The 123,418-nt window shown below is 58.1% G+C and overlaps 41 protein-coding genes across 41 annotated transcripts; 22 read left to right on the top strand and 19 right to left on the bottom strand.

Annotated features, from left to right (window-relative positions):
* Positions 1-3,800: 3,800 nt before the first annotated feature.
* Positions 3,801-4,586, bottom strand: PSEUBRA_003140 (Bacterial bifunctional deaminase-reductase, C-terminal; the record flags this gene model as incomplete). Its single annotated transcript, XM_016436270.1, has 1 exon — positions 3,801-4,586. One exon carries the CDS (start codon positions 4,584-4,586, stop codon positions 3,801-3,803), a length of 786 nt encoding a protein of 261 aa, XP_016292312.1.
* Positions 4,587-5,697: 1,111 nt separating this feature from the next.
* Positions 5,698-6,972, top strand: PSEUBRA_003139 (Protein kinase domain protein; the record flags this gene model as incomplete). Its single annotated transcript, XM_016436292.1, has 1 exon — positions 5,698-6,972. The coding sequence occupies one exon, from the start codon at positions 5,698-5,700 to the stop codon at positions 6,970-6,972; it is 1,275 nt and encodes a 424-aa protein (XP_016292311.1).
* Positions 6,973-7,846: 874 nt separating this feature from the next.
* On the top strand, positions 7,847-12,339 carry PSEUBRA_003138 (ATP phosphoribosyltransferase, catalytic domain protein; the record flags this gene model as incomplete). The annotated part of the gene is made up of 2 exons (XM_059465010.1): positions 7,847-10,433; positions 11,333-12,339. 2 exons carry the CDS (start codon positions 7,847-7,849, stop codon positions 12,337-12,339), a joined length of 3,594 nt encoding a protein of 1,197 aa, XP_059320662.1.
* A 122-nt stretch (positions 12,340-12,461) lies between these two features.
* On the bottom strand, positions 12,462-17,177 carry PSEUBRA_003137 (uncharacterized protein; the record flags this gene model as incomplete). The annotated part of the gene is made up of 1 exon (XM_016436268.1): positions 12,462-17,177. The coding sequence occupies one exon, from the start codon at positions 17,175-17,177 to the stop codon at positions 12,462-12,464; it is 4,716 nt and encodes a 1,571-aa protein (XP_016292309.1).
* Positions 17,178-18,033: 856 nt separating this feature from the next.
* PSEUBRA_003136 (Zinc finger, RING-type) lies at positions 18,034-21,180 on the top strand (the record flags this gene model as incomplete). Its single annotated transcript, XM_016436295.2, has 1 exon — positions 18,034-21,180. One exon carries the CDS (start codon positions 18,034-18,036, stop codon positions 21,178-21,180), a length of 3,147 nt encoding a protein of 1,048 aa, XP_016292308.2.
* A 242-nt stretch (positions 21,181-21,422) lies between these two features.
* PSEUBRA_003135 (Non-classical export protein 1) lies at positions 21,423-21,925 on the bottom strand (the record flags this gene model as incomplete). The annotated part of the gene is made up of 2 exons (XM_016436277.1): positions 21,423-21,816; positions 21,903-21,925. The coding sequence occupies 2 exons, from the start codon at positions 21,923-21,925 to the stop codon at positions 21,423-21,425; spliced, it is 417 nt and encodes a 138-aa protein (XP_016292307.1).
* A 678-nt stretch (positions 21,926-22,603) lies between these two features.
* PSEUBRA_003134 (Dbl homology (DH) domain protein) lies at positions 22,604-28,933 on the top strand (the record flags this gene model as incomplete). The annotated part of the gene is made up of 3 exons (XM_016436285.1): positions 22,604-26,390; positions 26,471-26,641; positions 26,880-28,933. 3 exons carry the CDS (start codon positions 22,604-22,606, stop codon positions 28,931-28,933), a joined length of 6,012 nt encoding a protein of 2,003 aa, XP_016292306.1.
* A 155-nt stretch (positions 28,934-29,088) lies between these two features.
* Positions 29,089-29,646, bottom strand: PSEUBRA_003133 (uncharacterized protein; the record flags this gene model as incomplete). Its single annotated transcript, XM_059465009.1, has 1 exon — positions 29,089-29,646. One exon carries the CDS (start codon positions 29,644-29,646, stop codon positions 29,089-29,091), a length of 558 nt encoding a protein of 185 aa, XP_059321362.1.
* Positions 29,647-32,768: 3,122 nt separating this feature from the next.
* Positions 32,769-36,932, bottom strand: PSEUBRA_003132 (Forkhead-associated (FHA) domain protein; the record flags this gene model as incomplete). Its single annotated transcript, XM_016436282.2, has 1 exon — positions 32,769-36,932. One exon carries the CDS (start codon positions 36,930-36,932, stop codon positions 32,769-32,771), a length of 4,164 nt encoding a protein of 1,387 aa, XP_016292305.2.
* Positions 36,933-37,650: 718 nt separating this feature from the next.
* Positions 37,651-38,246, top strand: PSEUBRA_003131 (Histidine triad (HIT) protein; the record flags this gene model as incomplete). The annotated part of the gene is made up of 3 exons (XM_016436294.1): positions 37,651-37,753; positions 37,844-38,041; positions 38,122-38,246. 3 exons carry the CDS (start codon positions 37,651-37,653, stop codon positions 38,244-38,246), a joined length of 426 nt encoding a protein of 141 aa, XP_016292304.1.
* A 130-nt stretch (positions 38,247-38,376) lies between these two features.
* PSEUBRA_003130 (Peptidyl-prolyl cis-trans isomerase, PpiC-type) lies at positions 38,377-39,156 on the bottom strand (the record flags this gene model as incomplete). The annotated part of the gene is made up of 4 exons (XM_016436280.1): positions 38,377-38,536; positions 38,631-38,743; positions 38,823-39,068; positions 39,151-39,156. The coding sequence occupies 4 exons, from the start codon at positions 39,154-39,156 to the stop codon at positions 38,377-38,379; spliced, it is 525 nt and encodes a 174-aa protein (XP_016292303.1).
* A 1,553-nt stretch (positions 39,157-40,709) lies between these two features.
* On the top strand, positions 40,710-42,806 carry PSEUBRA_003129 (uncharacterized protein; the record flags this gene model as incomplete). The annotated part of the gene is made up of 1 exon (XM_016436291.2): positions 40,710-42,806. One exon carries the CDS (start codon positions 40,710-40,712, stop codon positions 42,804-42,806), a length of 2,097 nt encoding a protein of 698 aa, XP_016292302.2.
* A 608-nt stretch (positions 42,807-43,414) lies between these two features.
* On the bottom strand, positions 43,415-43,603 carry PSEUBRA_003128 (YABBY protein; the record flags this gene model as incomplete). Its single annotated transcript, XM_016436248.1, has 1 exon — positions 43,415-43,603. One exon carries the CDS (start codon positions 43,601-43,603, stop codon positions 43,415-43,417), a length of 189 nt encoding a protein of 62 aa, XP_016292301.1.
* Positions 43,604-45,316: 1,713 nt separating this feature from the next.
* On the bottom strand, positions 45,317-49,393 carry PSEUBRA_003127 (Protein kinase domain protein; the record flags this gene model as incomplete). Its single annotated transcript, XM_059465008.1, has 1 exon — positions 45,317-49,393. One exon carries the CDS (start codon positions 49,391-49,393, stop codon positions 45,317-45,319), a length of 4,077 nt encoding a protein of 1,358 aa, XP_059320661.1.
* Positions 49,394-50,131: 738 nt separating this feature from the next.
* On the bottom strand, positions 50,132-52,039 carry PSEUBRA_003126 (Amino acid permease/ SLC12A domain protein; the record flags this gene model as incomplete). Its single annotated transcript, XM_016436247.1, has 2 exons — positions 50,132-51,015; positions 51,259-52,039. The coding sequence occupies 2 exons, from the start codon at positions 52,037-52,039 to the stop codon at positions 50,132-50,134; spliced, it is 1,665 nt and encodes a 554-aa protein (XP_016292299.1).
* Positions 52,040-55,445: 3,406 nt separating this feature from the next.
* Positions 55,446-55,889, top strand: PSEUBRA_003125 (Ribosomal protein L25/L23; the record flags this gene model as incomplete). Its single annotated transcript, XM_016436264.1, has 1 exon — positions 55,446-55,889. The coding sequence occupies one exon, from the start codon at positions 55,446-55,448 to the stop codon at positions 55,887-55,889; it is 444 nt and encodes a 147-aa protein (XP_016292298.1).
* An 883-nt stretch (positions 55,890-56,772) lies between these two features.
* PSEUBRA_003124 (WD40 repeat) lies at positions 56,773-58,500 on the bottom strand (the record flags this gene model as incomplete). The annotated part of the gene is made up of 1 exon (XM_016436250.2): positions 56,773-58,500. The coding sequence occupies one exon, from the start codon at positions 58,498-58,500 to the stop codon at positions 56,773-56,775; it is 1,728 nt and encodes a 575-aa protein (XP_016292297.2).
* Positions 58,501-58,984: 484 nt separating this feature from the next.
* PSEUBRA_003123 (Carbamoyl-phosphate synthetase large subunit-like, ATP-binding domain protein) lies at positions 58,985-62,482 on the top strand (the record flags this gene model as incomplete). Its single annotated transcript, XM_016436263.1, has 1 exon — positions 58,985-62,482. The coding sequence occupies one exon, from the start codon at positions 58,985-58,987 to the stop codon at positions 62,480-62,482; it is 3,498 nt and encodes a 1,165-aa protein (XP_016292296.1).
* Positions 62,483-62,708: 226 nt separating this feature from the next.
* PSEUBRA_003122 (Protein of unknown function DUF1183, TMEM66) lies at positions 62,709-63,626 on the top strand (the record flags this gene model as incomplete). The annotated part of the gene is made up of 1 exon (XM_059465007.1): positions 62,709-63,626. One exon carries the CDS (start codon positions 62,709-62,711, stop codon positions 63,624-63,626), a length of 918 nt encoding a protein of 305 aa, XP_059320660.1.
* Positions 63,627-63,672: 46 nt separating this feature from the next.
* PSEUBRA_003121 (Cystinosin/ERS1p repeat) lies at positions 63,673-65,085 on the bottom strand (the record flags this gene model as incomplete). Its single annotated transcript, XM_016436245.1, has 3 exons — positions 63,673-64,518; positions 64,620-64,632; positions 64,880-65,085. The coding sequence occupies 3 exons, from the start codon at positions 65,083-65,085 to the stop codon at positions 63,673-63,675; spliced, it is 1,065 nt and encodes a 354-aa protein (XP_016292294.1).
* A 684-nt stretch (positions 65,086-65,769) lies between these two features.
* On the top strand, positions 65,770-66,345 carry PSEUBRA_003120 (Antibiotic biosynthesis monooxygenase; the record flags this gene model as incomplete). Its single annotated transcript, XM_016436265.1, has 3 exons — positions 65,770-65,807; positions 65,943-66,091; positions 66,215-66,345. The coding sequence occupies 3 exons, from the start codon at positions 65,770-65,772 to the stop codon at positions 66,343-66,345; spliced, it is 318 nt and encodes a 105-aa protein (XP_016292293.1).
* Positions 66,346-66,979: 634 nt separating this feature from the next.
* PSEUBRA_003119 (Dynamin, GTPase domain protein) lies at positions 66,980-69,829 on the top strand (the record flags this gene model as incomplete). Its single annotated transcript, XM_016436252.1, has 1 exon — positions 66,980-69,829. The coding sequence occupies one exon, from the start codon at positions 66,980-66,982 to the stop codon at positions 69,827-69,829; it is 2,850 nt and encodes a 949-aa protein (XP_016292292.1).
* Positions 69,830-70,704: 875 nt separating this feature from the next.
* Positions 70,705-75,081, top strand: PSEUBRA_003118 (ABC transporter, transmembrane domain protein; the record flags this gene model as incomplete). Its single annotated transcript, XM_016436256.1, has 1 exon — positions 70,705-75,081. The coding sequence occupies one exon, from the start codon at positions 70,705-70,707 to the stop codon at positions 75,079-75,081; it is 4,377 nt and encodes a 1,458-aa protein (XP_016292291.1).
* A 222-nt stretch (positions 75,082-75,303) lies between these two features.
* Positions 75,304-75,744, bottom strand: PSEUBRA_003117 (uncharacterized protein; the record flags this gene model as incomplete). Its single annotated transcript, XM_059465006.1, has 1 exon — positions 75,304-75,744. The coding sequence occupies one exon, from the start codon at positions 75,742-75,744 to the stop codon at positions 75,304-75,306; it is 441 nt and encodes a 146-aa protein (XP_059321361.1).
* Positions 75,745-76,691: 947 nt separating this feature from the next.
* On the bottom strand, positions 76,692-79,010 carry PSEUBRA_003116 (Aconitase A/isopropylmalate dehydratase small subunit, swivel; the record flags this gene model as incomplete). Its single annotated transcript, XM_016436244.1, has 1 exon — positions 76,692-79,010. One exon carries the CDS (start codon positions 79,008-79,010, stop codon positions 76,692-76,694), a length of 2,319 nt encoding a protein of 772 aa, XP_016292290.1.
* Positions 79,011-80,093: 1,083 nt separating this feature from the next.
* On the bottom strand, positions 80,094-83,078 carry PSEUBRA_003115 (uncharacterized protein; the record flags this gene model as incomplete). Its single annotated transcript, XM_016436246.2, has 1 exon — positions 80,094-83,078. The coding sequence occupies one exon, from the start codon at positions 83,076-83,078 to the stop codon at positions 80,094-80,096; it is 2,985 nt and encodes a 994-aa protein (XP_016292289.2).
* Positions 83,079-89,187: 6,109 nt separating this feature from the next.
* PSEUBRA_003114 (RNA recognition motif domain protein) lies at positions 89,188-91,477 on the top strand (the record flags this gene model as incomplete). The annotated part of the gene is made up of 3 exons (XM_016436257.1): positions 89,188-91,260; positions 91,341-91,385; positions 91,466-91,477. 3 exons carry the CDS (start codon positions 89,188-89,190, stop codon positions 91,475-91,477), a joined length of 2,130 nt encoding a protein of 709 aa, XP_016292288.1.
* Positions 91,478-91,869: 392 nt separating this feature from the next.
* On the bottom strand, positions 91,870-92,446 carry PSEUBRA_003113 (uncharacterized protein; the record flags this gene model as incomplete). Its single annotated transcript, XM_059465005.1, has 3 exons — positions 91,870-91,929; positions 92,003-92,057; positions 92,151-92,446. 3 exons carry the CDS (start codon positions 92,444-92,446, stop codon positions 91,870-91,872), a joined length of 411 nt encoding a protein of 136 aa, XP_059321360.1.
* A 1,572-nt stretch (positions 92,447-94,018) lies between these two features.
* Positions 94,019-95,365, top strand: PSEUBRA_003112 (Survival protein SurE-like phosphatase/nucleotidase; the record flags this gene model as incomplete). Its single annotated transcript, XM_016436253.1, has 1 exon — positions 94,019-95,365. The coding sequence occupies one exon, from the start codon at positions 94,019-94,021 to the stop codon at positions 95,363-95,365; it is 1,347 nt and encodes a 448-aa protein (XP_016292287.1).
* A 112-nt stretch (positions 95,366-95,477) lies between these two features.
* Positions 95,478-97,346, bottom strand: PSEUBRA_003111 (WD40 repeat; the record flags this gene model as incomplete). Its single annotated transcript, XM_016436241.1, has 1 exon — positions 95,478-97,346. One exon carries the CDS (start codon positions 97,344-97,346, stop codon positions 95,478-95,480), a length of 1,869 nt encoding a protein of 622 aa, XP_016292286.1.
* A 638-nt stretch (positions 97,347-97,984) lies between these two features.
* On the top strand, positions 97,985-99,797 carry PSEUBRA_003110 (Peptidase M16, C-terminal domain protein; the record flags this gene model as incomplete). Its single annotated transcript, XM_016436258.2, has 2 exons — positions 97,985-98,264; positions 98,644-99,797. 2 exons carry the CDS (start codon positions 97,985-97,987, stop codon positions 99,795-99,797), a joined length of 1,434 nt encoding a protein of 477 aa, XP_016292285.2.
* An 849-nt stretch (positions 99,798-100,646) lies between these two features.
* On the top strand, positions 100,647-101,951 carry PSEUBRA_003109 (Epsin domain, N-terminal; the record flags this gene model as incomplete). The annotated part of the gene is made up of 1 exon (XM_059464991.1): positions 100,647-101,951. The coding sequence occupies one exon, from the start codon at positions 100,647-100,649 to the stop codon at positions 101,949-101,951; it is 1,305 nt and encodes a 434-aa protein (XP_059321359.1).
* Positions 101,952-102,173: 222 nt separating this feature from the next.
* Positions 102,174-104,592, top strand: PSEUBRA_003108 (C-5 cytosine methyltransferase; the record flags this gene model as incomplete). Its single annotated transcript, XM_016436259.2, has 2 exons — positions 102,174-104,180; positions 104,251-104,592. 2 exons carry the CDS (start codon positions 102,174-102,176, stop codon positions 104,590-104,592), a joined length of 2,349 nt encoding a protein of 782 aa, XP_016292284.2.
* A 580-nt stretch (positions 104,593-105,172) lies between these two features.
* PSEUBRA_003107 (Poly(A) polymerase, RNA-binding domain protein) lies at positions 105,173-107,116 on the top strand (the record flags this gene model as incomplete). The annotated part of the gene is made up of 1 exon (XM_016436260.1): positions 105,173-107,116. The coding sequence occupies one exon, from the start codon at positions 105,173-105,175 to the stop codon at positions 107,114-107,116; it is 1,944 nt and encodes a 647-aa protein (XP_016292283.1).
* Positions 107,117-107,497: 381 nt separating this feature from the next.
* PSEUBRA_003106 (Ribosomal protein L22/L17) lies at positions 107,498-109,134 on the bottom strand (the record flags this gene model as incomplete). The annotated part of the gene is made up of 3 exons (XM_016436249.1): positions 107,498-107,817; positions 108,207-108,447; positions 109,132-109,134. 3 exons carry the CDS (start codon positions 109,132-109,134, stop codon positions 107,498-107,500), a joined length of 564 nt encoding a protein of 187 aa, XP_016292282.1.
* Positions 109,135-109,817: 683 nt separating this feature from the next.
* On the bottom strand, positions 109,818-111,323 carry PSEUBRA_003105 (Carboxymuconolactone decarboxylase; the record flags this gene model as incomplete). The annotated part of the gene is made up of 1 exon (XM_016436242.1): positions 109,818-111,323. The coding sequence occupies one exon, from the start codon at positions 111,321-111,323 to the stop codon at positions 109,818-109,820; it is 1,506 nt and encodes a 501-aa protein (XP_016292281.1).
* An 879-nt stretch (positions 111,324-112,202) lies between these two features.
* Positions 112,203-113,363, top strand: PSEUBRA_003104 (Intradiol ring-cleavage dioxygenase, C-terminal; the record flags this gene model as incomplete). The annotated part of the gene is made up of 1 exon (XM_016436254.1): positions 112,203-113,363. The coding sequence occupies one exon, from the start codon at positions 112,203-112,205 to the stop codon at positions 113,361-113,363; it is 1,161 nt and encodes a 386-aa protein (XP_016292280.1).
* Positions 113,364-114,556: 1,193 nt separating this feature from the next.
* On the top strand, positions 114,557-116,305 carry PSEUBRA_003103 (uncharacterized protein; the record flags this gene model as incomplete). The annotated part of the gene is made up of 1 exon (XM_016436262.2): positions 114,557-116,305. One exon carries the CDS (start codon positions 114,557-114,559, stop codon positions 116,303-116,305), a length of 1,749 nt encoding a protein of 582 aa, XP_016292279.2.
* A 687-nt stretch (positions 116,306-116,992) lies between these two features.
* PSEUBRA_003102 (Proteasome, subunit alpha/beta) lies at positions 116,993-117,843 on the top strand (the record flags this gene model as incomplete). Its single annotated transcript, XM_016436261.1, has 2 exons — positions 116,993-117,017; positions 117,116-117,843. The coding sequence occupies 2 exons, from the start codon at positions 116,993-116,995 to the stop codon at positions 117,841-117,843; spliced, it is 753 nt and encodes a 250-aa protein (XP_016292278.1).
* A 768-nt stretch (positions 117,844-118,611) lies between these two features.
* On the top strand, positions 118,612-120,741 carry PSEUBRA_003101 (F-box domain protein; the record flags this gene model as incomplete). The annotated part of the gene is made up of 1 exon (XM_016436266.2): positions 118,612-120,741. The coding sequence occupies one exon, from the start codon at positions 118,612-118,614 to the stop codon at positions 120,739-120,741; it is 2,130 nt and encodes a 709-aa protein (XP_016292277.2).
* Positions 120,742-121,455: 714 nt separating this feature from the next.
* On the bottom strand, positions 121,456-121,911 carry PSEUBRA_003100 (uncharacterized protein; the record flags this gene model as incomplete). The annotated part of the gene is made up of 1 exon (XM_016436243.1): positions 121,456-121,911. The coding sequence occupies one exon, from the start codon at positions 121,909-121,911 to the stop codon at positions 121,456-121,458; it is 456 nt and encodes a 151-aa protein (XP_016292276.1).
* Positions 121,912-123,418: the final 1,507 nt, after the last annotated feature.

Raw genomic sequence — 123,418 nt, 5'->3', positions numbered from 1 at the left:
CCGGAGAGAGGAAACGCGTTCGGGTACGACGCCACGGCAAAAATGCCGCATCTGAGACCAGGCCCGATGTCTAGAGGAGCAAGGCACCAACGACATCCATGAGCTGCTCAGCGGACTCTCAAAGTGCACACTGGTCGTGTGACGAGGGCACAGCAAGGTAGTACGGCAGCGTGGGAGATTGCGACATTGTCATGTCATGAACTCTGACAGAACCATGCACCTTGTCTTGTCGGTCGGCGCCTTTCTGTCGGCGCCTTTTGGCGATGTGCCTTGGAAGGGGGAGAGTGGCAGGCCGAGAGACCCGAATGCGTGTCGGAGATCTCTTGGCTTCCATGTTTTCTTGGTGATTAAAGTGTATTTAGTCATCCATTCGCCGACAGCCGAGCGCGGTGCTAAAATTGACCGCGTAGCGACTCTGTATGTGTTTGTGCTACTTACATGTAGATCGATGTTGCAACTAGCCCGCTTCCCGGCTCGGCTGGCAATATCAATTGGGACCTCATTCGGCATCTCGAGTAGGGAAAGGAAAGCAGACGCCGTCTGTGTTGGTACTGAAACATTGTGCTCAACACAGCTCGCTTCGCATGGCCCCTGTTGATCGATGATGGATGCCAAGACGCAGTCCCATGTCGAGCTGGTCGGAAACGCGTGAGACAGCTCAGCTGGGCTCGTTTGGTGGATCTGGCAAGCGGGGGCACTGCTGATGAACAATGGGCTAAAACAATGCTGGACTCGTGGTGCAAATGGGCTCGGAATCTGCAGAGCGATCCATTGTTGAAGCGTGCCCTCTGCCCTCTCTCCTGGTGTATGTCTTCGAGTCGGCAGAATGCGTCCTGTTCATGGGATCCAGGCGTGATCACCTCGACCGTGGACAGTTGTGGCTAACCTGAAAGGTCGGCTCAAACGTTGTTCATGCCATGCGACGCTTATTGCAACATTGGCATGTCGGGATTGGCAACGGAACAAGCCATATGGCCGTTTCGTGTTTATGCAGGCGAGATGTGCGGGTGTGAGAGACCCGAAAGGAAGGCATCCGAAGACTCACCGGATCCCTGTTCGCCTGCTCCTCTCTGCCAAGACAAAGAAAAAGGCAACCAGATTTTGTATCTCTCGTTCCGCGGAAAGTGATGCGATCGGCGGACAGAGCAACCCGGAGTCCGACCACGATCTTCGGCAACGGCGCTTTGCTGGGAGCCGTGAGTCAGCTTGTGTTCCGCTCTTTCTCTTGTCGTTTCGAGCATCGTGCTGACTAGACTATGACCGCTTGAAACTTGTCGACGTAAGTATTGGTGTTTCTCTGTTACAAGTCTTTGCAAAGTTGCTGGCTAGCAGCACTAGCACAGACAGAAACAAACAGTCCGGTCGAATGCCGGTCGATCTTTTCGTCCTCCCGACCTGGGTGCATGGAACGACTGAGACCGCGGCAAAGTAGCTTCCAGACTGCCGGGATTTCGGCTGCGGGTTCCCGTGTGCACGCTCTCTTTTTGAGAGAAACAAAAAATAAAAGGGAATTCTATCGAAGAGGGCGCAGTAGAAAGACACCGGGATGACGGGCAGAGCGCTTGTGATGTTGCTGATTGCCCCTTTGTGGAATTTCTTGGCTCGCGTCGGAGGGGAGCGATGCGCGGCTACGGCGGCTACACAATGAGAGGGATGCAACCAGTGTGCACAAGGTCCATTCTTGTGCATCGTCAGCTGCACTTGCATCAAAGTGGGGTGATTGGGATTGCTTGCAGCTGACCCGAAGACATAGGAGTGTCAGGATGGGATTGCTTTGACCTGGTGAGGCTTGTCGTCCACGCTGAACGTGTCAATCAATCAATCATCATCGTGGTTCCATTGTTGGCAATGTTTGCATTGTTGGTATTGCTGGCATTGCTGGCATTGTTGACCCGACCGATCCTGCCAGAACGAGCCGGGAACCCTGCTCCTCGGTCGAACTTTGAAGCCGACGAACGATGAGGCCAACGTCGAGCATCCCTACAAGAGTGTTGGTGAGTCGAGTGTGAATCCTCTCGTATCGGACCGTCCGAGAACGGTGACATCTGAATCGTCCCTGCGAACGACTTGGATCATGCCTACAGCGCAGGAGATCCGGAGCCTTGATCGACAAGGTACACATTGAAACCGCGATGCAGTGAGATCAGAGGAGAATCTGCATGTAGGCGATTCTCCGCATTCCCCAAGCAAAGGTTTCGGGAATTCGCTTGCATAAATTCAATGTTTTCGGATTGTCCACGCTCGCGTGGAAGCGTGGAAAAAAAAAGAAGCTTGGCGTCGCAGCGGACGGGTTCCGAGAATCTGGTCTGCGCCACGCTTACGGGCAAACTTCGGCAACCTCTTCGAACCATAGCCGGCGATGCTTTCTTGGCTGGAAAGAGTGTGTGTGTGTCGTCAAAGCCGATCGAGATCCACAGCCATCTCTCCCGGTGTGCATCTAGGAGCCACAGGAGGAGACCAGCTCATGCAAAACCATGGGATGGGCCTGCAATCAGTTGGGCTGCATGCCACGACGGCGTCGCGCCTAAAAAATTCGCACCCAGATCTCGGTCCGGGCCTTGGAGGCTTCTCTTTGTTCGTGTTCTTTTTCCTGCCAAGGCGTCGCATTTCCGCAACCGAACTGGCAAATTGGATCTTGTGCAAGCAAGGTGCAGCTCGGATGGCATCCGCGGTCCTCCGTTGCCTCTCCTGCTCTTGCATGTCGGATGTGGATCTCGCAAAACTTGCATTGCATCCGCTTTCACGCGCACGGACAATGGTCGGGCACGCACAGACAATGAGAGAGCAGGAGAACCAAGACCTAGGCCGGGGGTCTAAGCGAGCTGAGTCGGAAAAGGAGTGCATGTATATGCATGGTGAGAGCGACTTGGGCGTTCCCGGGCCCCTGTGATGGTCGAAGCGCCACCAGGGACCATGTCACATGCTTTGCCGGCCCAGTTCATCGGCTGGCTTGTCGGCCGATTCTCTGCCCGAAATAGGGACAAGCCTCACCGCACAACAAGAGCAGCGAAGATCTCTTACATCGGACAAATGAGACGCCGACGTCGTGGTTGGGCGTGACAAGATTGGTCTCTTGAATCATGCGCATGGCAGACAAGCAAGAGCGAGGCGGTAAGGCGGCTCGTTGCAACGAATGCACCTGTCATCAGTCACCGATGGGCGTCGTCCGAGTGGCACCCATGCGACGGTGCTTGTGCAGCGTTGGGAGGGGGTTCGCGCAGCGTGACCATGGGATGTGGTCACCTGGTCCCGAGCTGTGTACCCACGCGCGACCGGGTGTTGCTATTGTTTCTGCCTTCTGGGTCGACGAGTGGCATTGCTATCGAACAGGCATGACAAACTGGACGGAGGAGCGCCGAACAATTGCTGATCGTTCACGACACAGAGTAGGGGCAGCTGTATACAATGGAGGTCTCGAGAGCAGACAAAAGCGAATCAATTTAGGCCAGACAGCTCGATAGGCGACCCCAAGTCGGAACAACCGACGGAGCACGATGGACCGCGCTGAGCCTGCCCATGGGATCCTACAGTACCCTTCTGTCGGACTCAATCCGTAGGTGGTTCCGGGGCAATGCGTGCATTGTGGTGCACTCGGGATCCATGCTGCAAGCGCATGTAACCGCTGATGACACAGAACTGTCACCCAAGCGAGGGTCGTTGCCCATTGTCCATCGGCGTTCCAGGGCAGAGGGCAGAAGGAGAGGCCGACACACAACAATGCGCTTGACAAACAACAATAGACGACCGACTAGCCGAGTGGCACATTGTCTTGATTGGGGGATTGGCAGCCAAGCCACACGTTAATGGCGATGCCACACCACCACCTCGTCCTTGCCAAACTGAGCTCGACTTGGCGCTGGCCATGATGCATCAGAGTCGCCTGGCAGCTTGGCAGTAGGACCGAAGCCGTTGGGCCCTACCGTGATGGGTGCAATCGTCACAAGCAAGGTATCGATCAGCTGTGGTTGCTGCAAGAGGCTGTCGATCACAGCAGCGCCGCCTTCTACCATGAGTCGAGTGATGCCTGCCTTGCGTATGGCTGCGAGCGTCTCGGTCCAGTCGAGCTGACCCATTGATGCGGCGCTCCCCTGCACCTGCATCACCTCGGCTCCCGAGCTTTCAAGATGACTGCGTTTGTCCGGGTCGGCTTGGCTCGACACAATGATGAGAGGTTTGCGCCCTACACCAGCCGCGTAATTGGCCATCAGCTTCGCGTCGAGGGGCATGCGCAACAGCGAATCGAGCACTACGGGTCTCGGCAGTTGCGACACGGCAGGCGGGCTACAGAGCAGACGTGCATTCAACTGAGGATTGTCGTTGAGGACCGTGCCAATGCCTACCATGATACCGTCGTGCAGCGTGCGCAGCGTGTGGGTCATGAGCATGCTCTCGGAACCGCTGAGCGCCAGCTGCGCCTTGCCCGCTCCTGCAATCTTGCCATCCTGCGATTGAGCAAAGGTCAATGTGACGTGCGGGCGTGCTGGGTTGGGGCGGTGGCTGTGGCTGCTGAACTGGAGCGACTCTTGCAAGAACGCAGCCGCTCGCTCCTCGTCCGCTGATGCTGAGGTTGATGCTGAGCTAGACATGGAGCCTTGACTTTCCTCGCCTCGAGACGTGTTTCAATCCGTGAGAGTGTTCACTGAATGTGGACGGCACGGCCCGAAGCCGATTCGAGCTTGGCTGATGCGATGCTTTCCGATCCGATCCGACGGCTGTTCGGACAGCAACCCTTGGTCGCGCGTATTCCCTCGAGCCTGAGTTGAGATGAGAGGCTGTGCCGTGTGCCGTGACGCCAATTTGGTGTGATCGGAAACAAGCCGGCAATGTGATGGTCTTGGAAGGTGGATCGTATGACCGTTGAATGAGAAGAGCCAAAGTCACTCACAGTTGGATGATCCGATGATGGCGCGTGCGAGAGGAGGACCCTGAACCAATTCTTCTTGTTCTTTGTTCGGCAATCATCTGAATTTGGAGCGTATCGCGTGAGGAGCGAGTCGATTCGCATTACTCACCACCTTGCTGGGCCGGGTCATCCGCACGCGTACTCAGTGTGACGGACCGCACCGACTCGATACTGGGCAAGGAGTGCGTCGGTGTCGTGTGATTGCGTGCAATGTGATGTGTCTGCGGCATGACCTCCTTGCTACCGTTGCTTATAGTTGAGAGGCCGGAGCAGCTGATCCGGTGAGCAGAGGCTCGTAGTTTTCTGAGCCTGCGGTCTCTTTCCGACGGCGACTTGGCCAATGCGCGCGCCAGGGTCAATAATTTTGAGGCAGCAGAGCAGCTCTAATTTCCTTGTTGGCTCTTGAAAGATGACCGCATCATCAACGATTACCCCGCCGCCGCTGTGACTTGACTCAGACAACTCATACACACACACGCTCCTCCTTTCCCCTTGATCATCTCTCATATCTCCTACCATTCATTGTGTCGTTGTTGATCGATCTCGTTCCTGGCCTCTTCCTATCAACGCCCCACCTCGAGCCCGCTCGCCTTCATAAGCTTCTCTCGGATCTCGCATATGTCCCCTGGCTCGACACACCTGGACATTCGTTAGCAGCCGAACGGCCCAGCTCGGATCACGACCGCATCCATCTTACTGCCCTCAAAGGATTTGCAAGTCCACACACTTCGGCGCTCTCTCGCTGCTCGTCAACTGCTCGATCACGGACCTGGATCTCGGACTCACAGCGGACTATGCCTTTCCACAACCCGCTCGCAAAACAGCCAGAATCGTACGTCAAGAAGAAGGAGTACACGTTCAACAAGACGCTAGGCGAAGGCACCTTCGGTATTGTCAGGTCGGCGACATGGAAAGCAGCAGATCCGCCCATCAACGTGGCGGTCAAGGTGATCAGCAAGCGTATCCTGCGCGGGCACGACGAGATTGTCAAGGATGAGATGAACGTGCTCAAGGGTCTGGACCAGCCGCACGTGGTCAAGTTTCTGGATTGGTTCGAGAGCAAGGACAAGTACTACCTGGTCTTCGAAGAGGCGACCGGCGGCGAGCTGTTTGAGCGCATCCTGTCTCGCGGGCGGTTCACCGAGCTGGATGCGTGTCGTACCATTCGTTCGGTGCTCTCGGCGATCCAATACCTACATCACCACAAGATTGTGCATCGCGACATCAAGCCCGAGAACATCCTGTATCGAACCAAGGAGGAGGACGCCAACGTGGTGCTGGTCGACTTTGGCATTGCGGCGCACATGAAGGACGACGACGAGGTGCTCACCTCGGTGTGCGGCAGTTTCGGCTACGCAGCGCCCGAGATCCTCGCCAAGAAGGGTCACGGCAAGGCGGTGGACATGTGGAGTCTGGGCGTCATCACGTATACGATGCTGTGCGGCTATACGCCGTTCCGCTCCGACGACGCCGCAGCGCTCGCCGCCGAGACGCAGCGCGGCAAGATTGAGTTCCACGACCGCTATTGGAAAAACGTCAGCCAGGAAGCCAAGGACTTCGTCAAGGCGTGTCTCACCGTGGATCCCAAGAAGCGCATCACGGCGGATGAGGGCATGGCGCATCCCTGGCTCACCGAGCACAGCGCAGAGACGCAGGGCACGCACGACATCTCGGCTGGACTGCGCGAGAATTACCGCAAGCGTTGGAAGTCGGCCATCGCAGCGGTGCGCGCTTCGACCAAGTTCCGCACCTTTGCCCAGCTCGCCTCGGAAAGTCGATCGGCTAGCCAGTCGTCCCTCCAAACGGGCGGGTCGGATTCGACGGACAGCTCGAACGCATTCGCGGGTGAAGCAGGCAAGATCTCACCTCCGACGAAGAGAGAGCTGTATAGCGAGGACGAGGACGAGGAGGACGGGGAAAACAACGAGTTCTTCGACTCGGAGGATGGCACTGCGGTGAAAGGAAATTTGGATGGGTCGTCGGAGAAGCTACCGAAGAAGGAGCCAGGGCTGGTGGAGAAGCTTGAGGGCAAGTTGGAGGATATGCATCTTCGCTCGCCGAGCAAGTAGCGAGGTGTCTTTGTTGCTGTCGTCGCCCCGGTGGGCTCTTGTGTTGTCTCTACGTGCTGTCTTTTGTCCTTCTTGCTCTCGCTCGCATCTGTCTTTCTGTACTGTACTGCTGCTCCATGGAATGCTCTTGTTCATTTGCACCCTCTTCCTCATCGAAGCTGGCCAGCATGGAGAGAGCATACGTTTAGGATTACGCTGCGACCCTCGCCAAAAGTCCAACTTCAAAATGTGAGTCCAAAAATCAAGGAAGAAAAAGAGGTGAGACCGACACGCTTTTTGGCTGCAGAAGAAGAGGCGTCAAGGCGGTGTGCGCGTCATCTGTCCGGCCAACGCGCCAAGAAAGTCGGCAGCAAGAAGGCAAGAACGTGTCTGCCGTCCCTTCTGTGAGTCGATTTCGCGGCGTCTTCTTTGGATAAGCTTGAGTCGGTGCATACACTTCCGAGTTCGCAGCGAGCTCATTCGGCTCTCGTTTCAGTAAGAAGAAAGGGTCGTGCCTGCCAAAGTCAAGTTGTAAGCTTCAGTTGTCTCGCTCGGACCGCCGCCCACTTTTTGGCCAACGCGGCGTGACAGGCTACCTCATCAGTTATTCCAGCAGCAGCAACGGCGCATGCTTGTCCCACATCAAACCCTTTCTTCCCACCTTTGCTGTTCATCACCATTGTCCCCTGTCCACCCCCTCTGCATAGCCATTTCCTGGATCCTTCATTCTCCCTTTCGCATCGCATCGCATCCGTCCAAGCCACCTTCTCCGAGGCACCGTCGTGTCTAACAAACGCAAGGCGAGCCGAACGACGTGCCTTGCCCTACCTCGATTGAACGACCGCCCCCCATCTCGACTTTGTAGCTCAAGGTGATCGCGCACAAGCTCGTACCCATGCCATTGTCGGCCAGCACCACCAACCTCCCTCTCAACCGATCAACTTCACCCCGCAATCATCCCTCAGCAACTGCCGACGCCGGTGTGCTATCCGAATCACGTCTCGCCAACGTCGCCAACGGCGGGCCTGCCCCGAGCTCAAACGGCGCACAACCTACAGTCAAGACAGTCAACAAAGGAAGCGCACCCAAGCTATCGCCCCAGCTTTCGGTCAGGTCGATCAAGCAGGACTACGAGGATCGCGAGAACTCGACCTATCTGCGTCCACCTTCGTCCGCTTCCTCCCGGTCCTCATCTCCCACAGCATCAACTTCGCATCAGAAAGGGGACGCACCGCACAGCTACGACGGTTTTGCTGCTACGAAGAGCAACTCCTACTTGCTTCCCGTGGATCCAGAGGCTACTACGACACCTCCGCGCCCAAGAACCCTCAGCAACGGCTCCAACACTAGCTTCTCCAGGTCACCTTCGATCCGGCTCGCGAGTGGTTCCTATCCTTCCACGCTCAGGCCACCGGCGAAGAAGTCTTCGAACTCTTCGATCCGATCGCTCCCAGAGCCGCCTCCTCCTCCACCGACCCAGCAGGTCGAAAAGCCATCGGTCGCTGCCAGCCGTGGGAACGACTCGATCGAGACAGTAGTTGTCATGGTTCCTTCCGTCGAAGACGCTTCCACGTCGACATCGGCATCGAGCCAGCCACCGTCAGATTACGCACAGCAGCCGGCACACAACCACCAACACGGCGCTGACGCAGACGACGAGGATGCAGCTCTGTACGAAGACATGGACAGTGTCGGCGACCCCAGCGGCCCGACTGCCAATGGCGCTTCGCTCTCCGCCACCTCCAACGTCGACGTTTCCAAGATGTCGCTTGCCGAACGACGCGAGCATTCGCGCAGACACTCTCGCGTGCACAGTCGCAATCTGAGCGTCTTCTTCCCTCGACCGGGGACCGACGCCGAAGCCGAGGCGGATCAGGCCAAGGTGCGCGACCACTTTGACCAAGGTGCCTCGACCTCGTACGCCAGCAGCGAAGAGCAACCGGGCGCACACCGCCGGAACAACAGCGGGAACCGGCCGCAGATCACGGTCAGCACCGACACGGCTACGCTCTCGCCTCGATCAGCCAGCTTTGCCGCTCTTACCGGAAACAACCAGGGGCAGCTCGGTGCCTCGCATCCGCACGATCTCGCTCCAAGTCCGACCAAGAGTCGACGCGGCCACCACCACCGTCACAGTGTGGCGATGCTCGATGCGGGACTCAGCCCGGTGACGATGAAGCACAGTGGGCACGGAATGGAGCGATCGACTTCATCGACGTCGTACACATCGGATCACTCGTATGCGTCGCCGTCTGAGGTGCGGGATCGGCACGATTCGCACGATCACGCACACACCCATTCGCATCGACGATCGCTGCACGCGCGAACGGTCTCTGCGCTCGGCCACATCCCTCAGACCTCGCGTCCGCTGCTTCTGTTTGGCATCTCGCATTTCGGGCTGGGCGCAGCGCTGTGGATGGCGGGTCAAGAAGTCGATTCTTTATCCGCCACGGGTTTGGGGTACCTGGTGGTCTTTGATGCCATGGGTATCTTGGGCAATGCCGTGGCGGACTGGTTGGTGGAATGGGAGCAGCACGCGTCCGATCTCCGTCGACGCACACCCAAGTCCGACGGTACGGCGCTCAAGAGGCCGTATGGAATGCACCGCGTCTCGACGCTGTTGCATTTCGTCCAGACGATCTATCTGCTCTTTGCGAGCGTGTACGTGTTGAAGGAGTCGGTGGAACATGCGTTGTTGGAGGGCGAGGGATCGGGGGCGAGTGGACACGACCATTCGCATGCGCATGCAGAGAAGGTGGGCATCGAGATGCCGAATTTGCTCCTGGCGCTGTCGTTGGCGGCGTGCGTGTTGAGCAACATGGTTATGGGTAACCATGCCAAGTTGGTTGCTGCGTGCGGGATCAGCACTTCCACCACCGGTCCACCTGGGGGTAGACACGGGAGGAGCGGATCGGTGTTGATGCGTCCCAGCCAGCTGGCATCCCCGTTCCTGGCATTGTTGGCCAACCCGTTCAGCTTGACCGTGCTATTCTTCGCATCATCGTTGCTGTTCGCCGGATTGACGATGCACGGCATCCAGATCGCTGCACTGGACAAGGTGCTGGCGGGATTGGAGAGCGTGGCGATGTTCTACGTTGCGTATCCCGCCTCTGTCGCTCTTGGTAAGGTGTTGTTGCAGACGGCACCGAGGGATTCGCCACATGTTCAGGCGCTTCATCGCGCGCTCAAGGGCGTAGAGGCGAACCCGTTGGTGGCGTATGTTCATCCGCCAAACGTGTGGCAGCTCACCCCACCGACGACGGCGCATAGCCAGCAGGATGGCGTGCTGACAAGCAGCGCGAGGAGCCACGGGAGTAAGAACGCCGCGCTGGTGGTGGGCGTCACGGTGGTGCTGAGGGAAGGGGCGAAGGATGAGGATGTGTTGGAGATGACGAGGTGGACGTGGGAGAGGTTGGCGGTGAGTGTGGGGGCGGGGAGGGGGTTGAGTGCGGGAGAGGGGTTGAGAGGGAGTGCGAGGGCGGGTGAGTTGACGGTGAAGGTGGTTAGGGAGGGGCATGAGGAAGATGGGGTCGAGGCGTGTGGGCATCATGGACATGATCACCATGGACACGGGCATGATCACGGGCACAACCACGGCCATGGGCACGGGCATGGACACGATCACAGCCACGGACACGATCACAGCCACGGCCACAGTCACGCCCATCACCATCACTGAACGCCGCATCAGCCTCGCTCCTTCCGACCAAGCCGCTTCGTCCAGCAAACCTCGCAGAGTACGGAACACAGCCGTGGCCTGTCCACCACTCAACGCACATGCATTTCGCTAGCATCGCTGCTTGCGAGTCGCCAGCTCGGTCCTCGTGCAAGGAAACGCAGATTCCTGGACACGTCAGCATTCAATGCATACAATCGTTTCGCATCACTTTCTTTCTGTCAAGCTGCGGCTCCTGGTGATCGTGCGTGTTGAGAGCTACAAAGCAGAGCCATCCATCACCCTTCATTGAACGCGTGCATGTTTCGCATCGCAGCTTCTGAGCGCTTCACTCTGCGTCCGCTGCACGGCTTAGATGGAAAGCCAGCATCAACATGTCGAGAGCCGGTCCGGCTAAGCATTTCTTCTCATGTCGGAGTTGGCCGAGAGCGTTGGGTTGATTTTTTCACCGGCACGTGCACGCAGTGACTCGAAGCGTGGGCGCCGATCTGCGCCCTTTTTGCTCGATGATAAGGGCCAAATTTCTTGCGTGCTTGGCCCGATTTCGCCGACTGGCTGGAAGAAATTGGGCATGCAGATCTTCTTGAGCACTCTCAACCAACACCTTTCGTTGTCTCCCTCTCCAACACCATCGCTCTTCCATCAACCACTCGCAATCTCACATCGACGACCTCGACGCACATCACAGACCAACGTGCTCGACAGCACTCCGCACCTACTCCATCGAACACATCTCGCAGGGCTTCATCATGTCCAACCTGCTCAGCGCAGAAAACCTCAACGGCCGATTGCTGTTTGCCATCCCGAAAAAGGGTCGGTTGTACGAAAAGTGTCTTGAGATCCTCGCCGGTGCCGACATCCAATTCAAGCGTGCGCACCGACTCGATGTAGCCCTCGTGCAAAACCTACCCATTGCACTCGTCTTCCTCCCCGCTGCAGACATCCCGCGCTTTGTCGGGGAGGGCAATGTGGATCTCGGCATTACGGGACAGGATATGGTTGCGGAAGCTGGTGCTCGAGTATCGAGTTTGATCAGCGAGGAGTTGCAATTGGGTTTTGGAAAGTGTTCGTTGTCGGTGCAGATCCCCGATCCGGCGTTGCCAGCGAACAAAGCCAAGGGGTTGACCAACGTCGAGGATCTAGTGGGCAAAAAGGTTGCTACGAGCTTCGACTACTTGGCAGGCAAATACTTTGATGAGCTCGATGCAAAGGTCAATGCCACCCGTGGTGAAGGGGAGGAGAAGGTCAAGACGCAGATCGAATACGTCGGTGGGAGTGTCGAAGCAGCCTGCGCGTTGGGGTTGGCCGATGGCATCGTGGATCTGGTCGAGAGCGGAGAGACGATGCGCGCGTGCGGCCTCACCGCCTTGACCGACCTGCTGGTTAGCCAAGCCGTGTTGATCAAGAGTTCGACCCCACACCCGAGATCGGATACGCAGTTGATCGGTCTGATCACGGCCAGGATTCGAGGTGTCATCGCAGCAAGCAAGTACGTACTCTGCCAGTACAATGTTCAGAAGAAGGACCTGCCACAGGCACTCGAGATCACCCCAGGGAGACGCGCGGCGACCGTCAGCCCCCTCGAGGAAAAAGACTGGAACGCCGTCAGTAGCATGGTCAAGAAGGCCGAAGTGGCCACCATCATGGATCGTCTCGAGGCCATCGGCGCTAGCGATATCCTCATTGTCGGCATCAACAACTGCCGTGTTTAGACGGGCCCCGCACACACACACGGCAATGTTCACAACATTCAAAGCACACATCGTGTGATCAGCAAGTGCGAGTGTGGATTGAGGAGTGCGTGTCCATTCCATTTTTCCCGAAGAGTGCGTCGTCACTCGAGTCGATCGCGACCGAGAATGTTGCCAATCTCGCGTCTGGGTTGCAACCAACCGAGGAAGCTTGGGAACCTCCTCCCCTCGACCAGCATCGAGCTCGACAAACTGCTCGACATGGACTCGCTCCTTCCCCTGTTTCCCTTTGTCTCCTCTTCGACCGCCATCGCCGACCCGCCCAATCCGCTGAACAACGGCACGAACCCATCCGCCTCGCTCTTCTCCAACAGATAGTTGGCGAACGTGATCAGATATCCATACCGCTGGAGGTAGTTCGTAAAAACAGTCGTGAGATGCGTATGCTTCTTCGTACCAGGCTCGGCATTGTCCGCGCGGAGCTTCGAGTCGTAGATCGCCTTGCGCAGGTTTTGGACTGCTTCCATGCGATCGATTGCCCTATCCGTGAGTTTCTTTGCGAGCTTACCGTGAGACAAAACGCCGACGAGTTGCAGGATGGTCCGCCATTCGCCTTGGAGCCAGAGATCCCCTTCGCGATTATCGAGGTTGTCCTTAGGTTGACCGAACGATTCGTCGCCATCGCCAGCGTCCGATGTGGACGAAGGTAGGATGAGTGAGCCGGACATCTCGTAGCTTGCGACCAATTGATCGCCGTAGTGCCATACTGTCGATACGAGGCTTGCAATGACCATACCCGTGGTTGTGCGCCCTCGCCCCATCTGACAGTTGAACACGCACGCGCTGCCCGTCTGCAACGCTGTGATGACCCGTTCTTCCAACTGCGCAAACACCGCCGGTACGGGCGCCTGTTCGTCCGTAATCGCCAAGCGCGCATAGTCCACCTTGAACCCCTCACGCTGTACCAGCTCGTACACTTCGCGCGGCGTCAGCACGTCTCCTTCGCGAACGGTCTCCCAGACGGGGATGATATCGAATTCGCCTTGGCGGATCTCGGTTTCGTCGTGCAGCAGCACGCGGCCTCCGCGCTGGGCGGCTTCCTGAAGCATGTCGTTCTTGAGTGCCAGCTCCATTCCCTCTACGACGTCGGTGGTAACGCCTGTAGCTTCGATGTTGGTGATAGGCTGGTCGGCGAGGCGAAGGACGTGGGGGCGACCGTTGACGTACAGCACGGGTTCCTCCCTCAGCGACGTCCAGACGACCTTTGCTGGTCCACCCGGAGCGGCGCCCATTCTCGTCAAACCACGACGTAGACCATCCACGGTCGGCATTCCCGAACCCCACGTCTCCCGACCGTGCATCATGAGCGGCGTCTTAGGCGTCATCGGCGTCCCCACCTGCTGATTCGCCGTCGGAGGCGTCAACAACAACGGCACCCCCCGCAAGTTCGGCATCCCCTCAATCCTCTCCGGCAAACCCAGCTTCAAAATTCCACTGAAGAAATCCGACTTCAACATGGTATACGCCGACAGGATGCTGCCGGATCGATGACTCACCACCTCCTGCACCTCGTCCGACAGCGCCATCCCATCGCTCGCATCCACCTTCTGCAACGGCATGATGGTCGAGATGTCGATCTTGTCGAACTCCTTGGCGATGGTCTCGAACACCGGTTGGCGCGTCACGAACGATCGGAAGCTAGGTGAGGCCTCCAGCAGATCCGGACGCGTCTGGGTGAGGTACGACTGAAAGACGATGAGGAGGAAGTAGCGGCGCAGGTTGTGGATGGCCGATTGGAGGTGTTTCTTGCGGAGAGAGTCGTCTTCCGTGTCTTCGGCGGCGAGACGGCTGATCTCGATGGATTCGCGAAGGTTGGTGACGGTGGCGCATTGGTCGATGGCCTCATCGACCATTTTCTTGACCTCGAGACCACGCGGGATGACGCGGAGGAGACTGTTAATCACGTGGTAGCTGAGGGGCGGACGCTTGGAAGGAAGATTCTCGTCGCTGGATGCGGTGATAGGGTTGTCGTCGAGCAGATCGGCATGAACAGTGTCGCGAGCAGAGGGAGTGGCAGAACCGCTGTCGTGCGCCGAAACAGACGGTCGCAGTCCGTCCGAGTCGTCGCCGTTGGTGTGGTGTGGGGCATCGCCCGACTCGCCGTGAATCTCTTGCAACTTGCTCTGCCCCTGCTGGAGCCATTTGGCGATCATCAGGATCAGCGCTGCGGTCATCGTGCTTCGCCCCCTGCCCAGCTGGCAGTTGAGCACGATCGGCTGTCGCTCCACGTTCGCCTGCAGCACCGTCGAGAGGAGCTCGCTGATGTCGGAAAAGTCGGGCGGCTTCTCGGCCGTCATAGGGATCCTGCGGAAGCGCAGCTGGACGTCCTGCTTGAGCTCGGTGCCCAAGTTGGTCATGATCTCTTGCAGCGTGTCGACATCCGCTGGCGTGGCCTCTTCCCAGATGGGAATCACGGTTCCGTCCGACGTCTCGGTGTGCAGCAGCAGTCTGCCCTCGCCGGTCGCCAGCTCATTGACAACGTCGTTCTTGAGACGGTCCTCGAGTAGCAACAGTCGATCCCAGTTGATGCCGCTGTACGCTTTGATGTTGCGCAAAGACATGCCCTTCTGGCGCAGACAGTACGGCTTCCCATTGACGTAGACGATGGGCTCCTCGCGCAGGTTGATCCAGGTGACGTTGCGGGTCGGGTAGCTGGATGCGTCCGTCTTGCTGGCATAATGCTCCTGAAGCGCGGCCAGCACGTTGCGGATACCGTCGACGGTAGGTTGACCCGTAGCAAAGATGTTGCTGCCGGGGATGCGGCGGAAGTTGACGGTGCCGCGGATCGGCAGTCCTGCATTGCGCTCGATAAACTTGCGCCAGATATCGCACTTGAGCAGCGTAAAGGGACGCAAGACGATACCGGCGCGATTGCGGATGACATAGTCGGCAAACTCGTCGCCAGGCACCTGCGCACCTTGCCCCGAGACCTCACCGAAGCGGCTCTGCAGCTTGTCCGAGGTGGCTACCAGCTCGCCGGCCTTGCCTCCGCTGAGAATGCGCAGATCGCCGACGGGGTCGAAGAAGTAGAGACGGCGACCCTTGGAACGAATGAGCTGAATGCCACGCCAGATCTCGGCGCGGTTCTTGAGCCAATTGGCGAAGCGGTGTTGGAAGGTGGCTGCTTTGGTGGCGCCGACATAGCTGGCAAAGGCGACGAGGAAGAAGTACTTTTCGAGCGACTTGGCTGCTTTTTCGAGGTGCAAGGTGGCCTGTGCCTCGTCGAGCGCATCAGTCGAGTAGCGGATTCGGGACGAAAGGATGGTCTCTCGCAAGTTGGTGACATGAGCACAGCAGTCGATGGCGACGTCGACAACGGCCTTATTCTCGAGACCTTCATCGAGGAGACCAGCGAGCTGTCGGATGACGCCGTAGTCGCCTGAGTTTGCTTTGCGTAGCGACTCGAGTAGCGCTGGGTTGGAAAGCAGAATCTCGATGGTGGACTGCGAGTCGCGGGTCGAGAGACTGACATTGAGGACACGAATGAGCCTCAGCAGCGAAAGGTTCTGCGCCTGTTGCTCGTTGGCTTGACGAAGGGATCGAGCGACTCCTGAGTGAGGTGTGCCGTTGTTGGGCGTTTGTAGCGGAGACTTTTGCTGTTCCGAGATGTGTGCGAACGGATCCTCATGGCCGAGCAAGAGCATCTGCTTTCTTCGCAGGATGACAGCAGCGACCATGGCGAAAGTGGTTCGCGTGAATCCGATACCGCAGTTGGCGACGAGGCTTGTCTCTCTAGGGTCGAGGTCTTTGATGACCTGTGTGTAGGCGTCTAGATAGTTGTTCTCGATGGCTTGATCCTCGGCGATGGGAATGCGGTGGTAGTCCACCCTCCAACCTTCGGCCTTGACACGCTCCCACACTTCGCGGACGGTGTGAACGGAAGCGTCGTCGACGGCGATCCATGTGGGTGCGATGCTACCGGTGGCGGTCTCTTCGTGAACCATGAGCAGGCCTCCGTGCTTGGATGACTCGCGTAGAATATCCTGCTTGAGGCGAGACTCGATGGCCTCAAGGTTGTCGGCGCGCATGCTGAGCGAGAATGTGCTGACGGGCCGCTCGGCCTCTCGCAGCACAAACGGCCTGCCACCGACGTAGATGACGGGCTCTTCTCTTGTGCAGACCCAGACGCACCTGCGTGGCTTTTCTAGTCGTGCTGAGGGTTTGCGATTGTTTGCGCCAGCAGACGCACCTGACGTTTGAGCTGCGGGAGACGAGATGTCAGGCGACGCGAAGGGTGGGGATGAGCTCGAGGCTGTTGCGGAGCGACTCGGAAGACGCAGCTCGAAGCTTTGCGAGCCGTTGTTCTCCTTGACGGGACGAGCATTGAGCACGGAGAGGATGGTCTTGAGACCGGTGATGGTGGGCTGCGCGACACCATAGACTTCGAGAGAGCAGTCTGCTTTGCGGAAGTTAGGAGCGCCTTGTAGGTGAAGGTTGAGATGGGATTGACGTGCACCGCCAGCGAAGTGGTCCGTCTTGAGGATGAGACCGCGGGTGAGTACGCTACCCTGACGATTGCGTACTACGCTCTCCTCGCGCTGGGCCCAAAGAGCTGCGCCGAGTGAACCGAAGCCATCTGCGCCAAGAAGGTTGGACTTTACAGCACGACTGGAAGATGACGACGAGGATGGCTGTGAGCCGAGTCCGATGGAGGGACGACCTATGCCGAGGCTTGGTTGATCCACCTTATCTTGTGGTTCTGGGAGCGGCGAGGCGAGCGCAGGGACATCTGCGTTGTCGCCGAGGCCAGTGGCGAAAGCATCTTGTACAGCATGCTGCGGTGATTGTGTTGAGGCCATTGTGCTTGTTTGCACACCAGTCGATGATCCACGTCGATACAAACGAGATAGTGTGTGCGTCTGCGCAAAGGTGGTGGTCAGGGTCGAACAAACAAAGGATGGTTTGCGCAGAGTTGACAACGTGCCGAATCCCAATCAATCCTCACGGACCCTTTCTTTCGGCTGTATTTCACGCGTCTCTCTTTTTCAGCACAGTCAGCTCGGAGATGGCCGAAGCAGAGAATTGGCCGACGATCCGGTCAACTATCGGAAGAGCCTCTTGCTCGGTCAGCTGCAAGGCTCACCATGTATATACCCGCACTTTGACTGGTTCCTCGCAGCTTCCAGTCACGTCACATGGCTGTGCCAGTGCAACTGATGCTTGAGCTATCGCTGTCTGTGACGGTCACAAAGTTTAGCCGCCCTGCGCCTCCACTTCTCTACTTTGGATCTAACACCTTCAAAATTTTGGGCTTAGAAATCCGAGCTCCGGCAAAGCAAAGGACTGAGCCAGCAGCGGTGCAGCGAGGCAGCCGCCAGGCGAGCGTGTGAGATTTCATCAGCATGCGTTGCTCGTCATCCATCAGTAAACGCCGAGCTGAGTCGTTCAAGATGGGATGCTGATCCCGCAATCACCTCTCTTGATCCCGCACCATCATCCCCTGAACTCGGCATCGATCCCGAGGTATCGCGCAAAACATCCAAACCGATCTGCATCGCCGCACACCACCACGTTGCGCTCACCATCAAAGTCGACCAGACCCCCAAACTCCACGGCAGGCATCCTCTTCGATGAGCTTCCAACATTAAGCAAAGTCAGCGCTCAGTAACGGCTCACTGACCTGCAGCGGGGCGCATACCTGCCAGACTCGTCATCATGGGACATTCACAGTCCCGTCAGCAGCCGAGTGGGTCAGATGAGGCTGCCGACGAGCATGCTGGCCCGTCTCGAAGCTACGCACATGATGACCACCCCCCCTCACAGACCAACGATGCGGCCAATGGAGCAGGCAGTCGGCGCAAGAGGCGGCGTCGAGATTCTGCGTCCTGGACCCAGTCTTCAGCCGAGCACGCTTCACAGCGACGAAGGACGTCACCTCGTCTTGCCTCTGCCCCTCCGGCCGCCAACGACACTCCTGCTACCAACCCAGAGTCGCATCAACCCTCGACTCAAACCACAGGCGATGCGATGGACATCGATGCAAGCGAAGCACAATCCAGCATCGCAGCACCACCGGTCAGCAGTGATACTCCCGTTCGCCAAGTGCAACCGCCACCCTCGGACCTGCAGCAGAGGTTCGCTGTTGTTCAGTCGCAAGGTGATACCTCACCGCGTGTGGGAGACGGATCAACACCTCCTCCGCACCTAGATCCCCTTCGTGATGAGCGGGAACGCGCCCGAAGACGCATTCTCGAGACGCTTGGCGCCGCTCCTCCAAGTGCCGCGTCGGCTCCGTCATCAAGCGGTAACAGCACGGCTGCGCCCGCCTCAAGCTCAGCAGCCCCACTCGCAACCAATGCATCTGCCTCTCCCAGTCCAGCCTCGGCTTCCGCCACTATCGCCGCTCTGCTAGGAGCTGTGGCAACCAGCACCTCTCCTTCCCAAGCCAACAACCGTGCCGCAGCTCCTGCACCACCAGACGCCGCTCTTCCAACGGCAACTACCACGCCTCAGACCAGCCCTCCACAGCAGCAGCGTCCCCAAACCGCTCGACCTCATGCGTTCCGTGTCCCATTGCAGCCGGAAATGATCAGCGGGACCTCGATGGTGGTGCAAGGCGCTTTGGTGGCCCGCACGGTGGCCAATCGAGCCAACTCGCCTAATCCTGCCATGCCAGCAAGACCAAGTCAGCCCAATACCGCTCAAGGTGTTAGCAGCTCTGCGTCCAGCCCGACGCCTTTGCAGCCAGAGACTGTCGATCGTACTTCGACCGGTGGCCAGAATCATTTTGGCGTACCTGGCGCCACTCTTGAAGGTGACAACCTGCGTGGCGCCGTGACACTCGAAGAACAGGCGGTCATGCTCAGCCGCATCCTCGGCATCGCAGCCGCAGCCACGGCAGCTTCTCTGCTCAACACTGCCGATGCTCAGCAGGTGGATCCTTCTTTGCTTCAAACCAGCCTTCGACGTCCCTTTGAACGCATGAACCAACAAACAGGCGACGGTAACGATCGCTGGCTTGCCGACTGGCAACGCGGTGGCAGCAACCAGCCATCATCTTCTGGCAGCTCATCAGGAGCGCAGCTCGGTACTTCAACCACGTCGGATTCTGGCAACGGTCTGCGAGGTCGGCTCGCTGCGCTGTCTCGTCGCGTGCAGAGCGCATCGAGCAGCTCTGGCCTACCCAGCGCTCGACAAGAGGACGGGTCTGCTTCCAGTGACTCGAGCAGTGCGACCGCTGGGTCATCCGCAACACCGACTGCTGGCTCGGCAAGCACTGCCCGTCCACCCGGCGGCACTTCCGAAGGCAGCCAAGCATCCAGGCAGCAAGAAATCATCGCGCATCTCCTCAGTGCCGCAGAGCGGGAGGCGACATCCCAACGTCTGACGCGTCTGCGATCGGCAGATCAGCCGACGACTTCTACAGCGGCTGTATCCAGTGACACGACTCGCTCTACCAGTTTCAGCGCGTCTCGACCTCTTGCCAACCGTCCACAGCAGGACCCGCCGCGCAGCACTCTTTCTCGACTCGTTCGATCCACCATCGGATCCCTCATGCGTCCCAGCCGTCTGCTTTCCGGTCGAAGTGCACAGACAGACGACACCCAGTCGTCCGGCGCACAGCGAGAAGGGTGGAGCAGAGGATCAGCTGGATCTGGTGGCTCAGGCAGACGGACGATCCCGACGTCGGACTTCTCCCTAGGTCCCAACGACGTCGCCGGTTCTTTGCGGCAAGTGCGCAATGGAATCCTGCCTGACGGCGTTCCAGGTAGCTTTGGCAGCTTCTTGAACCACTTGGTCAACGATCTCATGGCGGCGGTTCAGCTTATGCAGCCCTCGAGCGGGGAGGCGCCCGAGCAACCTGGATCGCAGCCGTCCCAGACGACCAATTACTTTGAGCATGCCACGCAGAGCGAATCGACTTCGGGAGCTGAGGTGCTCGATGGCGAGGCTTCTGCTGCTCCTTCCTCGACTGCACAGCCAGCGCAGGCCGCAGCCACGGCATCGATTCATGACGCTCGCAGCGACGCTCAGTCTGGTACAGGCGAAGGAAGCATCGAGGCCCAGGCAGCCCGCCAACGAGACTTCCAGAATGGCAACCTGTCCTTCTTCCGGCTCTTCCGCTTTGATCCTATCGCGCCCTCGCAGCTGGTGCCATGCATTGTCGTTGGCGTGCGCAGCCTCAACGTGACCGAGCGCTTCGGCGAAGAGATGACTGGCGCTCAGGCACCTGGCCCTGGGCGTGACTTCAACGGGTCGCGCCAACAAACCTCGCGACCCACGACACTTGGACGCTCAGGGCCCACAGCTCCACCGCTACGTCAGCGAGCTTCGTCAGAGGGTGCTCCCGCGTCGGCGCCTCCCGCTGGAGAAACGACGGGAACAAACGAAGAAGAGCTCCCAGCATCGCGCTTCATGCTGTTCGTCTCCGGCGGCCGCTATCCCCCAAATCACCCGTTGCTCACCTCGAACCCGACGACGGCGGGTCGAGATCTGATGATCCTGATGGATCTGCTGAGCACGATGCAGGCCATGCAGCACAAGCCTGCTACCGTGACGCAACAGGAGATCGACGCCAGCGAGCTCAAGAAGATCAAGGGCTCCGAGGTAGCTGCCATGGTGCGCGACGGCAAGATCACAGAGAACATGCTCGAGCGCTGCCTGGTCTGTCTCGAGGAGTGGGGCGACGATGATACGTGCCGTCTGCTTGCTTGCCGACACGCCTTCCACACGGGATGCGTGGATCGATGGATGACCTCGTCGTCCAACACGTGCCCCATGTGCCGACGCCAGGGTGTCAGCAAGGACGGCCGACAGGCAGGTGCTGAGACGGCTGACTCTCAGCGAGCGGCACAGGCCTGAGCCGCGCCCGTCTTCGGCTCTGTTCCCGTCGACTGTCGCCTTCTCTTCATAGCTCCTGTTATCCTAGCTTGACTCGACATCACGCATTCAACCCTTGATCTCGTCCCAATGTACTTTTACCGCATCACGTAGCATGACATGCCATAATCACAATCGTCTCTGCATCGTTTCACGCCCGACATTGACGCGACTAATTTGGTAAGGTCACGTATGATACATTGCGATGGTTACTGCCATGAAGGCTACGGTCGCTTTGACGAGCCGGCTTGATTCCACTCGTCGGCAATTGCGGTTCTTAGCGCACGGAGATCGGACCCGCGCTCGCCCTGATTCTGGCTCGCCTGCTGCTTGGCATCTCTGATGATGTCTGTTGTCGATCTGGAAGCGCCTGATGTCCCTGCTTCTGCTGATGCGGTGGTGTCTTTGCGGGATGCAGATGGGATGTGGAAGATGGATCGTTGGGTAGGATCGGTGCCTGCGTAGATGCTCTCGGGTGGTGTCTGACTGTTCAGTCTGCGTCGTACCAGCTCGGGCAGAGAGCGCTGCGAAGGGCGCTCATGCGAGTTGCGGGGATCGTTCTCCCAGAGAAAGTAGGCCATGACACCCGTGGCGAGGCCGAGGATGGGGTCAAAGACCCTATACGATCAAAAGAGGAGGATGAAGATGCTGCGGTCAGTATCCTGGCCTGGTCTAGGCTCAACACGCCACGTTCCATGACTCACCTTCCAACCAGATAAGTCGGCATGGTGATCGAGATGCCGCCAATCGATGCTGGGTTGTGATGCTTCCTGTGAGGCGAGCAGCAAGCTGGTGACAGTGTCCAGAACTTGAAGGACCCTGACAGCTGCTCAAAGGTGCGGGGAGCAAATCGGGACTCGAGGTCAAACCCGATTCGACTTTGGTGTTCAATTAGAAGATCACAGCCAGAATTGGTATTGCCTTTGCATGCACGGCTACGTCGTGAATACTCTTCGCTGGAAGGAAGACTGATTTTGAATTAGAAGCCGCCCTCGATTCGAGCTGTGCAGCCAAAAGAGCTGAGCTGCGTTTGTTCAGATCGAGCTCTTGCAAGCACAGACCAGCCAGCCGAGCAAGCAGGCTGTGCCCGCGTGTCTTGCCTCGATGATCTGTTCGGCGACCCTGGGATGACCTCGCTTCCATCCCCTTTCTCTCACGATTCTTCTGCTCGATCCATCCTTCACCTCCCCACATCCAATCTACCTCACGGGCCCTCTCGCCGGATAGTGAGCAAAACCTCTTGCATTCCTCATCCAGGGTCATCCATCCGCGTCGCTTCCTCTTTCTCGTCAAGACGGCTTCCCTTTCTCATCAAAGGCGTATCTGGCACACTCCACTACCTCAACAAACCCCCCTGGTGACGTAGCGGTAGGCGACAGACGCTGCGTCAAATCCCTCGCCTGTCATGTACAACAACATGCAGGGCCAAGGCTGGGGCCGCCCAATGCAGCCGCAGATGACGGGCTATCCAGGACAGCAGCAGCAACAGCAACCGCAGATGCAGATGCAGCAAGGTAGCGGCTTCCTCCAGCCCCAGCAGACCGGCTATCCTGGCATGTCGCAGTTCCAGCGCCCAATGCAGACCGGCATGCCCTACCAGCAGCAGCAACAGCAGCCGCAGCAAGGCCTCATGCCTCAGCAGACCGGCATGATGGGCGGCATGGGCATGCAGCAGCAGATCCGTCCTCAAGCTACCTCCAACTATCTCTCTCCGGGTCCTACAGGCATGGGTATGAACATGGGCATGGGATTGAGCGGCGGCGGTCTCCAGCCCCAGCAGACGGGCTTCATGGGCGGTCTTCAGCCTCAACAGACTGGGTTCATGGGAGGCGGTGGCCTGCAGATGCAGCAGACCGGCCTCATGCCACAGATGACCGGCATGCCCATCCGCGATCCACGTATGCAGCTCATGAGCGCGCAGTTCTTGCCCGCATCCCAACCCTTCTCTGGCGCTCCTGTGGCCGGCAACATGAACTTCAACCAGGCCAGCATGCAACCTTCCAACTTCCAGTCGCAGATTCAAAACCTCAGCCAGCAACAGCAAGGCTCCAAGGAGCCTCGCATTCCGTGGGCTCTCACCAAGGAAGAGCGAAAGAGTTACGACTCCATCTTCCGCGCTTGGGACGCCAAAGGTACTGGCTTCATCAATGGCGAGGTGGCTCGCGAGGTCTTTGGCCAGAGTGGTCTCGAGACCGATAAGCTCATGCAGATCTGGCATCTCTCAGACACTGGCAACCGCGGCAAGCTCAACGTCAACGAGTTCCACGTTGCCATGGGTCTCATCTATCGTGCGCTCAACGGCAACGACATTCCAGAGACGCTGCCCTCCGAACTCATTCCTCCCTCGGCTAAGGATCTGAACGACTCGGTCGATTTCTTGAAAGATCTTCTCAAGAAGGACACCACCGTGCGACACAGCACCGGTCTCAACATTCCTGAAGCTGGTTCGAACAGCGGCGCCTCCTACGCAAAGTCTCGATCCTTCCACGAGAACCCCGTCGCGCCCAAGAAGGATGCCACCGCGTACAAGCACGACGACGCCGATGTCACCGGCTACAAGAGCAGCAGTCGACACCTCGATCGCAAGACCGTCCGCTACGAAGGTCAAAGTGCTACCGACGACCTCAGCGAGATGAAGCGTCAGCTCGCCAACACGCAGAAGATGCTCGACAAGCAGGGGGTCGAAGACGATGAAGATCGCGAGCTCGAGCGCGAGATGGACGACCTCCGCTACCGCATCCGACGTGTGCAGGACGACATTGAGTACTACAACCGACGTGGCGGTCGTGAATCTGGCGATCTGCGTCGCAAGGCGGAGCGCGAACTCATGCACCTCATGCACGAGCGTCTGCCTCAGCTCGAGAAGCGCATCGAAGCCAAGGACAGCCGTCAGCGCGATCGCAAGCTCGGCGAGAGCCGCGAGAGGGACCGTCGCAACGATCCCTACAACCGCTACGCTTCCGAGGACCGAGACCGCCCACGTGACGATGATCGCAGCTACAGTCGTTCGAGCTCCACCCTTGGCGATGGCGAGTATCTTCGCGGCACCTTTGACCGCGATGGCGACAGGCGCAGGGACGACGGCGACAGATACCGAAGCAGAGACGAAGACGGCTACCGCCGCGATGACCGTGATCGCGACAATGGCCGATCGACTCCTTCGTCCGCATCGCAGGCACCGCCGCCGCCTCCGCCAGTCGAGCCTGCCAAGCCGGCTGCACCTTCGCCAGCCCCTTCGACTCCAGCTGCTGCCTCAGGCCCTCCGAAGAACATGTCTGCTGAGGAGCGCGCTGCCTGGATCCGTTCCGAGGCCCAGCGACGTGTGCAGGAGCGCATGCGTATGCTTGGTGCCGTCGCTCCTTCGGGTCCCACGCCCGTCGACAACAGCGTCGAGGAACGACTCAAAGCCGAGCAGGCCGAGGCTGCTGCCAAGAGTGCCCAGGCTGACCAGGAAGCTGCTGCTCGTGAAGACGCCAGGAAGGCTCGCTTGGAAGAGCACCGCCTCCAGAACGAAAAGGCCGGTCTCGCCACTGTCAAGCAAGAGATCAAGCAAGCCGAGAAAAGCGACAACCCTCCTCCTGCTCCCATCGTGCAAGCCGCCAAGGAGGAGATCAACGACCAAGAGGACATGCTCCGACGTCGTGAAGAGGTTCTTGCGAAGGAGAAGGCGGAACGCGAGGCCCGTCTCAAGAGGCTTGAAGAGCAGGAGGAAGAGGCTCGCAAGCAGGAGGAGGCTTTCAAGGAGCGTCAGTCGATGTTCAACAGCGGCACCAAGTCGGCTCCGTCGGCTCTGCCTGCTCCCTCTCGCAAGTCGGGCAAGTCGGCTGCTCCGCCACCGCCTCCTCCGTCGCGATCGCGTGCCGCTCCTGCGCCCGCACCACCTGCTACTCTCGCTCCACCAGAGGCGCCACCAGCACCTGCGATGCCTAGCCCGACCCCCAGCACCGGCTCCAGCACCAACCCTTTCCATCGCATGCAGCAAGGTGCCGGCGGTGCTGCCGTCGCAAGCCCCTCGTCAGCCGCTCCTGCACCTCCAGCCCCTTCGACGCCAGGTGGAGGCACCAACCCCTTCTTCCGTCAGCAGGCCCAAGCAGACACAGGTCTTCCAGCAGCAACTCGTGCTACTCCTCCCGTCTCTGCTCAGCCTACTGGCGCAACTCCCTCGTCGGCTTCACGCGCCATCTACACGGCGCCCAAGCACGATGACGACGACTGGGAGGAGTCGGACAAGGAAGAGGACGACGATGAGGCCGACGGACCCGGCTCCAGCACTCGTGCCACTCGTCAAAACCTTGCGCAGGCGCTTTTCAGCAACTTGATTCCGAGCAGCGGTCGATCAACACCTCCTGCTTCGGCACCCAGTGCGCCCGCTGCTCCCCCTGCGCCGCCTGCCGCTCCTGCAGCTCCAGCTGCGCCTCCTGCTCCCGCAGCTCCTGCGGCACCTGCCGCGCCTGCCGCTCCGACCGCTCCCGTGGTTGCGCCCGCTGCTGGACCAATGGACCGCGGTGCGCTGCTCGGCCAGATCCAGGGCGGCCTCAGATTGAAGAAGGCGCAGACCAACGATCGCTCCAAGGCGCTCGTCACTGGCAGCGTGATTGGAGACCCGTCGCCGCCGGTGCAGACGTATGTGCCGCCTCCCAGCCCGCCTGTCGCCCCTGTTCAGTCGTCCGCCGTTGCCGAGCGATCGGTCAATGGCGATGCTGATGGGTTCGCACCTCCACCTCCCGCGCCGCCTGCTCCTCCCATGCCTGGCGCGTTCGACGCCGGTGCCAGCGACTTTGCCGCCAACGCGAATCGCCAGAGCGTCGACTGGACCAACAGCCTCGCCAACGACCAGGCCAACACCAAGCCTGCGTTTGTCCCGGACGAGCCGTCGGTGCGCGAAGAAGCCGAGGACAGCCCAGACGAGGATGAGGGACCCGAAGACCTCGATGCCGCCCCCAAGGCCGCCGGTGGTCTCTTCGGTGCCACCAGCGATGAGGTGGAAGGATTCGACCTGACGCAGACCCTGCGCGTCCGGGCGCTGTACTCGTACGCCGGCCAGCGCGATGAGGATCTGAGCTTTGACGAGAATGATATCCTCGAAGCCCACCCGGCCAAGGATGTGGACAGCGCGTGGTGGTATGGCGCACGCACAAGCGGTGGTGGCAAGGGCTTCTTCCCCCGATCCTACGTCGACCCTATCGACAAACGTAAGTACTCACGCATCGATGGACCAGGACTGCACAGCAACAACCCACTGACAATCATCCTTTTCTCAACTCTTCAATAGCTGCGACCGCCAAAGCGCTGTACGACTACACGGGCACCTCGCCCGAAGAAGCCACCTTCGCGGAAGGTGACATCCTCCGCGTCGTCGACCAGGAAGACGCCAACTGGTGGCGCGTCGACACGGGCGCCAACCGCATCCTCGTCGCGCCCGCAACCTACCTCGAGCTTACTGGTTAGTGTCCCTTAGCCGGGCCCAGGGTCACAAAAGACGAAATAGAATTCCTTCGCTCCTGTCCTGTTTTTCCCAAGGGCGGCGCGGGGAGAGGGGAGGGGCAAGGATTCGGTGTGATCCTGGGTCCCCTACCCCACCCCGCCTCGCCACGTGTCTAGCGTGTGTGTTGGTGAGGAAGTTTTGAGAATGGTATTGTGAGGACGACGTGCTGAGACGAGTTTTGACTTTTTGTGTACAGCTGCGGGACAGGATGATGCAGGAAAGAGCGCTGACTGGGTGATGGTCGATGAAGCCCCGCGCAGCCTTGCTCCGCCGCCGATCTCGAATGCTACCGAGCCCACCTCTGGCACCGTCGGTCCGAACTCAATCACCGACACGGACGCAGACGAAGAAGCAGCGCTAGCAGCCGCGCTCGCCGCGTCCAGCGCTGATCAGCGGGAGCGAGAGGTCGACCGTATCCGCGAGGACCGCAACATGGCCAAAGCCATTGAAGCGTCCAAGCTCTCCGCAGTCGAGTACGCTCTCGGCACCATCGAACCGGACGACTCGGACGAAACCGATTCGACCACCGGCTGGACGTCCTCCGACGAAGATGAGGACGAGACAGATGCCACTGCAGCCGAAGACGACGCTATGCCGCACACGGACGAAGAGGTTCGACAGCACACCATCGAGCGATTGCGCGTGCTCGAGGCAGCAGGCGTGCTGGTGACCTCGCAGGACGAGGTGAAGCAGGAAGCGACGAAGAGAAGACCGCCGCCCCCACCGGGTCAGAAGCACAAGAACATCGATGAGCTGGTCAAGCTTTCGCGCTCGCGCTCGACCAAGAAGCCGGAGCAGCCGAGGAGACGACCGCCGAACCGACCGAGGAGGAAGCCAAGCCGGGATCTGCCACCCCTGCCGCCGCCGGCGGAGGAGGGGGAGGACAAGATGGAGGATGCCTACGATCGATACCTCGCATTGACGAAGGAGGTATCGTTGCAGCCGATTCCCGTTGCTACTGCGGTGGGGAGGGGTGTAGCAGTTCCACCTGCCTCGCCGACACTCCTCCCGCCTGGATCGCCCGCGAGAAGCACTTCGGCGGCAGGAGAGGCCACGCGAACATCCGGTTTCTTGTCCACCATCAAAAACATGTCCCAACGCAGCGCATGGACTGGCGCGCCGACGGGCGAAAAGCGCATCGTCAGCGGTCCCATCTCCGTCTCCTCGCCCTCCTTCCCTTCCACTCCGGACGCCAGCGAAGCGTCCCGGGAAACCACCTCGTGGACGTCGCTCATCGACCCACCCCTGCTCGCCACGTTGACCGACACAGAGCGCAAACGGCAGGAATCCATTTTTGAGCTGATCACCACCGAATCCGCCCACGTGCGGGACCTGCAGATTGTCGTCGAGGTGTTTTTCAACTCCATGCAGTCGATTCTGCAGCCCAAAGCGGCCACGGTCATCTTTGCCAACATCGAAGACGTGCTCCTCACCTCGGTTGGGTTCTTGAGCGATCTCGAGGCTCGGCAGAAGGAAGATCGACTGTTCGTTACGCGGGTGGGGGATGTGTTGGACCGGCACATTGTCGGGATGGGCATCTACATGCCTTACTGCGTCAACCAGCGTAGTGCCGCCGAGATCCTCGAAGGTGAACGCAAGCGGGATACGAGAGTGGAGATCCACCTGCTGAACCTACGCAAGCATCCTGCAGCGAGAGGGTTGGATTTGAGCCACTTCCTGTTGGTCCCCATGCAACGGTTGACCCGATACCCCCTGCTGCTGGGCCAGATCCTCCGCTACACCCCACACGACCATGTGGACTACGCACAGCTCAAAACGGCAAAGGAAACCGCAGAGGGGATACTCGCCAAAACGAACGAGGCAATTCGTGACAATCAGGATTCCACAGCTCTGCAAAAGCTAAGCGAAAACCTCTGGCTCGGCGAAGAGGCGAGGTTGGACCTCACCAAACCGTACACCGACCCCAACGGCGCGAAGCACCACAGACGCATCGTGCGCGACGAGTTGGTCACCAAGGCCAAGTCGGGCAGGAAATTGAGATTGGTGTTGACGAGCGATTTGTTGTTGGTGCTGCACGCACAGGATGCGAGTTTGTATAGGATGCCCATACCGGTTAACGAAGTGAGGGCGGAAGAAGGGAAGGGCAAGAGGCACGCGGATGAGTTCAAGCTGATACACGAGATGAAGGGGGGTGAGGGGGATGTTATTAAGGTCAAAGCGGCAGGACAGAGGAACGCGACGGCTTGGGTGCGGGTCATTAATGCGAGTCGGGGGGAGACGATGGGTTGATGGAGGGAAGGGGAGAGGATGCGATGCTGGAATGAAATGTTGATACATTTTGACGAAGCGGTCGATGAGCGAGATTGCGGTCTTGAGGCGTGACCTCGAGGATTGGTGTTGAGGATTGGTGTTGAGGAACGGTCTTGTGCAACGGCTTTGAAACATCATTCGCTTCCTGGCAGCCTTGCCAGCAGCTTCGTTTTGCTGCCCATCAACTTTCGCCCATATTCTTCGTGAGTCAGGATCTTGACACGTCTGTCGGGCTCTTCGAAGTCTCTGTACGTCGTCTGGTAAAAGTTGTATGCCGGATGCTTCGTAACCCAAGCCAAGAGCTCGTCGCGCTCGTGCTCGAGAATCTTGAAGCCCACGACCATTTCGCAAGGTCTCTGATACGTGACGATTACTTCGTCATAACGGTAGTATTCGTCCCCGATTTTGACCATCTTGCTGTCCGGGTGGTTTGCCTTGTGCTCCTCGAGGTCGGATCGGTCTATCACAGGGTTCTGTCTGCCCTGATCGCCGGACCACACGACATCATACTTTTCGTGCCAGCTGTAGGCCGGATGGCGTGTCACGTACGCTAAGAGCTCGTATTCCTCGTCGTCTATGACCCCGAAGTTGACGCACAGGTTGGTGGGTTCTTCGTCCGTGACAATGATTTCGTCAGTCGGTTCGGCGATGGGCGAGACTGGCTTCCTCTGCAAGGAAACGTTGTTGCCCATTTTGGCGGTCCTGCGTGCGGGGTTGTGGGGCGAGGAGATAAAGTTGTCGCTGTGAAATGCGAGATGAAGTCAAGGCGACGTCGGGAAAGCACTGAATCACGTCAGTCAATGCCGCTACGCCAAGCCACGTCGTCTGACCCGAAAGCGAGTACAAACTGCAGTGAGGAAGTCACGAAAGGATCTGTCGTGACGGTCGAAGCGACGGAGGTGGGGGTCGTGCTGGAAGGCGGTTGAAGGGTCGGACAAAGGTAAAGGGAAGATGACGGGCGGAAGGGAGAAGGAGGGGAGAGACCAAGCCAGACTTTATACGCAGAGCATGCCTATCGAGGCTGCGCATTGTCGACTCAGCCCCGCAATGTCGCGCATGCGGAAGCGGAATGAAGTGCCGATTAAGGTTGGCGGGACAATGTGACTGTACAGAGAGATTGCGTCGCAAGACGCGCTTGTGATGCTGAGTTGAGGCGTGACGACGTTGAGTTTTTGTTGACGCGTCGCCTTCTTTTGTCGGTGCAGAAGCTGCGGAAGCATCAGTCCTCGACAGATGAGAGTATGGAGACGCTCTCTTTGTCACGTTGGATGATTAGGACGAGGCTTGAGCGGCATTGTCCTTGAGACCTTCAGCTTGGCTTTTATTGGGATCACGGGTGAACGTCCAGACCGGCTCTTTCTCGTTGCGGCTCTGCTCGACAGCATAGGGCAGACCTCCTACGACGAATCCTGGATGACGGGCTGCCTTTGTGAGGATGTCAGCTTGCTCGCTCTGAGTGACGGAGTAATGGAGCGTCACATGGGCGAAGTCCTCGTCGACGTCAAACAGTTCAAAACGCATCAGCCTAGGATGGCAAAGCTCCGACCAGAAGACATTGACTCCAAAGGGGTCTGCGACATGGTAGCTTATGGCCAAGGGTAGACGCATTTCGGTGCGAGAATACAGAGGACCCCGCGGGCCGGGGCGCATGATTGTCTATGGGTTGTTTCGAGCGTACCAGCCTGACTGTCTCGTACGTCGAGGGCTGTGATAAAGCTGTAAGGGCCGGTGAGGACTGTACAAGTCCACAAAACCGGCAGACGGAGGTCAAAGAGGCAAAGGACAAGTCAAGAGGCCGTCAGCAAGACTGCCGTGCTACTGATTTGGCCCTACCGTGAGTCAAGACAAGTACGAAGATGTCTGGTGGTGCTCTGACGAAGTCTTCCTGAAAGACGATAGCGGCGTATGACGGAAGGCTGGTCTTGCGGAGGAGGAGGCTGAAGACGAGTTGGGTGGATGCTGGCTGTTGAGAAGGAGGGGGAGGGCGAAGGAGGGCAAGTATTTATGCTTTCGAGGCCTCCTCCGGACTACGCAACTCAGCCAAGCACGGAGGGTCAGCGTGCTGAGCAAACAGCCAAGTGCGGAAGGGCCTTCGATTGTGCGGAACAAACAAGTGCGGGAGGACCGTTGTTTGTGCGGGACAGGCAAGTGCGGAACGCTAGACAGGTTCTTCGATGCGTGTTCGAAGGTGTGACTTTAGAGAACCAAGCGATGATCACGGCGACGATCGTTTGGAGCGATCAATGCGATTGAGCTTGAGCTAGACTCAGTCGACTTCATGTGACTCTATGACCTGCGCATGTGATTCTCGACAAAGCAGACAGTCACACATCTCGCCAAGCCGTCGTCACACATCCAGCTTTCGAACCTTAAGTTTCCTTGCAAAGCATCATCACGGTGTTGCGAGAGCGGGAGAGCTTAAGTGGCGTCACATACGCAGCGAAGATGTGGAAGCATCATAAACGGAGCGATGAGATGATGCTGATTTGCGAATGTCACGTAGACGATCTGGGGAATCGGCTTATACGGAAGGATCCAAGCTCAGGCTCAGCGATGCATCCGTGATGTGCAGCGCAACAGCGACTGCGCTGTCGACCTTGCCCAGCCTCGTCGAAAGCTTCTTTGAGCTCAAAGTGTCCATCGTAGAGGATCTCCGAGGTCCTGTCGGTCCAGCTAGCGGCGGTGGGCTTCATTGCTGCCCAGAATCCGCGGAAAGCGGTGCTATCGCTGCAGAGATGTCGCTCCTCGCACACAGCGAGCAACCAAAGACCAGAGGGGCATCAGCATTCGACTGCTTCAACATTGCTGGCAGACGACCAATTTCGAGGATGCTCTCCTCGATGTCTACAGCCTTTATCTGCAGAAAGCAGACTATCCTGCGCCCTGATTTGAGCTTATCGTGCAGCATCGAGCTTCGAGAGGGTGATTGAGGCCCGGCAGGAACCTGCACCACTGTTAAACAGCCTGCTTTCGGAGAGGATCTTGCTTGAAGCAACACTGGTGCTTCTGCCAGACGCCCTGACTCTCACTGGTCAGTAGTGGATCCAGCAACGACAAGCTGGATCGAACGAACCATCGCAATCCTCAGCGATCATCTATCATCCAAAACATGCTAGCATCACACTCGAACAAGTCGAAAGCGCCATCACCATTGCCGAGGCGCTGGGCATCGACACGATGGGCTCCTCTCGGAGATCCTCGTGCAGGTCGAGGCTCGAGTGGAGATCTCCCCACGTAGCTCACGACTTGACACACTGCACAACTTTCAAGCTGGGCGTCTCAACTTGATCCTCAGCCGTTGTCTCGACGGGACAGTCGGACTGACCGTCACTGACCAGGTCCGGACGGAAACTTCGATCTCGGACGACTCCCTCGAGGGCTGAGCGTCACCAAAGCTTGATCTTCGCGGCTTCTTCGTCCGCATCTGTCGTCGAACAGACCCGGTGCTCTTCAAAGAAGTTCCCGGATTGGTTGCAGCGATGATAACCTGTCAGCCGCGGGTGAACGCTAAATTTCTCTCGAACCTTCACACCATCTCACGATCAGCCAAGGTGGCAGGTGTGATCCAGTCCAGTGCATGTGATAGAGCTGCTGTACTTGATGCAGCTCGAGATGAAGCGACGCCTCGGACGCGTGTGATGGCGGTCGCATTCCATTGCCATGCGCCCTTCCAGACCTCAGGCTTGAGCTTCAGTCTCTCCTTCGCCCAGTCACACGGTCTCACCATCCAAACTGACGATCAGGAATGTGACAAATGTGATATTAGCCGAAGGAAACAAAGTGGATGTGATAGAAAGCGAAAGGTGACAGAACTCTATTTGGCGGTGCGTCTGGTGGTGCGGCCGGAGCGGGTGGTGGTGCCGGTCGTTGCGGACGAAGTCGTGTCCTCGGACTCTGCTGCGCTCGCCTTGCTCTTACTCTTGGTCGTACTGGCCTTTGTGCGGGTAGTGCGGGCTGGGGCTTTCGCTTTGACCGCTTCAGGCTCGTCCGCCGAGTGCTCCTCAGCTTCGCTCGCCTCCACTGCAGCAGCAGCCTTTGCGGTCTTAGTGGTCTTAGCTCGAGACGCAGTTGCTCGCTTCGTCTTGACCGGTGCGGCAGGGACATCCTCCTCGCTCGCCTCGTCGTCGCCGTACCCTGCGCTGGAGGAGGGAAGGGCGGGTTCGGTAGCCTTGACCGCACGCGCGCGTGTGGTACGAGCGGGCTTTGCAGCAGGCTTCGCGCGAGTGGCACGTGCTCGAGTAGCCCGCTTCGGCGCTTCTTCCGCCACCTCGATGGCCTCTTCGTGCTCGCTCCGCTCCTCCTCATCGTGCGTCTGCTCAGCCTCGGCCTTCTTGGCAGCCCTGCCTCGCTTTGTCGGCGCAGGCTTTTCAGGAGACGAAGGCGCCGGCGTCGATGTCACAAGTGCCTCGGTCGCTGCTTGCTTGGCCTTTCGGCCACCGGTTTTGCGCGCGGGCTTAGCTGGAGAGGACACTTCGAGCTCGGCTGCCGCTTCGGGCTCAGCTGCAGCTTCTTCGGGCTGAGCCTCTAGAACAGGTGCTTCAGGTTCCTGCACAGCCTCTTGCACCGTCTCTTCCGCAAAGACTTCGGAAGCAGCGCCGCGCTTGACTGGCGACGACCGGAGGGCGCGCTTGGTCGGAGATGCTGATCGAGCTGTGCGCTTGACGGGCGAGGCAGAGGCGGCACGACGAGAGGCTCGCGTCTTGGAAGGCGATGGTTCGACAGTCGCTGGCTGCTCGACGGGCGAGACTTCTTCCGCCCGCTCTTCGACGGCGACAGGTGCCCGGGCAGCTGGAACGGCAGGCTCGGCTACGGCCTCCTCGATCGGGTCATCGACGGGTGATGCGTCGACCTGGGCGGTCTCTTCGTCGGCAAGCTCTTCCTCTCCAGCGGGCTCCTCGAGAATGACGTCTTCGATGATCGAAGTCGCGGCAAAGTCCTCCAGGACCTCTTCAGCATCAACAGCATGTTCCTCGGTTGCGGCAAACGCTTGTGCGATGGCCTCGTTCTGTGCATCCATAGCCGACGCATCGAGCATGGTCACGTGCAGCTCGGCTTCGAACGCAGGCTGCTCTGTCGCTGTCTCCGAAGTTTGGTCTGGCACCGCTGCAGGAGCATCAGCTCGGACGGCCGGCACTGCGACCTCGGCCGCTTGACTTCGACGAACGCCACGTCGAGCCTTTTCCGGGCTCGAGCCAAGGATCGCCTTCTTCCTGGGTGACGACTTGGATGGAGAGAGCAGCTCGCTGCCCTCCGGGCTGGATCGCATCCTGTCGCCCAGGGAGCCGTACCTGGGAGTCTTACTCGGGCTGGCGTCGAGCATCGAGCCAAGGCCGTGCATATCTGGTGTGGCAGGAGCGGCGACTGCGGCGGCGGAGAAGAGGTGGCGCACCGAGTTGAGTGCGGCCGGCGTCTGAGGAGCCTGCGAAGGCGCAGCGACGGAGGTCGTCTTTCGTGCAGGACTTTCTTGGATCTTGGAGCTGATCTGGACGATCTCTTCCTGCTCTTCGTACTCTTCCTCGTCCTCGTCATCGGTCAGCTCCTCTTGCTCGGCCGTGAACAGGTCATTGAGCGCCCCTGCGATGTTGTTCGAATCGTGCTCGGCAGCACCGTCTTGGACGAGATCGAAGCCCATCGACAGCTCGGTAGCTGGAAGACCGACGTCTGAAACCCGCACTACCTTCCTCGCCTTGGAAGGAGACGTTCGGTCTGCCCGGGCGACCTCAGCAGAGGCCGCTTCCTCCATGCGAGGCGCCTGGTGAACGATTCGCTCGCCTGCGCCACTGATCTGAAGACGGATCAGAGTTGAGCGGATCGAAGGCTTGACGTCCGCGGCACCTGCAGGAGGCATCGAGATGCGGCGAGAGTGGGTCCTGGAAGCAGGCTGGGGAGTTGCGAACTTGGGCAGGGTCGAAGCCTTGACAGGGCTGAAGAGGTGAGCAGGTAGCGGAGAAGGCGAGATGGCTGACAGGCTCTGGTCAACTTCGTCCTCGTCATCTTCAGAGTCCTTCCATGCTTCCTCTTCCGCCTCCTTGCCCATGGCTGGGTCGCGCTCGGCGTCAAAGTCGTTGGCGTCGAGCTGCTCAGAGGCAGGTTCCAGCTCATCGGAAGAGAAATCCGAGAGATCGGACGGCATCGACATTGATTTCGATAGTGATGAGGGGCCATTTGGCGTCGAGGGCGGAGGGGGCAGGAACAGTCGATCGGCATAAGCTTCGCTCGATCGGAGCAAAGTCTGTGTGCGAAGCGAAACCTTGCGGCGAGAAGCGAGGCTGAGACGTGGGCGGCGAGCAAGCGGTGTGAGACCCGCAAAATGCTGGTGCTTGACCGGAGAAGGCGTCTTGCTCATGCCGATAGCCCTGGACACGACGCGGCGAGCGACAGGACTGGAAGCTGCTTGAGGCGCGGGCGTCTCGTCTTCCATTTGCGCTTGCTCGACATCTGAAGCGTCCGAGAACTCTTCATTGGGCTCTTCGACCTGCTCGACTTCCTTGGCGGGCTCTTTGCTTTCAGTGCGCTCTTCAGCGTAGAAGCCGAGGTTGATGCCTGCAAAGGGACCGGCACGACCGAAGAAGCTGCTGCGTCGTTTCGCGCGCTTTGGACTGCCGCTCTTGCTTGGCGAGGCATCGGATGCCGAGGAGCTGCTTGGTGTTGCAGGTTGAACGTTCTTCGTGTTGACGACCTCGTTCGCCGCGGATTCCACCTCCTCTGCTGGTTGAGGCTCGCTCTGCACAATTTCGGCCTCCAAGGGCTCTTGCTCTTGTTCGAGCTCTTCAACGATGACGAGATCTTCGGAGGATTCGTCCTGCTGGGAGTCTGAGCTGTCAGCTTGCTCTTCCATTGCGTCATCTTTCCTGAAAGATTCGTTGTTCTCGCTGTGGAAGCTGCCGTCCTGCTCCTCGTTCATGGTGTCAAGAGGCGGCATCATCCTCATCTGCTTGACAGGACTGAGTCGGCCAGTGAATGAATTAGCGTAAAGGCTGAAGCTGACCTGCTTGGGTGGTGCCGTGTTGGGGATGACGAGGGAGGTGCGGGTCTTGGCAGGAGTGCCGAACATGTCGGTGGCGGAGGTAGATGAGGTGAGGCTCTGGCGAGACTTATTCTTGCGCGACTTGCCCGGACTGACATTGGCGGACTGCATAAAGCGTTGCAGCCCATTGGCCCTTCGAGTGTCCCGCTCAGAAGTGGCGGTCTTTGATGGAGAGTCCGACTTCTTCGAGGGCCGCGCAGGAGTGTTGATCTGAGCCGCATTGACCAGACTCATCCTTACTCTTCTCCTGTTCGAGGGTGTCTGCGGTACAGCAGGCTGTACGCTGCCTTTGACCGGCGAAGAGAAGATGGTGGAAGTCGAGGATTGTGAGTCGTGCGAAGGCAGCTCGAAGATGAAGCAGCGCTTGGCGATTTTGATAGAGTCGCCGCTTTGCAGCTGGTATCGACCCACTCCGCGTGGTGCGGGAAGTACCTGGGTGTCATTGAGAAGCACTCCGTTGGCGCCCAAGACCTGCAAGAATGCGTCCGTGCCGTCGGAGAGCCGATCTTGCTTGATCTCGATCTCAATTGTGCAGTGGTGTCGGCTGACATCGTTGACGAGGAAGCGAACGTCATTGTCGAGGGACCGACCCATGGTCGTCCTTGCATTCTGAATTGGGAAGCGTTCCTTCTGCCTTCCTTTCTTGTCGAGTAGCACAAGGTAAGCGAGAATGACATCTGTATCGACTTGCACGCTCGCCGCCGAAGAGGATGCTTTAGCAGGAGATGCGACGGCATTGAGGCTACTTTGATCGAAGCTCTCCTTGACAGGCGATGATGGGCGAGAAGAGGAGAAAAAGTTGGTGAAGCTGTTGGATCGACGGAGTGGTACGAAGGTGTTTGGCTTGTTGGATGGAGAGAGTACACCGTCGCTGTTTGTGTGACTGATGTAGTCCTGAAGGTCGGATGAGCTTGGGCTCATGCCAAAAGATCGGCGGAGAGATTTGAGCATCTTGTGTATATGTGGCACTCTGCCGGGGTGGTGAGTGCGGTAGTATGGCTCGAGCTACACAGATGATGAGTTGATCCGCTTGATGACTATGATCGCATAGGAGGTTGGCGAGCTACAGCAGATGTCGACCGGCTTTGACTTGAGGAGATGTCACGGCCTTGACGTCGTCTCGAACTCGATCAGATGTTGAGGTGTAGGGTGTCGCTGAGGTGATGGTAGGTAGGGTTCGGTTGTTGCGCCGAACTCAGCTTTCGACTGTGTCAGCCAATGACCCTGATTGGGATGGTCTCGAGGTCCATCCGACTTTCGCTTAGCATGTCCATTCATTGAAACGTCACCCTCTGCGCTTGATTGTCGCCAAAATGGACTCCTTCGTGGAAAACAACTCGAGGCTGTCCACCTCTGCCAAAATTCAGAGCGTTTCGCGCGTGATTCGCCCAAGCGCGCCAGGGTGTCACGTGATGTAGCGGGAGAAAGCGGTCTAACAATATTGAGAAAATCGATGTCGTGTGTCCTCCACCACAAACGCTCTGGCCGCATGGACCATGCTTGCTGAGCTGGAAGCCGGGGAAAGGTTAAAGCCGCCCTTATGCGTGATGGCCCTTGCTTCGCAAACATACACCATCACCAACACCAGCACACCGCTCACACGGTTGCTGCTTTCATCCAGTCATCGCCCACCATTTTCGCCTTCGCCCCCACCCGAGCTCTGTTCAAGATGGCCGCCAAGACCGACGCCAACTGCATCTTTTGCAAGATCATCGCGGGCCAGATCCCGTCGCTCAAGCTGTACGACTCGGAGAAGACATACGCTTTCCTTGGTAAGCATCGGCTTGTTCAACGCTTCTGCTCCCTGAATTGAGTGTCAGGCTGATCATGTCTTGCCTTTGCGCTTTGCTGCTCGCCTGCAGATATTGGACCCATCTCGGAAGGCCACGCCCTCGTCATTCCCAAGCACCACGGCGCCAAGCTGCACGACATCCCAGATGAGCACCTCACCGAGCTGCTTCCCGTCGCCAAGAAGATTGCCATCGCTACCGGCGCAGAGCAGTACAACATCCTGCAGAACAACGGCCGCATGGCTCACCAGATGGTCGACCACGTTCACTGTAAGTCTCATCAGTGCTTTCTTGTGCCTAAGAACGGCCACACTGACGCTTCGATGCTCCCACGTCTTCTTCCTTCGCAGTCCACGTCATTCCCAAGCCAGACGAGAAGCAGGGTCTTGGCGTCGGCTGGCCCGGCACACAGCCCGCCAAGGAGGAGTTGGCCAAGATTCACGAGCGCATCAAGGGCCGTCTCGAAAAGCTTTGAGATGTCCACTCGCATCTCTCAATAGAATCACCAAATTGAAGTCCCACGCAGCATTCAACGGCAGAGGCGGCGCGGAAGTCGACGCCAGTCTGGAAGAAGTCAAAGCAGTGAGATTGCGGGATCAACACAATCAGGCGGTTCGGTAGATGAGATGAACACCGCTGTCAGTGTCGACGATGCTGCTGAGCTCGCCCACCTTGAGACCGAAGGCGGCGTCTTCGAATGGCTTCTGCATCTGGCCACGCTGGAAGAAGCCGAGATCGCCGCCTGCCCTTGCCGAGGAGCAGTCGCTGTACGATGCAGAAGGAGGAGACAGAGATTCGTTGTCGGATCAGTACAAGATCGTTTCAAACAAAGCGTTGAAAGGGAGTCTGAGGGACTAACGAGTTGACACTGGCGAGCTGAGCAAACTTGTCCTTGCTCGAGTCGGCCTGCAGCTCCTGTTCGAACTTCTTGAGCTGTTCGATGGCGTCCTCTTTGGATCGCGTAATGTTGGCCTGTCCGCGGTCAAGATAAGATGAAATGAATCAGCCTGAGCGTTCATGGTGACACCACTGGTAGCGATCGCTTACTCACCTCCTTCCAAGAGCTGGGCCTTCGACTGCCAGCATGCTTGATGAGAAGATGGCTAGCTCGAACCTTGTCTGGCTTGTCGGCAGCTCCACCGGGAGCGTTGGAAGGGTCGAGGTACTTTGCACCGGGCAGCGATCGGATCGACTCCTCGGTGTGACCTTCCGGGATCTCCCATGTCGACTGCTGAGTGACAGAGTCGTAGAAGTACGGCAGACGGCGCGAGTTGCTGAAACGGATCTCCCACTGAGACTGCGAGACGAACGAATACGGGTCAGATCAGCGCGCTTGTTCATGCGGCCTCGCTTTTCTATGAACTTCTGTTGGTACTCACAGACATGATAGCGAACGATATGGGTGAAAGCAGTCTCGCAAGCCTGTTCGATGGTGTTGGTGTTGGTCTTGAGCTGTGGTTCAATACAGGGTCTAAGAAGTCTTCGTTGCTCACCAAACTGGACCGAGCGCGGTGATCATTTTTTTTTTCGACGTCGACGTGATCACTTTTAAAGTCTGACATCTTTTGCCCCAAAAATCCGGTCAATTTTGATGCCACATTTTGTGATCCTCTTTTTGCATTCGAAAAGCAGGAACGCCGGCTACAGATGTCGGTCCGCTACCTAAGCGAGCTGTCTGGAGGCTTTGCCACGCTTGCCGACAGCGACAGCGACAGCTGCTGATGGTCGAGCCGTGAATGATAAGCTCATCAGCGGCGATTCCGTCCCCATCGACTGGATCTCAATGATAAGAAGTGGGACTCTGGATCTGATTCTGCGAAGACAAAGCCATGCAACGGTTGTCAGCAAGCGGGTGGCTTGGCTGAGCGATCCAGGCTTTCGGGGTGCACCCGACAAAGGTGCTCACTGAGTCAGAGCACGGATGAGCCGACGCTGCAACGGGCAAGTCGCTCAGAAGGAACAGAGCAGAGGCAGGAGCGGCTTGTCTCTGCATGAGTTGCAGCAGGATCGACGGGATCTTCCCACGCCGTGGCCGCAAATCCCGAAGAGCAACACACCAACACTCGAGAAAAAGGGGGCACAGCGACAGAGGTAAAAGGCATCGGAGCTGCAATTCAACACCGAGCCAAATTTTGCACACACGCACGTCGCTTCTGTCTCAGCTTCAAGACCCTTTAAGCTTTCTGAGCGTGCATACATCGCCGTGATACATAGTTCGGCTTGGCCGAGAGAGAGAGCGGACTGCTGGGCTCTGCCTCATGGGAACTGGCTGAGTTGCCTCCGTGACGAGAGAGGGACTTTCATCTCCGACAAGCTCTCCTCTTGACCAGCATCACCACTGCAGACCCCTGGCTGAGTCGCCGGATCGACAGCAGCCAGGATCGACCAAATAGCGCTTCCCGACTGTCGATCGCAAAGCCTTGTCGTTCCGCGAGCACCGCATACATTCATCCCCCTTGGTGCGGGACCTTGGCCCTTCTCTTCATCTCGACTAGATCCACACGCGCTTGCTTCTTAACCAACGCTATCCACATCTTCTTCATCGAGCCGGCCACGACGGCCTCTCCGCCTCGTCACACCGCAACCACAGCTTAGCATCAGCAACACCGCGCTTCCGCCCATCTCAGCTCGGTTCCAAGATCGCTCGTTGAAAGCAGCAACAACTCGCCACTGACCCATTCCAGGCTCTCACGGACTTTCACCTGCGCATAGACCTGTTGCTGCACGAGCAAAGACACCGGCGTTCCGCTGACTGCGCAGCACGGTTCGCTCGGTACGCTAGGATCAATTCAGGGCGTCAAGGAGCGGGCACATCTATGCATCTATACCGACTTGGTGGAGAACTCAGAAGAGCGGTCTGTACCTCGCTCTGGCACGAGAAGATCCTTGCTCGCTCTGCAGGTTGCTATCCGGCTCGGTTCTCTCACCTTGCGGCAACATGTCTGTCCTCGATCGGCGCCATCCATCATACCGAGCACATCCCTCAGCAGAGACGGATCCGAACCCCGTTGTTCATTCAGCGAGCCGTTTCACCGACATTCGCCCACGCGCATATCTCGCTAACGAAGGCAATTCTACCTCGGCCGTCCGCAAACCATTGTCACCTGTCAACACCTTTGCGCTCAACGATTCGCTTCAGAAGCTGTCTCTGTCACAGCATCCGCATCCTTCAAAAAGCTCGGTCGATCGTCTCAAACCGCTGCCTTCCGTTCCCACAGACGTCAATGCGGACGACAGCTTCGACGACGCCGGTGTAGAGCTTGTCTATCCTCTTCATTCTGGCCATCACTGCGACAACGACAATCACATCGAGTCCGACATCTCCAGCGCCTCCGCCAGCAGCACCGCGTCTTCGTCGTCGATGGAGCCCGATTGGCATGAGACCTCCCTTCGTCGACAGGTCGCCAAACTTCAAGTCCAATACTCCGATCTTGATCTCGCCCAAACCGAGGCGCCGAGCGTATTCGGCCTCCGTCGCAGAATCATTGCGGCGGCACTCGATCATGCTGCTCAGCGACAACAGGGCGATGATGCGTCCAGCAGCTCGGCCCAATTCGAAGACAAGGGCTTGGCAGAGTGGCTTGCCATTCAACATACCAGCAGCCAATGGAAGGGCAAGAGCATCCGCAAGAAGCTCTCCTTTGGCAAGAAGCAGGCCCGAGCCGCAATGGCCAGCCAGTCTACAGTCCATGATCCGATGCCGAACGATGCGGCATCGACCAGCACCTCGAGCAGTCGCACCAGGTGTATCTCAACGACCGCATCGACCTCTTCGCACGACAAGACCCTCCGGCGCGACAAGGAGCTCGCTGAGTGCGAGGCCAACTTTGACCTTGTCGTGCTCAGCCGTTTCGAATCCGCCAGTCTCAAGATGACCATCTACACCGAGCAGCGACAAGGCAGCTGGGTGATCAAAGGACCTGCACCGCCGAGATCGCATGTTCTCGACGAACCACCGCTCGTCTACAGCCCGTGGGACTGTCAGATCGACAGCGCGGCCATTGTGGAGCGCAAAAAGCTTCGCTCCTACGTCGAGCTCTCGGATACCACCTGCTTCGTCCGCTGCTCGACATGCAACAGTCCGCAGCACCAACAACTGGGCAAGCGACCGGACGGATTTCGCATCACGCCAGGCGCCACCGTCGGATGCAAGCAGTGCCAAGGCAGTGGTGCTGTGCAGACCAACTATGTCGTCTGCGTCACACTGCGCCAGTCGAACTTCCTACCCCTTGCCATGCCGGTGCGACACCTGGCGGGGAAGGCGCAGAATGCTTTTCGAGCCTATTTGCCACAGACGACGAAAGCGATGTCGCACGTAGACCTGTTGCGGATGCGATCGATCGAAGCTGTCCGGTCGTGCGCGCTTCGCGTCGGTCGAGCGCATCATAAGGAGCACGACGCCCGACTGCTGCTGGCTCAGGCGGTGCTCGAACGGCGCACGTGCAACAGCGTGGCGGTGATCAATCGCTTCAATGGGCTCTTTCGGGTGTTTGACATCACGGATGGCGGATGTATTCGCGGTGGAGCGGGGTTGATTGAGGAGGAGAGTCGGATCGTTGAATCACCCGAACTGGGTGACGCGCTGGCTAGGTTGCCCATCACCATCGCCATACCCCCGCACGGGTCGTTCCGATTCATAGATTTGGAACTGGTGGATATGGCAACGTCGAAGGAGCTGACCATGATGGCACCGAGTCGCTCGCCAAGCGTCTACACGGACAGTTCGGATGGGTCCTACTCCCCTTCGGCGTTTAGCTTTTTCCAGCGATCAAAGGATCCGGGGCGATACGGCGGGGATGCGTCGCGCGATGAGAATCTCACGCGCGGTCTTACACCACCGCCGGAACGAGCGTCTACACACAGCAGCCTGGCTTTGCCCAACAGACCCTGGGCGACGGGGAGGAACACTCCGTCGACCAGGTCCACCGTCTCGGGAAGGACAATGCAAACGTGGGAGACGGCGCCAGAGCGAAACAGCGGCAGTGCCAGATCGGGTTCCACCCGAAGCTCCGGCACTATCCCCGCCAACATATGATCACACACAGTTTCAGCAAATGCAATGGGTTTTCTTCAACGACATGATACGCATACACACACGATGAGCAAAGGGAGAAGGGAGGTATAGTATTACACTGGAGCATTTTGAGAAAGCACAAGGGACGGGCGCGGGGGATCGTCAGTTCTGGCTGTCCATTTCCGCAAATTTAGCCGACGCGAGCAACAGGGGGAGAAATTGGGGAATATTTGAGAGTTGCCCCGTTCGCGGTGTGCTCCAACGCGAGAATCTGAGACGCATTGGCATCATCCCTTTCGAGGGATGGTGAGAGACGCGAGGATGCGAGCCTGCGGACAAGACAGGTCGAGGAGGAGGAGGATGCAACGCGAGCAATAAGCTCATGCAACGCGTTGGAAGGAGGAGGAATGGTATGGGAGGGGCGGTAGGACACTTACAAGTTCGACGAGATCGAAGATGGTCAAAGGCGAGAGCGAACACGATGCGATGGTGACCAGACAGTCCGACGCCTCCAATCAGAAGCCCAGAGAGTGGGAAAGTCATCGCCGGACACGTCGCGCGACAGCAATCCGCGACTCGACGAGCGTACGAGCGGATGGATGGACCCAAGACCGAGACGGCGCGCGTCTCTAGGCCTTGTTCTTGGGGTTCTCCTTGGACGAGGCCCAGTTGGTGGCCGCCAGCTTGAAGCGCTCCTTGTGGGCCAGCTGGGGCTTCTCGGTCTTGAGCTTGGCGAGCTCCTTCTTCATGTACGCGTTGTAGGCCGACGTCTTGCCCTTCTTGGCTCCACCAGCAGCAGCGGTCTTCTTGGGAGGCATCTTGATTGAGAGTTGTGAGGGGGGGTTTGGAGGATGGATGGGAAAAATGGAAAAGGACGATGGTGGATGAAGAGAGGGAAAGGGGGTTGAGTCGAAGAGGAAGGTGTATTTGAGGGGATTAGGGAGATGAGCCTTCTGACACGTCCAAGGAGGGGGGCGCAGGGACACAAACGGACAGACAGACACGCTCTCTCTCTTGCACACACAAAGAGAGGAAATGCAAAAGGGCGAAATGGGTAAAGGGCGCTCTACAGTGGTCGACTCAGCGCAGTCCAAGAACGCGGGAAGAGAGGGGAAGATGGACTCTGACAGACCCCACACGGCGACCTACCCAAAGGAAAGACACTGATCAAGAGCCACGACCGGAAACCGAAGCACGACTATGCAGGTCTTTCTTCAGCCACACATTAAGGCCAAGCACCTGCATGAAGGGTCGAACGCGGCGAGGCACGAACAACCCTGATCCTGATCCGCTCGATTGCAGCCTAGGCTACGAGCAACAGCCGCATCGAAGCGCGTCGTAGGCGGATCCACGAACGGGATGGATGGATGGATGGATGGATGTTGGAATTGAATCGGCGAACGCGCTTAAACGGGGAAGCATGGTCTTAGGGGTGTCGAGAATAGCTCCAATGCTCGTGCGCAGCCTCGCAAGCGCAGGCTTCTGACGAAGCGACAGAGCCTTTTGACGCACTTGCCGAATCCAAGAAACGCGCTTGGAACTGGCAACATGTCAAGGGTAATTTGCGCAAACCCCCTCACTTACAAGGCGGCCCATGCTCGACCTCTTCTGTATTGACCGCCTCCTCTTGAATTGCAAGGAAGCCAACCCGTCGTTCATCGAGTCGATTCATAATCGAGGTTCAGCAGGAGATTGTCGACGGTGAGCGTGTGAAATAGAGCCAGTCGATTGGACAAATCAGGCCGTAAGAACCCACTCACAGGCGACGATTGGACGAGCCTCAATGTGCTTCCCCAAGACAAAGCGCGTGGTCTAGCTGATCTCCTTATCTGTGGGTGTGTCACCGTGTGAAGCTTCAGGATGGACGAAGTCGTTTGCGGGTGGGTGGGACGATGTTGCATTTCATCGTGACGCTGCATGGAAACTGGGTTGTGAAGATGCCTTTGCCTTTTCTCTCAAACCCGCGTCCGTCTTGTTGACCTTCTGCGACAAGCTGTCCTTATCACTCTCTGGAATTGCTGACCAGCATACAGCCAGTGAGCATTCGAATGAACCGTCGGCGCAGCCGTCATCAGCCTCAGCCGATCCCTCGAAAGACTGCAAGCCAGGTGAGAGGGGGCAGAGAGAGAAGAAGAAGAGCTTGACGAGCAGGAGAAGCGCACCGACACTGGCCAAGTGCCTCTGGCAATTGGCGTGCATCTCTCGAGGCTCAAATAGCGCATTCCTCGAGTGTCAAAATCGGAAGCGCGGCGCGTCCGAAAAACGAGACACACGCACACACACACGCCCTCGGCTCGCCCCGCTTGGTGGGGACGCGGCTGGACTTCCGCTGCGATTTTGAGTTTGTTTGTTCAAGACCCTGTCCTTTGTCCTTTGTGCACGTTCAAGATGTATGATTGGCGGACGAGCAAGGTGGATATTGATTGACGCTTGTGTCATCAATGTGCAAAGGAGCTCGTACACTAGATGAAACATGCTCAAGGTCGGTATGAAACAAGGGGAGACAAGAGCGGAAGGTGTACTTTTTCCCTTCATCGACGATCGCGCGATCGCCCACGTCCCACCTGCTCCCTCTCCGCTTCGGCGTCCAAAAGCGACGGTGTGCTTCTACTGCTGATCGCGTCCCTTGCTCTCGATCGACTCCTTGAGCGATCCCTCCCCAGAATCTGCGCTAGTGCATCCGGTGCACGGGATCGGCTTCTTGCCGTTGCGGTCCGCTGGGCTTGCGTCTGGTCCGCCAAAATAGGCGCCACATGAGGTTGAGGCTCGGTGCTGCGGCCGTACAGTATGCCTGCTGGCCCCGCCGTGTCGTGCGAGATCGAGTGGGTCGATCTGCTTCGCGAGACGGAGCGCTGGCGGATGCGCTCGGGCGAACTCGAATCGCCGCTGTGTCGACTTGTACTGCGTGACTGGCTGCGACCGCGGATGGCAATAGGTCCGGTGCGGTGGAAAGACTCGAATCCGACCCGACTGGTCTCCTCGCCGTTCCAGGTGGTGTTTTCGTCCAAGTCGGCCATTCGAGAGCGCGGCATGCGACCTCGTCGCTCAGAGTCGGCTGGACTGTCGCAGCGCTCCTTGCCAGCAGAATGGATCCATGGATGGGTGTGCGTGCTGAGCGAGCTGGCGAGGTGATGTGACGCCCAAGCCGGGTCGCGTTCTCGGTTCGGCGTGGAGCTGCCACTAACGTCGGTGCTGCGATTTCGGCTCGAGTCGCGGTAACGGAGCGAGATGCGCGAAGTCGAGCGTGATCGTCGCTTGGCGCTGTCCTCTTCGTCCATCGAGATGGCAGGTGATTGTGCGGAGGATGCCGGGCTTGCTGGACTGTCGTGAGCCAGATGCGTGGGACGCGTCCGAGCGAGACTGGAAGACCGCCTACCACTGGAGCTGGGCGGATGCTGCTCCTCGTCGATGTCTGGGGTCCGAGACGCCTCTGATGCCGATGTGAAAGAGGCAGCTGCCCGCAGGTCTGTAGTGGGTAGTGGAGAGAAGCCTGTCGTGCCGATCACGCCAATCGCTGATGACGCCGAGAGTGCCTGGTGGTTGCTTGCCGGGGAGGTCGGTGGAATCGACGCAGCAGCCATCTGAGGGGTCAGTCCATCCTGTCGGATCCATGCGCAAGAACATAGCTTGTCAATCGTCCATCTTCGTCTTGGGTCCGGCTCCAAAAGACCACGCAGCACCTGTCGCGCAGCCGCACGATCCCAGCTGAGACCATCCCAGGCCGGGTCCACACCTTCGTCCTCGTCCGACTCGGGGTCCTCTTCTACGTCGGCCCTTGCTTTTGCAGCCTGATTGATCTCGAAACTCTCCAGATGATCGGCGCGCCCAGGAGCTGAGCCGATCACGTGATCGGCATGCACTGCGATGGTGCCCGCTGTTGGTGCAGCGATCGGAGGCTCGGTGAGTTGCCTCTCTCTAGGCGCCAAAGCCGGCAAAGAGGCACTCATGTCCATGATGCCAAAGCTGCTAGGGCCGCTGGGCAAGCCAGAGCTGGGTCGACGTTGGCTGAAGGCGAAGCGGTCAGATGCATCAATGGGCCCGACGGAGCCAGCACGGTCTGTCGAGCTGTTGCGAACCGACTGACTCACTTGCGACGTGAGTGTGCTGGTTGATTGATTGGCGAGCCGCTCAGCGCGGCGACGCAGTCGGGAGGGCAGCTCCCACTGGGCTTTGGCGATTTTCATCTGCAGTCGAGGCTCGAAGCTATCCGTGAAAGGAAGCTTGCCGCTGAGCATCGCGTAGAGAATGCAGCCCAACGCCCACATGTCGGCGGCAAAGGGCGACTCTGGCGGCAACTCCACCTCTTCGCCCACAGTTGCGGCAGCAGTCGGGCTCGACCATCCTGGCGTTCCTCGAGCTTGCAGATATTCGGGGGCGGTGTAGGCCATTGAGCCTCCGCGACTGGACTTCTGGCTCTTCTTGTGGCCAGGAGTCTTCGCCGTTCCAAGGATGCTTGCCGCCTCTTTGAGTGCTCGAATGAGAGCTGGCGCGCTCGGCGTGCTAGCTTCAGGTTGAGCGGGGTCCAAGATTTGTGCCAGTCCAAAATCTGCGATGCGCCAACATGGCATGACTGCGTCGCTCGTATCGAGCGTCTGCCTGGATGACACGGACACGGATGCCAATGAGTCGATGGAGTCCGTCAATGCGCCGCTGTTCTGTCGCGATCGCCTTTCGCCGTCCGAGTTCGAGGTCGACATGCGCTGACGCTTCTTCCAAGACGCTTGATCCTGCCCAAGTACGTTCTCGAGCTTGAGATCTCCGTGCAGAACATGGCACTTGCTGTGCAGCGTGGATAAAGCTGACGAGAGTTGTCGCATCGTCTCGCGCGCTGCATCGAGTGGGATGCCTTGGCTGCGAACGGTGCGGCTGTCTGTCCTGCGCATCGGCCTGGACCCACTTGACACGCTGCCGGCTGCAGAGACAGGCGACGAGGAAGTCGAGCCTACTTCTTGTCCGGCAGGGATGGTCCGAAGCTGAGAAGCAGTAGACACGGAGGCTACACGGCTATGTGCCTGTGTGCCAGCATTGCGAGCGAACAAGAAGCCAGATCCTGTGCGTGGCCCTGAGTGCCGCCAGGAGGGATCATTCCTCGAGGTTCTGAGCGACGAAGTACGAGAGATGGGCGTCGACGCGTCGGATGAGGTTGAAACGGCCCAAGAGCCTGATGCAGTTCTTCTCTGGTCAGCGGACGAGAAGAGCTGGGAGACCGTAGGAGGAAAGACAGCGTCGCGAGCGCCACCTTCAGCGCGGACAAAGTCGAGCAAACTGCCCTGGTCGCAGTATGGCATGATCAAAAGCAATGCACTCGTACCGCTGCCTTGGCTGTGTTCAGCGTGCGAACCATCCAGCGACACATTCTCGTGGTGCAGCAGCGGAAGCAGATGAGGATGCGATGGTAAACCCTTCCATATTCGGAGCTCTTGGGAGTGATCGGTCTGATATTGTCGCTTGTCGGCTTCGTTCGCGTTCTGCTGAGTTTGCTTTTGATCGTGGTAGACAATCTTGACGGCAATTCGACGGCCTTTGCGTTGACCCTCGATGACCGGAGCGGTCGGGTCGGCTGGCCCCTGTGCTTCCAGATCCCAACCTTCGCGCACTGTGGAAAAGCCGCCGACACCGATGGTCTTGCCTAGGAGGTAGCGACCCGAGGGACCGACGCGAGCGCCTTCGTCATCGCTGCGAGGTGGTGGGTTGGGCGCTGTGGTGGGTTTGGCGTCGTAGAGCTGGGCGGCGGCGCTAGAAAGACCGCGCCATGAAGCAAAGCCAGGCGCTGCTGCGGCGCCGTTGCGAGTGTCATCACGCATGAAGGACGCGCCAAGACTGCGGTTGCCAGAGCGAGGTGGACTGTAGGAGAGCGATCGGTTGTCGTAGGATGTCGAAGGCTGAGGCTGGACGACGCTGTTGAGACTGGAAAAGGCACTGAGAAAGTCGGCAGCTGGCGAACGGTATGAGGAAGGAGAGGAGTCCTGCGCCATGGAAGATGGGGATGCGATGGTTGGGCCAGGTGCGGCCGAGGAGGATGCAAATGGTTTCAAGTCGGTATCGAGTGACAGCTGGGTCGTCGGTGGAGGGTCGCGCTCGACGATCGAAGAGTCTGTTGTGTCGACTTCAGGTGTAACGGCCGCACTTCGCTCCCACCACATGCGAACTTTGGATCCGACCGACGTGTCTTTCTGCGGTAGTGCGGCAGCATACACAGCGGGCGAGCCTTGCTGACTATCATCCTGTGCGGCGGAGCTTCGTCGACGTCTCCCGCGCTCTACTGCATCGAGTCCGGAGGCTAGCCCTCGATTGTCGAAGAGTGCGTCATTGGAGGATGTGCTCGAGGTGGTCTGCGGTAGCTGCAAGTGGGATCCGTTTTCTGCGGAAGCATCGTTGCGAGAGTCGGAACGTGTGGGGTTGCTTGTCGACTCGGCTGCAGAGAGGAAACCGGAGCCGTTCTGAGAAGTGCTAGAGCCGATGCCGAGACGAGCTGCGGCTACGCTGTTGAGGTCGAAGGAGTTGTGCCAGTCGTCGGCGGAAAGAGAAGCGCTAAGACCACTGGGGTCGAAGAGGGGCACATCATCCTCGTGAGGAATCTGGAGCGGAGCGGCCTTTGGCGGCTCCATCCGACCGCCTTGACGGCACGCTGTGCTATAGACGATGAGCGCTGAGGGGCGGCTGACGTGATCAAGTCTGGCTGTCGTCGCTACGCTTTGGTTCGGGATGATGTCGCAAGAGGAGGGTCCTGGATGTCGGTGCCGGGCTAGGCGAGGTGAATGGCGAAATCAGGGTCTAGTCGATCGGACTGGCATCGAGAATCTCTTGTAGTGCCTTTCGCGCAGATGCAGCGAGTTCGTTCGCTGTTGTGCTGCCGACTGCGACACTTGGAAGGCGATGAAGGTTGTACTCTATGATGACGTTGATAAAGTGAAAGGATGACCGTTGACTGAGCAGCGCAAGGTGGGCAGAAGCTCGGATTACGGTTCCGCGTCGGTTGGCGGTGCGGAGAGGCTCGGCCAATTAATTTTGCGGGTGAAATCGAGATGAGGAGAAAAGAAAGCTCAGTCCGCCTTTGCAGGCGCGTGACCACACAGCGACACAGGAAAGACCCTTTTGCGAAAAGCTAAAATTCACAGGCAGCAGCTCAAGACAAAAGAGCTAGACGACCTGCAAAAATCGGACCGCACGAGGGCGCGTTGTTTGACGTTGTGCTCACGTCGCACCGCCGAATTGAGTCAAGTCCACGAACACAAGCAGCCATCTTGGGATCAAAGCCTCGATGAGGCAGACATTGACATTTTGATCATGAGAAGCCCGTGAAAAGTACAGATCGTGAACAGAAGCATGGTATATAGCGCGGTGGCTTAAGAGATGAAGGCCCAGACCTTGCCGCCGATGGTGGTGGGCTTCTCCTCGGGCACCTCGGCCTCAATGATTTCGCGGAGACCGGTGGTGAGGTCGACCTCCTGGGCGGGGATGTGGGCGCCGTTGTTGCGGTTGTAAACCCAGTTACCCACGTACATGATGATGAAGAAGGGGATGGGGATGTAGTTGGTGATGAAATCGGAGGTGGACCAGTTGCCATTGAGGAAGATGCTCCAGCCGGAGAAGAGCATGACGATGAAAGTGGTGCAGACGGTCCAGTAGCCGCAGAAGGGCTGCAGCCATGCACGGTAAGGCAGGACATCCCGCGACATGCCCTGCACCTTCATCGCCGTGTGGAAGCGGATGTACATGATGCCAATGCAGAACCAGGTTACCATACCAGCGATCGAGGTCATGTTGGCAAAGTAACCGAACACCGTCGAGGCTCCATCGCGAACAGACATGTACGAGAGGAACGAGAAGGCAATCGAGACCGCAACGGCGATGTAAGGGAGGCCGTGCTTAGTGGTTCGGGCGAAGATTCGGGGCGCAGAACCGGCGATTGCGAGCGAGTAGAGCGCTCGCGACGACGTGAAGAGGTCCGACGAAGCCGCCGACACAGCTGATGTGACCAGGGCTGCGTTGATAATGGAAGGCAAGGCCCGAATACCTGCTGCGTTGATAGCTACGACGAAGGGAGAGCGAGCAGCAGTCTTGTGACCCATGGTCAGCTCGGGAGCGTTGCTGCTGCAGACGAGTCCGATCATGAAAGTTCCAAGGAAGTAGAACAGGCAGATACGGATCCACACCTTGCGGATGGCGCTGGGAACGGACTTGCGAGGGTTTTTGGCCTCAGCAGAAGCGATGGCGACGATCTCCGTACCTGTTGCGATGTGAAGCGAAGTGGCCGATATGAGACGAGGGTGAAATGAAATGACCGAGATGAAGGATCAATGGCGAAATGAAATGCAGAAACGAATAATGGAGTCAGTCAATTTGTCCCTTGATCAGAACACCGAAGACCATCTCTCGTCTCTGTAGATGCTTCTACAGGTCCGAATGATCGCGTACAAGGTCTCTCGACCTCGTAGCATGGTCAAGAAGCCATAGAGGGAGAGATACGAACCGATGAAGGAAAAAGCTGCGTTGATGAGCACAGAAAAGAAACCGAGGAACTGTCCAAGCGATCCCTGGATGCCGTGGTACTGCTTGAAGGGGCCGGGGTTCTTCCAGTAGCGGAAGCCGAGGCGGCCCTGCTTGCCGACACCGAGGTCGATGCAGATCGAGAGAATAATGAGGCCGACAATGGTGATGATCTTGATCGAGGCGAACCAGAATTCGGCTTCACCGTAAGCGCGCGTGCCGAGCAAGTTGATGGCGACGACGATGACGAGGAAGACCGAGATCCAGATGGCGGGGTTGGCGTCGGACCAGTAGGACATGAGGACGGCGGCGGCGGACAGCTCGGCGGGGAGAACGATGACCCAGTTGTACCAGTAGTTCCAGCCCATGGCGAACGACAGGGGCTTACCAACGAAACGTTCGGAGAGCTTGATGTGACCACCGGGGACGGGAAGGTACGAGATCATCTCACCGAGACACATCATCATGGCGTAACAAACGGAGCCCATGACGAGGTAGCCGAGCCAGAGACCAAGAGGACCAGCGTTGTGCAGCGAACCAGCGGTACCGAGGAAAAGACCTGTACCGATAACACCACCGATACTGATCATGGCCATGTGACGGGGCAGAAGAGCGTGCTTGAGCTCCTCGCCCTTGCGCTGGTCGAAGGCGTTGGTGGCGTTGGCACCGACACCATCTTCGAGGGTGGCGACGACATCGGCACCCTTGAAGGAGCCGGAGCCGGCTTTCTCCTTCTCTTGGTAGTCGTATTGTTGAGCGGACATGGTGAGGTAGGGAAAGGGACGAGACGGGGGAGGGACGTTGGATAGAAGGATTGCGACGACGAAAGGCTCGAGATACGACGTACTTATAGACTTTCATCACGCGAGCGGATTAGGTCGTGCGGAGGGGTCTCGCCCACCCAACGAGCATCGCTCAGGGGGCGTGACTACGGGACAGACACTTCATGGCGAGGCACGAGAGCAGAGCAGTCTGCGAACGGGGAATGGGGGACCGATGAGAAGCGTGTGCATTCGCGAGAACGAGATAGCCATGCGACATTGTGGTGCATCAGCTGAGAAGTGTGGGGATGACAAGACGCACGCCGCGCCCACAGCTTATCGAAAAGGTTGAGCCGAGTTGCCTATCTTCGACCTGGAATTGCACTGGACCGGACGGGACCGCGAAGCAGAGCAGGGTGGGTCTGGACAAACTCGAGACAACAGGAACGGCTCGAACGAGCTGCAGCTTTCTGCATGTCGACTGACAAGGGGGCGCGGAAGGCCGAAATGGGAACTCTCAAGACACGATTGGAGGGAAAAGGGGACGGTCGAGAAGCGAAGACGGTGGGTTGTTGCAGTTGCAGACAGAGTGGCGGGCTAGGTCAGATGGCCTCGAGGACAGAGACCAAGCGGCGGCATGCACGAGCAAAGCCGCGTAGAGATACCGCTGTTTCGAGGTTGCTTTGCTGCTTCGGTTGGACGGGCGGCTCAACTTTTGCAGCTCGCGTTTGCTGACAGCCGCAGGTTCGAGGCGAGCCCGCTTGCACCAACACTGACGAGGCGCTTCAAATGGTTCCCAGAAAATCCCAACAGCTTCAGAGCAGTGCGCAGAGATACGGAAAATAAAAATTTATATTAAAATTCTGTACGAGGAAGAATATCCTTGCGTCGAATCGGAGCCTGGAACCACCGCGAGCGTCGAGCCAGCTCACGGCGAATCCTCCGCCAATCACAGCCCTGCTCGCCTGCGGGGCCATTGTGTTCGTGCGTGGGTTTCCGGTCTACTACCCAGCCTCATCGTTCGCTTTGTTTGAATTGCCCATTGTTCGCCAGTGAGCATCGTCGACGACTGCGATTGGTTGGCTGCAGGGACAGTCGAGGACCAAACCCCACAGAAGAAGGCCAGGCTCTTCATCCGACCAATAGGAAAGAGATGAGCTCGTCGTTACTGCAGCAATGTATCTGATCGATCAGGTCACGCGCATGGAGCGAGACAGCGACCTCGGGAAGAGAGCCAATCATGTCGAGTCCAAGACAATGTCACTTGCATCGCCACGCGACGTTGGACCAATCACGAGTCGGATCTTCCGACGCGATCGCTCTATAGATGACAAGCTGATATGTCACACTACAATCTTCTTGAAGATTGATTCGCCAATGTTCCTTGACGCACTGACTCTGCAATGGAACGCAAGTGACTGATGATAGTCGCAGCGGAGTCGGTCATGCAGAGCCGGGTCCCTCAGTGCGTCTCAGCCGAACTCAGCGCCAATCCCAGCTCGCGCTTATCGTGAGGCAGGGCCGTCGAGAGCTGAGAGCCCATCTCATCCAAGTGCCAGACTGTCCTCGAGCAAACAGCATACAGTAGGTGGCCTTTCCCCTAAGTTCGATCTTCAAACGAAAAGGGTTAGGCGACGGCTGGTCTTGTCTGTAGGGTGGCTTGCGAAAAGTGACAGCGGCCATCCTGGCTGAACCTGCGGAATGGGAATCCAGTGCTGAGAGGCCAGAAGCCTTTTTGCCGTTCCGGCGGTGTTCCAATAAAATTCGAATTCTTCGCGCGGGCCACGAGACCTCGCGCTTCTCTGTCTCTCCTCTCTCGCGTTGACACCTGACAGCCCCGTCCCTTAAGCGAGAGTTGAGCCACGGGAAGAATTTCAAGCAGCGATAACATTGTCGGGCTTTCGTCTTGATGCCAATCACCCCCAAATGCTTGTTTGCTGATCGCGGACCAACCGCATCGTTTCATTGGAGAGACTCTTGTCTGAGCGGAAAGTCTCCTCCAACCGAGACCAAGGGAGGGGTGATCTCGGCTCCATTAGAGAGCAAGACAATGCTAGCTTCGACCGAAGTTCACCCCTGTGTGCATCTTATCGCCATTGTTTGCCATTCTGGCCGTGGTTCATCTTTGTTATCTGCTGCTATCTTGCACTCCTCTCAAGAGCACCTTGCTGGTGTCGTGATTGCATGTCGCCGCCGTATCTTTGGAAGATAAGCAAGACCCACATAAGGTTGTGGGCGAATGTTGAGGCCCGTGCTGTGTCGCTGCGGCTGTGCGTGGGCGGGCCGGCGAGGAGGTGGGTTGATCTACGTGGCAAAGAGCATCGCGGGCTTGCGGCCCCGTCGACCGTGGCAAGCAGCCGGACGTGACAGACGGAAACATCCGCTGCTGAAACGGCGACGTTCTTCGTCTAACCCAGGCGGTCCATCGCTGTGTGCAACGCTGTTAAAATTGTGACTTGCTTCGACGCCGTCCTTCCCCGCATTTCTTCGCTTCCGGAATCCTCGCAATGATTGGTCGGTCGACCGCTAAACCCATCACATCCAGCTCATGCTTCATGTTTCCGCCTTGACCCATCCCGGATCCCTCGGAAGGTCAGATGATCTTGATCGTAATTATCTTCGACAACATTGTGGCTGAACCTCATTCGTTCACCCCACGCCCAGGTCTTGCATACGCCACGCACGTACGCACGTGCTGCAGCTCAAACACGATAAGTTGCGATGGCGTGTCAGGATTGGCTGGTGAGGATGCGGACCGCGATATGGACGGTCGCCGGTAGCAGAGAGACTCGGAGATCGAGGCAAGCAGGGCTTCATTGTTCACCCACGAAGCGACCCGGCCATTGGTGTTGAGCGACCTCAACACGACAGGCATCCTTGCGATGTGAAAGCCCCCGCAGCTGCTTTCTTCCGATCGATCTTCGCTGCCCCTCAGCGCCAACAGTGTTTGCTCGAGATTCATCATCTGTTCAGAACAAGTCATCTTGGTCACACTGTTTCTACATATGATTGTGAAGTCTCGCCCTTAGGCACAGATGAGCTGAGGAAGGCCAAGAACAGCGCAGGCGACTAAATCTGAACAAGGAAGATGCTCAAAGGGACACCGTCAGGCTGGCTTGAATGCTGGGCATCACTTCCAAGCCACGCTTACACACGGCGTAACATCTATTCGAAATTACCTAAGTTTAACAATCGGGCAAATAAATATGTTGTCGCATCACCTGACTGTGTCCAAAAGCTCGGCCGAACTTTGAATATTGTCAAAATGTTAGTTTCGTCCGCTCCTCTTCTTCGCCCACCAATTTCTATCAGGCAGTCAGAGCGAGAAGCTTCAACCAGATCGTATCGCTGCCAACCTTCTTCCTCTTCCCCTACGACATCATCATCACCCCATCTCAACCACATCAAGATGCCCGCCGCCGCCAAGCCCGCTGCCATCAAGGCCACTGCCGCCAAGAAGGCTGCCCTCAAGGGCACCTCGGGCACCAAGACCCGCAAGGTCCGTACCGACACGACCTTCCGTCGTCCCAAGACGCTCGACCTGGCCAAGAAGCCCGTCTACCCTCGCAAGGCCGTCCCCCACGCCCCTCGCATGGACGCTTTCCGCACCATCCTCTACCCTCTCAACACCGAGAGCGCCATGAAGAAGATCGAGGAGAACAACACGCTCATCTTCATCGTCGACCGTGCCGCCAACAAGCGCCAGATCGAGGGCGCCCTCAAGAAGCTCTACGACATCAGCGCTGCCAAGATCAACACGCTCATCCGCCCCGATGGCAAGAAGAAGGCTTTCGTCCGTCTTACGCCTGACCAGGACGCTCTTGACGTGTCCAACCGCATCGGCTTCATCTAATGGTTGGAGCTCCCATCTCAAAAGGTTGATGGACTACGTTGGACTTTCAGTTCGGCGTTCCGACTAGCGACCCCGACTCCCTGCCTTCGATCGAGTCTCGCAAGAGACATTCAACGGCGCGCGATCGATACGAAGAAGCCGCCCCCTTCGCTCGTCATCAAAATCGTCCATCATCCACCACCTCCCCTGTTCCATTTGCCCCCATCAACCGGTGTAATGTTACCTCCTTTCCAGCGCCCATATATCCCACCCTCGCACACCATTTGGTGTGCGCGGGGTACTTGACCCAAACGTCCACCAGAGCGTACTGCATGCCTCGAATCAGGCTTTGGGTCACCCCCCTCTCCCCCCCCTTCCTTCTCCTGCTGTTTTGTCGGTCTTTCTCTTGTCTTGCTCTGTTCCGCCCCCTCGTCCGGTCGCCACGGTCGATTGATCGGTCTGTCGAGGCTGTTGCCGTGACGAGTCAAAGGCGAAGGAACAGGATTGGGCAAGAGCGTTGGACGGTCGACAGCAACAGCATGCGAAGGATGCGCCGAGAGGGGTCGTGATCTGTGCCTTGCGTGCTTGCCCAGAGTGTGCCTTGAGTCGGTGTTGAGTAGATGCAAGGGAAAGCTCGAGGAAGATCGCCCTGCTGAGTTGAGTGAGAGATCATCGTTTCATTTTGCCTTTTATTCACCTTATCAGAGCAATGACAATGTCTTCACTTCTATCCCTGGTGTCTGTTCTCGGTGAACTGATTTGTGAGCGAAGAATGATTGCGACGAGCGACGATGAGATACATGATGAGGGAATGCTGGTATGCGATATGAGTACAGATGTTGTTGATCTTACAGACCCATTGTCGGGAGGCAGAAGACCTATGCTGGAAACGTAGAAAGGGGAATCATGGGAATCGAAACTGATACAGCCACTCGCCAACGCCCACATACAGGTCCATCCAGCGCTGTTCGGATGGACCGTAGCATTCGCTCTGCGCCTCGCGCATCGCCTGCACCTCGTACAGGTCGCAGCCTTCGTACCGATAACGCGGGTGCCAGTGCAGGACACTGACGTCTTCGGGAAAGACGATGCTGCTCAGCGTCGAGCCACGGGTGATAGCTGGCCGGCCGTCGGTGGCTGCGTGGCGACGGGTGAAGGTCTCGTCGAGCGACTCGTCATACAAGGTATCAGGGCTTTGGCCGGGCCGATGGATCTCGGGTGGATGGTAAATGGGGGCCAAACCGTTGGCGGAGGTGCCGAGTGGTAGGGGCGAGTCGAGGGACCAGATGCGCACGCGGCGGTCCAGCCCTGCTAGAGCAAGGAGGCGAAGATCTTTGTCGACGGCAAAGCCCAGTGAATACGAGTAGGAGTTGATGTGGCCCTCGTAGCGTCGCTTGACTTGGCCGGTCGTGAGATCGATCAGTTGAACGCCTCCGTGGATGCGAACGACGAGCATCTCGGTCGAAGATACGATGGACAAATTGGTGATGGAGCCTTCGCCGTCGATCGGCCAGCCGACAAAGCATTTTTCGTTTCGTAGAAAGTGTGTCGTAAAGTGGCGCCAAAAGAGGACGTGACCCGAGCGAGTACCGCAGTAGAGCACCTCCCCGCTAGGATCGAACGCACACGCCATAACGTCGCTGTCGAAGGGGATCGTGATTGTGCATGAGTCGTCGTAGTCTTCACCCGGCCAGTCAGATACAAGTCTGCGGATGACGATTCCTTTGGGTTGCGCTATGGCGATAAAGACCGAGCTGCGGCGTCTTTCTTGGTTCGCGCCATCATCAACATCATCATCGATCCGTATGTCGCCTTCAAGAGAGTCCTCGATCTCGAAGAAAGTCCATGAGTGTGAGCCGTGGGAGCTGATTGGGTTCTCATAAAGCGACACTTGAACGATGCTGTCTCTTGGCTGCGAGTCGTCGGAGTTCTGATCTTCTTCCTCGCGTACCCGGGCCTCGGGCATGGGTAGGCAGGCAATACCTCTCTGCACGTCGTCGTTCCGTGGTCCGTCTGTCTCTGAATCTTCCGTCTCTGAATCTTGCACCAGAGACAGGCCGAACCAGAGCATCCGCGAGCTCCTCCACATCGATGACGGTGTGAGGCCGTGGTAACAGTGGAACACCACGGGCGTGTATTCGCTCGTTGGAAGGATCCTGACTATCCATTTGAGATCAAGCACGAACAAAGCGTGTCCCCCTACGTCCGTCTGTAATCCCACAATCTCGGGCCGATCGGAGCAATTGCGCAAGGGCCGTTTCGCAGTACAAAGAGCGAGATGCGAGTAAGCACCCTCGATTCGAGACCTAGCGCCAGCCTGACTGGCCGTCAGAGACGTCCTGCCTTGCTGCCTGAGCGAGACTGGGTCCGAGACAGCTTTGCATGGATCATTGGCTGATTTTAGCGCTATGTTGGCCGGTTGGATCGCGGGCAGGAGCGGCGTCGATGCAAAGTGCCGCACTCTCTTTGCTGTCTCCTCGTCTTCCTTCTTCTTGCTTTTCGAGGCTCTGGCTTTGTCGCTGGCGCTGCTCGACCCTGGAGCTGCATCGCTCTGACCGGAAAGGATCTTGAAGAAGCGCTTCTTATCGCTGTCCCAGTAGTGCCCGGGGAGGTCGAAAGGAGCGTCGGCCATGTTGACTGTCGTTGTCTCGTATGGCCACGAGCAAGCTAAGTCCGATATCGGATGAAGGTAAGAAGAGAAGAGGCGCAGCTGCGAGTCGCGAACGCGCTTTGCATTCTCTCATCTGACCCGATGGCTGAGTTTTCGACACATTGTGATTGTAGAGAGGGAGTCCTGTGACTTGTCGAGGGCTGAACCTTAACGTGTGATGTTCGTCGGAAGAATGCAGCCCATACTTTTTTTTGGCATGGTGGAGGCGCAGCGAAATCTTGGCCGTGATCCGCACTCCGCTATCCGAATTCGCTTCGTGTTGGTTCCGGCTAACCGGCTACCACACGCTATCCGGGGTGCCCAGACCCCACATTCTTCGCGTCATTGTTCTCGACCCACTCGTCCCTCATAGACACCCCACCCCCTAGGCCATATAACGCTGTGCCCAATTTCTCAGCCGGCATCGGACTCTCGCATTGACATCCCAACCAGAGGAAGCGTCACGATGCAACCGCGCCGCATCCTCATCGCCAACCGCGGCGAGATCGCCTGTCGTCTCGTCCGCACCTATCAGCTCTTCCCGCTCTCCCCTTCGACACCTTCCATCGAGACCGTTGCCATCTACACACCCTCGGAAGCCAACGCAGTGCACGTCTCGTTGGCGACCCTTTCGCATCAACTCGCTAGCGAGGGGCCTCGTGCCTACCTCGACAAGCAGGCTATTGTCGACGCGGCTCTTCAGTCGGGCTGCTGGGGTGTTGCACCGGGGTACGGCTTTCTATCGGAAGATGCCGAGTTTGCGGGTCTATGCGAGAGTAAGGGGCTAGTATTCCTGGGACCGACCGAGCAGCAGCTCGCGAGGCTGGGCGATAAGGTCGTTGCGCGCGAGCTGGCGAATAGCGTCGACGTACCTGTGCTCGAGGGCACCAAGGGCAGCACGTCTTCCGCCACAGCGCTAAATGACATCTTGACGTTCGCGAAGGGCGTTTCCGCTGGATCGAGGATCATCCTCAAAGCGGCCAACGGCGGCGGTGGTCGTGGCATCCGGGTGGTCACCATCCCAACCAACCCAACAGAAACGCACAAAGTGGTCCAGGAAGCATACGAATCGTGCTCCCGCGAAGCCGCGGCTTCTTTCGGGGATGGAACTGTCTACGCAGAGCGCTTCTTGGTCAATGCCAAGCACGTCGAGGTGCAAGTGCTGGGAGACGGTCGCGGAGGGGTCTGTCACTTTTGGGACCGCGAATGCTCGCTCCAACGACGTAATCAGAAGCTCATCGAGATCGCACCTGCTCCTCACCTCCCCGGCGCTCTTCGAAAGCGCATGCTCGATGCAGCACTTCGTCTGGCCAAAGCGGTCAACCTGCGAAGTCTCGCAACGATCGAGTTCCTCGTCGAGCCGGAGGCAGAGAGGTTCTACTTCATGGAGGCAAATCCGAGGATCCAAGTCGAGCACACCATCACGGAGAATGTCACGGGTCACGACCTCGTCGCCCTTCAACTGCTCGTGGGTCTCGGACACACCCTGCCGCAACTGGGTATGCAAGGCGATGCAGCAGCACCCTTCTCAACAAAGACGGCGATCCAGTTGCGCGTCAACGCCGAGTCGTTTAGAGGCGAGACGGACGAAACGCATCCAGAGGCGGGGGCCATCTCGTCGTTGATCTGGCCCGTAGGCGGATATGTGCGCATCGAGACGGCCGCACATGCACCGCATCCAACTTTGGGGCAGTACAAGGTCAATCCGCTCTTCGACAGCTTGCTGGCCAAGGTCATCGTCACTGCACCGACGTACGGCTCGGCGGTCGACGCAGCAAGGAGAGCCTTGCACGACACGACGATCGGTGGAGTTCGAACGAATCTGCCCTTCCTGTTGGCCTTGCTGAGCGATGAAGGCGTCCAGCGGGGCAGGCAGCACATCCACACAGTGCAGTCTGGTTTCAAACGCTTCTTGCAAGACTCGAGTCGATTCCAGGCCGAGATCGATGCAAGGCAGAAAGGCGGCACGGGAGCAGCGTCGAGCGATGCAACAGGTCAGAAGGAAGATTGGAAGGAGGAGCAGGGCAAGCACGCCATCCGCTCGCACCTCAGCGGCCTCGTCGTCAAGCTGTCGGTCCAGGAGGGTGACAAGATCGCACTGGGTCAAGAGCTGGCGGTGCTGGAGGCGATGAAGATGGAGCACGTCGTGCGAGCAGATGCTGCATGCGCCGGCGGCGTCGTACACAAGATCCTTGTCCAGCAAGGAGGCGTAGTCAACTCGTCGGATGTTCTGATCGTTTTCGATACCTCCGACGCCCAGGACAGCTCGGCCGACAGCGCGAGCTCATCAGTAGCAGCAGCAGTTGAACCAGCGGAAGATCCCGAAGTCGCCCGTCCCGAGCTTAAGGAGCTTCAACAGCGTCGTCTGGCCATCTCCGATGCAGGTCGTATAGCCGCCGTCACCAAGCGTCACGCTCGTGGCTTCCGCACCGTCCGCGAGAATCTCAGCATGCTGCTCGATCCTGACTCGTTCCTCGAATACGGCGGTCTGGTTACCGCAGCGCAGAGGAAGCGGTACTCACCCGAAGATCTCATCGCCCGTACCAGCGGCGACGGCATCGTCACTGGTTTCGGTCGCATCGACGCGCACACGGTCGGACTCATCATGGGCGACTACCTGGTCTTGGCTGGTACGCAAGGGTACTTCCACCATTTGAAGCTGGATCGGATCCTGACAGCCGTATTGTCGCATCCGGCGCCACTGGTGCTGTATGCTGAAGGCGGAGGTGGTCGACCGGGCGATACGGACTTCCCAACAGCATCCGGGCTGATGACCCCGAGCTTCGCGTTGATGGGCCAGGTCCGGGCGCAAGGCATCCCCGTGGTCGGCGTGGCGAACGGATACGTGTTCGCAGGCAATGCGGCACTGTTGGGTACATGTGATGTGGTCATCGCTACGCGTGGTGGCAATGCTTCTCTGGCAGGTGGAGCGAACAAGGCAGGCAAGACGTCCATCGGTATGGGTGGCAAGGCGATGATCGAAGCAGGCGGACTGGGTATCTTCGAATCGGACGAGATCGGACCCACATCGATCCACGCCGACACCGGAGGCGTCGACATCGTTGTGGCAGATGAAGACGCCGCTGCAGCGATCGCCCGAAAGGTTGTCGGCCACTTCACGCAACCTCGACTGGCCGAACGTCAGTGGGTCTACTCACAGGACGTCAAACTTCTCCGAACGTGTCTACCCTCGGTGGAAGAGCGACGAAGAGCATTCGACATGCGACGGGTCATCTCGCTTCTCGTGGACGACTCGTCCTTTGTCGAGCTGGCACCCGACTGGGGCAAGGGCATGATCACCGGCTTCGCGCGCATCAAAGGTCAATCCGTTGCCATCCTCGCCAACGATCCAACCTCGCCGCTCGGTGGAGCCATCGACATCAACGCAGCCCTCAAAGCCGTCCGTCTGCTCAAGCTGCTGGCCCGCACTCGGGCGACGCACCTGATCAGCCTCTGCGACACGCCTGGCTTCATGGTCGGTCCCGAGTTCGAACGCACCTCTACTGCAGGTGGATCATTCCGTACGTTTGGCGACTGGTTCACCGCCGCTGCCGAGTTCACGCAGTCCGGCGGCCGCGTCGTCGGCCTCGTCCTCCGCCGAGCCTTCGGTTTGGGCGCTCAAGCCATGCTCGGCGGCAGCACGCTCAGCAACTCGATCTGCGCCTCGTGGCCGGCCGGAAGTCTCGGACCCATGTCGCTCGAGGGCGCTGTACAGCTGAGCATGAAGAAGCAGCTGGCGCAGATCGAGGATGAGGCGCAGCGCAAGAAGGTCGCAGACAAAGCGGTAGAAGGGCTGTACAGGAATGGACGCGCGATCAACGTGGCCAGTATGGCAGAGATCGATACCGTTCTCGACCCCGCAGAGACGAGAGACTGGCTGGCGAAGGTCGTCATAGATGTGCTCGGAGATAGGACGGCGACGTACAAGCTGAGGAAGGTTATGGTCAGCAATCCTCACCTGTAGTCGATGAGGATATTGAATTATGTTCACAGTAGACCAAATGCTTTTAAACCGCCGTGTGTGTTTCAGAGAGTTGTGGAGGCGCAGCAGCCTGAAAAATTAAGACTTCCACGTCACCTTGACCCTGCATAACCAGCGTTCAAGCTTAGCCTCTCTCTCTCTCTTGTCCCTTCTGACACACCATCAGGGATGCCATCGTAGCTGACAAGCTCACATAGCGATGGCAGCGATGAAGAAGAAAGCTCCATTCCTCGGCGTGCTGGCCAGCGCCTTGCTCGCCGCGCTCCTCTTGCTTAGCCCCACCTCGGCCTACCAGCCCAATGCGCCCTACTACGGTGCCGGCCGCCGCATTCGCATGGACTCTCTCAAGACTCTCACGTTCTACTCGGACAAGCGCACCGCCTATCGGCGCACATCTCCACTCCCGCAACTCACATGCGTGGGGTCTCCCTGCCAGCGCTACCAGCCGGACGTGGTGCAGTGCCAGTCGATGGGCAACGAGCAGTGGAAGTGCCACGCCGACCTGCCACGCACCATGCGCATGGGTCGCGTCGAGGTCTCCTGCGAAGGGTACGACTACAGCGACGACCCGTGGGTGCTCAAGGACAGCTGTGCGTTGGAGTACACCCTCCTGCCGAGTGGTGTGGGCGCAGACGACCCATGGCGCAGCTACACACCCAACGGGAGATCGAGGTGGGGAGAGGCGCTAGTTGAAGGGCTGTTCTGGATCGTGTTCCTGGGCATACTCGCCTTCATCGTCATCGGACTTGTCAGAGCCATCAGGGGAGATAGCGGGGCAAACACCGGTGGAGGAAGAGGAGGTGGCGGCGGAGGCGGAGGCTGGTGGCCAGGAACAGGCCCATACAACCCACCACCACCATACACACCCAAACCCGACCCCGACTCGAGCTCGTCAGGATGGAGACCAGGCTTCTGGACAGGCCTCGGCGTGGGCGGTCTCGCCGGCCACGCTGCCGCCAACTCGCGCCACAGACACTACGAGCCACCACAAGCGAGCTTCAATCTTGGATATGGCGGCGGCGCAAGAAGAAGAGGCTGGGACGACGATGACAGGGGAGTTGGCTCAAGCTCATCTTTCGGCGGTATGAGGGAAACCACGGGCTTTGGAGGCACTCGAAATCGATGAAATGTATCTATATAGTTTTGCTATACCACCCCTCGGCTTCGTGAAACTATGCCTGTGGTGTAACACGCGGCCTTTCCTGGTGTGCGATGCTGGACCGCCTCAAGCGGTGAATCTCCTTCCTCGCCTTGCGGTAGTGGATGAACTGACCGAGCACAATGAAGTCCAAGAAGACGGTGCCGAGACTGCCGACGAGCCAGGAGAAGGATTCGACGAGGTAGTCGTGCTTTGTGCTCTTGAGGAGGATGCTCGCGACGTAGGTGAGGTTGCCGGCCACCGCGAAGACGAAGAGTGCGAGCGAGAGACCTTCGCATTTGGTGGTGCGATTCTTGATGATCTGTGGTACGCGAGAGGAGAGGTAGAGAAGGGCCGAGAGCCAGCCTGCCACCTGCGCATCCCACCTCCAGCCGACGGGCTCTGGTGTCGGTGCAGGGTGGGAGATGTCGTCGTCGCTGCCGTAGTGGTGCTCGGCGACCCACCATGCTGCCACGCCCGTCGCTACGACCAGAAGAGCGGCGAGGGTGTGCATGATGATCTGGCTGCGGATGGACGACTCGTCCTCGTCATCGTCCTTGGAGGAGAGATCGTCGTCGATGACCGCGCCATCGGCGATGAGAGGCGTGCGCTCGTTGGCTTCGAGGGAAGCGGAGATGGTCGAGATCTTGACACCGCGGTGGTAGTACTTGCGGTAATACCAGTATTGGAAGATGAGGACGCAATCGCATGCGCAGTAGTAGAGCGCAAGGATGATCATCGTCCAGAGAAGACCCTGGAACCACGCTCCGGCAGCGTTGAGGGCGTCACCGGCCAGCCAGATGACGACAAAAGTGATCGAGAGACCTTCTGCGGACTTGGAGATGTAGTTTTGATGCATTTGACTGAAAGAGGGCAAGACCTGGAGACGATGTAAGGAAGATGTTCGGCAAACGAAAGAAGAGAGGACGAGGTTTAGAAAGAGGGGTTTGGAGAAGACACGTACGGCGAATAGACAATTACCCAGCAAGCGATCCTGTGATGGTTCAAGGATACGATGGTAGAGAGAAGAGGATGAAATAAAGGTGATTGTGACTTAGCTGGTTGTTGGCGAAGGCAGAAGACGAGATCCGACGTAGCTGTATCGTGAGAGTGTTACTTACGATACCCTATTCAGCAGCAGGATGAGAACAGGGCGGCAAGCACGTTGGACAGAAGGAGAAGGGCATTGTCAGTCATGACACAGTAAGACAAGGATCTTGAGACGGCTTGGAAGGACTCACCAGCCCATGATGCTGCTCCATTCCTCGAGACGGTGCTTTTCGGCGTCCTCATGCTTGTGATGCTTATGGTGTTTCTTGCTTGATAGCGAAGCACTCGAGTCGGGTATCAATGAAGAGTCTTGTGCCGTAGCGAGTGTGGCGAGAAGGAGGAACGAGGCTGCGACCATAAGCAGGCCGAGCGCTTTCGATGTGCGATACGAAGGCATTGTGTGTCGATGATGGTGACCAAGTGACAAGATATCGAGCGTGAACAGGGATCCTTTGTCGATCTTTCCAACAGCGAATGCGAGTCAGAGCGTGGAATTGCAGCGGATAAAGACTCTTCTCGCCCAATCACAGCGCCAAAATTTCACTCTAAAAATCACTTTTTTCGGGTCAAGTTCGAATTCACTTTGGCAGCTCTGACTCGGCGACTTTCGTTCTCCATACTCGTATCACCTACGGAAGACATTTGCGCCCAAATAGTCGGCGGGAACAGGTGGACTGCATACGTCCGCTCCGCGTGATAGAGATGATCTGAGAGTCTGGAGTGTGGGACCGACGGCAACGCCGGATCGATGCCGTTTCAGCCCCACCGGTGGTTGGATGGTGGGCGGACGACATGCAGCGCGTCGTCGTCCTGCATATCTTCGATTTATTGAAAACAATGTTAGATCTCACTTAGTTCCTCCACGGCCACTTTTGCTGGCTGGTTCGGCTACTCAACGGCTCAGAGCTTCCGGCTATCAAAAGCGAGCCTGCTAACCGTCGGACTGACAGCCGGCCCAACCAAACGAGGCATCTGTGCGTGGTGACAAGTGCGTGACCCTTCGCAACTTCTTTTTGATCCTTCCCACCCCTCTTGCGTTCGTACCACCAACCACCCAACCAACACGATAACAATCTCAAACATGTCTGCTCCTACCGGAAAGTTCATGCTGTGGGTCACGTAAGTATCTTGCCTCCTCTCGAGCCAACAAAAGCCGCAATCGACATTGTCACTGACCAACCCGATATCTTTCTGCCCTTGGCCGCGACATCGACACATTCTGCGAAACTTCCTCGAACCATCTATTCCCTTCAGCATCGAGGCCAAGGGTGCTTCCGAGGCTGACAAGATCGTCGAGCTGCTCAAGAAGGTGGCTGCTCGCGCCAACTCGGACGAGGAGCCCGACTGCCACGGCTACGTTCCTGGCCGCAGCCGCGATGACCCCAACACCATCATTGTCTTTGGTAAGTGTGACGACTGCACCCAGCTGCTTCGCCAAAGAGGCATCTCCTCCTGCTCGCCAGACGTGCTTGCTGACCTCCCCTGCTTCATCTCTACGCATCATTTTTGCTTTCCTGCACCAACAGAGCAATACGATAACAAGGGGAGCGACGTCGCTACTAGCAAGCACCGTGCCGGTGAGGACTTCCAGGCTCTCATGGGTCAGGCCAAGGACCTCACCAACAAGGTCGACATGAAGTTCTTCGACTACGTGTAAACGGCGGCATACTCAATGCAAGCAACCTCTTTCTGTCTTGGCACGCAACGCATGATGCAACACGAGCCGTTTTGAACCGTCACGATGCCTGTGCTCCTGCCTTGTATGAAGGCCTCCTTGCCATCACACCCGGCTGTGTCGATGAAGGTGAGGAACGAGGCTGCTGAATTTTTCGTATTTTGTTAGACCCCTTGTATCCTCAAGTTTGCAAAAATGCGTAGCGGCAACATCAGCGGTCAAGTGACCCTCTTGAGCTGGGCTGCTGCCAAGTTTGTAGATGTTTTGGAACACCAACACCTTGACGGCCGAGTCAATTTGCTGAGCAACAGCTCGGCAGGATTCGTGATTGCCTCAGTTTGGATTTGGGTGAGGTTTGCCTCCAAGATCGCGCTCAGCTGGCTCACTTCGTCATTTCAACTCATCTTTGCCTTTCACACCACCTCTTAACCTCCTCCTTCATAATCAACATACCTTCCTTTACCGGTCCCTCTTACATGGCTCTGTCATGTGCACCATCCACATCTGATTCATAGCATCCACTCGGCATCAGCCAGGAACCAGGCAGCACCTCCTCAAAAGCTGACACTCCACACAACCTACCGTCTTCGGCCGGAAATTCGCACTCTAGTTCACCATGACGGACAACAACACATCACAGCAGTACGCCACCCCTGTCAAAAAGGTCCTGCGATCACAGACCTGGAACGACTCGGCCTCGCATAACCTCACCGTCGCGTCGCCTTCCACACCCGCCTCCAATTCGACCGCAACCGACGGCGGTCAACTCTTCCAGTCCAAACCGCGCCACATCGACCAAGCTCGTGCTCAGCAGGATGCACAGCAGGCCTTCGCCCAACACACATCCGAGTTTGAAGAATCTCGTGACAAGCTACTGGGCACCATTGACACCACCAGCACGCTCCTTGCCGACCTGCGCGACTTCAACAAGAACAAGCGCTTGATCCACTACGCTGCTGCCGATGACGCCCACAAAGCCAGCTCATCAAGTCAGTCCCACAAGCGCTCGCACTCCAACTCCCAGCACAGCCTCGAAGAAGCCGACGCCAACCTGCACACTTCTTCGGTCGACAGCGCTCACCGTCCCATGCCACCCGCTTTCATGCGCTTGAACACCACGGGTGGTCACGCTAGCTTGCCCAGCACACCAGCTCGTAACGCCCTCACCAATCAACAGAGTCAGAACGATGATGAATCCGACGAGTCGACAGACATGTCGGTACTCAAACTTGACCTTCGTGTTGGATCCGTCGCGGTCAACCCTCAGGCTCTTATGCGTTCGCTAGAGCGATCCTCCGTAGCGCAGCTGCTTGACGGCAGGATGGAGAAGTCCGAGCGCCATCTTGAGAACCTAAAGCAGCGTCTGTCCGACACGCAGTCCAAGGTGCTCGTCACGGGTGATCTCAATGCAGGCAAGTCCACCTTTGTCAATGCATTGCTCCGCCGACCCCTCATGCCCACCGACCAGCAACCCTGCACCACCGTCTTTTGCGAGGTGCTCGACGCTTCCGAACTCAACGGCAACGTCGAAGAAGTTCACATGCTCAAGCAGGGCGTCAAGTACTCTTCGCAGGACGACTCGACATTCACACGTCACACACTCGAGGAAGTCGAGCAGATCGTTGCTGAGGCCGAAGAGGTCTCGCCAGAGGATGCACCCATCCTCAAGTGCTACGCTCACGACACTCGCGCCACCCAAGACTCTCTGCTCAAGAACGGCATCGTCGACATTGCCCTCATCGACGCTCCCGGTCTCAACCGCGACAGCCTCAAGACCACCGCTCTATTCGCTCGTCAGGAGGAGATCGACGTTGTCGTCTTTGTTGTCAGCGCCGAGAACCATTTTACCCTTTCCGCCAAGGAGTTCCTGTGGAACGCCTCACACGACAAGGCATTTGTCTTCATTGTTGTCAACAAGTTTGAGTCGATCAAGAACAAGGACAAGTGCCGCAAGCTTGTCCTCGACCAGATTCGCCAGCTCAGCCCACGCACTTACGAGGATGCCGCCAGCTTGGTGCACTTTGTCGACTCGCAGGCCGTGTTCGGCGCCGAAAGCGACTCTTCTGCGGCACCCGACACGCCATCAGAGGAGCTGGGCCGCAAGGTGGAAGGTGGTTCGACGATCGAGAGTCGCAGCTCGGAAAGCCTGCAGTCCTTTGCTCGTCTTGAAGCGGCGCTGCGGGACTTTGTGCTGCTCAAGCGAGCCAAGTCGAAGCTGTTGCCATCGAAGACATACATGCTACGATTGCTCTCGGATATCATCTTCCTCGCCAAGATCAACACGCAGGTAGCACAGATCGAGCTCGCCGAAGCCACCAAGGCTCTCGAGGTGGCACGACCGGAGCTCGCCAAGTGTCAGGCATCACAGCAGAAGCTCGAGACGGTCGTTGAGGGCGAAGAGGACGAGGCGGTGACTGCAGTGATGCAGGAAGCCCAGCGGAAGCTGTCGTCGGCCATTGACCTTATTGGCAACGGCAAGCCCGCTATCGAAGCAGTGCAGCTGCCAGTGTACCCTGGTCTCTTCAACGTGGGGCAGTATGCACAGGAGGTGCGACACGCGCTCACGTCTTCGCTAGAGCTTGCGCTGCGCTCGGTGGAAGACACTGCTCGCGGCACAGCTTCGCAAGCGGTGGATCGAGTGCAGAAGCTCGGGCTGGTGCATCTTCCGGATAACGACGCCGAGAAGCGACAGAGGATCTTCAACCCGGATGTTATGTTTGCCAAACGACGTGCGATGCCTGGTCTCGTGGGTCTTGGACTCGGATCTCAGGTAGTTCAGGTGCAGCCGTCCGACTTCTTTGACGCCTACCACCACTTCACCATCGTCACTGGCGGCAGTCTGTCACAGGATCAGAGCGACAAGAAGGACAAGAGCAGCCATGACGAATTGAGCTTGGTGTCGTCATTGTCGCTCGGTCTCGGTGCACTGACATTGGTGGGCGGCAAGACGCTGGGAGTCAAGTCGGCTGTGGATACGCTTGTGCGCATCTCGGATCTGGTCGGCAATCCTACGGCTCGCCGATGGGCCGGACCAGTGTTCGCCGTGGTGTCGACGGGGTTGGTGGTCTACTTCATTTACGACCTGCCCAACAGCGTACCTCGCAACATTGGGCGCAGCATCAAGTCCGGTCTGCAATCAGGCACATTGCTTCGATCCAACGACAGCGCTGCCCTCACTACGTTGGCGCCTTCTGCTTCTTCGTCATCAGCTCAAGGCGAAGAGGCATCGTTCACCGCGGTTCACTCGGCCCGGGTGGGACGCGAGACACGAAAGGTGCTCCGTCTTGCCTCGTGGGATCTGCAAGAACGCTTCCGCGTGGCCATTGCGCAACGCCGTGCTGAGGTGGAGAAGCAGGAAGCCAAGCAGGCGTCGGCTAACCTTGCGATTGATTGGTTTGACAAGACAACGTCGCGCGTGATTCAGATCCGAGGCCAGGTGGACGAGGTCAAGGGTCTCGAAGCTTGAGCATTGACTCGCTATCACCACTCTCAGGATTTGGTTTCAGTCTCTACAGTTGCATTGTTGTGTTTCTCGTGTGCAAGTAGTCGGTCGCTGTATTCATTCTCCCGCTGTTCAGTATAATGTCAGTTGTTTGCATATGATCATCTCAGTGGCGGTGGCGTCAAGTGAAATGAGAAACGGGAAACGGAACGCGGCACCCACTTCATCCCGCGGAACTGCCAGATGCCGACGCTTTTCGAGACTTGATTAGCCTGCCGTTGACGCAACCGGATCTTCTTTGCGAGCGGCAGCATGCCATTCATTGACAGCAAAGCCGCTTCGAAGACTCGTCAACTTGATTTGGCGTTGATGAGTTGACACGGTGGCGAACAGAGTTGTGTGTGTTTGTGCGGGTGGGGCCAGGGTTCAGGGTGCAGACAGCGTGGACTGCATATGAATAAACCGTGAATGGCAATACAGCGGCAAACAAACCCACTCCTGACGTCGCTGTTCGATGCTGTTCTCACTCGGGTCTAGCAGGCTGCGCTCCAGCTTGACCTCGATCAATGAGGGTCTCGTACTGACCCTGCAAGATCGTGACTACAAACAGGGGACGAGTGTGATAGCTTGAGGGAGCCTTATTTCTGGAGCGAATGCGCGCGTGTTTGGCGCCAAGAACTCAGTGTCTAGAGCCAAAGCAGGGTCCGCTCAGGAATACGGACAAGCCACTGCCGAGTTAGCAAGGCTCAGTCGACACTCATCCCTCGTCCACCACCATCCTCCCCTTTGGTCATCCGCATGACTGGCTCCCTCACCGCCAGGTGCTGACATACCGAGGCACCCTGTCGCCCCTAGATCCAGCCATCCATGGGAGATCGCCGGTCACCACCATCATCACCATGAGCCGCGCATCTGCTGCCACCGCCAATGCGGTTCCTCAAGGTGTTCCTGGCGCAGTCGATCAAGTCACCGCGCCGCCTGCTTCTTCACGGCTCCTGCCGCAGGACCATCATTATTCCAATCTGCAACCGCATCTAGACTCAGGCGCCAAGGATGTTCAGCACGCCATCCTCAGCGACCCGCAGCCTGTTCATGCCCTAGATGATGACGATGACGAGGACGACCGAGACGAGGTTCATGATCACGACACACACGACTCTGCAGCAGCAGTACCAGCACACTCATCAGTACCGCAGCAGTCGCCATCCGACCACGTACAGATCACCGTGAACCAAGCCAAGCGTCCCCCAACCTCAGCTGCTACCTCTGATAAACACGACACTGGCAGCACTTCCTCCACCCAATCCAGTGAACAAGGCAGAGAGAGCGATGAAAAGACGGACGACTCCGCTGCCAAAACAAAACGCAGCAAGAAGAAGAAGTCCAAGAAGGTCGCGGACGATGGAACTGTCGACCGGGTCGGTTTCAAGGACCTCTACCGCTACGCCACCATCTGGGATCACATCTTCAACTTCATCGGTCTCGTTGCCGCCGCTGCTGCCGGTGCCGTACAGCCACTCATGACCATCGTGTTCGGTAGTCTCACCACCGCCTTCCTCGAATATACCAACGCTCTTCTCTTTGATGGCGACATCCCTGCCGCACGCGATCACCTGGACAGGGAGATCGTCCATGGCGTGCTCTTCCTCGTCTACATCGGCGTGGCCATGCTCGTCGCAACCTACATCTACATGGCTGCATGGGTCTACACCGGCCAGGTCATCACTCGTCGCATTCGAGAGAAGTACCTTCAGGCCATTCTGCGCCAGGACATTGCCTACTTTGATGTCGTCGGTGCTGGAGAGATCACCACCCGCATTCAAAGCGACATTCAGCTCATCCAAGAAGGCATCAGCGACAAGATCCCCATGTCGGTCATGTTCATCAGTGCTTTCGTCACCGGTTTCATCGTCGCTTACGTCAAGTCGTGGGAGCTCGCACTGGCCTTGAGCTCCATGATCCCATGCATCATCATCGCCGGTGCCCTCATGAACGCCGTCACCGCTAAGCTGCAGCAGGCCGAACTTGACCGGGTCTCCAGGGCAGCTTCCATCGCCGAGGAGTCGCTCGCCACCCTCCGCACCGCCAAGGCCTTCGGTATCGAGGACAACCTCGTCGAGCTTTACGATGAGAGCAACCGCGAAGCAACGCGCTTTGGCATCAAGCGATCGCTCTTCCAGGGCATTGGCATGGGTGTCTTCTTCTTTGTCATCTACAGTGGATACGCGCTGGCCTTCTACTTTGGCGCCAAGCTGCTGGCCAGTGGTCGTATCGCCTCGGGCACCGTGATGAACGTCATTCTCTCCATTCTTATCGGCGCCTTCTCTATGGCCATGATGGCACCTAACATGCAGGCGCTTTCCTACGCCTTTGCTGCCGGTTCCAAGGTGTTCGAGACCATCGATCGCGTTCCACCCATCGACAGCTCGGATCCCAGCGGTCTGCGTCCCGACCACTGCGAGGGCAAGCTCGAGTTCAAGGACATCGACTTCAGCTATCCTGCTCGACCGGACGTGCCTGTGCTCGACGCCTTCTCGCTCGAAGTGCCCGCAGGCAAAGTCACAGCTCTGGTCGGTGCATCAGGCTCTGGCAAGAGCACCATTGTGTCACTGGTGGAGCGATTCTACGACCCCGACGGAGGAGCAGCTTACCTCGACGGCGTCGAACTGCGCGATCTCAACCTCAAATGGCTCCGCACTCAGATCGGCCTCGTCAGCCAAGAACCCACCCTGTTCTCCACCAGCATCCGCGCCAACATTGCTCACGGTCTCATCAACACGCCCTACCAGCAGCTTTCGGACGAGGAGAAGGAGACGCTCATCACCGATGCGGCCAAGATGGCGAATGCACACGGCTTCATCTCGCAGCTGCCCAACGGCTACGATACGATGGTCGGCGAGAGAGGTTTCTTGCTCTCGGGTGGTCAGAAGCAACGCATTGCCATCGCTCGAGCCATTGTCAAGAACCCGAGGATTCTGCTGTTGGACGAAGCTACCTCGGCGCTCGACACGCAGTCCGAAGCCGTGGTACAGGACGCACTGGAACAGGCGAGTCAGAATCGAACCACCATCACCATCGCACATCGTCTATCGACCATCAAGAACGCCGACAAGATCGTCGTCATGGGCAAGGGAGTCATCATCGAGTCTGGCAAGCATGACGAGTTGCTCGAGCTCAACGGCGCCTATGCTCAACTGGTCGATGCGCAAAAGATCCGTGCCAAGGTGTCCACCAATCTCAACGAGGAGACCACCGATGACGAGCCTCTCACCAGGTTCATTCCTTCCAACGCCAAGGTGCCGCTTGCCACCAGCGACACCGAAAAGGCAGCCCTCCGCGAAGAGGCCAAAGCCGAGATGCCTGCGGGCCTCGAAAAGTCGGCCACACGCGGCAGCGTCGCCTCTGCCATCCTCGCCCAACGCCAACGCGATCAAGACGCCAAGGACAAGGAGAACGAAAAGATCCCCTCGATCTTCTACCTCCTCTACCGTCTGGCCAAGATCAACCGCGACCACGTCCTCTCGCTCTACCTTCCTGGAGTCATCGCGTCCATCTGCAGCGGTGCGGCCTACCCCTGTTTCTCGATCCTATTCGGTCATGCGCTGCAGAATTTCTCGCTGTGCAGTTCGATCAACGGCGGACCATGTCCCGAACCAGCCAGGAGCATCATGCTGCGCGATGCGAACCACTGGGCGCTGTACTTTTTCGTCATCGCCATCCTCTGCACGCTCGCCATCAGCATCCAGACGTACACGCTGATGAAGGCGTCGAGCGTGTTGATGGAGCGCATCCGGCGCATGTCGCTCTTCGCCTATCTGCGCGCCGATGTGAGCTACCACGACGAAGACGCGCATTCATCAGGCTCGCTCAGCAACTCGCTCGCCGATAATTCGCAGAAGATCAACGGCCTGGTGGGTGTCACGCTCGGAACCATTATTCAGAGCATATCGACCCTGGTGACGGGTGCGATCATCGCACTTGCCAACGGGTGGAAGCTCTCGCTGGTCGTAATTGCGTGCATCCCCCTGACGCTGAGTGCCGGATTCGTACGGTTGCAGCTGGTCGTGTTGAAGGATGCGAGGATCAAGAAGGCCTACGAGGGAAGCGCCGCGAGGGCGTGCGAGGCCGCGGGCTCCATGCGTGTCGTTGCGTCGCTCACTCGCGAGGAAGACTGTTTGGAGATCTACAGGCGCGAGCTCGATGCGCCCTCCCAGATCTCCCGCAACACGGCGTTCTACGGCAACTTCCTGTATGCGATCAGCCAAGCGCTGCAGTTCTGGATCATCGGACTTGGGTTTTGGTACGGATCGCATCTGTTGATCGCAGGCGAGTACACGTCGGGGCAGTACTTTACGATTCTCACCGCCGTCGTGTTTGGTTCGATCCAGGCGTCGAATGCGTTCAGCTTCGTGCCCGATATCTCGAACGCTAAGACCGCCGCTTGGGACAGCATCAAACTGCTCGATATGGTTCCGGAGATCGATGTGACGTCGGACGAGGGCACGGTGCTGGAGCACGTCGAGGGCCATCTGCGGTTGGAAAATGTGCATTTCCGATACCCCACCCGACCGACGGTCCGCGTGCTTCGCGGGCTGGATGTCGATGTCAAACCGGGTACGTACGTCGCGCTGGTAGGTGCGAGTGGATGCGGAAAGAGCACCACGATCCAGCTCATCCAGCGGTTCTACGACACGCTCTCTGGTCGAGTCACCATCGACGGCCACGACATATCCACGCTCAATCTGCGCGAGGTGCGCAAACACATGGCGCTGGTCAGCCAGGAACCGACGCTGTACGACGGGAGTATCGAGTTCAACATCCGTCTTGGGGCGTATGAGGATGCGGACAGTGTGAGCATGGACGATCTTCGCGCCGCCGCTGCGAGTGCTAACATCTTGGCCTTCATCGAGGGGCTTCCCGACAAGTGGGATACCCAAGTGGGCGGCAAGGGAACGCAACTGAGTGGAGGGCAGAAGCAGAGGATTGCCATTGCGCGAGCGCTCATTCGCAACCCGCGCATCCTGCTGCTCGACGAGGCCACCAGCGCGCTGGATAGTGATAGCGAAAAGATCGTCCAAGAGGCCCTCGACAAGGCCGCCGCGGGCAGAACGACCATTGCCATCGCACACCGACTCAGCACCATCAGTCGCGCCGACATGATCTACTGCCTCAAAGACGGCAAGGTGGTGGAAAAGGGCGAGCACGCGGAATTGCTCAGGCTCAACGGAATCTATGCCGACCTGGTACGCATGCAGGAGCTGCAGAAGGACGAATGATCTGGAAATGGATGCAATTGCTTGTTCTTTACGAAGACACTTCTCGACTGACTTTTGTGATGAACGGAGCGGTCATGTGAGGGTCTTGGTGAGGTTTTCTGTCTTGACTTTTGAGGAGTGATGAGGGCGAAGTTCGACAGGACCGTCTTGCTGGTGTGAGGCTTACTTGGCGCTCTCCAGCAGCTCAAGGGGGGCCTGGGTCGGGTCGGGAGCCTCTACGCCCTAGAAGTGGTCTTCGTCATCGTCGCGTTTGGGCACACGGCCCTGTCCCTGGTCGCGGACGTGTCCCTTGTCGTGAACGTGTACCTGAGCGAGGTCGTCAGCGAGGTCGTCAGCGTGCACGTGTCCCTGGGCCTTGTCCTGGGTGTGGACGGGGTGGATGGCCTGCTGGACTGCCTCGTGCTTGCTCTCTTGAGCGTGCTGGGTAGCCTGGTCCTGACCGAAGCGTTCGACTCGGCGCTCCTCTTGCTTGGGGTCGACGGCGGGGTGCTCGACGTGACCGACGTAGCACTGCAGGCGGCTCATAATGGCGACAAGCTCGTCCCCTTTCTCTTTGGTGACCTCGAATACGATCGTCAATTCTCTCGTGGGCTTGTCCGTCACGATTGGAGTGTCGCCCGTAAGGGGCAGAAGTTCGTCGGGTGTGGGGTACTTGTCCGTCATCTTGAGGGCAGGTCAGGTGAGACCGGTCGAGTATGGGATGGTGTTGGCAGGAAAGGGGAAACGGGGGGCAGGAAGTGGCCAGTATTTATGCCTTCGTCTCGAGGCTGAGTTCTGTCAAACGTCTCAAAGGCAAGTGCGGAAAGACGGTCAAGTGCGGGTCAAGTGCGGGTCAAGTGCGGAAAGCTGAGAAGCCCGCCGAAGCCAAATCTCAATGCTATGATATAGCCTTCACGCTATGATCACGCCGAAAAGAAGGTTTAGCGGTCTTCGTCTGCGGTCTTCGTGTGCCGGCTCCGTCGGCCGACGGAGCCTTGTAGCGGACAGGTCTGTGATCGCGACGAGGCCAAAAGCTAAAAGTGTGATTCACTCTATGATCACGGGCAGAAACAAAGTTTGGAAGGTTCTGTCGATCGACATAGCAATGCTGAGCAGATCTAGAACACTTGACGGCGGTCTCGCCGATCAAGAAGTGAATGTGATACAGTTGGTGCAGACACGACGTGTAGCGAGACTGGCTCTCTTCGGCTCGTCACACGTCAAGAGTAGACTCGGAACTGTGATTGAGCTTAGTCTCGTCACGAATGCATTCCTTCTCAGAACAGAGCTTCATGTGCGGATCGCGAGCACCATCCAGACATGGTGAGGTCTCTTCCGCACCGTCACCTATTGTGATAGCTAAGAATTTGACGGGGTGCGATGCCGTCTGTACCATCACACCTCAAGGTTAGGCTCGGATCACATTTGGAGGCTTGTGTCTCGCTCTCAGACCATCAGAAGTGTTCACGATCAGCTTTGTGACAGATGTGATATGATCAGCTTCGTGGCAGATGTGACACAGTATGAAGTGGTTGCAGACGGAGACGAAGAACAAGGACGATGCATTCTTTTGATTTGTCAAACTGAAGAAGCTGAAATTTTTGAAAATGTGAGATTGTATCAAGCAGAGCCTACCACTCGGTACCAGCGACCTTGTTAACCAGCCCCTTGGCCTTGCTAACGACACCCTCGATCTTGCCGCCAACCTTGTCGTATCCGAACCCGTCGAGCCACGGCGTCTGCTGGCTTCTGAGCTGCTCGAACTGCGCGATCTGCGCATCCTTCTGCAGCGTCAGCGCGATATCGTCGAGCCCATTGAGCAGGCAGTGGCGCGTAAACTCGGGCGTCTCGAAGGCGAACTTCTCGCTTCCATCGGCGGTAACCACCACCTGGTTCTCCAGATCCACCGTGATCTCCTTACCCGCCTTGGCGTCCTGTGTGAGTCGTTCGATCTGCGCGTGAGGGAGCATGACCGGCAGCTGCCCGTTCTTCGTCAGGTTGTTGCGGAAGATGTCGCCAAAGCTCTCGGCGATCACGGCGCGAATGCCGAAGTCCAGCAGCGACCAGGCGGCATGTTCACGCGAAGAACCACAACCGAAGTTGGGTCCGGTCACCACCAGGATCTTGCTCTGATCGTAAGGGGATTGGTTGAGAACGAACGACGGATCGGGCTCACCCGTCTTGGCATCGTAGCGGATGGGCCAGAAGAGGGCCGAGCCCAGACCGGTGCGCTTGATCGTCTTGAGGAACTGTTTGGGGATGATGAGGTCCGTGTCGACGTTGGAACGCTCCAGAGGGGCAGCGACGCCGGTGAGGACGGTGAACTTCTCCATGCCGGCGCCGGCGGTGGTGATGTTCGAGGCAGGGATGTCGCGGATGGCGTCTTCGTCGGTTTGCGCCGGTGCGGGAGTCTGACTGGTAGGTGCAGGGGCGGGGGTTGCGTCGATGAGGTAGGATTTGGCGTCCGAAACCTGGATCTCAAACTCGGGCTTACCAGCCTCGCTGCCCACCTTGGCGGTAGACTGACCCACGACCTTGCGCACATCCGTCAAATAACCAGTGACGGCACATGCGGCAGCCATGGCAGGCGACATCAGGTGCGTTCGTCCACCGGCACCCTGACGACCCTCAAAGTTGCGGTTCGAGGTGGAAGCGCATCGCTCACCGGGTGCCAGCTGGTCCGGGTTCATACCGAGACACATGGAGCAGCCGGCCTCACGCCAGTCGAATCCGGCAGCTTGGAAGATCTTGTCAAGACCTTCTGCCTCGGCCTGCTTCTTGACCAGACCGGAACCGGGGACGAGCATGCAGTAGAGACCGTCGGCGACCTTGCGTCCGTGCAGCACGCGGGCGGCCGCACGCAGATCCTCGATACGCGCGTTGGTGCAGGATCCGATGAAGACCTTGTCGATCTTGATCTTCTCCATGGGCGTGTTGGCCTCGAGGCCCATGTACTCGAGAGCGCGCGACCAGGCCTTGGCCTCGGCGTCGTTCTTGGCGTTCTTGGGATCGGGGACGGAACCGGTGATGGCGACGACGTCTTGTGGGGAAGTACCCCAGGTGATGGTGGGCGGGATGTCTTTAGCGTCAATCTTGATGACCGAGTCGTACTTGGCGTCGGCGTCCGAAGGGAGAGACTTCCAGTAGGCGAGAGCCTGGTCCCATTCGGCGCCCTGTTTGGGGGCGAGGGGACGACCCTGGATGTACTCGTAGGTGATCTCATCGGGCGCAATGAGACCGGCTCGGGCACCGGCTTCAATGGACATGTTGCAGATGGACATGCGGGCCTCCATGGAGAGGGCACGGATGGCGGAGCCAGCGTACTCGATGACGTGGCCAGTGCCGCCGGCGGTGCCGATGAGACCGATGATGTGGAGGATGATGTCTTTGGAGGTGACTCCCTCGGAGAGCTCTCCGTCGACCTGGATGAGCATGTTCTTGGCACGCTTCTGGAGAAGCGTCTGGGTGGCGAGCACGTGCTCTACCTCTGAAGTGCCGATACCGAAGGCGAGAGCGCCAAAGGCACCGTGGGTAGACGTGTGCGAGTCACCGCACACGATGGTGGTACCGGGAAGAGTGAAGCCCTGCTCGGGGCCGATGATGTGCACGATACCCTGACGGTTGTCCGAGAGACCGAAGAAGGTAAGGCCGAACGCCTTGACATTTTCCTCGAGGGTGAGGCACTGGGTTCTCGAGTCGGCCTGCTCGACGAACGACTTTGTGTCCTTGTAGGCCTTGCGCGAGGCAGTGGGAATGTTGTGGTCGACAGTAGCGAGGGTGCAGTCAGTCCTGCGCACTTTGCGGTTGGCATTGCGGAGACCCTCGAAGGCTTGTGGCGAAGTGACCTCGTGGACGAGATGACGGTCGATGTAGATGAGGCAGGTGCCGTCGGCCTCCTCGTGAACGAGGTGCGAGTCGAAAATCTTTTCATAAAGAGTTTTGGGCGCCATCTTTGCGGATGTTCGAAGCGTAGGATGACGATGATGAATGGAGGTCGAAAGGATGTGGAAGGTGAATGGTTCTTGAATGTCTCTCGACGCACGGTCTGCGCCACTGCGTGTGCAAAGGAAAAGGGCGGTGACTCTGACAGGCTGTGAGGCTGCCTGCGCCTCTTGGTCCAATTTCTTCTGGAATTAGGACTCAACCGGAAATGCGGGCTCAACGAAAATACGCACTCGCTCGCAGCCCAGCCCAGCCCAGCGCAGCAGACACACACCCTCTTGGGTCAATGCGACGCTCGAGACCACACAGCCAGCACATCGAAGCACACTGCATGACAACCAAGCGGTGTAAGCTGCAAGCACGAGCCGCATATGTATGTGTGTCTTTCCAAAGGGCGGGTGGGGTGCTCGGCATCATCGAGCCCCAAGCACCGCCGGACTGGGGAAGGAAGCAGAGGTCTAACATTTCGATAGAAAATGCGGCCGTGTGCAGCCTCTGCCTTCGAGTCACGGCCAAAAATGAAGCTCGGCTGAGAAATCCATTTCACGCGACCTCACCACAGCAGCTGCGCGGCCAGCCAATCAAAAGAGCGCCAGATGTCATCTCGGAGCCTCGCCTGCCTCGCCTGACTCGCTGTCAGCTCGGATCTCTTCGGTCGAACTCGTCTTGCTCTACTCACCGACCGCAATGCACTACATGACCTGCTCGGTGCAGGGTTGACCGTCCGCTCATTTAGCAAGGGCGTACCGTTGGCTCGGAGCTGTCAAACTCTGCCAAGGTTGCACACTTCCGTCCAGATTCTGTATGCACGCGTGTCTTCTTGATCGCTCCTTGAATGATGGTCATGTTGCGCCAGAAATGACGGTGCCTCTCACGATGAGCCTCTCTTGTTATGCTCGTCAAAGCAGTGGCGAGTCCTTGATTGTGCATACGCCAGAGATCTTATTAACCAGATTACTATACTTGTTTGCTGCCTGACCAAAGCTCGACTCGGCGATGGTCCTTTCCGCTTTTTGTTCATGAAGCCATGATGGGTCGCACCCTCTACTTGCACTGCCATAGACATGCTAGATGCCCTTCTGTCCGCTTCCCTACTGACCCCCGTACGGGCCCTGCTGATCGTACGGGTTCTGTTGGTACGACTGCCCATACTGCGAATGACCGCCCGAGCTAGATCGATACTGCTGCAGTGTCGATGTTGAGCTCGGCGAGGGCAGACCGTACACTTGCTGTCCTTCCGCCGGATGCCCCGCGCCGTGCGAGCCCATGCTGCTTGGATATCCAAACGACGGAGCCTGCATCGACTGCGAGTGGTATATCCCCGTCCCTGGCTCCATCCGAGAACCACCTTCCACCATCGTCTGTCCATAGCCGCGTCCGTCGTACGACGTCGACATGCGTAGCTGTGCATCTTCCATCGATGGCGTCTGCTGTCCTCCCACACCTGACGCCGTCTGCCTGTCCATCCCTTGCACATTCATCCGGTGCTGCTGTGCACCTCCTCCAGCGTACATGGCGTTGTACCCGTAGCTCCCAGCAAGCACGCTGGGAGGGGACATCATGGCCCCCGCACCCGGGCTGCGCGCTGGAAGATGAGCGCTCGTCTGCTCCGCCGCAGGATACCCAGGCGACACAGCAGGGTTGAGCACCGAGGGCGCCGCATCGCTGGCGTCCGAATACCGTGATGACGCATATCGTCTTCGATCCGTGCTACCGAAGTAATCTCCTCCTTCCTCTCCAGCCGGCCGCGGGATGCCAGACGGCGACACCGCTCCATACTCGGACGAGCCGGGCGAGATCATCAGCGATCCAGGATGCACCAGGCTTGGACTGAATCCGCTCTGCCGTGCGAACTGCTGGATACTCGTTGCGCGCGATGCCGTGCTGCCGCTCGTCAAGAAGGGACCTGTCGCGCTGGAGCCGCCGCGATGGTCGTACGAGCTCGAGCCAAGCAGAGGAGTCGATTCTGTGGAGAGAGAAAACGTCCCCGTCCGCTCCTCCATCTGTATCCGGTCGATGAGCATCTTGATCACCTCATTGGACCCGGCCTGACGGAGGAGCCGCTCCTCATCCTCGCTCAACGACAGCTTGGCCACCTCCCCCATCAGCCTCTGTTCTGCCGAAGTAAGCGCGGTCCAGTTCGCCCGATTGCGCGCAAACACGCGTACAATGGCATGTGCCATATGTCTATCCGCATCCCCCACCTTGTCCTGCATCCCCTTGCCGTAGAGACTCGTCACAGCATGGCTCGCAAAGAGGCGCAGTTCGTGCACCTGTTCGATCTCGCGTTTGCGCAGCCTCGCCTTGGATTCTTGCTTCTGCTTGTTGCGCATGGTGACGGACCAGCTCTGCTCCGAAGTGCCGCTGCCGCGCGCTCTTGTCGTGGATGTGTCCTCGGAGTGGGCGCTACTGCGTCGTGTCGGTGGTAGAGGGACGGAGCCGACGTGGGCAGTCATATCGGCGAGAACGCTGGCGAGCGCCTCGCGCTGTTGCATCACGCGTTTGTGGTACGCCTTCATCTTTTCGCGGTTCTGCTCGGCGCGCGAGCGCTTGCGCGAGTCCGAATCGGACGTAGACGTCAACGGACCCAGTGTGGTGGAAGAGCGATGTGGACGACGGTCCAGGTACGGATGCGCCGCATCTTGCGTCGACAGCGCCGATATCCCCTCCGTCGGCGTCGAGGGCAGAGAGCTAAAGTACGACGTTGGGTTGCCCTCCGAGCGTGAGGGGTAGGCGGACGCCGAATCGGGCGTGATCATATACTCTTCGGATGCAGAGCGCCCCACTGTTTCGCCAGACCAGGATGTGTGCGATTGCAGAGGCGGACGAAGGACGAGGCTGGTCGATTCGATGCCATCCTGCGAGAGCTCGCTCGCCTCGCGCCGCTTGCGTTTCGACGAACCGGCGTCGGAGGACGGGTGAGATGCGATAGAGGAGAAGCTGCTGCCCGTTGTGCGAGTGCTTAGGATCGGCACTGATGCTTTCATCGATGCGGGAGTGGAGGTGGACGAGGCCGAGGTAGAGGCGGACATCCTCACCCGAGAGTCGATGATGGTTGCCACCCGTTCGACGGGAACATCGCAGCGGATGGAGGGGTCGATGGTAGCTGCATAGAGGTCGCTGCGGTGCTCTAGCTCTGGCGGGATGATCACGACCGAGAGCGGTCGGCTGGGATCCGGCTCGTACTGCTGTGCCACGTCCGTTAATCCACTCGACGTGGACGCCAACTGTCGGGTATCGAGCGAACGTGAGGTCGCGTCGTTCTGGCCGGAAGGATATGCACTCGCCGATGTCGATGCCGTTGGCCATTGCTGCTGCGGCTGAGCTGCAGCGCAGCGCGTGATGTGCTCCCCAAAGTTGGGAAACAGATTTTGGAAGATCTGCATCTGATAGTGCATCGCCTGGAGCAGATCAGGGTACGACATTGACGACGCTTGACCGAACAGCAGCGGCGTGACGCACTGATGGGGCGCCAGTCGGTCGCATATCCTCCTTTCGTTGATGAAGTGTCGAACCGAGTCCTGCAAGAAGTCGGTGAAGGTGTGGTACCAGTGCTGTTGAGCTGCTGCCACCTCTGCCGCTGGCTGGTTGCGGACGAAGCGATGAACGACAAAGTCGGCGTGGACCACGGCAGCGGTGGTCACCATCGAGACAAGATAGTCGTCCAGTGGTCGGTCGGCGTTGGCCGACTTGCCCTGCTCCATCAGCAGCACCTGGCCAAAGATCTTTCGATCATAGTACTCTGCCACATGGACGAAGTCTTGCGGCGAGTTGGGCAGGCCTCGGTGACCGATGAGACGTGGCCAATGCGTCGTGTCGAGTCGCGGTTTGCCCAAAACCACCCATTCGTCATGCAGACGCCGGAAGCTCAGGCCATACATGCGCGCGTCGATGTACGTCTTGAGGTCGACGTTACCCATGCAAGGGTAGTAGAGGCTGCGGGCCATTGTCGTATCGACAGCGTCGTCCGTGGGAGGTATTGACGCGGTGCTTGAGATGCTTGCGTCTCCATGCGTGTCGGTGTGTCTTGAGCTCCCCGCGAAAGAAGCGAGATGGTCGCGACCATCGTGAGACATGATGACGACGCTAGATCGGGTCGTGCTAGCCAAAGGGCAAGGATGGGGCGCGAGGAGGGAAGCAGATACGGGCCGCTCCCTCCCGGTGTGCCTGTCGAAGCGGTGAGGGACAGCTGCTTGCTCGTCACTTGCCTGGTCGGACGGCGAGTGAACAGTCGTAAAGATTCGTGAACTCGTCTGTGAATGGCATTTGCCTTTGGTATGACGACGTGGGATCAAGCGGACCTCTGAGAGGCCATACGATTGACCTACACCAGCAGAGGCGCTACTTGTGAGCGAGCTTATGTCCCGTCCAGATCCGAAGAGTTCCCGCGATCTACTTAGAACTTGCACAAGGTCGCACTGAGTCGTCAGAGACCTAAGCAAGGACGCTTGGCGTTCGACAGTGATGCTAGTTGTCAAAGCTGCCAGGGACGATGCTGTGGTCGCACCTTTGGAAGACCCTGCCGGAATCGGGCCTGCGGCGATCGTGCTGATGGTGGTCTGATCGTCCGGCAGCGATTCCGCTGGCGGTGTGTGTTAATAGCTTCAGCGAGGAGATACGAAGGTGGAGAAGCAAGGACGGACAGAGGGAGAGGCCGATTGCAATGTCGAAGACTAGGAGCAGCTGGAGAACGAATGCTGGGGCCTTTAAAGGGCGAAAGGAAGGTGATGCTAGAAGGCATACAAAAGGGCGAAGACAAGACTTCGATGTAGACGGACAAAGTCGACGGAGGTCAGCAAACAAACGCCTTAAGAGGGACGATGCGAGAGCGCCGGGCGCAACGGGAAGGACGCAAACAAAACAGAGAAAGTCCGAAGCAAAGGGATAGAAACGATGGGCGGTGCGGTGCAGTGCAGTAGGGAGGGAGGAAAGGAGCAAGAGCGCAAAAGATCCGAGTATTGGGGAGGGAAGAAGCGATGTTCCATGGTAAGGGGAATGAGCATGCAGCGTTCTACATGCGAAGTGCGGACTACAGATGCGTGACAAGACAGGGCTGGCTGAGACAGCTGACAGCTCAAATCGAAGCAGGCCGGAAAAATGCAACGCATGACTTTAGCTTGTTGCGACAGGACAATGCCAAGCGCAGATGGAGGCGGAGATGACGGCGAAGGACAATGTCGGAACCGAAGGCACGACGTCGAGCAACCGGATTATCACAGACGGAGAGGAAAGGGGGCAAAGGTATGCCACCTCGGCGCGCGGTGATGGAGGTCTGCGTTCCTGAATTGGAAGAGCGACGTCGCATCGATGACGGCAAAGTCGCCGAAATGGAACAAGGGGATTGGGGAATGGGTAGTCGCTTAGGATAAAACTGCAACGGAACGCTTGACGGTGGCGGAGGTCCAAATGGGTAACGACGTGGCCGGATGGGCCTGATCGCTGAAAAGAAGCGGAGATGATGATGCCCGTCGATCTGGACGCTGGCTGAAAGGCAAGCAAAGATGACCGTGTGTACATTCGAATTGTCGTCGGTCTTGATCATCAGACAGCTCGGCATCTTGGCGTGTAGAAGCACGTCAGCTCAGCTAGCCAAGCAAAACACGGAAGCAGCTGCGTGATCAGAGGCTGAAAGAGGGCCATCAAAGGTCCTTACAGTGGCATCGAAGTTGCTGCGTGACAGCGACCTGGAAAGTGACACACGCGGAAGTAGACAGAGTGAGTTTGCGCTGCATGGACGGACTGAGTCCTTTGTGGGCTAACTTGATCAGGGACAATAGAGCAAAGTTGGGCAAATCGCATCATCGTTCCGACGCATGAACGAGGTCTCTGTCGGAGCAGAAGAGCTGCAAAGGTCTTCAGAATGCGTGTCGAGCAGGTCAGGATAAAGTCGCTTTCAGGAACATTGCTTATTTGCTGCTGGTCCGGTGCTGCAGGCGGCGCATGCACAAGCACGAGCCAAAGTGAGCAGCTGAGGGATGCCTGACTGGCGACTGAGCCAATGACGAGCGGAGCTGGAAAGGCGCGAGTGGAATGCGGTGGCCACATTCGAGACTGGATAGAACCACCCAAACAAGCGGCACACATTGTTCTGTGATTGCAGTGCCGTGCACCTGTGAGTCCCTGGACCGTGTTCGCTTCCATTTGTCTACTGGGGTAGTGAAAGAATGTCCTCTTATCGCGACAGACGGGAAGCGCCAGGCTGTCTCGTTGCGCGGACTGGCTCTCTTGTTCTTCTACTACTCCGCAATGGGACCTGCGATCCGACGGAATTCGTGTCAGAAGATGTCGAGCTCCTTTCACACTGCCGTCGTGGGAACCTGACCCAATGAGAGATCGAGACAGTGGTGGAAAGCGCAGGGGAGGACGATGGAAGACGTTGTCTTAGCGAGAGGAAGCTCGATTCTTTATCCGAGGAATCGGCTCGGGGCTGCAAACACGCGCAGGATTGGCGATGCGTGTTGAAGCTCATCGTTTGACAGCAAGCGAGATGCTGGTCAGAGAGGATGACACACAGCCTGAGTGAGACCAGCGCAACACCAGTCTGCAAAGCATGGGGGCATGAACGCACTAGCAGCTGAATGATGATGTCTTGAAGCTCAGCAGCGGAGTGCCAATCGATGTACTGCAGATGGCAGAAATAGAAGCATATTTCCCCTTTGGTCTCGTGCTGCTCCCTCGTTTCCAAAATCCTCACGCATGTCAAACGCTCTTTCTGCCATTGTTGCTTCAGTCATTCCCTGGCGTTTGTCTTAAGGCTCAGAGATGGAAACGGCGGTCGTCGAGTGAGGCCGCTTCCACTCAGCCAAGAACAAGAGACACAGTAGCGCTCGAGAGGAGTCGGTGTTCTAAACCCTTTGTGGGCAGCGTCTATGAGGGGATATTGAATGGCTTCATGCATCGTGAATTGAGCCCCATGACGTCCACTGCCGAGAGAGCGCGCTGTTGCGAGATGCTCGGAGGAGCACGCCACCTGGAGTTGATCCTGATAGTGGAAGCGAGCGCCACTGCGAGAGACGGCGGGTCCACCAGCCGTGCGCGCGATGAGCAGCGGAGAGTGACGTCTGAGATCGCATAAAGCCGCTCAGAGACCACGAGGCCAAGCGAGGTCCGCTCAGAGCGGCTATCAGACTGGCACAAGCAAAATCGCCCAAGCTGGTCCGCTCTGGCGGATAAAGCCTGCAACTTATCGAAAAAAATGTTTTCTTTTTCTTTTTGTTTTCACTTCTTTTTCATGACCTTCAACCTAGCGGACAGCAGACAAGTACTCTCTCGTGCTGTGAGCCGTCCGGCGGATGGCGACGATTCTGGCCCCTTTTGAGCGATGCTTGCGGTCACCTGCCAATGCTTCTGTACACCTGCCTGCTCCATCAATCATTATGCAACGGCGACTCTTAAGCGAATCGCACTGGTGGCTTGTTAGACCTGACCCGAACAGAGTGCTCCAGAGCAGCCATCAACAGCCCAGAAGGGCGGATCGATTCGGCTTTGGTGCATGAGCTCAGAGACAGTCGCAACCTGCATTCACCAAAATGAATGATTGGAAGCATGATTCGATTGGCTGGTCCGCTTGTTGCGATGCTTCCAAGCTCCGCTCGAGCAAAGCACGGTAGGCGTGCGCGTTCAGAGTCCAAAGCGCACCAAGGCAACATGCTGTCTGTGAGATTGAATCTCAGACCGAGGCGCCGTTCCGGGATGTGCTTGGCACGAGGATGGACCGCGGCTCATTTATCCGATGGCATCTGTGCTGAGACAGCCGGTCGACCAGGTCCAAGCTTTTGCTGCAAGTCTGCGCGTGTTGGAGCACATCGACAAGATCCGACATCTGTCTCTCTCTCCTTTCGCTTACGGGATCAAGATCGCCTTTTGAGCGCCAAACCCCGCCGGAATCGCCACCTCGCTGTACGATGGTCTTGCTTCGACGTTGAAGCTGTCCCGCAAATGAAGCACAGTCCGCCTCGTCTTCGGACCGTCTCGCATGTCCCTTCGACTGAATTACGGATGACCAGCTTGCCAGTCGATGCCGCCCACCTTCGGCCCTTTGATTACCGAGCTGCCCGACACACCGCAAGAGCAAGACACGTAGCCTGAGCCAAATCTAGCGCCGGCGATCCTGTGACGCTGGTGCCACCTTCATCGAACGGAGCCCTGACGACATCATGTCGTGATCAAGTGACTCTTTAGTACGGTGAGAGCATCCTGGCGTAGCACCTCATCTCGCTTATTTGTGCGCGCGATCCACGAGCTCGGTTAGAGACACATGGAATTCGGGTCGCACTGTAGCTGCTACTGTACTTTTTACTTGACCCCATTTTTTCGAGGCAATATTGACGGTTGTATGACAGCATGTTCCATCGTCATTTGGTTTCACGAGCGTACCTGCAAAGTGGTCAGCGTAGAAGATTCTGTCTTGGCAGCTCAGCGCTGTCGAATGCGAGCAGAACGCGTTCTGGAAGCAGTCCTTCCTCCGACCTCAGACCCGAGGGTCGCGGTCGATCTCAAGCGCCACTGTAGCTTGCATTCTCGTCGACGTCGACGTCAGCGCTATTCTGTGTGTCCCTAGTCCAACAATGTTTCTACTGTGGACCTTCTTTCGGCCCGAACTTGCATGCACTTGCCACTCACAAGTACGACCGTCGTCGCCTTTGCGCCCTACTTTGCTAGCAGCTTTTGATCACATCGATAAGGAAGGGATGCGATTAGCTTCCTTGTCAGTCCTGCTCGCTGTCATCCAGAGCATATGTGACACGACAATGACGACGGAAGCAGAAGCATCGCAGCCAGTGTCATGCTCATTGGATTTATCCTATTTCGCAACTCCCCCTTGTGTGAGCCTGGCGGCCGTTCGGAGTTGATCTCTGGTTCAATGTAGGGTATCGCGGTCGCCGCTCGTACTGATCAATGCTTTGAATGCCAGACGGCGGTCAACCAGTACTTTACACCATCTGGTAGGTTGCGACAGTCAGCGGTTCATGCGTGCGCATTCCATGGTATCGCATGACCGCTTCAGGAACAGGCTTTGCCTAATCGCTCTCTCCATCCCCTTCGGCAGTCGCCCTGCTCGCGCTGGATCCCCTGCAAGCTTTGCCGTCTGGCTCAATTGGCAAAAGCCGCATACAAGCGCTCCTTCTCGGCACGGCGACGGCTCGCAATCGGAGTCCGTCCAATCGCCGTCAGCAGCGTTGATCGCGTCGACGCTCGTTCGCACTGCCTCTCGGCGTTCTCGATCCTGGTCTGCAATGGTGCGGCACTGACGTTGCGTCGTGGAGAGACCTTGTCAGGCATGCCTCGGGCTGAAAGCGGAGGAGGAATCAGACATCTGCTTTTGAAGGTGAGCAACTGGAAGGGTCATCGTGGATAAAAGCGAGCCCAGATCGGTACTGCGGATATTCAGCGGCCGTCGCGTCTCAGATCGCCTCGACGAGTTTTTCCGTGACGGCTTTTTTCCGGAGCGAGGCTTTCGAAAAAACGCTTCGTTTCATGTCTTGATTCGATCTCACATCCCTGAAGACTGCAACTCTATCATGTGTCAAGATCTTTCGACCTCACAAAGCAAAAAAAGCCCATCGGTCTCGCGCTTGCACCGAGCTGGACACGAGCTCGGTGCACGCGCGCGTCAGCCGTCGCCGCACTGACAGCATGTGCTTCTTCTGACGTATCGTATCTAATGGCTTGGGCCCCTCGGTCATGCTTCAGTGAGCTCTGATAGGTGTTCCCGACGAGCATGACATCACTTTCAATCCTGGTCCCCGGTCAAGTGCTGCAAAGCTCACAAGACTTCTTCGCCCTGCACTGAAGACTGCGGAAGAAAGTGTGCACTGCATCGAAAGTAACACTCTGAAGCGCGACTCAGCCGACGTGACAGCTCAGCAACGCTTTTCCCTTTGTCTCAAATTCAACTTGAACCGCACACGCCCTCTGTGCAGCTGTGCACATGCCCCGAGCTCAGCTCTGGTCAACCCACGACTACCTTCATCCCACCTATCCACCAACCCCTGCATTGCATCAACTTCTCACTCGCATCCTCACCTCGCATCTGCATCGTCTCACCCACTTCGCCACGCCACCCAATTCTAGCTCGACAGGCTCGACTGCCAGACACACTACTCGGAACGGTGCAAGCTGGTCTTGTCCTCCTCTCATTCTACACTCTTCATCTCTGCATCCTCTTGCCTATCTTAGTCGATCATGGCATCTCAGGCTCCTGCATCCACCATCGTGGTGACCGGCATCGCCAAGTTGACTGCCAAGAAGCAGATCGACGACTTCTTCAGCTTCTGCGGCTCCATCACAAAGCTCGATCTGACCGACGATGGCGCTAACCACCAGCAGGCCGTCATCGAGTTCGCCAAGCCCAGTGCTGCTAGCACTGCCGTCATGCTCCACGGTAGCACGCTTGATGGCGCCAACCTCTCGGTCTCGCTGCCTGGGAGCGCCTCTGCTGCTGCCAGCAGCGGTGTCACCACCTTCATCAGCTCCCAGGACAATGACTCTCAGCCCGTGGGACAGGAGGACAAGCCAAAGACGGCCATCGTCGCCGAATACCTCGCTCACGGATACACCATCTCGGACGAGATCACGAAGCGAGCCATCGACCTGGACAACAAGCACGGCCTCTCGTCCAAGTTCAAGGGCTACCTCTCCCAGCTCGACCGATCTCTGGGTCAGCAGCTCGAAAAGGCTGCTCCTTCGTCTACCACCAGCAGGACCGAGCACACGCCCAGCGGTCCTGCCGCTCTCGCATCAGCCACCGAAAAGGAGGCTGCTGCTATGCCTGTTCCCGGCGAGGATGCTTCCGTCGACGGACCCAAGACCACCACCACGGTGCCCGGGCCCACTTCGGCCGCCGACCCCTCCTTCACTCGCAACATTCAACAACGCGCCCAAGCTGTGCTCGACAAGCCCGAGGTCAAGTCCAAGACGGACCTCGTCTGGACCAAGCTGAGCGACTACTACAACGCGTTTGCCAACCACCCCAAGATCCAGGACTACTACAGCAAGACGTCCAAGACGGTCACGGACGTGCACGAGGAAGCCAAGCGCATCGCCGAGACCAAGAAGCAGGGTGGCGCCACCGGCGCTGCTGGCACCTCGGCTCCTGTACCTTCCACTGCCGCTAAGCAGATGAGCGTCTCCTGGCTCGTGCTCGGTCTTGTGCTCTTCTCGTCCCTTTCGCTAACCGGCGTCGCTGCCCACCAGCACGACGCTGTCTCCAACGAGCCTGCTGAGGTGGCCGGCTTCCAAACGACCGACATCGAACACGAGAGCTACATCCAGCGTCACATGCGCACGGAGCACCACATCAACGCCTTCAACCTCGGCAGCGCCTTCGCGCTCCACGATCTAGACCGCAACGGCGTGCTCGACCCTTCCGAGATCGAGGCCATCTACGGCGTTCACCATTCGGAATCCAAGAAGCACTCGACGACCGCCGAGGTGCACGACGAAAAAGCTGACAAGATCGTTTCTGCCGTGCTGCGCGCCATGGACAAGAATGGCGACGGCGTCATCACCAAGAAGGAGTTCATCGATGCCGGGCCCAACGGCCTGCCCGTCTTCTCCGAGTACAAGACTGGCAGTCTGGGCCACCACTACGACGAGGAGTCCGAGTTCTTCGTCCATCACGAGGAGCTCTACCACAACACGCCCGAGACTCAGACCGACGACGCGTACAGCCACAAGGAGGACCTCGAGCACTTTGCGCACCACGAAAAGATCGAGAAGGAGGAGGAGAAGCGCGAGCGCAAGGCCGAGGGCCTGCCTTCCATGGAGGAGGAGGCGAAGCTGAGGAAGGAAGCTGCAGCTCGCGGTGAAAAGTACGTCTCGCCGTACGACGAGCAGCTGTCGGAGAAGGAGCAGAAGAAGGCGCAGCTGGAGCACGATACTGCGCAGCTCGGCAACGCCGTCAACGAAGCAGAAGCTTCGCAGCACGTCTTCCGCACCCCGACGGGCAACCACGTCGTCAAGGAGGAGCAGATGATCTACCAGGATGTTGAGGTGGACAACGCCGGTAAGCCCGCGCATCCACCTGCTGCTGCGGATGGAAAGAGCGACTCCAAGGCGGCCCAGCCTTCGCCATCGGAGCGTCTGCCGCACGGCGTCGCCGACCGTGTTCCCGGCGAGACCGATGAGGGCCGACGACAGCGTCTCGCAGCTGCTAAGATCGAGGCTTCGCGAAGACCTTCCTACGGTCAAGGCGCGAAAGGCTTTGCTTACCCCAAGGACGACAGCGACCGCATGCGCAAGGGTGCCCCTTACAAGGTGAGTATTAGATCACGCGATTGACCTCGAGAGTCCGGCCATCCCAATGACCATCCGAACCCTTCTGACCATCGGCACAGTACCCTCCTCTGCAACAGTTCCGCGTCAAGAAGCAGTCGTACTTTGTAGGTTTCTTCTCTCGATCTTGCGGGATTTTGATGTGGATAGCTATGCTGACCAACTTGTCTATTTTGATGGGTCACAGGGCGAGTTCTGATGCTTCATCTCAATCAATTGACCACTTTCCTTTGTCCTATTCTCCCGCGCCTGGAAGCGCTCGCAATGCATTTGCTCTGTTCTGTTCGCAAACCGCTTGCACACCGAGCATGGTCGTGGTCATGCCAAGCCGTGGACCATGTCTACACCCGAAGCGGTGGCCGCTCAAATTGAAACACACGGGCAGAGGAAGAGAAGCACTGCATTGAGGGTACGAACGACACCGATGCGCCCATCAACGGGAGCAAGGGAAACGAGGGGCGCTGCACTACTGCGACATAACAGGTGGAAACGCTCGATCACGATACACAGAACGACGAGCTCGTCACAAGCCGTAGACTGGATGGTGCAATGAGATGATGGCCATCGCGCTCGACAAGTGAGTGGCAAAGCTCAGGCTCGAACAAAGCGCCAAGCGAACGGTCCGTGGTGATCGGTCGGCGTCAAGACAACCTGCAAAGGGCAACGCACAAGTCAGCACGGGCTTCCCAGCGACATCCCGACAGACGCAAAAGAGTGTACTCACGTCCTTTCCGCCTGACATCGCCACGGTCAGCTCGTCGGTTTCGGCCGGAGCAATGCTGTGCAGAATGGTCCAGGCGGACAATGAGCGAGCCATGGAGGTTTGTCAATCGCTTGCACGAGGATCGAGAGAGCAGGTTGGTTGGACATACTGGAGCATGTCCGGACCGCCGGCGTTGGACAGGCGGAAGGCGCTAAGACGGTCGAGCAGTCGAACTGCCTGGAATGGGGCTGGTCCAGGGAACGTAGACGCACCAAAATCCGGCTTGTCCTTGAGAACGATATGGTAGAGATCGTGTTCGATCATTCGGATATCCCAGATCTGGTTCTTGTCCGTACTCGGCGGCTGTACGTGCAAGGCTTGGCCGACGTCTTGCGCAGTGATGCATCCCGGATCGCCATGGACAGGATGGATGCGGTAGTGACCGCTATGCTCGAGTGCGGACATGGCGATGAAGAGGAGCTGTTGAGTGAGATAGATGTGGCGTAAGAGAGGTGCTCGGCGAAGCAAGACGAGTACTGAGGTCGGGTGATTGGGGTAGGCCTCGAGATCAGTGCGGAACGAGGAAACATCTGATGCTGAAGGCTGCTTGAGAGACGGGCCTTATATGTCTTCCTCCAGAGCTCTGCTGCGCAGGATCACCGGGCTTGTTGCCTCGGTGCCTCATGTCTGCTCTTGGCTGCTGCGATGCCTCGGCGCTTCGGGTCATCAGACTGTTCATCTCAGACTCATTGACGATGAAGCGACAGTCTGGCCAATGCGTTGGCCAGCGATAGGCCGTCGGAACAAGCCTCAGTCACGCAGTGCAGCCGGCTACTCAGGAGTAGGACCAGCTCGCGCTTAGCCATTGAGCATTGACTGGTCTACCGTCCATCGCTGACTGATAGCCACGCTTGAAGGCCAGTCATCCAGCACTGGGCAGGATGACTTGCATCTACGTGGCCGTCTGCAATATTGAACCGGCGAGACGCGCCCGCAAAGGCGGCACACATCATGTCGATACGACCATCAGCATCGGCGGCTGTTGGACCATCTCGACGAGAGAAGACATCTACGGTGAACTCTCCATTTGGCCTCGATAACCAGCCCAATCTCATCTGACAAGCTTAGTCGTTGTGCCGAGTGCTTGCCAGCTTTTTGAGTCTGAGGAACGATAGCGAGGGCCGACACAGTAGCTTAACCGAGGTTGCCGGGCCTGGACCTTGCGTGCCACTCGAGCTGTCCACAGACCGGAATGATTTCTTCCCGGGCGAGTCTTTCGTAGCGGTGCTGACCCCTCGGCTTCGAGGGGTAGCCTCTCAGGCCAACCCGGACCAGAGGCGTCGGTCGTCCAGCACCATGGTGAAGCCAGCCACGTATGACGGCTGCGGTGATGCGGCTGATCCTTGACAGGCGACCCCCTCGTTGCAATGCCGCACGCAAACGTGTGCGCTTCACGTATGCGCTTCAGAGCTCGGAATGCGGCTGTCCATGGTCGTTAAGGCCTCCTCTCAGTGCAATCCACTGTCACGAGAAGGGCACGTTCTGAGGCCACACTTCATGCAGATCCAAACGGATGCCACGGTTCGCTTCACACACAGGTGTGCAAACCGGAGGTCGCGTAAGGCAGAGGCGGGCCGTAGGAGCATGGCCGCAGCCAGACAGGCAAAGTCGCCTAACGAGGCCCAAGCGAAATCTCTCAACGTCATTTTGCGTTTCGTTGCAAATTCAGCGCACGCCTGAGTCGCCGGCCGCTGCGGTGTTTGGCAGCTTGGCACCGAGCTCTAACTCTTCCACGCGGTAGGGTCGAAGCGAGTTCGAGATCGAGAACGTGCCAAGAAATGGTTTCACATCTTCCGAGATGCTGGTCTGAGTGGACGCTGATGCTCGCACGGGTCTGATTCCTCCGTGGGTGGCGGAGAGGTATGGCCCAAGAGCATGTAGGAGCATTGGTGGTGTTGAGAAGTATATATTGATGAGCGTGGAGCACTCCCGTGCTTGACTTCTCTACCATCCAAACACTCCACAAGATCTCTCAAGATGAAGTTCTTCCCCCTCCTGACCGCAGCGCTTGTCTCATCGGCCGCCATCTCGGCGACGCCTCTCCAGGCTCGCCAGGCGAGCTCGTCCAGCAGCGCCGCTGCCACATCGACGCAGGACTCTTTCTCCTCGTCGTCGTCCAGCTCTGGCTCTGGCAGCTCGGCCACCTCTTCCGCCTCTGCCTCCGCCTCCTCTGCCACCTCCACCAGCAGCAGTGGCTCCTCGACTAACAGCAGCATCATCAACAGCTACAACTCGACCCTCTCATACAACTCAACCGCCACGGCCAACTCCTCCGACGTCTACGGCGTCTCCGCTGCTGGATTCGCCAATGTCAAATCGGCCTCGAACCCGCTCAACATCGTGCTCACGAACGATGACAGCTGGGGCAGCGCCAACATCCGAGCGCTGTACTACGCCTTGCGTCGTGCAGGTCACCGAGTGCTGATGGTCGCCCCGTCGCACAACCAGTCCGGCAAGGGCGGTACTGTTGTGCTCCCTGCCTCGCTCAACATCACCTCCGCTGGTCGTGGCGGCTTTGCACCCGTCGGCGCGCCCTTTGCCGGTCTCAACGTGACCGACCCAGGTCTGCGCTACTTCAACGGGACCCCCGCTGCCTGCGCAGGATGGGCACTCGACCACGATGCGCAGTACTTCTTCAACGCCACTTCGCGCAACGACTCCACCGCTGGCGTCGATCTGGTGGTTAGCGGGCCGAACGAGGGCACCAACCTCGGTCCTTTCCTTTACACCCTCTCTGGCACCATTGGCGCATCCTACTTTGCGGTGGAGCGAAACGTCCCCGCGATCGCATTCTCCGCCAGCACAGACGTTCGACAGTACACCAGCCTCAATTTGAGCGATGTCGACGATGAGAGCGTCAAGATCGCCACCTACTCTGCCAACTTTGTCAGCACCGTTGCGGACAACGCCAAGGCATCGAACTCGTCCGCTCGCGTCTTGCCGCTGGGCATTGGTCTGACGGTCAACTACCCCGAAATCGCCCCCACGGGCAACTGCACGGATCTCGAGTGGGTCCACACCCGTCTGACTGGCAAGGCCATCATCGACCGCTTCGTCGTCAACTCCACCACCGGCCTGCCAACCTATGCCAACTACGTCAGCGAGGGTGTCAACGCCTGCCTCGCCGGCAACTGCAGCTTGCCCGGTGAGACGGATGTCGTCGAGAACGGAAACTGCCAGGCTAGCGCCAGCATCTATTCGGTCGACTATGACGCTCCTACCAACGCTACTCAGGACCTCGTTGCGGCCCTGACCAGCGGCATTCAGTCGCTCAACTCGAACGGTACTGCTAGCAACTCGAGCGCCAACAGCACTTCTGCCTAAATAGAATTCGCTCAGATGTAGACTCATGGAATAGACTGCCCGTAGAAAGAACCCCATTCCTCTCTTTGGAATAGCGATCGTGATGAAAGTGCAATGAGAACCCCTAGGGAGGTCACTGCGACGCCTGCTCCTGTGCCGCCCGTATCGCCTCCCTGTTCCTCTCCCTCCCTCTCTCGCGCTTTCCCCCCTGCATCGTCTTAACGAGCTTACTTCGCTGTTCCACATCCCCCTCGGGATTCGAGCTGGCGTTGGACGGCTTGCTCTGCTCGACCTGGGCGACGCCGATCATGGACGTGTCGAGCGGATGGTTGAACCGCCCCTTGCGCGAGGAGCGCGTGGCGATGATCTCGGCCGACGAGGGCACTTCGATCTTGGGCCACGTGGTGAGCGCGGGGTAGAGGCTGAGGTGTTCCACGATCGAAGGGTCGAGCAGGGCGCGGGGTGGTTCGGAGTTGCTACTTGGTGAACTGGCCGGGAGGAGCGCGCTAATCAGGGCTGAGTTGGATTGGCGTTCGAATCGACCCGAGGAGGTGAGGGTGAAGACGCCTGCTTCGGCGGTGTCGTCCGTGGTCGGCGAAGATGGTCGGAACTCGGACCGCGTATCGAAAGTTGTGATGACGGAGGCGACATCGGTCTCGGATCGCTGAACCAGTGTGAGGTGCAAGATCGGGACAGGCGCAGTAGTGACACGGATCTGCTCCGAGATGTCGCGCACCTTCTCGTCTGCCAAAAGCGGTACCAGCAAGGCGCTGACAGGCACATAGAAGAAGGCAGTTGCTCCTTCGACCACTACCAACAGCCATTGCTTTCCTTCTGCATCGCTGAACGGGAGCAGATCCGAAATGACCACCACGGGCTTGCTGTCCTGCGCATACTGGGCTGCTGACGGCTCCGCCTCTTCCTTCTCGTCTGCCTGTCCGTCTCCGGCCTGCTTTCGCTTGGCAGCCTTGTTACGCTTGCTTGAAGCCTGCAGCGCTTTGGACTCCCTCTGCCTCTCCTCGCGGTCGCGGGCCAGAACGTAGGGCGCAAGGGCCGAGCTCAGCTCGTTGATCGAAATGCATGCATCGTCGGAAGAGGTGTCCGCCGGTGAAGGCTCACCTGGCTGTGGCAGGGTCCAGACTCGCAGAGCGCGCCCACCTTCCGAACTGACCAGTCTGAGCTTGCCATCGGCGTCAGAAACAACCGCAAGAGCTCCAACAAACGCCTCTGAGCCTTGTAAGTATCGATCGACGACGTATGCGAGACGTTTCGGCCCCCAACGGGAGATGCGAATGTGCTCGTCGCGGTCGCCTGTGATGATGAATCTGGGCGGCGAAGACTTGTTTGCTGCAGGAATGAAGGCGAGGCTGGTGATCATGCTGACGTGGCCGAGGAGGATCTGCATCGAAGGATCGTCGGGCGAGTCCATCTGGTCCTGCTCGTCGATCTCGGCGCCGTTCTTCTTGCTCTCGGCTGATGGCAGTGTCCGTACGTCATGCTCGTTGATGATGAAGCTGCGAATGTCTCCGAAACGGTCGATGCAGATGAGCTCCTCCGACCCTCTTGGAGTCGCATCGCTCGGCGGCATCCAGTGTAGAGCAGCCGCTCGCTTAGGCAAGAGCTTGATGACGATCCCCTTGCCGAACTCGAAGCCCTCGATGCGCTGATCCGCTGTGCGCTCGAGCTTCCACACGCGCAGCACCTTGTCGTCTCCAGTGAGGGCGAGGAATCGATCGGAATGCGAGAAGCTGGCGAGGCGAGCAAAGCTGATGTGCGGGTTGTCAGCGTAGCGTGCTGCATCTGACTGATCGGGGAGGGTGGGCTGCGGGACGAAGACCGTTGTTGACATGGCGTACGTTTCGAAGCTGCCGTCGGGTCGAGCATCGACGAGCTGGATCGAGTTTGCTGAGAGGAAGACCGAGGTGTCTGAGCGGTGAGCCACTGCGACGTGGTGGAGTGGCGCGCTGACCATCTTTGCGCTCGATGGGCCTGCTTCCGCCATGATGTCTGCAGGTCACAGTGCTGGATGGTATGGTGTCAAGATGGGTCCCAGGCGAGGTTGAAGGTATGCTTCTTGACCTCCACCATCTTGTGTGGTTCTTCCTAGCAAAAAATGTCCAAGAAGAAACCCTGAGAGGGGTTGGGCGAAACAGCAACTCGCACGAAAACCATATAATGTTAGACCCTCATTGCCGCAATGCCTGCTCGGAAGAAATCGATCACGATTGCAGCTTAGCTTGAACGGGGCTCGCCGGAATGAGCTCGTCTGGCCCGGCAACTGAGCAGCACAACACGAGGAAAGGCGAGAAAATTCCAACTCTTTGAAATCGAGTGAGCAGAGCGTGCAATTCAAAGTTGCGTTGGGCTCAATACAATTCGAGAGCGCTCTGGCTCACCAATCAACTCGCTGAAAATGGTCACCCAACCCTCACCAAAGCAAGCCTGAGCCAGAAGGAAGGATTCTCACTGCGAGTGGCCGTCGCCAATTATTCGCGACTTCTCTCTGAGAGCACTGAGGACCGCCAAAGCTTCGCATTTTCGAATTGGCCTGTTCATCGTCGTCGAGATCACCATCATCTTCGCTTCCCTTACCTCACCTCACCTCGCCTCATCCACCCGTCGCACAGCCTGTCGATCATCATGGCTGCTCGTCTCTTCGCACAGTCCTCCTTGAGGCTCGCCCGAGCTTCCAAGGTGCCGGCTACCGCTGCCACCTTCAACTTCCGCAACCTGGCCACCGCCGTCTCGCGCCAGCCCATCACCCAGACCACCACCCTCTCCAACGGCCTTACCGTCGCTACCGAGTCCAACCCTTCTGCCCAGACCGCTACCGTCGGTGTCTGGATCGATGCCGGCTCTCGTGCCGAGACAGATCGCACCAACGGTACCGCCCACTTCCTTGAGCACATGGCTTTCAAGGGTACGTATCCCGCATCGACACAGCAGCAGTTCTGCAACGCATCAGCCCGCCCGTGATAGCCTTGCACCACCGAGTACCTGCAAAAGGACGGCCTCGCATGGCTCCGAGTCCATTTGTCGCACGTCCTTCAGTCCGTTGCCTTCTGGCAAGCAAGGCGCATCTTCACCAGCGTTATGACGCGCCAGGCATCCCATCAGACTTGATTGAGGCTTTTCAAGGTCTGAATGGTGCTTCGATCGTGTCAGACGGCAATACGACAATCTACGACCTCGAAATGTCACGGGCGGTCTGGCGCAGAAAGACCAAAGATGAACGAGCGACTGACCTTTCTTACCATCCCATCCGCACGCCTCGTTCTTTTCCTTTCTCTACCGCACAGGAACCGGCAAGCGATCGCAGCACGCTCTTGAGCTCGAGGTGGAGAACCTCGGCGCTCACCTCAACGCCTACACCTCGCGAGAACAGACCGTCTACTACGCCAAGGCCTTCCGCAAGGACGTTGATAAGGCTGTTGACATCATTTCGGACATCCTGCAGAACTCCAAGCTCGAGAGCTCCGCCATTGAGCGCGAGCGTGATGTGATCCTCCGCGAGCAGGAGGAGGTGGACAAGCTCAAGGAGGAGGTTGTCTTCGACCACCTTCACTCGGTCGCCTTCCAGGGTCAGCCCCTTGGCCGCACCATCCTTGGCCCCAAGAAGAACATCCTTTCGATCAAGCGCGAGGACCTCGCCGAGTACATCAAGACCAACTACTCTGCTGACCGCATGGTTCTCGTTGGCGCCGGTGGCATTGAGCACGACTCGCTCGTCAAGCTCGCCGAGCAGCACTTTGGCAGCCTTCCCGTGAGCTCGAGCCCCATCAAGCTCGGCCAGTCTTCGTCGCCCAAGACCACCTTCGTTGGCTCCGAGGTCCGCATCCGTGACGACACTTCGCCCACCTGCAACTTTGCCCTCGCCGTCGAGGGTGTTTCGTGGAAGTCGCCCGACTACTTCCCCATGCTCGTGCTGCAGAGCATCATGGGTAACTGGGACCGATCGCTCGGCTCGAGCCCTTTGCTCTCGTCGCGTCTGTCGCACATTGTCTCGTCCAACAATCTCGCCAACTCGTTCATGCACTTCTCCACCTCGTACTCGGACACGGGTCTCTGGGGTGTCTACATGGTCTCGGAGAACTTCCTGCAGCTCGACGACTTGATCCACTTCACTCTGCGTGAGTGGCAGCGAATGAGCACGGCTCCCACCGAGGGTGAGGTGGAGCGTGCCAAGGCGCAGCTCAAGGCCAGCTTGTTGCTCGGTCTCGACGGTACCACTGCCATCGCTGAGGACATTGGACGACAGCTCGTCACTGCCGGCAAGCGATACACGCCACAAGAGATTCAGGCGGCGATCGACTCGATCGGCGTCACCGACATCCAGCGTGTGGCACGCACCTACCTGTGGGACGCTGACTTTGCGCTCGCCGCACATGGCCAGGTCGAGGGTATCCTCGACTACAACCGTATCCGATCCGACCTGAGCAGCATGATCTGGTAAATTGGACGGCGAGACGGAATCACCCAGTACATACTTCTCACATCACCAATCCATATTATAGCTTGGCCACGCATCGGCCGGGCTGATTTGACACTAGACGTCATCGTATCTTGCGCGCGGAGGAAACCGCTTTCTCTGTTGAATTTCACAACACTTTCTCAGCTCGCCACGGCCGCTTCCAGTGGCATCGCTCTGCGACTGTTGACTGCTGTGAGTTGAAACGAGGCTTGCAGCTTCGCTGAGCTAGAACGCTGCTGAAATCTCGGCCTCGCCATCCACCGATTGAGCACTTCGACTTCTGTGTGGCTGCGTGGCAATTGAACGACCTGGGCTGCTAGCGGACATTTTTGCAAAGCAAAGACTCGACTATCTCTAGCTACGGAGTTGGATGCGCTAACGGAATGAGGATCGTCGGCAGTAGCAATGCTGGACGACTCGCCCTTCTGAGCCAAGAAGAAATTGAGGCAGCAAAACACGGTCCGAGCGAGAATTGGGCCAAAGCGGGCGGCTCTCTGGCACGGGCATGAAATTCCAAATTTGAGCAAGGCAGCAGACCGGCTCTCAAACCATCTTGGCGGGTCCAGAGCCAGCAAAACAGTCAGCGAACGAGCCAGGCTCGTGAAGACGGGAAGCGCCTTCGTCCAAAGTAACACAGCGCGGGAAAGCGTTGCACCTCGTCGTCGCTGCGCCTTGCACTCCAACCCACGTCTACCAATCAAGTAGTCTTCTCTCGTCGCTCCACTATCATCCTACGCACCCTGCTCGCAGACCGAGTCAGTCGGTCTCGCCTCCATCCGAACAACTTTAATCGTCGCGGTCGTCTAAGAACCCGCGTCACCTTCAGCAAAGATGGACTTCGACGATATTGGCAGCAAGCTGGCCAACTTGACCATGTACGACGTCAAGTCGCTCTACCGCTCGGCCAAGAACTACGCGCTCAACGTCAGTGACATTGAAGCCAAGGTTGACGAGGCTACCAACGACGATCCTTGGGGAGCCAGCTCCACCCTCATGACCGAGATCGCCCAGGCTACCCACAACTACCAGGACTTCAACGAGATCATGCCCACCATTTACCGCCGCTTCATGGAGAAGGAGGCGCGCGAGTGGCGTCAGATCTATAAGGCGCTCCAGCTGCTCGAGTACCTCATCAAGCACGGCTCCGAACGTGTCGTCGACGACGCCCGCTCCCATCTGGCCACCATCAAGATCCTCCGCAACTTCCACTACATTGACGAGAAGGGCAAGGACCAGGGCATCAACGTGCGAAACCGCGCCAAAGAGCTCGCAGACATGCTCGGCGATGTAGACCGCATTCGACAGGAGAGGAGGAAGGCGCGAAGCAACAAGTCCAAGTACACGGGCGGAGGCAATGGCGAGTTTGTGCCCGGCAGCGGCACCGGTCGATACGGCGGATTCGGCAGCGACAGCTACTACGCTGGAGGCGGAGCTGCTGCAGGAGCTGGCAGCTCGAGCGGTGGTGGTGGCGGCGGTGGCGCCGCTGCGCGGGAGAGCTTCGAGGAGTACGACGCGGGCGACTTCGAGGAGACGCCTGCATCAAAGGCAAGCTCGAGCACCACCCGCGCTGGTGCATCCCGATCCTCACAGGCTCCTGCACCGGCTAAGAAGGAGGCGCCCAAGGTTGCTGACCTCTTCAGCTTTGACGACGATGACGAGCCAGCTGCCCCTGCACCGGCTCCGGCTGCCAAGCCCGCGGCTGCGAGCTCCTCGACCAACGATGCGTTTGGTGACGATTTCGATGACTTCCAGGCTGCTCCTGCCGCTTCCGCCCCGGCTGCACCTGTCAAGGCGAGCGCACAGCCTCAAGCTGCTTCCTTCGACTTTTTCGACTCGGCACCCGCCGCCTCCGCAAAGCCAGCTGCCGCGAGCAGCTTGATGTCGCCAACCCAATCTTCGAAACCCAGCACACCCGCTGCTGCCCCTGCCTCGCGCCCTGCAGCTGCCACCAACACATCGTTCAACTTTGACGACCTCTGGGCGTCCTCGTCCGGCAAGTCGAGCGCGGGCGGCAAGCAAAAGACGTCGATGGCTGAGATGGCCAAGAACCAGAGCTCGAATGCTTTGTTTGCTTCGCAGACTCCTGCGGCACAGCAGCAAGGGGGTAAGAAGAAGGATATTTTCGACTTGTTGTAGACATGTCATGTACGTCAAGGATGTTCAATCGCATTCAAACCTATCTCCGGTCCGCACAAAGCATTGAGGCTTGTGACTGTGCGCCTGTGTGTTCTGTGTACGGTCTGAGACTCGATGCCACGCGCAGACGGTGTACGAGTGTCGACGTTGCTTTGTTCAGCGTGGCTCATCTCTTTCGCCACCATCTCATCGCTCGACATTGCCCACCAGAGTTTCTACATCATGGCAGGACCAAAGACAGCCCAGCGAGAGCTCATCAAGACCACGCACACCGTCGCCAAGGTGCTCTCCTCCGACTTTGGTTTACGCAGCGGCTACGAGGTTGTCGATGCCAACACTCGGACTCGACCTACAGCCGCGTCCTTGTCATCATGCGAGCTCATAGGCGACAACGGGGCTGCAACAGCGCTGAAAGCTTTCCTCGCTCAGCAAGACAACAAGCCTGTCTCACCTACAATGAGACGCGTCGCAATCTCGCCCGAATCGCTCGCTACCATCAAAAGCGGAGACGTCGTCGTGATCGAGCTGGATCCGTCGAACCAGCTGATGCTGGTCCACGCCGTCAAGGGACAGACTGTCTCCGGAACGCGACTGTCCCTCAGCATCGATAATATGCTGCACGATGTCCTGGCCGCCAATGAGGTGTTTGCGACCAACGAGACCGTCACCACCGAGCTGCCTTCCATCATCGCCAAGATCGATCCGAACAGCGTCGCACTTCGCTACGCATGGGACGACAAGAGACCCGCCTTCATCGGGCTGAAGGAATGGACCACGCAAGAAGCGGTCGCCGCGCATGAAATTGTTTACCACGAGGGCGACTTTGTCTTGCTGGAGCCTCGCGACAACGGTCCTCTCCTGGACGTCGCGCAGGTCCACAGGATTCGCAATCAACAGGTGCTCGTTCGATACCTGCATCGTCAGGCATTGCCCAAATTCAAGGATGAGCGCCTCTTGGTACCCTCGAAGGAGCTGGCGCGGATCGACACGGCCACCTTCAAGCCTGTCGCCACCTGCCGCGTTTCGCTTCCTCCTTCCAGCACCTCTTGGACCACGGAAGGGTTCTACGTCAGCAAAGAGAACGCTCACCTGCTTCGAGCCGAGTGCGAAACCTGCACACCTGCTCAGATGCAACGTCGAAAGATCCGACGCAACTTGGAAGTCCTTCGCAGTATGGAGTTGATGTGCGGCGCCGGCGGTCTCAGTGTCGGCCTCGGCCTGTCGGGCGCCTGCGAGACCACATTCGCCATCGATGCCGACACCGACTCGGTCAAAACCTTCAAGGGTCATCATCCGGGCGCAACGACGTACTGCTGCGACGCTGGTGACGCTCTCCACCGTGCTGTTTCCGGTCGACGTGCTAAGGATGGTCTCGAACTGCCCCGTCGTGGCGACGTCGATTTGATTGCGGCTGGCCCACCTTGCCAAGGCTTCAGCCGCAAGAACAAGATGGCTACCCGAAAAGCCGCCGAAGATGACCCGAGAAACCTGCTTGTCTGCACGGTACTCGGTTGGGTCGAGTTCCTAAAACCTAAGTACCTGATCCTCGAGAACGTCGAAGGATTCACCGCGTCGAAGCTTGGCGGTCGCGAGCAAGGGATGGTCAAGCTCGTGATAAAGTGTCTGCTGGACCTCGGGTATGCTGCCACGTGCGGCTTTGTCCAGTCTGGAGCCTTTGGATGTCCGCAATCTCGAGGCAGATTTGTGCTACTCGCCGCGAGAGCTGATGTGACCTTGCCATCGCTGCCGAAACCCACGTATCACTTCCTCGGCAAGGCCGCAACATCTTTCACCTGGACGGATGGTCACGGCACGTCTCATGCAGCAGAACGACCTGACACAGCTGCGTTGCTTCCGACAGTGACCGTCCTAGATGCGATCGACGACCTGCCAGCCTTTGACTGGAAGGACCCGCACCTCATCTACGCCGGACCGGATCAGATCGAGCAGGCACGTCAACAGCAGGACATTCCGCAGCTCGAAGTCAGCTCCGGATCAGCAACCGGCTTTGTCGCTGCGCAGTACCGCAAGCGACCGTCGAACTCGTTTCAAGAGCGCATGCGTGTCTTTGCAGGGCAGATGACTAGAGCAGTGTCGCAACATCAGACATCCGGTCCAAGCGCCACGGATGTGGAACAGGTGGTCAACGTCGCCTTGCGTCCTGGAGCCGACTACGACTCATGGAGCCAGCCGGAGGTCAACAAGCCCGCGCTGCTCGGCCCTCTCCAGGTGAGCATTGTCGCAATCAAGGTCACGCGATAGACTACTTACTGACTGCCTGCCTTTTGCCATTCCACAGCTCAATCGTTGGCAGGACTCTTACTTCAAGTACGAACGCATCGATGGCGACCGCTACTTCAAGGTGCTCCTCACCGACGCGTCGGCCAAAGGCAGCATGATCCACCCGACCCAGCGCCGACTGTTCACGGTAAGAGAGTGTGCTCGAGCGCAAGGCTTCCCGGACTGGATCGAGTTTGCCACCGACGCGAACCTCAAGTCTGCCTATCGACAGATCGGCAATGCAGTGCCGGTGCCGCTCGCCGTGGCGCTCGGCGAGTCGATCACGGCTGCGAGGCTCAAAGACGCCGAGCGAGCCAGTCGGCAGCCTTCTCAGTCGCCGATCACAATTGACGATGAATGACAGGCATCGTGGAAACACGCATAGTTGCCGCAATGAACGAGCGTCAAGAAGAGATCGAGCTGCATACAGGGTCTGCTGTGGCATAAAAGTGTGATCTTGAAGAAAGAGAGCGCCAAGCGCGTGTGTGGGCGAGCGGGCGGGCCTTCCGCCAAATTCTCCACTTTTGACGGAGTTGTCCGTCTTTGTTGCTTCCCACGCTTCATCACGGCTTGCTTCCGAACCACATCTCGTCGCTCGTTCCGTTCTCTCTCAGTATCGTCACCAACTTGCTGATCACGGCTGCAGCCCTCTCATCGTCAAGGACTCGACTCACACCCGCTAGGCCAGAAGCTGCGAGAATCATCGGAAGCCCAGAAACTCGCGCTCGGACCGTTTCTTCTCAAGGATCCGCCTCAGCCAGCATTCATCGCATCCTTCTCCCAGACCATCACATACCGCCCGCTCCCGCTCCTTGGCCTCCTGCAGCGCTCAAGCTGCCCTCCATATCCCGCCTCTGTCGTCAGCGACCGCTGTCTCCTGATCACATCCAAACACTCCCACACAGGTGGATCTAGCATCCCGCAGCACTTCAAACGTCAGAATGCCGACCTCAGCATCAGCAGTAGAGCCAGCGCTCGGCGGCGGACCAACGAGGTCGCTCGGTGTCACTCCTCCTATTGCCACCAACGGCCCCACACCAAGAGAGATTGAGGTGACCAAGACGCTCGTCGCCGAGCTCGAGAAGCAGGGCGTCTTTGAGACCGACGAGGAGAGCAAGGTCCGCGAGGTCATCTTGGGAAAACTCGACGCCATGGTCAAGGACTTTGTCTACCGCGTCGCAATAGCCAACGGCATGTCGGAGTCGCTGGCCCGCGCAGCAGGCGGAAAGATCTTCACCTTTGGCTCCTACCGTCTCGGCGTGCATGGACCAGGTTCGGATATCGATACGCTCTGCGTCGTGCCCAAGCATGTGCAGCGAGAAGACTTCTTCACCGTGTTTGAAGGCATGCTCAAGGATCGCGAGGAGGTAACGGAAGTGGCAGGCGTTCCTACGGCGCATGTCCCGCTCATTGCAGCCAAATTCATGAACGTGGATATCGACTTTACCTTTGCTCGACTGGCGCTACCGAGGGTAGAGGACAATCTTTCGCTCGAAGACGACAATCTACTGCGCAATCTTGACGAGCGCGACGTTCGAAGTTTGGGTGGTTCTCGTGTCACGGACGGCATCCTGCGCCTGGTGCCCAACATCCACGTCTTCCGCATGGCGCTGCGCTGCATCAAGCTGTGGGCACAGCGTCGGGCGATCTATTCGAACGTCATGGGCTTCCTCGGTGGTGTTGCGTGGGCCATGTTGACTGCGCGCATCTGCCAGCTCTACCCGAATGAGGCAGCGGGCGCCATCGTCTCGCGCTTCTTCATCATCCTCTACCAGTGGAAGTGGCCGCAACCGGTGCTGCTCACGCAGATCGAAGACGGTCCCCTCTCGGTGCGCGTCTGGAACCCCAAGCTGTATCCGAGCGACCGACTCCACCGCATGCCCATCATCACGCCTGCCTACCCCGGCATGTGCTCGACACACAACGTCAGCCAGTCAACGCAGATGGTCATGACATCCGAATTCAAGCGCGCTGCCGAAGTCGTCGATCGCGTCATCATCGGTAAGACCGACTGGTCCGAGCTCTTTGCCAAACACGACTTCTTCTTCAAGTACAAGTACTATCTCCAGGTGATCGCGAGTTCAGGATCGGCGGATTTGCAGTTGAAATGGCACGGTACGGTGGAGAGTAAGATCCGACAGTTGGTGATGAAGCTCGAGCTGGTGCCGACGATCATGTGCGCGCATCCGTTCATCAAGGGGTTCGATCAGGTGAGCGAGTGTCATAACGATCACGAGGTTCGGCTGGTTGCCACGGGCGATATTCCGGATGAAGTAGCGCAGCGAACACAGAAGGTGGCAGCATTGCCGGAGACGGAGGAGGCGAAGGCTGCCGCCGCCGAGGAAGCCGCCAAGGTCACCGACGGCAAGGAGGGGCATAGGATGATCTACACAACGACGTTCTACATCGGGCTGAGCATCGAGCCCAAGCTCCCCGGCGAGGGCGCACGCAAACTCGACATCAGCTACCCCACCGCCGAGTTCACAGGCAAGGTCAAGCAGTGGGAGCAGTACGATGAGGCCTCGATGGGCATCGTGGTTCGACACATCAAGTGGTTGCAGCTGCCCGGATACGTGTTTGATGGAGGCGAACGACCGGCTGCTGCGAGCAAGGTCAATGGGAAACGTGCCAAGTCTGGCAAGAAGAAGAACGGTGATGCGGAGACGAATGGCGTGGCGAATGGGAACGTTACAGCGGTGGACAATGGGGATGCGGAGATGGCAAGTCCGACCAAGAAGCAGCGCACAGTGCCAGGCGCGGCGGCGGCGGCGACACCGACACTGCCTCTGCAACCGGGGACGGCGAGCAAGGAGATCGAGAACTTTGCACTCGCTACGGGCAACCAGCCCATCGCCGCTTCCACCAACACCGCTGCCAACCACTGAGCGCGTCATTCCCTTTCTCTTGTCCTCCGTCACCCTCGCTTCCACTCACTTTCAAGCATGACCCCGTTGTACTCTAGAAAAACTCGCAAACCCAGCAATGACAAACGCTTCACCACGTCTGCAGCTCCCATCTGGTGGGCAGAGACACGCACACACGACGACAAAATATCGGAAGAGAAGTTTTTTCTATCTCGCTCTCAACATGGTGAGGGGGGCGAGAAGAGATGGTACTAGCTTACATGTGACATTGCGTCGAGAGTGAGGCAGATGTCGGTAGGATGTGTGTGTGGTTGCGTGAGTGCAGAGATTTTGACGAAGCCAACGGCCCCGGGATGACGAAGATAGGATGCGGGGTGAGATGCAATGGAATCGGGGGCACGTTTAGGCCTTGATGGCGCGGGCGGCGCCGACGCGCTTAGCAGCGAGCTGGCGCTTGTTGAGGCGAACGACCTCGGTCGACTCGGCCTTGGGCACCTGCGCAGCGGGCTCCGAGAGCAGGATCTCGGCGTGGATGGGGTGACCCTCGTAAGGGTTGATACGACCGTGAGCACGGAACGTGCGACGACGCGTCTTGGGCGCCTGCTGGATCGAGATGTTGCGGATCACGAGCTCCTCAGTGTCAAGACCCTTGGCCTCAGCGTTCGACTCGGCGTTCTTAAGGAGAGCAAGGAGAAACTTGACCGACTTGACGGGCCATCGACCTGGTGGATTGGGAAAGAGGGAAGGGCAAAAGGGTCAGCGAGAGTCCGTGTGGGAAATGGTGATGTGAGAGTTGCTGGGCATGTCTTTGTCGGATGCAAGCCTGGCATTCGCTTGTGGTGATTGATGCTGGCCCGATGGAATTGCAACGGGCACTGCAGTAGACGCTGAGTAGATGCGCCGGTCCATCATGGCTGTCGATCGTGCGGACCTGCTTAAGCGCCGTGCTGAACCCTGCTTTTCTTCGACGTTGATCCAGCGTGACCCTGATCTCGCGTACGAAGTCCGGGCCCGTTCGTCGTATCACTCTTCTGCCGGATGTCCCCGAATGCATGCTTTCCATCTGTTCCTTCTGACATGCCCTGACACCTTTGCGCAAATCGAAACTTACCCTGAGTGGTCTTGAACTCCTTAGCCTGCTGGGTGCGGCCAACACCGCCGTTGAAGCGGCGGAAGGGGATGCACTGCTTCTTCTCCACGACGTTGCCGAGGTACTTGTAGGCGGTCTGGAGCTTCAGGCCGTTGACGGCGGCGGCGGTCTCGCGCGTGTTCTTGAAGTGAACACGCAGGTACTCGCCGCGCGACTTGGCGGTCTTCTCCGCCAGCTTGGAGTCGTCGAATGCGTATCGGACCTGTGTAGATGGGGAATGGTCGGATGGTAAGAACGGGATCTGATGGGCGGTGTTGTGGAAAAGCAGCAGCAACGACCAGCGAGCAAGATGGCAGATGGAAACTGAGCGAGGGATGAAGGTGAATTGTTGTCGTTGATGCTGTGCCTGATTATCCTCCCTTGCGTCCTTCCTGCCCGACGGGCGTACCCTGCGAGGTCGAAGAAGACCGTTGATGATTGCTTGGCAGCACCACGCACCTTCTGCCTCCCAAGTGGAAACGTCACCGCACGTCTTCGTTGTCAAGGTGTTCAATCCGTTCTGACCGCTTTGCGGGCGATGATCTGCCACTGACCCCCAAAGAAGCTGTGACAACAGATGGAAGGTGCGTCCGCCCCAACGAAGCTATCGCGACTGTATGATTCCGTGTTTTGTGGCCATTCCCATTTGATCCTCGGTGCCTCCCTACACATCGAAGCACTGGCATCGACGATCACTCCTAACTCCCCCGTCCTAGCTTCTGATACGTCTAGATCTCGCCGATACATCTGGACGTCGTCCTGGCCATAAGCTGCTGTGCTTCCATGTATGTCGTGGGTTGCTGTCGATTGTTGGTGCTGATGCTGCTACTGCTGTCGCTCTGGTCGGATGTTTGCTGTCTGTTGCTGCTGGTCGTCGTCTGTCGATGTATGTAGGCGAAATACGTACCATCTTGAACTATCTGTATGGGTGGTGAGCCTTGAGGATGATGGGAGAAAGGCGAAGCAGTGTCAAAGTGCGAATCTTGGTGGTGTCGGCAGCGCACTCGATCGTTCCTCCGTCGAAGCTGCGAGTCTGGCACTGCGAAAAATCCACGGCAGCAAAGCCAGTCTCTCTCTCAGAGCCTCACCACCTCACAGTCTCGAAGTCTTCCAACTGGCAGAGCCACGGCTGGCCTTTCTGCTGCTCCTCTGGGAAAGTGCCCGATCATTACAATCCTCGAGCAGCTTCAATTTCGGATTCGTACTTTTGCCAGCCCTGAATTCGAATCGTGCGTCCTTTGAGAATTGACCAGCTGGCCACATCACGTGAGCTACCGATCAAAACTGTACGTTCTTCAAACGGCTCATTTTTGCAGGAAAACAAATTTTCCTTCTTACGATCTGACACATTGCGAAAATGGCTGTCTGTGGACGGCTTGCTCCAGCTGTCACCCTGGATTCGCTGCTACCAGGACGTCACTGCGCCCTGCTTTGACGGGATTTCGTCACATAGTCAACACGGCATGGGGGCTATATGGGATTGCAAGACAGGAGCAGGCGGACGCAGCAGCAGCAGCAGCAGCAGCAGCAGCAGTACCGCCGCCTCACTCAAGCTTCACCGTATCAAGGTGCTACAATCGACAAGCTGTTGCATCATGCAAGAAAAGTGAGAACTGGCTTGAGCCAGGCGTCTGGGTTGTCGCACATGGGCAAATGTCCGGCGTTAGGGATGCTGACGAACTCGGCCTTGGCACCTGCTTCGGCGAGCTTCGTTGTGAACGCCTGTAGCGTCTCGGGCAGCTTGCCGTCTGCCTCGCCAGCAACGAGCAAATGGCGACTCGACGACGCTTTGCTGAAGGCTTCGACGATGCCGTCCTTCACGAGATCGTAGTTCTGCAGAGCCCGTGCACCCGCTGCGAAGCCTTCCACCTGCGTAGTCTTGACCATCTCTTCGGTTCTCGTTCTGCATTCTGCGCTGGCTTGCGAGCCAGGACCGTACCATCGAGGGACCGTGGCAGCGGCGAGCTCGCCCATGCCCTTGCTTCTCGCCAGTGCGATGCGCTCGTCCCATGCACCGACGTTGGCGGCTGGTGTGCTGGGTTGTGTGTCGCACGCTACTAGCCTCTCGTATCGGTCTGGGTGTCGCAGCGCGAAGGAAAGAGCAGTGGCACCGCCTTGGGAAACACCAATGACGGCATACGCCTTCTTGACTGCCAGACTGTCGAGCAGGAACGCCACGTCGACCGAAAGCTGTGCGATGGTGCATGGGTCGGCAGGGACGGCGGAGCTGCCGTGACCTCGCTGGTCATACGAGAGGATGTTGAAGCGTGCGGAGAGAGCCGGGATGACGGCGTCCCACATGGTCAAGTTGGTCATGAGCGAGTTGATGAGCACGATCCACGGGGCGGTCATGCTGTGAAAGTGTACGCGCGTGCTGAGCCGTTGCCCATCCGGCAGTTGCACAAGACCTCGTCCTGCCGATGAGCTGGGTCCGTTGACGGGCAGCGTGACTTCAGATGGGTCTTGGACGTGCTCACTGCCCTCGGGCTTGGGGACAGGCACGTTGGCGCGGTCATCGACGTCGATGGCGACGAGGAAGCGGGAGACCATGTTGTAGACGGCGACGGTGAGCGTAGCCTCTGCCACCTTCCTGTTGACAAGATCCTCGCCCTCAAAACCGTCCGCCGTGCCCTTGTCGCCGAGCTCCTTGACGTTGTCAGCGAAAGCAGATTTGAGCGACGCAAAGGTCGAGTCTTGCACCCGCACCTTGGTGGTCATGTCGTCGGCGAGAGCAAGTGCCGCCTTCGCCAACGGGCTCAGGACGGATGCCGCTGACAGCGGTGCGCGGACGTCGCGTACCGCCGCGAGCTGTGCGGTAGTGCAGCCAGCCTGTTCCGCGACCGGTGCGTGTTGGATCCATTCGAAGTTGGCCGAGTTGTGAGCTGCGACGCGCAGGATCATCATCTCTCGAACATCGTCCGGGATCGAGTTCTTGGTCCTGGTGGCTCCGAGCAGCGTGTTCCAGCCATTGGCGATGGCGGGTGCGTTGAGCAAGGATCCGTCGAGCGGGGTGAGTCCTCGAGCTCCCCGTCTTTCTCGGATGGCATCGGCGATAGGATCCACGCCGGCCGCAGGGTATCTGTACGGGATTCGTGGCATCTTGAGATATCGATGCGACCGAATCACTTGGCGGACGTCGTGGATGGCTGATCGAAGGTCGATGGCACAGCTTGAGGTGTTCAAAGGTGGTCAGACATGAAGGGAGCTCGACCCCGCAAGAACTTCTTCCTCATCAGCCCGAAGTGGAGGATTGACAGCGCCAGAGCACGGACCGTGCCGGCCCAGCTGCAGGCACGGCTAATTGTTCAGGTCGAGCTCAAAGGGTCTTCGGAAATAGCGCACCGATGCACCGTGAGGAAGAACATTCATCCGCCCGGTTATAGCCAGGGCAAGCGCACGGAAACTCGATCCGCACCGGCGGCTCTGCTGCCAATCCGACGACCGGCTTGACGTCGACACTCTCTTTCAGCCATTCAGGCGTGGTGCGAAGAGAGCTCTTCACTTGCCCAGGGCGGTCCCCAGAGAATCGGGCTGGCAATGAACCGTGAGACGCACGCTGATTACGTTTGCTCGACTTGAGCTCGAGTGCGAGGCTGCTGTCGATAATGTTCCGTGTCGAGTCAAGTCAAAGAGGTTCGCTTCGACGACCCTCGAGTCGCTTGAAAGGAGAAGAGTGTGGGGACCTTCAGATTGACTGCCTCGAAACCATGAAGCGGATGAACGAAGAGCCAAAACGCGAGAAGCCGTGATATCCCTGGGCAGCCACTGGCGAGCAGCTGATTCCAAATAGCCGGAAGAATTATTTTGGCTCCACTGCTCGGCAAGCGCTCCTTGTTCTGCTGCTCGTCCCCGCCCTTGTCCGGTCAGCCCTGGCTGAGGTCGAGCCTCTCTCTCTCTATATATCACTGAAACTCATCTGCTCTTGCTCCGCTCACCTCCTCTCCGTACGCTGCTCGTCCATTCTCGTTCGCACACACAATGAGGTTCAGCGCCCCCCTCACCGCTCTGGCTGCGGCCGCTTCGTTGACACTGCTTCCATCCGTAGCAGCACACGGTCCCGAAAGCAAGGACGAAGTTGTCAAGTTCCTCGATCAGCAGCATGCAGCCTACCACTGCGCACCTGCCATCGCTGCTATGACTGCCGCGCGCAAGAAGTCGTGGGCGCAAAAGGTGCTTGGCGGCGACTCAGTACAGAACAAGAACCTCTTCATTGACGGCTACTTCGAGGAGCTCGGCATCGATGGCGAGATTGCTGCCAAGGGCATCAAGGCACTCGAGGAGAAGGGAAAGCGCATCATGGCATGTGACCCCGTCGTCGAGAGCAAGATCCGCAACTCGACGTGTGTCCTGTCACCCGAGACCACTCCCGGGCCTTACTACCACACCGAAGATCACCCCATTCGTGCCAACATGGCCGATTGGCAGCTCGGCGTACACTTCCAGATGGACGTTGGCGTGATTGACGTCGACACATGTGAGCCCATCCCCAACATCCTCGTAGACCTCTGGCACGCCAACGCTACCGGTCACTATTCGGGCCACCCTGACCCGGCGCCGCACCTCAAGGACGAACAGCCGGCTTCGACCGGTGTGCGAAAGGGTCTCCTCTCTGCCTACCCCCGCACCAACACGCACGAGTCATGGCTTCGAGGTGCCCTGCCCACCGACAAGAACGGCGTTGCTCAGTTCACCAGTGTCTTCCCCGGCTACTACACGGGACGAGCTACGCATGTCCACGTCAAGCTCCACAACGACTGGCAGGTGCTCCCCAACGGCACCTTCCGATCTGGCAGGCTGATCCACACTGGACAGTTCTTCTTTGACGACGAGCTCAACATGATGATGGACAAGGTGTGGCCGTACAACACCAACCCGATCGCCGACTTGCCAGGGCGAGGACGAACGCGCAACTGGGAGGACTCGCTGCAGATCTACCAGGTCTCGCACGACGGCGGCTACTTCCCTACGTTTGACGTTGAGAAGCTCGGTGGTGTCATGACGGATGGACTGATCGGCTACATCACTGTGGGTGTCAACCGCTCGGTGGTGGTCGACGAGAGCTGGGTTCCGACCACCGGTGGTGGAAAGACCAAGCCATGGGTGCCCAGCAGTGAGGGTCCTGCCCACGAGGAGCTCTAGGTTGGAGGAAATAGCTGTGCACCCACCTCGTCGCCAGTGACACATCCGTCTGCAATACTGATCTGCTCATGAGAAAGCATTTCGACCTTCTTGTCACTCGTCTGGACAGCATCTGCTCTTGTTTGCTACTCAATCCAGAGAACATCCGTCATTGCATCGCCCTCGCTTTGCGCCTGCCTGATTCCGCGACGGTCATGACATTGCAACGGGACCCTTGGACGCCGGACTGCTGAGCGACGCCCTCACGGCGGTAAGCGGCGACCTGAGATTTGCAGTGCAGTCCTGAGGGGAAGCAGACTTCGCTCATAGCATGCACCTGTTGCTGTAGAGTAGACGCCGCGCTTTGATCCAATTAGGACCGAAGTCTGTTTGCAATGAGGCACAGAGCGTCAAGCCGGGTGTGGATGCAGCCAGGCCGAAGGTTGCCGTGTGGCTTGGTGGGTCGAAAGTGTGACTTTTGAGGTGAGAGAAAAGAGGAATTGCCGCGCTCCCGCCTCGGACTTCACCACACGGTTTGGCGGCACACAGGGCGAGAAGAGAGGCACGCGTCGATTTATGCACGACTAACAGAAAACTCGAGCTCCGATCCAGCAGCATGCTAACGGCCAGTCACAGTCACACACACAGCCTGCCGAGGACTCAGTTAGTCAGGCAGTCAGTCACACACGCGACCTGCAATTTTCTGCCAACTCAGCGGCTAGACAACGGAGCAGCAGCAGCAGCTGGGTCAGTGCCCACGCGCCCGCTCCTCTTCCCCTGAGAGGCCCTGTCTCAGAGACACACACACACACACACATCACGCTGTGCTTTCCACACGCTCGGCAACCACGCATGCTGCCGCCGCTCTTTCGAACAATAGCCAAATTTCCAAGCAAAGTCGATCCACCAACGCTTTCTGTCTCTCTTTCACCTCGTCCTCGTCCCCATCTGCCAGCCTCTTCTCATTGATCGAGCATCATCTTGTCCTTTGCACCTGCAGTCTTCTCACTCTCGTTCACCCTATCGCGTCCGTGACGAGATCAGCTAGCCTGGTTCGACGTTCTCATTCCGTATACCTTGCCCTTCGATCAGCACAGCGCCTGGAGCGTCTGCATCGATCTTGTCTCTTAGACCTCCGCCTCAGAGTCGCCTCTTGCTCGCCATTAACTTCAGCGTCCCAGTCTCCCGCAGCAGATTCGATTCGCCGCAGCAACATGCGTCGCTTCCTCAAGGCAAAGGCGATAAGCGCCCTCGCCCTCCTCACCATCGTAGCGACGCTCCAGCAGGCATCAGCTTCGACACCACGCTTGAATCGCATCGATTTTGACCTCCAAGGGAGAGACCCTTCCCTTCAAGATGCCTTGCCTTTGTTCACCGACAACTTTGCCCGCCGCTCGCATCCTCGTCTGGCTAGACGTCAAGATCCGGCACCAGCACCAGCACCGACGGCTGCTGCCCTAGAGATGCCTTCTCAGGCCACGCAAGACGCCGTCGTCACGCAAGCTCCCACAGATCCCATCGCTGCCGCTCAGGCCGTAGAGCAGATTCCCGGTGTCGCGGGCAACGCCAACGGCAACGCAGACACGTCGGGCAACCTCTTGCAAGGAGACGGCTACTACAACTACCCATGGAACAACGCCACCTACTTTGCACCCAACGCCAACACCAACGGTTCGGACGAGGGCGGCTGGCAGGAGCTTCCTGACGTCCCTGGCTTTACCTTGAATCGCACTTTCACCGTTTACAACGTGTTCGGCAACGAATCCGGTGTGCTACCTTTTTACGCGACCAACAACCCGGATCCCACCAAGGTGCTTCGTGCCATCGTCGTTTGGCCTGGTAAGCCACGCGACGTTTGGAAGTACGCCAACCTCATGATGAATGCTCGAAGTGTTGCCGTCTCCGACAACTTTGCTCAACAAGGCGCCACCAACGACTCGTTCCTCATCCTCGCCCCCGCCATGTTGAACCAGATGGACCTTCAAGCCGGTGCTGCGAGATCCAACGAGATCGTCTTCCACGGTTCCGGCTGGCAGCGTGGAGCAGGTTGCAGAAACCCCGTGATGAGGCATCGCGTCACCAGCTACGCCGCCGTCGACCAGCTCATCGAGACCCTCTTCAACAAGAAGACCTATCCGAACCTCAACCAGGTCGTCGTGGCAGGTCACTCGATGGGAGGCCAGGCCACTCAGCGATACGCGCTCATGAAGAAGACCAAGGCGTACGACAACAATATACGCTTCTGGATTGGCAACCCAGGTTCGTGGGCGTGGCTCATCGACTCGCGCCCCTACATGAACGTCAACGACACGTGTCAGGCCGGCGACGAATGGGACACATGGCCGTACGGACTCAATGGCAACCAGTCCAAGATCACGCCCTACGCGCGACGTGACGTGCTTGCCAACAAGACCGCCGTCATCAACCGCTTCCTCAGTCGTCAGATCTCGTACAACTTTGCCTTGCTCGACGTGGGTCTCGGAGACTCGCACTGCCAAGCTCGATGGCAGGGAGGCAACCATTTGGACCGAGGTTCCGAGTTTGCGTTGCAGTTCTCCAACACTACAGCTTTCCCCGCCCTGGGGGGCAAATTCCCGATCAAGCACACGCTCGACTACGTCGCCAACGCTACGCATCAAGACTACGCCATGTACTCGGCCAACACGTCAATTCAGCGACTCTTCTACGACGATCTCATGGTTCGCAACGCCAACATCACCAACACTACCAACCCAGGTGACAAGAAGAAGAAGGTCAAGGGTGTCAAGGCCTTTGCAACACCGGCGCACGAAAAGGTGGCCATCGGCCTGCTGGCAGGCTCGCTTGGTCTGGTTTTCATTATCTTTACCGCGCTTCCGATCATCTTTACCGCGGATCATGTCAAGGACATTGACATGTCGTGGGACGCTCAAAGCTATTTGAGTTCCGAGTCGAGGAGGATGCTCGTGGATCGCAAGTGGTAGACGTCCGCGTTCGGCCTTTTTCTCACGCAGGATCAGCATCGTCTAGTCTTTCATTTGGACAATCAATCGAACTTTCATTCAGAACGCACGGCGTGCATTGACATGAAGATGGAGCGCCTGCGTGCTAGGAGTGTGTGGTCAGATTGTTTGAGACACAAGCGAAGGCTTCGCAACTCTCATGACAGGCAACGCAGCTCGACTGCAAACTGCTGTTCTGATCTTGCTTCGTGAAGCGATGCCGACATTCGACGGACAGTGCGCGAGGAACAGCTCAATGACAATGTGGCGATACGAGTCAAAAGCTTCGTCGATGGTGCGGCACAGAGTGATCGAATTTCGAAAGGGCCTCGCGAGCAGTGCTGTCGCAATCTTGAATTTTCAGTGAATGTTAGCAACGCGTGTCGGGGCCACCACAACACTTTTAGGGCGGGAATTGCTCCACACACTAAGAGAGCTTCGCATTCGCATTCGCACACGCCATCCTCTTGCACATCATCTTCCCAACATCGCCTCTTCAGCTCGACTAGCTCACCATCCCCAGCGACAGTTTCTTGCGAGCTGCTCCTCCACGTCCATCAATCTGCAAGGGCTCCAACACGCAGCCTTCTCGTCCGAAGCTAGACAGCCTCGCGGTCTCTCCCAGTCCCTCGGCTTCCCGCTTGCACATTCGCGCCAGCTTCATCCGTCATGTTCTTGACAAGATCCGAGTATGGTGAGTAGCAGCCTGGGCACATCACTCAACGCCGCCGATCTTGCTGACCTAAGCCGCAGTCACTGACCGACTGACCATGTCCGTTGTGCCATCTACAGATCGAGGTGTCAACACCTTCTCGCCCGAGGGACGTCTCTTCCAGGTCGAATACGCACTAGAAGCCATCAAGCTCGGCTCAGCAACTGTCGGCATTGCGACAAAGGAAGGAGTGGTTCTCGGTGTCGAGAAGCGAGTGCAGTCCAAGCTACTCGAGTCGTCGTCGATCGAAAAGATCATGGAGGTGGACCAGCACCTGGGCGCGGCGATGAGCGGTCTCACCGCCGACGCGAGGACCATGATCGAGCACGCGCGTGTCACATCGCAGAACCACGCCTTCACATACGACGAGGAGATCAAGGTCGAGTCGGTGACGCAGGCGGTGTGCGATCTGGCGCTTCGCTTCGGAGAGTCGACAGCCGGTGACGAGGCCATGATGTCGAGACCCTTCGGCGTCGCACTCCTCATTGCTGGTATCGACGAGAAGGGTCCACAGCTCTACCACGCGGATCCATCGGGCACGTTCGTGAGGTACGACGCCAAAGCCATCGGCAGCGGCTCGGAAGGTGCTCAGACCGAGCTGCAAGACAAGTACAGAAGGGACATGACACTCAAGGAGGCCGAGATCCTGTGCCTGCGCGTGCTCAAGCAGGTCATGGAGGAGAAGCTGGACCAGAACAACGTACAGCTCGCCACCGTCACACCGAGGACCGCCAAGGACGGCCGCCAGTCGGGTCAGTTTGCCATCATGAAGGAGGAACCGCTGCAAGCGTTGATTGCCGAGATGTAGACACAGTCCCTTCGCCGCAGCAAGAAACAGTGCTTTTCATCCATCGTTCGGATCCGTGAATCAAGGCGAGAGATACAGTCAGCTTAGCCAGCGTCGATGTGATTGTTTCGAAAGACAGGCGCTCGAGCCAACTGCTTTGCGCTCAGTCGAGCCCAGCAGCAGCAGCAAGCAACTCGCAGCAGCGCCTCCGCTCGAAGGCGAAAAGACTGCTGTTGCGCCTCGTTTGAGAGGTCTGTCGGCCCAGCCGAAGTGGCGGGAGAGGTGCTTGAGCTTACGGAGGGAAGCGGCGCAGCAGACGGGCGACATGAGAAGGTCCGTGCTGTCGACTCAGCCATTTTCTCCAAAAGTCACCATGCGTGTATGCGCTGCTTTCTCGCAGCTCCTTCTTCCTCCTGACTGTCCTCCTGCCTGCCTTGGCCAGCTTCATTGCTGCGCATCTGATCAAGCTCGAAAGGTTAAATAGCGCCCTCCATCTCGGTTTCTCCATCTTCTTTCCTTTCGACCACTCGTCGACCTTCTTGCGCAGTTTTTTCGTCATCCGAGGCCATCTTGACAGCCACCAATCTTGCGACGAGGTCGGGTCTAAGATCGACACAGCATACCGTGCGAGAGCTTTGGTCATCATTGTACGTCAAGCCTCTCATCAGTGACGCGGTGACGCTACTCTTTGGCTCAGCCATAGTACGATCACAAGGTCCAAGCGAAGCGTGTCCTTCGAGCGATTCTACCTGCCGCTGCCTCGGATCTCAGAACGACCGTTTTCGAGCAATGGAAGCTCAGCGAGCACAGCTGCCGTCCGCGAGCTCCGAACCTTCTCGCGAAGGCACACCAGAAGTCGAGCCTCGGGATAATGATCGCCGCGACGTTTGGCAGCGACATGCGGACGTCGAGGCTGCTGTCGATTCCAGACTGACCAGAGTCATCACGAATCGCACTCCGCCGACCACCGTAGCAGCGGCTTGGGCTCAGAACGACTATGAAAGGGTCGTTGAGCTTGCGTCGCAGGCCATCGAGGAGAGTACGAACGCGCCAGCGCTGAATGACGTCCAGGGCGTCCGGAGGCTTTGCTCCACTCTGCAAATTCGTTTCAAGGCCTATCAGGCGCTCAGACTCCTTTCACTGGCGGTATCCGATGCCAATCGTACCTTAGCGCTACTTTCACAATTTGGGATCACCATCCAAGATGACACGCACGCACTTCCAGGTGGTCTTGGCGAGTCCGGAGCAGCCACCAACAGCAATCAACGAGGCCTCAAGCGCTCGGTCGTGGTCGAACGGTGCCCGGATGGCGGGAAAAGGCCGAGGACAGATGGCATCAGGGACCCTGCACCTATCACGATTCTCAGTCTTCCCACCGAAGTGCTTTTGGCAATCGCGGACTACCTCGACCCGCCGGATCGCATTCATCTAGCTAACTCCAATCGAGGTTTCAGGAACATCTGCGAACTTTGGCAGCATCTTGTCTTCGTACGAATCAAGCGCTTGGAGCGGGCGTGGGTCCGCGACACTATCGAAGCGTGCGTCGCTGCAATCGAGACGTGCCATCGGAAGTCTGCCGGCACACTGACGAGCGTAACGCTTAAGGGCTTTATCTTGCTTGATGACGTAGCACCCATCTTGGAAGCACTGCGACCGAGCGCACAGACGCTCACTCATCTGGCCCTCGCGACACGCAATCAAGAGCGTTGCTACAAGGAGCTTTATCAGTATTGCCCCAACCTCGAGAGCGTCGACATTCGCTGCGCACATCAGCCTTCGGAAGAAAAATCCATCGAGCGCATGTGCTACGACACGTATATGTTCACGAAGACACCGTGGCCTTTCAAGCTCAAGTATTTCTTTGCCAATCCGGACGTCGACTGCGGTCCTTTCGAGTCTCATCATCCTCACGTTCCGTTTGTTCCTCACATGAAGGGCATCGAAGTGGTCCACGGTATCAACTTTTGGAGACAGAGAGACCCCGGATTCGCCGCCGCCATCGACCTCATGGCTCCAACGCTACGCGAGTGGATCGACCGGCCCGGTGTCACGTGGTCTGAAGATCATTTCGAACGAGATGAGACGCCCAAGGACGTCGGAAAGGACCTCGTCTTTCCGCGCCTGCTGAAGCTCAACGGCGTCTGGAGCGAAGTCTGGACCCGCTGCGAGTTTCCGGCCCTTCAAGAGCTCACCTACAACGCCCTTCGCACCAGGTTCACAACCACCCAGCTTGCCAAGGATCAGCCGGTCAATGTCATCTCTCGCAGTCCATCCTTGAAGAGGCTTGACATCCTGCTGCCTCTGTTGGACAGCGCGACCAAGAAGATCATGTGGGCCATAGCAGAACTGCAGCATCTCAAAGAACTGAATCTGTGGTTCAGGTACACCGGTGGTCTCACTCTGAAAGGACTTGTCGAGTTTCAAATGGACGGCGACGACTCTCAAACACCAGTCAGGGTTATATTGCCGAAACTGCATACGCTCGGTATCTTCATCAAGGTCTCCTCGCTTTCCACCGAGTCATTCTTCGTGCATGATTTGTGCCAGTTTCTGTGTCATCGCTTCTTCCTGCTACAAGGATGCAGTCGTGACGAGGCGAAGAAAAGAGCAGAAGCTGCCCTCTATCTGTACGAAAGGACGTCGCAGAGGCAGAACAAGCCGTCAAGGAAGAAGCACTCAACCGAGGGCGTGGCGCTGGCTTCCGAATCTGCCTACAAGGGTGAATTCGAGACCAGGGACGATGTCACGCGAGAGAGATTTACGCCTGTCCTACCTCTTCTCGTCAGCAATCCATCGAAGAAGCCGGGCAAAGAGAAGATGATCTGCATGCCCAATCCCCTGCTTGACCAGCTCGTCGGAAACTACGCCGAACTCGACATCGATCCGGAGTTCGTCACCATCCCGAAGAGGATGAGTTAGGCTTAGCGCACGCTGGGCAAAGGGAGGATCGACCTTCAACCTCCTCAGAACGCGCTTCGTGCGTACGCAATTCAAAGTCTCGATGAAGCTTCTCTGTGGTTGTTTGAGTGACGTCTTGGCGACAGCCCGTCAAGATTGTCTTTTCCTGTGAATGCGTCGCTCAAGGAGCTCATTGGCAGAAAGTGTGATATTGGTATGTATGAAATGCCCAAGATATCAGGCGGGAGTAGTATACAGCAGAAGAATTGATACAAAACACGAAACGAGTGTCCGAGGGAAAACGAGAAGAGTGCTCGACCTTGCTGAGAGTAGAGCTCTGCGAAGAGGTCGGCCCTCTGCTTAGTCGAGCATGTGTGCGGCTCTTCAGCGGGTGCTAAGCGAGGTGGACATGAATTGGGTCGAGGTCTGTCCTTGGGAGAACTGAAGTGGGTCGCTAAAGCCGGGACAAGCCTGGATGCAGCGTCGCTGAAAGGAAGCAAGTTGACCACCGCCACTGTGGACGACTCCATCCCGATGACGAGCGAGGACGAGCAAGCAGCCAATGTGGTCGGCCAGCTCTGTCTGTTCGCGGAACCGGTGTGGCGACGCGCTACTCGTCTGTTTGTCTTGCACCGACAGCTTTGTCGAGCGTTGCGTCGGACAGCGAACGACGCCTAGTATGACGCGCGCCATGACGAGCATGAAATATACGAAAGTGGACCGCCACCCGCTCATCTAGAAGCGATACGACTGCTGGGCGGGCATGGGTCGAGCTGGCTGGCCGTACGCATTTCCATGTCCATACCTAGCATTGCTCGAGTTGAGGGCGACGCTGCTCTCTCCATACCCGCCGTTGCTCCACGGCCTCTTGTCCACGGGCGCGGCGATGTATGCGGGCATCCTCTCGCTCGTCGGTGTCGACTTGAACAGGTCGGACCTCTCCCTCATCTCCCTCGCCCGCTTGCGACGACGCGAGCAGGAGCAGAGCCAGAACAACGCTGCGACGCCCGCCACCAGGCCGACGACGATGCACACGATCAGCACAGATAGCTGCACGCGGCTGAGACCCGAGGTCGCATCGGCCGCTTTGGACCCCGCCGCACTGCCCGCGTTGGAGATCTGATCCGTCACCCCCGAGAAGGCTGCTGGGTTGACCTGGCGCTTGACGAGGATCATCTTGGGTTGCTGCATGTTGGTGCTGGTGATGTTCGGTGATGTATGCGGTGGTGGATTGGCCAGCAATCCTTGAGCTTGGTGTGCGGTGGCGAATGAATGTGTCGAGACAATGTCAATGGTGCGTAGAAGGAATGACAGATAACGAATGACGATGGCACATGGATGTGGTGGAAACGGAAGCCCTCTGGACCAGCCAGCGAGTGAAGACGATGGGAGACGGCGAAGTTGGACAAGCGGAGAGCGAACCGCCTCTCTCTACCAACCTGCGGAGACTAGTGGATTCGGCAAACACCACGGCGACGACGCCCGCGTAGATGACAGAGTAAAAATTGTTCGCCGCGACCCGACCCTCGCTTATAGAGAGATTTGGGTTTGATCGCCCCCACTTCCCCTGAAACTGGGGACTTGTGGTTTCGCGAGAGAGTGCGCAAGGCTGCGACTAGGTGGTGCGGCGAGAGCACGGTCAAGACAATCTGGAGGATCTGCGTTGCATGGAGCAGCGCTGCATATGCGGACATTGAGATGTGGGGTGGCGTCAGGCGCCGCCCTCGTTGTCGTTGAGCGCACATGGCTGCCGCTTCGTTGCAGCTCGTCTGCCATGCGTTACAGCGCCGTCATCGAATGGCTTCGAGGCCTCCGCAAATGCCCTCGCCCGACGTCATGCGCGTGCCGCCTCGTCTGTACGAGCAACGAGCTGTGAGGCGGCATGGCGGCGATCAACTCGGCTGACGATGGTGCTCGGTGCAGACGTCGAAGCGAGCTGGAGGTGCGGCGTCTAAAGCCAAGGCGGTCTGATGCCGAGTGATGGTCTGCTGGGCGTCGTGCAGACTTTTCGCCCGTGAAAGTGCCCGCGTTGCCAGTTCGGACAGCGCAAAAGCTAAGTCGCCGAAGTGTCGATCGGGAGATCGGGCTAGCGGATCGACAAGATTTGCTTCGACGTGCGAGATGGCAGTGGCCCGGAACAGTTGTCCACGCTCGACAAAGCGCTCGGACGGAAGATAACGTGGCATGCAGAGTCCAGTCGACACTTGAGAACTGTCGACTTCGAGGAGGCGGTCGATGCATGCAGCGACGTGTCGTCGGGATTGAGACCGTCAAACAAGTGGCAACGGAAAAGGTGCCTCGAAAAGGAGGTCGCCAAATTCACCGCTGGCTCTTCTCCCTACGCAAGACTCATTGTGCTGGGGTAGCTCGCAGCGAGAGTAGCGGTTCGGAAAGGAAGGTGCGCAAACGAGGGACCACTTAAGCACATAAGGAGGGACGAAGACGCAAGACGTGTCGACGGTCGGATACTTGACCGGCATGCGAATGAATGCGGGGTCACGACCAGTTCCAACTACCCCACACCGATGGTGCAGGTGGACGCTTGACAAGCTTCAGTCGACGCTGCGCAGCTCTTCCATGCCTCATTCAGTCCTGGCAGAGTCTGCGCTGGCTGTAACGGGACTGCGAACAAATCCCTTTTGGCCTACGAGTCTAGCGATTCACTTCGGTCCATCTGACAGAAACTGCTGGCAGACGA

This window comes from Kalmanozyma brasiliensis, assembly GCF_000497045.1.
Source record: "Kalmanozyma brasiliensis GHG001 unplaced genomic scaffold PSEUBRA_SCAF20, whole genome shotgun sequence".
Lineage (NCBI taxonomy): Eukaryota > Fungi > Basidiomycota > Ustilaginomycetes > Ustilaginales > Kalmanozyma > Kalmanozyma brasiliensis.
The sequence above is the reverse complement of the archived record's forward strand: the minus strand, read 5'-3'. Positions and strand labels throughout refer to the sequence as shown.